We start from the raw sequence: 144,179 nt of genomic DNA, 5'->3' as shown, positions 1-144,179 counted from the left end.
TCTTTTACAACATACTGGCAAGCACAGTCCAATGGAGTGGGTTGTAAGTGGAGTGAGTGCACCTGTATTTGTAATATATACAGATATAAACTACAACTCACCACATGAGATATGTGTATCTCTGCAAACCTGATCACACATGCGCTTAACTGCTTTGTGGATTGTTGTAGTGGAGTTGGTACTGTTACATGTACAGCACACAATATGAACAGGCAAAAATCTGGAAAACAAAAAACAAAACTACAACAAAAAAAACAGATTGCATCTGTAGCAATATAAACACCAGCAGCCACTGCTGTATAACAGTACATGAATCATTTATTTATCAACTATCCTATTTAAGGAGTGCTAAGCACAGCTTTAAAATGTTCGTCCATATTAACATTAGCAACATTATCACTGTTTTGTTTACTTTAATTGAGGATTAGTATTTTCATTGTAACATGTTGTTGTGTAGGGTTGTCTCTTATTGCAGAAGAAATGTTATCTTGTGCAGTTTGGGTGCAAAGTGTAGCTGGCCGCTCAAACTGTGCAATAATAAATAAAATCTAAAATGAACTGCTCTTCACTCACGGGATGTACATGAGAGAGACTCTTTGGCCAGATCATGGAAACTGACCTTCACGACAGGAAGTTAAATGTTATCAGGACTGTCTTTTGCTACAGTGTGGTGCTTGAGAAAAATCTGAATTGAAGTAAAATGAAAGACAAGCTATTCTGCACAATGTTAATGTGATAACGCTGTTGCTTATAAGAGGTAAGAAAGAATATTTGAAAGCATTGATTATCCCTCCTTTTGTTAAAAAATGGTCTGAAAGGGGGCTGTAGTGATGATTTAAGATCTGTTTAGATCAATTTACATTCTACTAGTGGTGATCAAATAAAATATGTGATATAAATGAATAGGGCTTTAAACTCCCAATGTTATTTTTTTATAACAGGTTCATTTATTAATGCAGTATTAATATTATTATTATTATTATTATTATTATTTGTTTATTTAGCAGACGCCTTTATCCAAGGCGACTTACAGAGACTAGGGTGTGTGAACTATGCATCAGCAGAGTCACTTACAACTACGTCTCACTCGAAAGACGGAGCACAAGGAGGTTAAGTGACTTGCTCAGGATCACACAATGAGTCAGTGGCTGAGGTGGGATTTGAACCGGGGACCTCCTGGTTGCAAGCCCGTTTCTTTAACCACTGGACCACACAGTCCTTACAGAAGTTTTACAGCCTCCTTACAGAAGATTTTATGATTTGTAGTTCTCAAACTGTTTTCTACTTACAAGTCTGTCATGTATGGCTGTGTTGCGACAAATGATTGAACATTCATATCTAGAAATCTTGTTCCACTCAAATCACTAAAAAAAAAAAAAAAAAAAACGACATGTAAATGAAAAATACTGTTGGCATTTCATCTGGATTCAAATAGAAGTCATGGTCGACGTCTGAACGTTAATATAGTTCCATGAGGTTCATAAACAACTCTCAAATAGTCAACGCATCCCTGCGATGACCTTGTTCAATGGTAGGACAACCTGCACGTTACAGTGTAGGTCCAAAGTGTGACCCAGGGAATTACTGCACAGCAGGAAGTCAAAGTTCACTTTGAAAAGGACTTTAGTTATTTAATCTACAGTTTATTTTAGTATTTCTAAATTACACAAGACATATACAAAACAAATACTGGACCAGTAAATTAAGAAATATGATATCAAATGAAGGCTGTAAATCTACATTTTGTGATCCTCATAAAAATAAAAAAACAGCACATTCGGTTAAATGCTTTGTAAAATACTACGCTGTTTAAGAGTTTGTCGTTTGTGGTTGTTCTTTTTATCATCATCAACTTCAGATTCAATAAACAAGAACTTCATAATAATGTTAGGATAACTTACAGTGTTTCCAGAGCAGGTAATTTTTTAAATACAGTAAATTTTACTTTTGACATTGGATTGTAACTGAAGTTCCTAAACAAAAAAGACAAAAGAGGTAACTGTCCTTTTCATGAAGTAATTGAATTGTATTTATTTATTTTTACACTTCAATCTTAACAATGAATTTGACGGAACTACCACAAATATATATATACAATAAACTACCAAAATGTAATTATTATTATTATTATTATTATTATTATTATTATTATTATTATTATTATTATTATTATTATTATTATTTATTTCTCAGCAGACGCCCTTATCCAGGGCGACTTAGTCGTAAACAAAAATACATTTCAAGAATCACAGTACTAATACAAAGGGCTAACATAACCGATATAATGTTGCATTATTATTATTATTACTACTACTACTATTTAATTATACTCACAAACATTTGAGAAACAAAAATCCATGCCACCTCTCAAACAGATTCTCGGGTAAGACAGAAATATTGTTGTAAGAAAGATTTCTGTGTTTGAGACATAAAAATATGGTATTAAAAGGGGAAACTTAATAATGAGCTGTATCTGCAAAGAGGGTAACCTACAGTATTTTCCAGAAAGCACTTGATCTAGTGATTGATCTTAATGAAACGTTTTACCTGAATTACTGGTATGAAGTAAATCTTCGCAATCAAACATCTGTTTTCTTTATTACTAATAATTGTTTTAAAAATCCATGAATTATAAAGTAAGACTGAACTGTTTTTTTACTGTAATGTGTTGTAATCATATTGCCAGCCCAGTCTTATTTCGCCTGAGGCTGTGTGTAACTATAGTCTTCATATTCCATGTACTTTGCAATGAAAACCACAGCCCCCATACTGCACAGTGCTTCACGTGTTCTCCGGCTGCTGTACGCTACCACAAGCAAATACAGCTATGGCCAAAAAAACAACCATAATTTACAATATGACCATAATTTAGATCTTTTATTTAACATCCTGTAATCAAAGAAACTACAATATCGCAAAAGTCTACTGGAAGCCATAATAGTAGTACAGTATCAATTTTTTGTTAAGTATATGGAAAACTACAATTCAATAAGTTAACATAATATTATTCGGCAGGTTTCATTCAACTTTATGAAGCAAAATCAGTTAATTCTAGATGATGCAAAATGATTGGCCATACTGTAGTTGTACACTAGGGGGTAGTTAGGAGGCATAGAGCTTGCTTATTGAAATGCTGTGTTGTATTTAAGGCTTCTGTTTTTTGGTTTTTATTCATTTCATTTTTCGGTGCTTATTTTTAGCTTTGAGTTATAAGTATTTTTTTTCAGGGCTTTTGTTTTTTATATACTGTATGAAATTATTGTTTTCGGTTACTTACATTTTTTGTGTCACGATATGTATAGTAACTCGACAGCACCTTCTTTCTTTTGCTGTCTACCAGAACGAAATCCTTATGGTCACAGGCATATTCTTCTGGGGTTTTTATGTGTTTAGACATTTTTTTACATTTTGACACAATTTACAATTCTGTTTAAAATTCCAAGAGTGTGTAAATACAACCTATAGTACTGTAATATAGCTCAGTAATTGGGGTGGGTTTAAAATATTCTGAACAAATCATTGTGAGATACAAGTCAGGAAGGAGGGACCAGGCCCAAGTGCACTGGAATACTTCTTTTTTTTTTAGGTATTTATTTTATTTTTATTTTTTTCCCCACAGGAAAAGGAGAAGTCAGCGTAAATTGAGTAACCATTTCCTGTGTTTTTCCGGTATTTTTTAGTGGATATACACAGATTTCTTTTATCGGTTTTATCAGTTTTTATTGGTTAAAACTAAAAATCAGAAGCCCTAGTTATATTCCTAGTGTTGCAAATTAATAGTTTAGGAGGGTGGAAAGGCCTAGTTTCAGTGGCCTATTTAGGAGACAACCTCTCACAACAAATGTGCAAGCAAAGTTTCATCAATACAGACAAATGATTTCCATATTTGCAGCTTCAGCGCCAGTCACAACCTTAAAATAAGGGTTAGAGGATAATAGGAACAACAAATTACCAGAATTGTGTATATGCAATTCATTACAAGAATATGAATAGAGGCCATTCAGAACATCAGTGCTCGTCGGGTTCTACAGTCTGCTTCATCAGCCTTTGTCAAGGTGGGTTTAAAGGATCCCAATGATTTAGTTTCAACAACATGGCTAGGTAACCCGTTCGAAACCCTCACCACTCTCTGTGAAAAGAATTGTCTCTTAAGTCTCCAATTAATTTACAACTGTATCCTCTGGTCCTAGTTTATGTGCTGCACTTAAAGTATTGGCTTAGGGTTAACTTTCTCAAATCCTTTTAAGATTTTAAAAAAGTCGCCCCACCCCTGTAGCTCTATGCCTTGTGACTAATTATCTCAACCTATCTTCTTAGCTTATTCCTGTAACTTCTGTGATTAGTCGGGTTGTTCCTAACTGACTCTATCCAAGGGCACACTGCCATTTTTCTGTTCTGGGGACCAGAACTGAACAAGTGCAGTGCCACCTGTGCATTATACAACCTCATCATAACCACCTTTGACTTGTATTTGATTTAACCAAGCATTCTGTCTATTACAACACCAAGGTTCTTCCCATGGCAGGCCAATTCTAGTTCTACACCAGTTCCTACATTACCTCATCCCATGTATGTTTATGGATAAATAGATACTGAAGTAGAATCAGCAAAACCTGAATGCTACTGACATAGTAAGGTGAAATATGCTCCGTGCTAGTAACTTGATATGCCCTGCAACAGCTAGAGACCTGGGCACCACCGTGATATTAAGGAATGATGTAATGTCACTGCACTGTGATGTAATTTCATTCTGTTCACTGCAAGATGCTGCTCGAATACTGTTGTTTGGTATCTATTGTTAGTTACAATGGTGAGACATCATCATTGGATTAACATGCTGTACCTAATTGATATCTGTGTGTTATGTGCAAGTACAGTAAAGACAAAAACAAAACTGAGTAAGATTTTTACATTAGCAATCACAATAAGTTGGACAATTAAACAAATAATAATTAGAAATTACATTTCATGCAGAGAAGGCGTCGTTTCGAATACAGAACTGTTAATCTCTTCTATTTTGTTCATGGAGACGTCCCTGTTGTAACAAAAACAGGAAAACGAAAACAAGTAAAACAGTAACATTCATCCCCAACACAGCTGCACTAACAGAATTAGAGTCATTAACATAAAAAACAATACGTCATAGATGACCCTCTATCTCTCTATATACTAAAAACTCTACAGTGTGACATACAGTATGCAGACTTACCGTAAGGGTGCCTTCAATACACAATATGCTTCCTCAGTGGAGCATAATGTCTGAAACAAATCATTCTTATAGCATTTCTTTATAATCCAGAACATCTGCTAACGAAGACTTGATTAAGCAAAGCCTGGATTATTTTATATGAGACAATACTTTATAGACTAGTGTGTTCAGGCATGAGTAAGAAATTAGTAAAATAGCAGGTCTATAGGTCAAGAAGGACCTGATAAATGACCAAGTGGGTCAACCTTCAAATTGAAACCTGGGTCCAAAGTGCTATTTAGGGAGTCTATTAAACCGATCTATACATTGGCATATCTAAATACTGCCACTGTTTTAGTTAAAGGATAATGGAATTGCTGTGGCGTGTTACGAGATAGTAAAGGATCTCACAAGTCAATAAAGCCTGAGATCTGGCATTATTTGAACAAAGGAGTTCCTTTATTACAGAGGAACACGCCCCAACAATGGCATTAATCTCTATTATACTACACTTATTTATTCTTCTTTTATTGTTTGTCTCAAATAATAATTGTAGTCCACTGAAAAAGTTACCTTTGTAAGACTAAGCATTTCATCAATAAGCAGTGGTTTTAGTTAAAATTGTGTTTTGTTAGTCCAATAAAAGGTATCAAATCTCCTCTTTGTCTAATTGTTCTATTGAAAGATATAGAGATTCCGTTTTATAATAAAATAAATTATTACATAACCTACATAAAATGAGAAATAACATGCAAAAACTATTTTCATACTCAATCAACATATTTCGTATGAAACCCATTTGTTGCTAATTATCAACAATTGTCATGTTTGAAAACCAACACCTGCTGATAATTATAGAATAAATAAATACATAATCATCAAGTGCTGAAAAATAAATTGGAAATTTGTGATTCAAAAAAGCAACAAAAACGGTTAAAACTAAAGAGTACAGCAACAATCTCATAATGGCAGCGATACAACTAAACAAAAAAGGAAGAAACGACCAGAAAAATAGCAGAAGGACTTGGTTTACCGAAAAGCACTGTGTGGGCTATTATTGACAAACACAGGAGAACAGGAACTACTGCAACTAGCTCCAGGTGTGGAAGACCAAGAAAGATTTCTGCAAAATCTAGAGGAAAAATCATTCGAGCAGCTCAGCATAATCCTCGGATTACTGCAAAAGATTTGACTAAAAAATTGAGAGAAGATGATAAAGAAATTCACGAGCCAACAATTCAACGATACCTTAACAAGATGAATGTCCATGGGCGAAAACCATGATGCAAACCTTCGTTAAAAACAATACATAAAAGAAAGCGATTGGAGTTTTTTTTAAATCATGCCCAGTGTTAAACATGGTGGAGGTTGTGTGATGGTATGGGCTTGTTTTTATTCCTCAGGCACTGGCGACCTTTGTATTGTAGAAGGATAATGTCACGGCATTTTGCACTCTCATTTGTTACCCAGTGCTAGAAGGCTTATTGGACGGAAGTTTGTATTGCAGCATTATAATGACCCTAAGCATTCTGCGAAGTCTACAAAGGAATTTCTGAAAAAAGGAAGATTAGTTATGGATTGGCCATTTCAGTCCCCAGACTTGAATCCCATCGAGATGTTTGGATTGACTTGAAGGCTGCTGTTGCAAAAAGAAAACCAAAGTCGATTGCAGTATGTGTTGAAGAATGGGCAAAAATATCTGGTTTCGTAATACAGAAAAAGGACTACAAGTTGTAAAGGAAGCAAAGGGTGGGCACACAAAATACTAATAGAAGGGTGCCCAAATACTTTTGTCAAAGTATAAAATTAGTTTTTGCATGTTATTTTTCATTTTATGCATGTTATGTAATAATGTGTTTTTTTATTATATCTCCGTAACAAAAGAAACTACTGCTACTTCCTGGTACCAAATCACTTCCAGTGATGTTGTGATTCTGCAATCATACCATTTGACCCCACATTCAAGAGAACACATAATTTTGTCTTCGACTGTGTGTGTGTATATGTGTGTATATACAGTGCCGTGAAAAAGTATTTGCCCTCTGTCTGATTTTCTGCATTTTTGCACATTTTTCACATTGTATTTGGTCAGATTTTTTTTGTGGGTTGTAGTAGTATATAGAGGGAGTCTGAGAGAAAAAAATGACACCAAAGTTTGGTGCTTCTTTCATTTGTTTGGTGTGCAAGGTAATCAAACATGCAATCTTCAGGTGTGAAAAAGTTATTGCTGGGGCTCCACCGAACCACAGTCAGAGCCATATTGTCCAAATGGAGAAAGTTTGGGACAGTGGTGAATCTTCCCAGGAGTGGCCGTCCTGCCAAAATCTCTCCAAGAGCAAGGCATAAAATTGTCCAGAAAGTTACAAAGAACCCTAGAACAACATCCAGGGATCTACAGGCCTCTCTCGCCTCAGCTAAGGTCAGTGTTCATGACTCCACCATCAGAAAGACACTGGGCAAAAATGGGATTCATGGCAGAGTAGCAAGGCGGAAACCATTGCTCACTAAGAAGAACATGAATGCTCATCTGAAGTTTGCCAAAAAGCACCTGGATGATCCTCAAGAGTTCTGGAACAATGTTCTATGGACAATGTTCTATGGAACTTTTTGGTCGACATTGCTCCCGTTATGTCACAGTAAGAACCTCATACCAACGGTCAAGCATGGTGGTGGTAATGTCATGGTTTTGGGATGCTTTGCTGCATCAGGACCTGGACGCCTTGCCATCATTGAAGGAACCATGAATTCTGCTCTGTATCAGAGAATTCTACAGGAGAATGTCAGGCCATCCGCCCATGAGCTGAAGCTGAAGTGCAGCCATAAAAGGTGAGAATTCTCACTCAGATCATCGATGAGCCGCTCAGGGTGAGCGGAACTGAGCATGCTGTTAAGTGGGTTATTTTACTGAGCTGCTCACTTACTTAACGCACCCATTAATTATAGCGGAAACTGTAGCTTATGTTGTCAGAACTTACAGAATTGGCAGTAGGTATACTACATGCTTCCGTGTCGCTGTTCTATGCTGTTGAAACCACTGATTGGCTGAACAGGCAATCCGAATCCATTATACAGTGTGTGGGTAATTTTGCATGCCATGCACCCTTATATATTCAGATTTACTATACAGTATATTACAGCACACTGTTTTAGAAAACAGGGAACAATGTTTACTTACAAATGCCTGAGATTAGGTAATCCGACAAATGCGTTCCAAGGCAAGTTTTCCAATGAGTTGTTTGCCAGATTTCTAAAAAAAAATTGAAACAAAATGTAAAAATCAAAATATTTATTTTGTGCTACATCAATTTTTAAAACGGATACGCCTAAAATGTTAAATCTCCAAAAAAAAAATCTATTATAGAGGGATTCTTGACACTTTACCCTGTCAAAAACATTATTTTTTAAATGCATAGGGGTAGGACAAGAAAATGAAGTAACAGCTGCCATAGCTCCCGAATAGTGACACATCAGTGATCTGTATCATATTGCATACTGATGCCAGGGAGCTACTATCGACTATAAGTCTGTCAGATCTTCACAATGAGATACAGCTTTTATAGACCAGAGTCATTTGAACTATTGATTGATCAGTCATACAAAATGCCAATGCCAGTATTTTAACCTTTTTTTTTTTTGTTTTTTGCAAAAAGTAGTTGAGAGGCTTTCAAAATGCTGATCAAATCAATAGTGTGACACAAAAGAATCACAGCACAAACTTAATCTCACCTACCACTGTTGCCATAGATCAGTTTAAAACTCTTAAGCTTACGTATAGACAACATTAATAATTACACACAATTTAGGAGTCCCAGAGAGAACTTACAATGATGTACCCCCAGAGTACAAATTCCAGTCTTCAGTGTCGATTGATGAGATATTGTTATTTCTAAAATCTCTGCAAAAATACATTGTTAATCAAGCTGTAGTCATGAATATTAGTTGTGAATATGCAGTATTTTCTCACATTGCTACACAAATACAGAAGGATAAGCACAACTTTAAATGGGATCCCTTCTATAGTTCAATAATCAAAACAGCAGGTTCAACTGTCTTTTTAAAAATATATTTCCTGGTATACATTCTGTCAAATAAATTACCCTTAGTAATGTTAACTATTATCTATTTATTGATTTTAATAATGTGTAAGACAAGGAAAAGAAGCCATCCTCGTTGTAAAACAGTCTCTTATTAAAGCATCATTAAGATAACTAACAGGGATTAGAAATTCAGCGCATTGATAATACATTGTGTATATATAAATATAATACATTGCCTATGTGGAGAGAGAGAGAGAGAGAGAGAGAGAGAGAGAGAGAGAGAGAGAGAGAGAGAGAGAGAGAGAGAGAGAGAGAGAGAGAGAGAGAGAGAGAGAGAGAGAGAGAGAGAGAGAGAGAGAGAGAGAGAGAGAGAGAGAGAGAGAGAGAGAGAGAGAGAGAGAGAGAGAGAGAGAATGACCTCACAAAGAAATTCAATTCAAAGATAAATAAATGTGTGGTTACCATGGCATCAAACGCCTATAAATACCTCCAATATACCTCCAAAGCATGTTAAACATATATATATATATATATATATATATATATATATATATATATATATATATATATATATATATATATATATATATATATATATATATATATAAATTACACACACACAAAGAAATGGCATAGAAACTTACAACACAGAAAAGAAGTGATCCTTAATTTTGACAGAGGGGACTGTTTTGTATTTCATCCCGGTCCCGTTGCAAGCCAGCAGTGTAGACGAGCACTGACACGACTCGGGGCACGTGGTGCTGACAGGTACACTTGGTGCAGGGTTGACACTCTTAACCAAAACAAGGACTACAAGCGCTGTAGCTATGAACGACTTTACTAATCTCATTTTATATAATCCTCGTAAAAGACGACATTGGGTCTTTTAAAGAGTAAAAGGATAGTGCTAACTAAACCGACACATGTTGCACGCACAATCCTGGGACCCGATTGTGATCTGTCGCTGAACCAATCACACAGATGTGATTTATTATTTTTTTTGTCCCAAATACAAATAGAAAAACTTTGACCAATATAATCTATTAGAAAAACGCGACTGATTGTCTAAATCTAAAAGCAAACAGCCATGTGAATAAACATATAAAAACGTTCACACAGCCCACAGCACATTCGGCACACTAAACAAATCGCTAAAGCAGATTTACAATACAAAACCTCTACCAACTGCAAAAAAAAATAAAAAAATTAAAATCCATGGCCCAAAATAGAATGTAGCTACACCAAACACAGATCGACCCCCAATTCACTGTATCAAGCCTAATTCTAACTGACCCTAATCGTACCAGCAGCCTGCACAAATCTGTCTGGCGAGTAGGAACTGAGATTGAACGCGTTTCGACTTTTGAAAATCAGAATAAAAACTCAGCCAACACTACCGGTACCGTTAATTTATCCCTCTTGTTGTACTGCAGTTGCTATAAAAAGTACATTCTGTTGCTTAGATACCGTTTTGCGACATCAGTGTGACGTACACATTAGATTTATAGTGTTTTTAATAAATAAACAAACAATGAGATCCAAAGACGAATACGATCCATCGAGGCTGCTGCGGTTGTAATTTCCACACGAACGTTCCCGTGGTAATCGCCAAACTTAAATTATATCACTACCCGGTCAGTTCTCATCCCGCGACAACATTGCAATTGTTTTGGACGGTACAGAAACATAATAAATACCTGTCAATTTTCAAGAACGAGTAGGTCTGCTGTTTTGCTTTTAACCAGTGTTTGACTCTGACAAAAAATAGCGAGTGGACTGAAGAGTTACCCAATGTGGAGCAATGGTGCACGTTTTCCTATGCACAAGGGTTTTCAATTGTACACCTAAAAAGAGGAAGACACTGATCTACAGATATTATTTGGGGAGCCAGGGTCCATGAAAAATCATACTGTAGTTGGATGGGAAAATCTTTATTTGCATTTAAATAACTATACAATGTGAAGATTAGAACTAAGGAATAATCTGTATAATAATAATGAATAGTATAACACACAGTTACTGTTGGATGGATTTTCTGTGGAAGGTTCCCAGCCCAGAATAAAGAAAAGGAGTCTCGCTCTCTAAACTAGGAGGGCTATCCTTGCCTGTTCTTGAGAAATATTATTTAGCTGTAATACTGTATTTTCAAAAATGTTAATGCCGGATGTACCCACATGAAACCATTTGGAAAATAATCTATTCACATCCTAACTGGTCCCACAAAAAAATGTTTAAACATTTAAAATAAAATAAAAAACACTGCATAAACTAAATGTCTGGTATGTTTAAAAATGTTAGGATTTGACCATGGTTATTTAAAACTGGAGAACAAAATATATCTTGTCCACAAAATAGAAAAAGTATGGCATCAACACACTGCAGGACATCTTTCAAAATGGCACACTGTTATTCTTTGACATGCACAGTCAGGCACAATACAATAGCAAAGGAACCCAGTTCTTTCAAATAAGGCAAGTCCTCAAAATGACCACAATATAGCCTACACACTAATAGTATACTTCCAATCGAATAAATATTATTGCTGCATGCTAAGCCAGATAGAATCTTCTCCAAAATCTTCAATATTCTATTATCTAATAACAAAATATTTAAAAAAAAACACAAAATAAAACATGATTAGCATGTTTAAAGAGGATCAGAGCAGGACGGTTGGAAACATTGTAAAATTATAAATACAAATAAATAAATAAATAAATAAATAAATAAATACAAATAAAACCAAAAAATCGAAAAATAACTTACTATCAAAGCACCAAAAAAAAAAAAAAACCTGGAACTTACCGAAATATATTGCTAACTATACCTATACAACAAACAATGAAGCACATAGCCATCATATTAAGAGAAAAAAAAAGAAAAAAGAACAGAACGGATAAAAATCAGACAAAACAGCAGATCACAAATAAAAAACAACACGACAAAAGGTATGTAATAAAATAAAGAACGAAAGGCTTTATATTATAGTCTAGTAAAAACAGGTGTGTGGTATCTTAGTAAACACTGATATGATATTAAACAACTTTCGCTTTGTATATATGCTTTCACAATTATTTTCAGCAAATCGAGAGATATTGCTAGGAAGGCAGGATCGATGAGAGGCAGTGCCTGTTCAGGAGCAAATGTCATTTTTTCATCGAGTCTGTTTGGGTAGTGTTTAGTTTGTCAGTTTTGGAAGGGAAAAAAAAAACAAAAGGTCATATACTAATTTTCATTTAGTTTTTTTTTTTTTTAAAACGTCTAACTGAATCAACACATTCTTTAAAAATAATTAAATGAAATTGCCCTCTAAAAGCCAGTTGTCACGTCAATAACCCCATTCACACTTGCGATTTAAGGTGGCCCAGGCCTTTTCTCATATGTGAACGCTCCAAAAAAGAAAAGGCAGCCCAGGGGCGGCCTAGATTTAGGCCACTGTTTCGACATGACCCAGGGCCTGCAATCCAGGACCAGGGCTGGCCTTTACATATATATAGGCATGCTACTATTTGATTTTTATTTTTTTGCCAAAAACTGACAATTAATATAATTTACTGCATTTTCGTATCACATGACTAATTTGGTTATGTAGCTCAGTTGACACTCCTACATGCGTGAAAGGTGAATGCTCTGCTAGCCAAGACAGCAGTGGATCAATATTGAGTGGCAACTATTTCTACATCATACAACTTCAATTATAAAAATATTAAATAAAAAAAAAAAATCCAGCAGATTGAAGTTCAGGTTGTTTCTTTCACATATGAGCTGCAGACTATCGTTCCATTAAACAAAAAAAAACCACACACGCACAATTTGCCACATTTTAGGCCTGCTTTTCCGTCACATATGTGAACGCGTTAAAGGCACCTTAAACCACAAATGTTAACGGGGCTGCAGACCTAAGTAAGCAGCGGCCCTGGGCCAGCCTAGTAGTGTGAACAGGGTCAGTGTCATTATAACTCGAGTTGCTGTTTAGCTAGAGTGTACACGCAGACACAAGCAAAAGCAAAAGTTGCATCGGGAACAAAGTATTGGGGAGAAATACAGTACGATATATTCAAGATAAATAACAATAAAGTGTGAAAAATGGCGTTTCACTGAAAACTAGTGGGTGGGCCACGTCCACCCTTCCAAAAAAAGTGAGTGGATGGCGTCCACCCTCCAGTCTACACTGCTTTTATTACCTGTTCTCGAGAATCCAGCATGTGCAAGCCAAAGACCATGTTAAGGTTTACAATACAGCCAGGTAAAAAACAAATGATACCTGATGATTTTCCTTGCTACTTGTTGGTAATGTTTTAATTTGCGTATGAAAAATATGTGAGGGTATTAAGTCATGGCACGCAATCGCGTTAGAACATAAAGGTTCCTGAAAAGGCAGGACATTATTACATTTTCTTTTTTTTTTTTTTTTGGATTACCGTCATTACTCCTGATTCTGACCGTACGGTAGCCGTCACCTCTTTACTTCCATATTGAACTACTTGCAGCCTTTTTTTAGAACTGCCTCTTTCCGTTTACATTTTGAATTAGTTTTATGCCATTCAGAAAGCATGTATGGACAAGAAGGATTTACTGGTAAAACAATACCACCATAAAAATGCAACATATTCAGCTAAAATCATAAAATAATACAAATTACAAAACCCTACACATTACATTTCTAACATTGTACATGCTTGTTTTAATACATAAACATGAATCAATCACTGTTTTTCTAACTCGTAATTGGCGTTCTATTGTGAGGCAGGTTAATAGAAGTTACTGTCATTAAATAATGGGACAGTTGGGTAACCTGTCTCTTCTGAATGTATGTTTATGTACTTTGACGTTCTTGGACTTTGTAAAAAAGTTGGAATACCCATCACAAAGTACATGTGTAGAAATAATAGACTGCTCCTATGGCATTGCACTGGCGGTTAGGCAAGAGAGCATTTATGTTAGCTTGGAATACATACTAGACAATTCCATTCATTTATTTTATTAAACATATTTACAGATAAACAAACAAATAAGCCACAGAAACACAACACATTCCTTAGGAAAATAACTTAGGGTTCCAGTACTGATACTAGTAGACATGTTACCGAGATCACACTCATTGTAGATGTGTTACATTAAAGCTCAACTCAGACAGAATGTCATCATCTTCTCCTCCTTGCTCAAACTGATTCCATGAAATATCATTCACCTATTATAAAATAGAGGGGAAAAAACTTTGAGAATTACTTGATACCTAAGACATTAAAACATCACTGTACTTGTCCCTTAAAAGCGATTAGTTGTACCTGTATCAAGCTTCCTAATTCTTCATCAGGTACAATCTTATCTGGATCGAACCTGCATTCAACAGCTACCTTTCCATTACCTTAAAAGACAGATACAATGTATTTAGCAGTGGAGGATCCTTTGAGGAGGCAAAGGAGGCAGTGCCTCTTCAAAACTTGCAGTGCCTCTTTCATAATGGACCACCATCACAAAGTGCTTTACAGAGGTAGGCTGTGAACTATGCATTATATGCAGAGTTACTTACAATAGGACACTGAATTAACATCTCATCCGCAGGATGGAGCACAAGGAGGTTAAGTGACTTGCACAGTGAGTCAGTCAGTGGCAGAGGTGGGATTTGAACCCAATTTGAATTTGGTTTTATGCCCTGGACTTTAACCACTGGACCACATTGCCTCCTTATCGACTTAATATATTAGGGCTGATGCAATTGATAGATTAAATAGAGATTGTTTAAAAAAAAAAAAAAGAGGTATGTACCACACATACCCGAACTGAGACAGGAAGGGAAGGGATATTTTAATTATTAAAAAGGTATCTATGGCTGTTGGAAAACATGGAAAGATGAATTAATGCAATGTAAGATACAAGTATTTACAGTTTTATAGACTCTTAGTTTTGCAGAAAGTGTCAGAGAAGGTATAAGAAATTGATAAGTGCAAGATTGCATGAAATAGTACAGACGGCAGAAATCGGCCGAACCCACAAGTCTGTGCATACAGCCAACAGCGGCGGTTTAGCAGCTGAAGCAACCACAATCACCCAGCAGTTTTGGAGGGACCGATACGCCCAAGATAGCACAGTTAATGCATAGTGTGAGATCACAAAAGAACACACCAAGATAGCACAGTTTATGTGTAGTGTGAGAACACCAAGAACGAGTACAAAACATAAACCCAATCAAGCTAGAACCAGTTTACTTTCTGCAATAGCAGCCTTTAGGTCACTTTAGCACATAACACGTCATTTTCTCTGTACAAGACCCTCACAGGTATAGCCCACAGGGTGTTGTCCCGTGGTGATTGGACCTACAAAGGAACAGAGGAGGGGAAAAACCCAGGTGCAAATGGATATTAAAGAGCTTGTTTCTGTATGTATCTTGGAATCTGCTTGCTCTGCACTTGGAAAAAGGGTTCCCTGCATATATTGAATAAACAAAACTAAAGAAAATGACTCATTGACTCAAGTGTGCATTTATTTGCATCTAGGTCACATCAAGAGGGGACGACATTCAGAGGGGACGATGAAGGCACCAATTCCTCAAATAGAGGTAATTATGTGGAATTACTTTCTCTGATACTTTCTACGACAGTGATTGTTAAGCCACAGTATTCTTGGGTACCTCTAGCAAGATTCATAACGACTTAATCTCTTCAGTGTCTCAGGTTTTGCTAGATGGACTAAAGGAGAAGTACAGGAAGCCTTGTGCGTAGCTGTAATGGTGAACGCAGCTCAGCTGTCTTGTGTTTTCAGGAATGTGACTGACAGTGGCCAGAATGAACGGTTGTTCTGTGAAAATGTGTTACATTTACTAAAAAAAAAAAAAATAATAATAATAAAAATAATAATAATAAAAGGCTTTTAAAAAAGCCTAAATTCCCATTGGGCTTTTTTTTAGATTCTATTGATTTAGAAATATTACTGAGCAGGACAGCCACTATAAGATTGTTTAGATTAAAAGATCAAACATTTTAAAATAGAATGCCAGCCCCTATGACTGTTTAGTCCCCATTCAACCAAAGTTAATCAAAGCCAGCACTGTTGACATGAGTGGATTACAGGAGATGTAGTTTTCCTCTGCGTTTCTGTAGCGTGTACCAGCTAAACTACTATTCCCAGAAGACACTGCGCACCTGTATGCTTGTTGCATTGTGACAACGGTAGCGTCAGTGAAGCGAGATATTTTCAAAGTTTCATATTATGATACTACTTCCTTTCTCTGGAACAAATATAGTTGTTTTTTTTTCTCCGTTTGTTTGTTGGAAGTCGTATTTATATTATTTTAGCTCTTCCCCAGCAGTATTTGTTCACTCTCTTTTTGCCTGTACGGTTTAGAATTATTTTGGAGGTCATTTATTTGAGCTTAGCAAATTAAGTCGATAGGATGTGCTTGATTATTTTTTCTGCCTTTCTCCTGCCTAAACAACTTTGTTTAGAAAATATTGTATGCAAAGTATTTCAGCGAGTTGATAAATACTATATATTTATGTTGTATACAGTACCATTTTTTAAAAACATACGCTGGCAGTGTGCAACAGTTAAGTATATTAGAATAAGCTATGATGAGCTACTGTTTTCTTTTCTCTTTTGGCTAGTGGAGAAAATGCATTTAACAGCCGAATTGTGGCAAAACCAGTTTAGACTGCACTTGTAGATCTCTTGAGTTACTCTGATGCACTGGACTTACCTGACCTAAGCACCACATTACTGGATCATCAGCTGATGCACTATCCTTGCACTACTAAAATGCAGGGCTGTGCAATTCTTATCGCTCATGACAACACAATGTGTGTGAAGGACGAGAAGTTTTAACATTTTACTTTGCCCGTCGGACAAGTACTTTTTTTCTTCAATTGTCACAACTTTCTGTTGCTAGAAAAACTGCAGTAGATTTCTAGGGAGCCGCGCAAGGTCCTGAAAACTCTAAACTGCAGAAGTCTCGCACGTACAAATGAAAATAAATCAATAAAACTGTGTAACTCAAACTCAAAGCAAAAAATATAGAGTACACAAATACACATATCCTTTAATTTCACAAACCGTCAGTCACACACAGTAACAAACGTATTTAAAATGGATGCAACAATACTATTATATTACCTTTGTCTACAGTAAAGTTTGACCACCAGCTCTAGGAAGAACAGCCTATTTAACAATTACAAAAACCTTTAAACTATGTTATATGTAACGGTTTAGCAATTTTATTTATTTTTTAAAAAGCTACTTAATCGGACGGTTGGCAGTAGGTTTGTAAAGCTATAGATTGACTTCATGAAACCAATCACTTAACCCATTCTACCTGTTTAGCATAACGTGACTTTCAGTTTGTGCATCAGGACAAATATCCACCGAAAGGTATACTGTGTTATACCTATCTAAACATTTGAGAATCTGAACATTAATAAGAGAATTACATTTTCACTCTGTGGTGAAACACACCATATGCTTACCTACTATTGAATGTAAAAAACTTAGTTTAGAGGGCTCCCGAGTGGTGCATCCAGTAAAAGCACTCGCTAGAGTGCAGGATGCGCTCTATAGTCTGGACGTCACGAGTTCGAGTCCAGACTATTCCACAGCCGACCATGGACGGGAGCTTCCAGGGGGCGGCGCTCAATTGGCCGAGCGTCGCCCGGGGGGAGGGAGGGTTAGGTCGGCCAGGGTGTCCTCGGCTCACCGCGCACCAGCGACCCCTGTAGTCTGGCCGGGCGCCTGCAGGCTTGCCTGTAAGCTGCCCAGAGCTGCTTTGTCCTCCAACGCTGTAGCTCTGAGGCGGCTGCACGGTGAGTTCGCAGTGTGTAAAGAAGCGGGCGGCTGACGGCACACGCTTCGGAGGACAGCGTGTGTTCATCTTCGCCCCTCCCGAGTCAGCGCAGGGGTGGTAGCGGTGAGCTGAGCCTAAAAATAATTGGGCATTTCAAATTGGGGAGAAAATAATAAAAACTAATTGGCAACGACTAAATTAAAAAAAAAAAAAAACTTAGTTTAGAATTTGAATACATTTTTTTCTTTAGAATTTTCTTAGTTTGCAGTTATTTTTGTTTTGCCATGTGTCATGCACAAAAATTAGATGGGCTCAGTTTTGTTAAGTGTTTGGACTGAATTACATTTTCTTTATTTGATTTCATGAAGCAAAAAATATTATTAATCACTAAATGATTGTGTTCATTGTTTTAATAAAAGCAAAATCCTACATTTCTATTTTTTTGTCCATGTATTGTGCAACAGCGAAAGGGCAAGTAGATTTTTCTACCATTTAGTCCCTTGGACAAGAAGCTTTTTTTTTCAAAAATTGCACACCCCTGAATGGGTCATTGCAGATATAACTTGTTGTAATTCTAATTTGTTGCATCATAGCTCATATTTTATTTTAGTAGTATTATTTGCACTTACTTTAAACAATACTGTATTTAAATATTAATCTTGCATTGTAACCCTGTACAGTACTGCCCTGTAACACCTGTATGTCACCTTGGATAAAGGTGTCTGCCAAATTAAGATGAAGAAGAAGACAAAGACAAAGAAGGTGTTGTCAGTCAGAATACAATAAGATTCTACTACTGCTAGGGTCTTAAGGGGACACCAAGTCCTCTGCCTCCCTGTTTTCTGTGGCCGCCACTGGTATTTAGGCAAGGTACTGTAGAAATTCCCCCTAAACAACATTGCAAGTGTCAGTACATGACAATGCCCTACATTCACACAAACACCCTTATTGTAACAAATGTCTATGCCAAAGATTTTGTATTGTGTGGCTTTCATATGGTCTAAAAACTGGTCGTTCTTTGAAAGACCAGACCATGCCAGGTGATAAAAGTAAATAAAAATAAGCCTAACTCACCCAATACAACGAAGAGCACTTTCTGAAAAGCATCCGACATAGCTCGCTCTTTTGCCAATTTCTGAACTTGTCCTCTTTTCATTAAGCGTGCCAATGGATCTTAAAAGAAAATTAACCATTTTGAAGTGAAGGCAAACTTTAGAGAAAAAATAAAATAAAAATGAACGTATTTGCTATGATGTCAAGCACATCAATCTAAAATGAACAAAACCTCAATTTAAAATTATTTATGAAAGTATACCTGTGTCATTTTCAAAGAGCTCTTCAGCTACCCCGACTCCTCTGCAGCAGACTCCATAGTTAGGGAATATTAATTCAATTACACAACCATATTTCAGATTGTGTGTCTGTGTTCCCAGTGCCGGATCCTTGTTTTCCTGCTCGTCCGTTTGGGAAATATCTTTAAGCTAAGAAAAATAAAACATGCTTTGATATTAAAGTGTGCAATGTTCACAACACTACAGCATTAACCACCTGATGTCCTGGTTCATTAATCAAGCACTCCTCCTGACACATTATACATGTTCTCTGCAGCAGCTTGGGTAACATTAAACATGTGGTGCCTGTTTCCCAAAACAACATTTCTTTCCCATGATAGGGGTTCATACATCGACCAGACAAAGAAAGAGAATACAAGTTAGACAATCCCCTAAATCTGTCATGTATCTAAATGTATGTGATCCACTAGACCTGTATAAGCTGTGTGAGTGAGTGCTACACGCTATGGGAAAGCAGAAGGATACCTGTGGCTTTACAAGATATTATATTCTTTCGAATTGCTAGTCCCCCAATGTAGTGGCTGCATTGACCAATGGAACAACCATCAATACAGTCTCCAGGAATGGTTTGCCGCCACCACCAACACTGTAAAAGCACCATTTCTGTAGCAAGCCAGTCATGAGGGGGTGAGCCAGCACAGGCATGCATTGCATACTGGAATAAGCAGCAGCTATGCTAAAGTGCTGGACTAGGAACACCTGTTTCCTCTCAGACAATGTGACAGGAACTTTGCGTGGTGGCAAGTCATCATGTTGTGGGTACAATTACGGTATCAATGTATTTAACATTAAACAATCTTTTATTTATTATACGATTAGCTTTATAATATTTAAAAAAAGATGTGATACTTGACTGTTTATGATTTTTACATTAGCATTGCATTTTTGGTTTGGATACTCTCTCTTGTGTGGTTTGAGTTTGTTCTTTTATGTATAACATTTGTATTTATTTGTGTTATTTATTTTTGGAAGTTGTTTTGTAAATAATAAAGTTAATGAAAATATTACTGTGTGGCTAAAATGGATCTTATCACAAAAAGTAATTACACAATACTCACATTTAAACTGCAGTAATTTAACCTTTTAAATAATGATAAAATCTGCAGTTTTTGTGTGTTAATTAAAAAGAAATAAAAGGTTATTGGCTTACAGTGACTATTCGATTGGACCAGCCATTGAAACCCAGATAGTAGTTGGCTAACTCCTGGCATTTGGCACTTTTAAGATATGTAAATCTTTGCTGAAATGTAGTATTCTGCTTGGTACAAAGTCGAACCTGCAAATACAAAAAAAGGATAAGGATATTAACCCCTAGACAAATTACAGCTTGCCACACATTTGAGAATGTTGCAGAACTGCTACTGTGGGTTTGTAATGGTGCAGGACCGCCATCTACTGGCGAGATACAAATCTGCATTTTCAGTCTCTGTGGTTCCAATTTACTCAATCTAAAATCTCACCGTTTTACAATCTCACATTGAATTAATGTTTGCCTCCATTCAGGTCCCTTTGTTTCCAAGTTTGTTGTGACTCACCTTCAGAGGAGACTCCTGAAATATACCTTTTCCATTTGTAGTCACCTGTGCTTTGCTGGCTTGGGCAGCGGAGTAAAATTTCACAATGGCATAGTAACCAGGTTCAGCAACAGCTGCATTCCGACAAACCCGCACTGAATACAGGGCACCATATTTAGAAAACACCTCATCCAAAGAATTCTGTTGCAAAAAATGAATTACATTTCAATCACACAATTTAATTGTAATCATGTATTATATATATATATATATATATATATATATATATATATATATATATATATATATATATATATATATATATTATAACGTGGGTTAACACATACAAAGGTTTGTATAGCCTTCCTTGGAATGACCAGTAAGTAGAAAATCTACTGGCTGCAGTTTTTGGGGGGTTTCTTTCTAGTTCTACTGCCAGAGTTTGACACCCCAAAAAGACTGCTAATGACAAAGAATAATTTATATTGTATTGGCCTTACGTTTGACCACAAAAAAAAAGAACACTAGTACTGGTCAGACATTTTGAAGAAAAGGCAAACTTTAGAAGAGAAAAAACATATTAAAAAATATATATAGATAGATACATAATTTATTTCCTATGATGATACGCACATCAATCTAAAATTAATACAATCTCTATTTAAAATTCCCTTCAGAACGGCGTTCGTCTATGCATACAGTAACTAACATCTGCTATTTGAATGTCTTGGTGCATGCAAGTAATGACTACATTATTAGCGAGTACTGTCCGGACAGCACTCGGTAAGACATAGCAGAGCTTTACTCAAACATAAAGGAACCTTACTATGTTTAATCTAGAAGCTTACTATTTACAAACACTTGTATTACTTTTGGATACTGTATTTTCACTTACGTAAATTTCCGCTTCTGAAAATTTAGGCAGAATGTTCCAAACAAACAACGTTTTATTGTTTTCCACGGGAACTTTGAACTCAATTAGGTCTGCTTCGATATCCATATTCTTCAGTAACAAAAAAATAAGTTTTAATTTGGAATAATACAAAACTATAACTGTATTTTCGCTATCCAGCCGCACAAACCCTCCATAGCATTACGACAGTAACCTGAATTTGGCGCCATTACATTACGTCACAAGCAGCTGCCACAGCATGGCCTTTAGCACCACTTTTTTTTTTTTTAAAGCCATGTGCAACTTTTCTGCTGTCTCTATTGTAATTTAGAATTGATCAACAATGGTGCAAATACACTGTCATTTTTAACACTTGGGCGATAATTTAAAACAGCTACCTCAGAATACGAACTCTTGAGAAGAGTCAGTGCCGAATTCAGAGTGCCACAATGATGTAGGAATTGAATAAACTACGTGGTAGGTTGCTGAAATACTTGTGTATTGCCTAAAGTAAATACATAAATAAATACATAAATAAATAAATGCAGATTTTTACACTTTGTTAATTTTACCAACATGTAAACTTTTGGTACTACCTGCAGCTCTAAAAACATATATCACTTTTTTCAGTATCAACCTTATTAAATATGCCATAATTATGTCTGAAATTGCATGTACACAGTTAAATAAAGATTTATTTATTTATTTTTGTTATTTATTGTACATTAAACCAGGAAGTCTATAATAACCAAACAAAGCGCACTGACCACAGTAGGCAACAGCACCAGCTATTATGCTGATTCATTTGTCTATTAAACCAGGTACCCTGTACAAGGACAATCCACTGCATCAACCAGATTTAATGGCAAGGCAGTGCCTAACCTACTATTAATCCTGTGCCGTGTTCTCAAGATAGTTATGTGTAATTTGGTGGGGATTGAACCTTTCTTTAATGGAAGTAATGGGACTGTCATTTTTGGATGGCTCATTACCAGGTGGTAATAGGTAGGTGATCATTCAAGGACAACTCACCTAAAGGCTACTCAAGTTTCACTCAGAAACACATGGCCTAATTAACAACGCGAGGGTTCAAAACCTACAGAAATCTGATATGAGGAACACAATCAGAGAAATGCATTTGCAAATGCTGTATTACTGCTTGATCTGACTGCATGTGACAGAAACATACTGCAGAGACTTTGTGATACATTCTTAGGTAGTGGCCTGTTTCAAGTCCAGCCTAACAGGAGATTCAGTTTCCTTTGATGCTGACAGGACTGTTGCCAAAGACTGCTCAGCCCTTTAGACGCATTTGGTGTCAAACTGATGTCCTGTTTATAAATAGAAAGTCTTGAGCTATAGCCAAGCAGATTGTATCCCTGCACTCTGCAGCTCTGACATCTTATTTAAGACTTGTTTAGATAGCTGGTGTATTTTCGAAATATAATGTTCTTTTTCTTTTAACTGTTGTATTCCTAAACCAGAGATTACAAACTGAGATTGCTTTATGTGGAATTTCCAGGACCCTAAAAGTGTGTAATAAAAAGATGTATAAACCTTGTAGGATAGGATATCTGGCAACTGGATGTACAGAGAGCTGTTTAAAGAAACATACACCAAAGCTTGTCAATGTCTTATCAGGCCCCCAGACTCAAGCTGGCCTCCATGAATCAGTAGTTTGCCAACGTCTAATGTCGAGTTCCTGGGTGTAAAGAGGCATGGATTGGCTTGGCAGTGCGATCAGATGATGTTTAATTCCCCATGAGCTGCTGTGTTGAGTTGGGAACATTATATATTCATAGTCATTAGGTAAACACCCTTCTTTAGAATACAATTGAACATTAATATGGCTCAGTGCATTTTCATAAACAAATCTGTTGGCACTATTTGAAGAGTCTGTATTAGTAGTAGTAGTAGTAGTGTATTAGATAAGAACATAAGAACATAAGAAAGTTTACAAAATAGAGGAGGCCATTCAGCCCATCTTGCTCGTTTGGTTGTAGCTTATTGATCCCAGAATCTCATCAAGCAGCTTCTTGAAGGATCCCAGGGTTTCAGCTTCAACAACATTACTGGGGAGTTGGTTCCAGACCCTCACAATTCTCTGTGTAAAAATGTGCCCCCTATTTTCTGTTCTGAATGCCCCTTTATCTAATCTCCATTTGCGACCCCTGGTCCTTGTTTCTTTTTTCAGGTCAAAGAAATCCCCTGGGTCGACACTGTCTATACCTTTTAGGATTTTGAATGTTTGAATCAGATCGTCGCGTAGTCTTCTTTGTTCAAGACTGAATAGATTCAATTCTTTTAGCCTGTCTGCATACGACATGCCTTTTGAACCGGGGATAATTCTGGTTGCTCTTCTTTGCACTCTTCCAGACTTGTCCCAGCTTGGATTTTCATACAGGTTGAAATGGTATTAACCCAGGGGGTCACACAACAAGAGAAAATGTCTCAATGTTTTAATTTGGCATTACAGAAGCAGTTCTTTAATTACTAATTTGAATGATTTATTTAGTCAGGATGCTCTTATTATAATTGTATTTTTTGGCAGTATGCTATTGTTATACTAGTGGGGTCTAGTGTATTTAAATAGTATCCTGTGTTTGTATTGTCGATTTATGCATCGGTTGTGATTTGTGTTGAAAACTCCAAGCACTCCCTCCTCAGAATCTCTTAAACTGTAATATTTTTGTCTTGGGAAGGAGCCGTGCTATAAAATCCCAGAGCGGGAGGATTCGCACAGCCTGATTCACTAGTTGAGGTAGGGAGAGATTCTGCTAAAATGTGCTACCGTTGGAGTGCACTACACAATGGGCCTTAGTCACAGGGACAGGCCCTGTAGGGCTGACTACAACCGCCTGTATTATTATTACTATTTGTTTCATTTAAACTGACTGAGTGCATTATTTCCCGGCGCCGAATAAAGCAAGCCTTTGATCTCCATCCACCCTCTGACAATCTGCGACTCACGCAGCGACCTGCCTGGGGTAAGCCAGGGAGTAAGCTGACCGAGATGGAGGTAACACTATTTTCGAACATGTAATGCAGGGGGGTCAAACTCAATTCCTGGAGGGCCGCAGTGTCTTCTGGCTTTCGTTCTACCCGAGCTCTCAATTACTTAATAGGTCTAATTATTTGATTAACTGGACACATTTAACACTTCTCTTTAGGCCTCAAAATGTTTCACAGGTCGTGTACCTTGAATCAAGTGCATTTTTAAAACCATCCACTGTAAAAGACCTTGAAAATATTAAATATGTCAAATTCAACAAATAATTCAATCAATTATGTTAATTGAGAGCTTAAGTTGGAATGAAAACCAGAAGACCCTGAAGCCCTCGAGGACTGGAGTTTGACATCCCTGATTTAATGGGAGTGTCAGTATTAACAATAAGGAAGACAAAAGAAGAATTCGAGAGCAAGAAGGCAAGAGGTACTGTAACACTAATGCATTAAATTGATGCTTTTAAAAAGTGCCAAATAACAAACACTAAACAACTGGGTGCAATTATTTAATGTAAATACTGCAAAAATGCAGACAATGGCTGCCTGTCATTTATTTTTTAAATTAGCCGTGGTGCATTTGAAAGTCTAAAAATTGTTTAATGGTAACTGGTACCAGCCCAGATTTTACTCCAGTGAGTATCGTGAGTCTAAATTCTGAAGTACGAAAGCACTGTAATTTGTGGTTCAATTCTTCATTAGGTTAATTGGTGGCTGTAACAATATGATCCAAACAAATATCACATTTTTTAATTCTTTAAAGTTTCAAGGTTGATTTTTCTCAAAACAGCATCGACGTAAGTTAAGATTACTGTACCTTGCCCCGACTTTTTTAAATGATTTGAGCCATTTTTACAGATTACACTACACATGACATACTTTATTGAAATATGAAGAGTCATACATTTGCATATTATAATTCAACAAACCATATGACTATGAAATATCTCAAAAACAATTCACAGTACTCAACACGCTTTTTTAAATAATGCTATATACACGTAAATCAAAAAAACAAACAACAGTTTTGATTGCAAGATTGAGACAAAAGGAAAGAGCATGACTACTACAACTTCCCATTGCTATGCCTTTATTTTAATAATATAAGAGTAAGACAGTTGTTAACTCATGCCTGCTCTTTTCTACAGAGTACAGTTGCTCTCCACAAAACGTCTGCATTTCATCACTTTCAGGTACGTCTCTACTTTGTGCATATCTTTCTTAAAACAGCTTAAAAGCCCATAATTTTTAAACAAACCATCATCGTTTCTTAGGTTGACATCAAACTTATCATAAGTGAGCTTCAGCAAAGTAGAACTTCCGAAACCGCCTTCCCCCAGATCCTGAAAAAATAAAAATAAAAATAATTGTGACTTTCCCACATAGATTAAAGTAATTATATTTTTCTTTGCATCATGCCAACATGTCTGTTGTGATTCTGAACTAAGGAACTATATTACCATGAGCCATCACTTGAGTGGTACTACAGTGTTAACAATTGAATATTGTAACATGCAGGTGGTAACACAATGGTATATGAACAATGCATGCGAGTGCTTAAAAAATAAAATGTGTGCAATTTAAGTTTTGTATTTTTTAAACATTGGAGTTCTATTATTATTTATTTCTTAGCAGACACCCTTATCCAGGGTACAATTGTTTACAATTGTTACAAGATTTCACATTATTTTTATATACAATTACATTATTTTTTTACACAATTACCCATTTATACAGTTGAGTTTGAACCCACGACCCTACAGTCAAGAGTCCAGAGCCCTAACCACTACTCCACACTGCCCCAACAACAAACACATTTCTTAAGATAACAATATAATAAAAAAAACTTAAGAGGAAAAATAATATATGAAACCGCTTGACCTTAATAAATAACCCACACTTTATCACAACTGCACAGTGGAAAATAGGGCCCATGGTGCAATTTGTTGCCATTGCTGGTAATGCTGATATTCTGATAATAACCCAATTTCAGTCTTGAATTATATCAGTGTGGGTGACTAGCACAGTACTTTCGGTTTGCTTGCTTACCCTCATGAGAGCCACAATGCCTTCCTCCAGATCTTTCAGTTTCTCAAACACTCGGTCGGAGGTGCTGAACACCAGGCTATTGGTGAAAACACGGCTCAGGGACTGCAGGGGACTAATCCAGGACTGGATGAGAGCCAGGGAAAACTGAAGCAGCTCCACGTCCTAAAGAAAAATAAAAAATAAATGGATGGATCAATAGTCTTCAGTTTCCATGTCTTTAATGGTTTGGTAAGCATTGCCTTGATCTTATCAATCTCCAAAAGTTTAATTGTAGTCTATACACATCTAAAGTGATTACACCTGGGAAAGATCAGGAGAGATGATTTTGTTATGGTATACGGTGGGAGGGGGTGTTTAGAACTGCGATGTGTTATCTGTGCAGACCAGTTCATTCTTTATAGTGCCTTGGTGAATAAGAGCTATGCCCCTTTATTTGATGCAGAAATTAAAAACACAATTAAAAGCGTTTTTAGATATCTTAACCTATTTTGTTGTATTTGTTTGTTGTATTACTTTTTTTTTGCATGAATTCAGGCAATGGCAATAGTTTTACTGTGCTATAGATCATCTGCTTCATCCTGATACCTGTGTTTTAGGTCATGTCTCATGTGGTCTGACTGCAGCTAAACTATTGGAGTGAGTTTAATTTATAGCAAAGGAAATGATTAGGAACTCAAAAGCTGCAGCAATCTGTATGGTCATATTTGAAGTAAACCAAGAGATCTTCAACACAATGCTAAGAAAGAAGAGGCAACAAAATGGAAAACCTTGGTTAGCACTGTTTTAATTCTTCACACTCAAATAAATAATGAAAGGGACAATATTGCACACCACAGGCATCTACATGGATTTGTACAGTTATCTCTAGGGTGTGTGTATGGCAGAGTGGCTGAGCTTGCACCACATGGTTTCAGTGTGATTAAAGGACTACAATGGCTTGTTTCTATCTGAATTTAGATACATCGAGGACAGATGACTCACTGATCGCTGTTGGGCCTCATCTTTGCCAGTGGGAGCAGGGATGGTCTCAGAGTAGCAGAATGCTGACGGGGAGTTTTTGCTGGAGTGACGTTGCTCATCTGGAACATAGGTACGCTCCTTTATGAAAACAAATGAATAAGAAACTATTAAAAAAAATAGCAAACATTTATTTATAAGAAAAGGGAACTTCAAATATTATAGGAATCAATAGCTCCAGTATGCCTATGTACAGGGTGATTAGAAAGTAAGTTTACCACATCAACGTACCATATATCATATGTAGTGTTCCGCGTTTATTCCGAACTGAACATCGTTTTTTACTGATTTATATTGTCCCTGTACTATTTTCTAGGAAATGCACAATATTTTGATTAAAATGCTGTTTTATTTTGAATCCTAGGATACAGCAGGTACATTTAGACGTCGGAGGATCAAATAATGTTCAAACGTGGTTAAAAAATGTCACTTTTTTAATTTGTCAGTTTTTCATTAAGTATATGGAAAACTACCTAGCGGTGTGTAATTCAATATGGTAACGTGACACTTTTCAGCAGGTTTCATTTGACTTAGTTAATTCTGTAGGTGATGCTAAACTTTTGGCCATAGCTGTATACTCGTCCCTTGAAAACCACTCTAATACATAATGACATACAACACCATTTGGAAAAAGGCAACACATTTTTTATGTTTTGATCAAACTGAGTTAAAGAAGCACCTACCTACTGCATACCCAGATCACTGCCAATGGGATATTTTGACAGGTGGAGGAGGATACCTCTGTCCCTAATGCTACAATGAATTTTGGGGGATGTAAACAAGCCAGTATGCCAATGTTCTAGTGAAACAGAGAGCTCAGGATATCATACAAAGAGACGCCAGTAGTTTTTATCTTGTTTGTGATTTGGGGACATTGCAGCTATCAGTTGAATTTGAAACAGCACCCATAGAATTAGTGGCAGATTGTAAATTCACGTTCATAAATATTTTCAACAGATTTATAGTCGGTCCTAATTCTAAAGACTCGGCTCAACAAGCTGAAGTCTAAAAAGCTGATGGGTGGGGGGTATTTTTATAATCTTAACAGTGGCTATGAATACAGACATTCTTAAACTATATTAATCCGGATGGTGGTCTCCATTAAGGGCTAAAAGGAGGTAAGAAATTGTTGCCTCCCTTATTAACATTACAAAATTAATCACTCACGAAAACAGGACTATGAATTCTGGATCATTAAAATCAACTAAAGTGTTTTAAAATAGCTGATTTTGTATACTTACGAAATCTTTGTAAATGTCTGCAGCAAGCTGGTGTAGGTACTGTGCTCTGAGCACAGCGTTTGTGAAAAGACTGGATAGTGGAATCATAGGGTAGGCCCCAGACTCTTTAGGGGAGACCAGCAATATAACCAGCAGCACTGGACACAGAAGCAGACCTGAAGACAGAAAATACAGACACTTTATTTCAGTTCTGGAGAAGTGACTCCCAGTTTTCATAGAAAAGATTATGAATACATTCAACCATAACTTTAAAATAAAAGATCAAATGTAAGTCAAGTAGGCAAACGTTTCTGCTAGTGCTTTTATCGGTGTACGTTTGTGTACTTCTCTGAATCGGTAAATCCAGTAGTGCAATACGTACAATAAAATACAGGTTTATTTCACACCATAAAACACTGAACTGAACAAAGAAGGATAACATTTGTAAAATGTAAACAATTCATGATACTTAATTACACCAAAGTTTTTTTTACAGAGTGCAAATTCTGCTCTGGAGCGCAAAGCTTTGAAAATTATTCTCTCATACAATTAAAGCACTATAAACTATTAGACCTTCAGCTTTACCATTTATTACACACTGATAATGCATTTATATATATGCAGTATATGCATATGCATATATATATATATATATATATATATATATATATATATATATATATATATATATATATATATATATATATACAGACTCCAAACAAACAGAAATAAGTAAATTATGATATTGGTTTTACCTGATGCCATCGTTCAGTTTTTGGTCGATTAGAGCTTTCAAGGTGTTTGTTTGACTCCTGGTAGGTTCCCCTATTTATACGTTAAGATGATATGCATAAAGTAATTTTTCGGTCGGAAAACATGTATCAGCTTCCCTTTTTTAGGATGAGTGAACAGTCTTATTACATAAAACATGATTTGCACTGAATATATTCAGCGTGCAATAGATGTTATCGTCACAAATACAAATGTTTTAACTTAATTTTGATGTAAGGGTAAAATAGTAATGATTTTCACCTGTTCGATTCTTTGATGCAATAATAATAATAATAATAATAATAATAATAATAATAATAATAATAATAAAAACTAGAACTGCCAGTCAGTTTTACAGCTCAGTACCAGTTGTAAATTTTAGCAAGCTGTAGCATTGCAGCACAAGTGTCAGCAACAGATCAGTTTTATGGAACAGTTTCATTTCATAATACTGCATTAGTTCATTATCTCACGATGCTTTATAACTTTAAACTCCATAGTAATAATGACCCTGTCTACACACTGTAAGGAGTTATAAGCTAATTTGACATTTAACATTAAGGAGAGGTCAAAGGTCACGATCAAGGTAATTTTTGAATAGAGCATATATGAGTTTGTAAATGTGTTGTATAGTAACCATAATCCTATGTGCACTGTAAGGAGTTAAAAGCTAGTTTTACATTTGACCTTAGAGAAGTCAAAGGTCACAGACAAGATGATTTTTGGATAGAGCATATATGGGTTCCTATCTGTGTTCTCTAGTAACCACTAAGCTATATACACTCTGTAAGCTAGTTTTACATTTTAACTTAAGGAGACAAAGTCATTTTTGGATAGAGCACATATGGTTTCCTATATGTGTTCCATAGTAAACATTAACCTATCTGCACTTTGTAAGGAGTTATAATCTAGTTTTACATTTGATCGAAGATTTTGAAAGGTTTTTAAAGAAATGCGACAGGTGACCATATTGGGATACTCACAAACACCATTTTTGAAAAAGTCAATTGTATTGATACAGGGATGATGCTTGTCAACTTTGGAGTTAATCAAATAAACCATTTTTCATCTGAAGCAGTTTTGAATTTAAGAACGAAACGTAGGTCTGGCCGTCATCTTGCTTTACAAAAGAACACCATTTTGCCATATTTGAATTCCATTGTCCCCAGGATGATGCCTACCAAGTTAGGAGTTAGTTGGTTAAACGATGTGCAAACAGAAGCAGTTTGGGCTCGTTTTGGCGAATTTGGTGGCAGCCATTTTGATATTTTTACAATTACAATAGGCTTCGCAAGTCAACTTGGAAGCCTAATAATAATAATAATAATACTGTTCCTACTATGTTGCCTGGCAGGCTATTCCATGCATTTATAACTCCCTGTGTAAAAAAGTGCTTCCTAACTTCCATTCTAAACATACTTTTAGTCGACTTTCATTTGTGTCGTCTTGTTCTACTCCCAGTGCTAAATTGGAAGTTGTGTCTTGGGTTAACTTTATACCATTTATGATTTTATTTCCTCTTTTCACCCCTTCTTTTTTCTAGGCTGAAGAGATTATAACCTTTCTTCATAGCTCATGTCATTAAGTCCTGGGATCAGCATAGTTGCCATTCTCTGTACCTTCTTCAGTGCAATGATGTATTTTTTGTAGTGAGGAGACCAAATTATTATTAATTATTTAGGACATACTTCCGGGTTTAACCCCACCCTCTTCTGAGTACGCTACAAGTTTGCTGACTTCGAGTAAGGAGCAATTGCTACTCTGCATTCCCCTACCCAGTGTTTATTGCTTGGAATTTAGGCATTTAATAAATGCCCTGTAAGATAACAAAATCTAAGTTACTGTGGTGGGTTGCCCTACCCCTGTGCGTATTTTGTGTTTTATGTTGTATGTGGTGTGTTATTGTTGCTGTGTATGTATTGGTGCACGGGGTATACATTGGGTTATGTAGCATGAGTGATTTAAAATGTATATGTGTATTTAGGCACGGGGATTGCACAATCACTTCACATGCAGATAAAATGTGTAGTAGTATGTGGGCACAGGGATTGCACAAATTAGTTCACGTTCCAGGATTCAAGTGAATGATTAATAAGCAATTGAGTCCCGGCACAGCTGTATATATAGAGACATGAATCACTCACTCAGGGTTGGGTGTTCAGTGTGGAGAGAACGGGAGAGAGAGTCGGGGGAAAAAATAAAAAGTAAAAACAATTGCTACTCGTGCTGGAAGCACCAGCACAATACTTGTTTGGGGGTTTGTGTTCACTGTTTTGTTTGTCTGTTTATTTTGGCCATCGTGCCATTTATTTTGGTGTCTCAGTGTTTTGTTTTGTACAGTTATTATTAAATTTGTGCATAGGCGCTTTATTCACAATACTGTGTTCTGGATTTCCTTCCGGGTCTGACGTCACCACCCAAGCCATCCTCTTCACAGTTACCCATAAAGATTAGACACTGCAAGGGTCAAACAGCAATTGATTTTAAGCACCAATTTAAGGCCGTATTCTGGTGCATTCCTTAAGTTACCTGTTTATGTTTTGAGATGAGATGTCCTGTTGACAGAGATGTCCTGTTGACACTTTAATGGCATAGTTGGGAAAAGCAATATTTATTTATCATTAATGTTTCACCCCAATATATTATCCCAAATTAACAGGGATTTGCACCCTATTCACAAGGCTTTAAAACCAAATATGATTTTCGGTATATAGTTTCACAAGACCCATATTGATGACTTCTAATAGACTATATTTCTCTTCTGTGTGGGCGCTGTGATATTCCAGAAGGTCATTGACCAAGTGTTACAGATAATGAGATCATATTCATGATCAATGTCTTGTTTTCTCGCCTTGTCCTTTGTCAAACAGCAGTAGTCTAAGGTGTCAGTGAAAATAACCGGTGCTCAATATTCAAATCAACGAAAGCTGAAATGTCAGAGCGTCATGAGAATGTATTTATGTTTTTTGCAAGTGGATCAAGAACATGCAGAAACATAACAGAATTTGATATTTAAAGGGACATCTTGGTGCCAGGAAATGCTTTATTTATGAATTATTCTATTTGCCTACCTCAGTAAATAACTTTCAGTGTGTATCTGTAGTGGGCCGCAAATCTCATTTGGGATTTTGGGTGGAAATAAATTAATAAACATATTTTGTAAATAATTGTCCAAATCCTGCTTTAAAATGCTTTTTGTATGGCGAAGTGCAGGTTTGCATCATGGCTGTGCAAAGCCTGCCTTTGCTACAGGTTCAAACAGCATTACCACACTGCTGGTCTGCTCCTGATTGAAAAGTAGCGATTGGTTGGGCAGTGGGATTGGAGGACACCCACTGACCACCAGTCCTCCTGACCTGTTGTAAGGAGTTTCACTTAAGTGGACATTCAAAATTGGGGAGAACAATAAGGGTCAAATAATCTTAGATATCAGCATGCTATACGCGGCCGATGTTTTGGTTTCGTCTGACAATGTGACCAAGATGTTGAGGACTAATCCATTTCTCTAAACTGTGATATTTTAATGATTTTTACAGCAGCAGTATTTAGATCCGCCACCGTTTCCTTCAATAGAATACATCTTGTTGGGCCAAGTGTGACAGACATCTTGTCTCAGGTATGTGCAGAGGAACAGCCTGAGGCCAAATTGGCTGCCTTTGCACAGCCACATGTTAAGTAAAATGTTTCATTTTTTGATTGTTTAATTGTTTTATTGTTTAGTAGAAAAGTGTGGAATGTGGCCAAGTGGTAATTGAATGTTTTTAGTCAATCACCCCTGGCCACACCCTATAAAAGAACAATGGAAATGTTTGTGGGAGGCTGAGTAAAGGCCTGGTTACACGGGTGACTTTTGTCGATGGCAACAAGAGAAACACATTTGTTTCCTGCGCGTTGCTTTGCAGTTTGTGGTGGTCACACGAGAGACAAGCATCTAGTCGACAAGCTGGCAACACACAGGCAACAACGTAATGCAACCAGTGGTTAAGCAGTGGTCCAGTGGTTAAAGAAAAGGGCTTGTAACCAGGAGGTCCCCGGTTCAAATCCCACCTCAGCCACTGACTCACTGTGTGACCCTGAGCAAGTCACTTAACCTCCTTGTGCTCCGCCTTTCGGGTGAGACGTAATTGTAAGTGACTCTGCAGCTGATGCATAGTTCACACACCCTAGTCTCTGTAAGTCGCCTTGGAGAAAGGCGTCTGCTAAAGAAACAAATAATAATAATGCACGTCTCGTGTTTAAGTCTCATGACATGTTTTTGTTACGAGACGTAAACATGCTGTGAAATAAGACATATAAAAATGTACTAACTACATTAACAAACCTGTAGTTCCTTCTTAATTAAATAAAAAGGTGTACATTAGCAGAATTATTTAGTTACATAGGTCTATATATTTAATATGCCAAACATAATAAATATATCGGTATTGATTATCCTAAGCAATGTTTTCAATACTGTGCTTTTAATTCTAGGCTTTCGAGAGCAAAAAGGCAGACTTTTTTTTTTTACTTTGTTTACTGTTAAAATGAAAGGTGTTATGATTGGGGGTTAATGTAGGAATGACAGGCATACACAGCAAATTAAAATAAAACATATTTTTAAAAATACGCTACACATGTATTTTATTATTGTAAGAAATGTATTCATAGTTTAAATATGTTATTGTAATTGTGGACATTAACATTCGCTTATCCACATACACACTGTATTGCATATCTATAGACTACATAGAATGACTTGGATGAAATGCAGGAATCAAAATGTACCATATACTCTGTCTGTCTGACTTTATGGTCTATCCTTATTATCATGTGACACTACTATCAAATATGATTGGCTGGTATTGAAAATGCTGCTCTTGTGTTGCCTGAAAAATAGAACATCGTCCTAAGTGGGAGACATGTCGCCGGGGTGTTGCCCAGGGTGGTCACACCAGGCGACAAGCCGACAACATCGGTCGCCCCCTTGTTGCCGTTGACGAAAGTCAGGCCTTAAGAGAATGTGAAAGAAAGAGAGATAAAAGAGGAAAAAAAAACACTGCAAACACAACGGCACCGGCTACCGCTATCACAGTGCAATATTATCCTTTCTGTTGCTCTCCTCGCTCTCCTACTTGCCCTCCCACAAACATTTCCATTGTTCTTTTATAGGGTGTGGCCAGGGATGATTGACTTAAATCATTCAATTACCACCTGGCCACATTCCACACTTTTCTACTAAACAATTAAACAGTTAAACAATCAAGTATTTTACTTAGCATGTGGCTGTGCAAAGGTTGTTCCTCTGCAACGGAGCCAATATGGCTGTCAGCCACAAAGCACACACTTCTCAGTATGCACCCATGTGCCAAGCCTATGCTCTGTCACAGCCATATGTTCAAAGTGTTTACTCCAGTATTCAATTAACTCTTAAGAACATTCCAAGTAAATAAAACAAAACTAAGAAGCAAAACACTTTTAGAGTGCTACAAAGGCCATGAATAATAGTACTTCCATTATGTGGTTCTAATTTTGTAAAAGCAGCAGCTTTTTCATCCTTTCAAAAAAGGAGTTAAAGACTGTAGTAAACGCTTTGAAAATATTGCCCAATGTGTGTTATACAATAGAATCTTCCAGTGTATGGTAAGATTAAATCATTCATGAGTCAAATATGAAGGTTATTCCTGTTTGATAAATAAAGATTGTAAGACGACAATCGGCCCGTTTCTAATTTCTTTCAACAGAAGCCAATTAATATAATTGAATCTCTATTGCATTCAGTCAAGTAACAGTAGAAGGTTGTTTTGTGTTGTGTGCTGGCATGGTATTATAGGTGTGTTGTGTGGCTTGTGTACATAGAATTAGCATAGAAAACCATCAATTACAAAACATTTTATTAAAAATAAACACAATCAAACCCAATCAAAAAGAACAAGCAGGCTTACATCAAAGCTCAATGCTCACAGTATAAAAAATAAAAGATGGAATAAAAATATTTGAATAGATACTGCAGTAGGAATTTGGATAGTGCATTTGTGATATGGAAAAAGTGTGGCTTGCAATTACTGCTAAACATAAAATAGTAATGATAATGCAGATTCAAGTAACTACAGTTTTAAAATCTGTGTTCCTCTGCTTAACTAGACTCTGTAAACCTGTTCACTGGCCCCTTCAGTGATGTTTAGTTCAACTTTTTATTTTAAAAAGTACAACATTTCCTTCGGTACCACGGTAAAAAAAAAAATAAGATGTGAAATAATGCTGGCCTCTGTATGTCCCTGTATCTTACATTTCTTGGTATAACTTAACAGAGTGTTAGGGTGTTGATTGTAAATTTCTTATAGGAAAATGTAGATTGTTGTTTGTTATCATAGCTAAATGAATACACATACCTTGTTTTAATAAAGCATTACAAACACATACACAAGCATATTAAAAAAAAATTGATATGAAAGATCCAGAATCCAGAAGTGGGGAAAAAAAAAATATTACCATTTTGTTTTTGCTGACATTTCTCATTGTCCAGAAATGTCCAAATGCCCAAACACGGTCCTGGAGAGCCTCTATCCAGTAAGTTTTTTAGGTCACCCTAAATCGCTAATTTCTAAAGACTGGGAACACATGGGAGTTATTGATGAATTAAGCAAATAACTTGTTCAGTTATGGGAACTCTGGTCATTGGGCCAGTTTACATGCTGGGAAAATGTCATGACTTGTTTACTGTCATGACTTATTTAAGGTGGTACGGTCTGGATTACAATCTTAGTTAGTTTTGGTTTATGTTTAGTTTATGTTTGAATACAAATATAATATATTATACAAAAATCAAATACAACATGACGTTTCAAAGCAGGAATTGTTAAATTAGATCTAAAATTGTAATTCAGCCGTACCACCTTAAATAAGTCATGACAGTAGACAGATAAGTCATGACATTTTCCCAGCATGTAATCCAGGCCATTGAGGGCTGAAAAGGGTAGTTCATTTTTTGTACCAAATGATCTCTAAATGACTTCATTTAATAAATCACCTGCTTAATTGATCACAATGAAATTGTTCCAGGTGTTAAGAAATTGATGATTAAAGGTTACCTATAAAACCTGCTGGATAGGGGCTCTCCAGGACCGGGTTTGGGCAGCACTGGCCTACAGGTTTAAGAATCATGTTATCCACCAATTAAAAACATATTACTCCTTTCTTTTCTGATAATAAATAAATGAAGAGACACCAATTCCTAATCTTATGCATTGGCATCTCTAATATTGATTTCGCTGAGGGTGGCACCTTGTACAGATTTATAACAACCATCTACCATGTATATTCCACATGTACCTATAGCATACTCACCCTACTGGACATTTTACAGTTTATACTTAGAGGAGAGTCAGTTTTTCTATCCTCTGTCCTTTTAAATTTGCTTGCAGTCATTTTGACTGGTTCTTATTGCAGTTAGTCAAATATTGTGTTTTAAGATGTATCTGCATTGGGATCCTTTCTCCTGCTCTTCAAATCTAGTTACCTGCCATTGATGTATGTAACATACGCTAGATCCTACTGTATAGACATAAGAGCCAGCACCCTCTAATGATCTGCCACTTTGGAATACATTTCCTTACATTTTTCAGGCAAAACACTGCTGTGCAAGAGATGGTGCTGGTGCTAACTAATGTAAAGACCCCTGTGGTTGATCTATCCTGTCTAATAAATGTCTATGGCAGACAACTAGAACCAGGGGCGCTGGAACTTGGGGTGCTGGGGGTGCGGCAGCACCTGCTTCCATCATATACAGTTTTGTTCAATGGCTTTCAGCACCCCCACTATAAAAATTGTTCCAGCGCCACTGACTAGAGCTGAAGGGCAGCTCCTGAACAAAGTAATCATTGCAAACATCATAAAAGGCAAGGGGACAGTAACAATATAAGAACATGTAATTTGATGCTACAGCAAAAAAAATTACCAATACAACAGGAGGGAATAAAGGCAAGTGCTCTATAATCTACACCAGGCTACTGAGATCACATTTCTAGAGTCTATTCAGTGACAGTACTATGCAAAGTAAATCATGGGTAATTTCAAGTTGAGCACTGCAGCTGATGCACACTCCTGGCTAGTTTGTGTAAGGGATGTCCAGGTGATCAGTCCCCTAGTTCAAACCACAGTGTATCCTGCACAAGTTGTTCATGTTATCCCCCTGTGGCGGAGTGTCCCTTCCCTTTGTTTATTATTTATTTTATATTATGATTTATATGTTTATATTCTGGCGTAGCGCTGCATATTTGTTATTGTTTTGTGTTTCTTGATTTTAAAAACCTTGTGAGGATGCGTGACTGATCAGTTTTTTTTAACTGGCTGACAGTCACGCATCCTTACTAAACTTGTGCAGACTATGGCCGAGGAGTAATAGGATAATTAATTAACAGCTAGTTAACCCCTCAGCCAGAATATAAAAGACCCACTCTCGACTCAGAAAGCGGAGAGTATCAGAGGAGAGACTGTGGGAGAGTGAGAGTAAAACAATTGCTAGACGTGCTGGCTAAAAACCAGCATGATACTTGTTAGTTTGGCCAACGCGCCTTTATGTTGTGTGTTTGTTTAAACCTTTTGTTTGATTTATTTAATAAAACACTGAGCGCCGTTGCGTTCAGTTTCACCTGCCATTCATTGTTTTAGTTTTTGTTTCTGGTCCGTGACGTCACCACCCACACGCCACTCAACAACAACTCGGTCACACACACACACACACACACACCCCCCACCCCCCACCCCACTTTCCCAAAATTCTCCCAGTGACAAACTGATCCAGTGGACACATTTCAGAATTACACTTTCGGTAAAATAATTCATCATTCCTGACAAGGATGCTCTCCATACATCCACCTTGCCTCTCCATTTCTCTGTACAGTAACAATATCTTCATATGTAGCTGTATTTTCATTCTGTCCGATTTCCAAACCCTGTTAAATAACAGTACAAGTGCAGGGGATTTAAAATGAAGGAGTTGTACCTTAACAGAATCAGTATTTGCAGTAGAATGAGACTACAAAAAGTTTACAGCTGTGAAGTATACTGTAGACTAACTGATAACAAACACAAACTATCATTTGTCATTTGAAACATGGTTAAATAAGGTACCTCATAAGTATGTTCTTCCTCGAGTTCTCCATTATCTGATTCTGCATCGTCCTGAAAGGGAAATAACTGATTTAAGTATATTTGTACTGTTAATACTGATCTGTTTAATGGAATATGTAAAGGTTTTGATGTTGAGATTGTGATTGAATTGTGTGGCACTTGACCACGTTTTTTGTTTTCAATTTGTTATTTACCATTTCTGACATGGAAGTTTCCAGTTGGGAAAAAGTGTATGATAGGGTATGGCTTATTATACGGTACCAAGCGTTATGAAATTCAAATGTTTGATATCACAAGAGCCAATTAGATAGTTAAAGAAATAAAAAATAAAGGCAAACCCAGCTGCAAAATTTGAGCTATTTCTGCTTCATGAATGGTTGACTATTACAATGTGCAAGCAATTTTCTGGGAAGACTTCAAGCTAGGTATCCCACACGCCCTCCAAACACCCTGCTAATTAAACTAGCTAAATTATTGCACTTAAAGAGTAAGAAGCGGTGTACCGAAAAATATAGCGTTATATGTCCTCACGAGTTGCTACAACTGTTTAAATAAAGTACCTGTCATTTTTCTTTTCATTGTTAACATCTGACAACTTTTTACACTTATAATTTTAAAGCGTGTTTCAAAGCTCTTTTCAAAATGTCTACTCTTGTACACTGATAGTGTCAGGATTATTACCCACATTGTCAGACAGGTAACACAGCAGTAACGATCCAGGATGTGGTACGGAACAGAAAAGCCAGAGTACTTCCTGTTGTGTTTTTTTTTTTTTTTTAATCGCTCTTCCTGCTGTGCACTAGAGCGGCCATTTTGAAAAGAGCTTTGAAACAGAGTTTAAATTTATAAGTGTCAAATGGTGTCAGTATGTTCACAATAAGAAGAAAAATTACAGGTACGTTATTTAAACAGTTGTAGGAACACGTGGAGACGTGTGACGCTGCATTTTTCAGAACCTGCTGCTTAGTCTTTAACTTTCTGTGTGGTGCATTGGTTGGTTTTCCCAAGTCAACCGATAGGCTGAGGAACTTAGTTTCAACTCAAACATATCTGACTTGTGTGCTCATTTGAACCTAGGTCTCCAGAAGTGACCGCTTCTGTATAGGCCACTCTAACACCAAACCCCAAGGATAAACATATTTAAAGGCACCACAGGTCAACAGGGGTTAATGTGCATTTACCTTGCTTAGATTCAGTAGAAATGGAGCACAACAGAAGGCTAGCAGGAGAACACCCTGAATCAGAATAATTGCATCCTTCACTGTGTTCTTACTGGCAATCTCTTCTCTTTCAATACGAGCTTAAACGTGAAAAATAAATTTGATTGGCATCTGATATTAATAAATTGCATAAGCATTTTACTATTAGTTAGGTGATTCATTTTTACTGATACATTCTTGGGTTATCAGAAATTAGTATTCAGTTTTAAAAAAATGTTCTCAGACACAATTTGACTCACAGAATTGTAAGAAAAGATAGCTAGAGGCTTCAGTAGTAAAGGTGTTTTAAATTGTTTATGCTAAACTGTATCCTGTATGTTCTGATAACATCTGGTACCTTATCAACACATTTCAATAAATAAATGCATCAGAGCTACCACTTCATTATGATTTGCATGACCTTTAATATTATTTTTGTTAATTAGCTATATTTCATGTTAAAATGTTAGGGGCCTATTCACAAAGCACACTTACACTCCCCTAAAATGTGTTAACCCTGTCCTATCAACTGAACTGACATAACACTGTGGTTTAAGTTATGGGTCCAGAAAGGTAAGGTTATCAGTGCTTTCATTTTCTTTTTTATGTATTCTGGTTATGTAAGACCCCCTTTGAAAATGAGTATATTTACCATGTACTTTTAGCTCAGTCCCGGAACCATTTTTGATAACGTTATTGATTTGGATATTGCAGTAGTAAACTCCACTGTGAAAACTTTTGATTTTTTTAATATTCAAATTAAAACAGCGTGAGCTGCTATGTGAAACATTGGTTGCAGATGCACTCTCATTCCAATACAACTGATCGCCGTTTTCCAAACGTTTCCACCATTTCACTTCCGCTGCGTCTTGAGAGTCAATCATGCAGGAAAGACACACGTTGGCTCCAGTTTTCATTCCCAGGAAACGTGGTGATTGCACAACGTTGAAGCCTGCTTCAGAAACAAATGAGAATGTGGTGATTGCACAACATTGAAACACACCATCAGTCATTAAAACATAGGCATGGTATTCCATCCAAATATAATGACCCATTCAAAAAGTGAGACCACAGCAAGATTAAGCATCAGAATACTTATTTAAATGAATGATAGGATAAGTGTGGCCCAAGATCTTGCTTTTCGACCTGAAAGGCGCCACCCTCCTAAGAGGTGAGATCTTGGACAGCTGCCACAGGCCAACCAAAGTAGATGTAACTGCAAAGGAGGTGGCATGGAGGAGGAGGATGAAACCTCACGGCAGAAAGATGGATGTACAGCTTTAAAACAATTGGGTAAACCACTGAGGAAAGAAGAGGGTCTGCCGTCGCGCCAGTAGAATAGTGGCAAGCCTTTCATTATTGTTTGACTCTTATATCAACCTCAGTTAACATTTGCAGACATAGGGCACCACTAACTTCTTAACAAAAACACTAAAGTTCAGTTTAATATATATATAATGACTTTTAAAAAAAAATGCAGTTTAGTTTAAAATAAAAATTAAATCTGACTAAAAACCTTTATCAAACAAACCCATTTCACTCTGCCCTTCCAGCCAACTAGACTGAATGTGCCCTTAGAACATATTGAAATAACAGAGTTTTACTAAAATCATCCCTGCATTATGAACAGCAAGTTGTTTACAGCTCACAGCTGCTGTTTTTCACTTTCAGTTGAAAAGTTACTTCCAACCTTCATTGACCATCTACCAGCTGGTCTAATTGACATGTTTCCATCATGTGTTACCTCTATTTACTAATCATTTCTCAGAAATATAATTATGTAATCTTTAAGCCTTCAGCTGGTACCACATCATGCCCAGTGGCTTTTAAAATCGAACCCATAGTTTACAAGTAGAAGAACAGTCATACCAAGCAACACACTTAACATATGAAACCAAACATACACATTGTAATTGTGTTCAAAATAAAACTATTATTTATTTTGAGATTGAAACTCAAACATGCATTGGACCCAGTAAGTTTAGCATTTTATGACAAACTGGGTGGGACAAGAAAAGGTGATTAGAAATGAATCACAGAAAGAGGAAGTTGGAACAAAAAATAAAAGGGACACTTTTTTGATGCACCCCATTATTATTGGTATCGTTTCTGCTTACTGGTCACTAATCAGAGAACATTTTAAAAATAGACCTGAATTTATTGGGTGTCTATACATAATATATTGGTTTCATGTGATAACATTTTATTAGTAAATACTTTTACTGAAACACATGCTTTTAATTGGATCCTCTTTTTAAAAGCTTATGAATGAAGTAAATATTGTATTATTTACTCATTTGATTTCCATAATTACACATCTAACAATTTAAATGGAACTTTTTAAAAACCTACAGGCGTTTACCAAATGTACTTTAGTGCGTTTCAAAGTGCAGTAGAATGGTTTTACTTCCTCTTTTTTGAACAGATGTACAGGAAGTCACTGCAATAGTTTGATCAGGCAGGAAAACAAACAAAACAGTTGATGGCTAACAGTATGTATTTCTTATTATTGTGTGTGGTTTTTAACATCCTGGCTAAATACTTAAACCCCTATAGATGCAGGCTCCATTTTGATCAATTTCCCAAAAACTTCAAAATAGAATTTAATGTTGATAACACCTCCACTAAACGTAAGACATGAAGATTTGTATTTATGTGTTTGTTATTGAGCAGGAGGCACTTTTAAATATCAGGTCTGGTTTACACTAGGCAATTATGAATGGCATTTTTTCGGTTCTACACTTGGCAACTTTTAAGTGCAATTTTGTTAGATAATATCACCTGCCATTTCCTGTGAATTCATCATGGCAGCATATTGATGATAGAGGGTGCTGCCAAAAAACATGACATCATAGCATGAAACATATACAGCAATATTGCTCCTGCGTCACTCCCTGTCTCTTACCAGTAGCCATCATTACTGTTAACTGGCAAGCTGATCAATTTGACTCTAAAATTTTGCCCAGTTGTACCTTGTTTCCCAGATTTTCCCTGACACCTGCCACTACATTCAAGAAAACAAAATGGTTCATTAAAAAGTATGTATATTTTTGTTGTTCAAGGAATGCTAGGTACTGTAAGTATGTAAGAGATTAAACTGCTGAAGTTGGTCCATGCCCTGATTATTGTAGTGGAGCTGTCACTGGAGTCTCTGCTCAGACCAGCTGCATGTTCTGTTCAGTGCTGTAAGGATTTAGATGAACACTCAGCTGCTTGAACACATGTCCTTGCTTCTTTACAGTGGCTGCTAGATACCTCAGCACATTTTCTTCTCTAACCTTGGGTTAGAGAAACTTGTGTAGAGGATAAGGTAATAATGTTCTCAAATATGTAAAATGACAGCTTGTTTTTAAAATGAATGGAACACCTTCAACTATTACCGATATTCAGGTACACTGTTGGACAGCATTGTCAAAAGTTATGAATGATTTATTCCAGAGATTTGAATAGAGAGAAAAAAAAAAGATTAGACATGTTCTGGTATATTAATAGTTCAACAGTCTTCAGAACAGAGTTTAATATGAACTTCTGCAGTGTCTAGAAAAAAACAATGCCTGAGTAGGTGTTTCCTGTAAAACGCTGTAAGTGTAACAAAAACATTATAAAAAAAGAGGAACTCTGCTCTATTTCCACCGTGAGTAATACAGTTACTATGGAGGGGTCAATTTGCCTAAAATGTATAAAAGAGTTATGCCCACGGTGTAAAATATAGATCCTGATATATATATAACACTGTATTGCAGCAGTGTGGAGTAGTGGTTAGGGCTCTGGACTCTTGACCGGAGGGTCATGGGTTCAATCCCTGGTGGGGGGACACTGCTGCTGTACCCTTGAGCAAGGTACTTTACCTAGATTGCTCCAGTAAAAAACCCAACTGTATAAGTGGGTAATTGTATGTAAAAAAATAATGTAATTGTATGTAAAAATAATGTGATATCTTGTAACAATTGTAAGTTGCCCTGGATAAGGGTGTCTGCTAAGAAATAAATAATAATAATAATTGCTACAGCTTAAAGAGTAAGTAGCAATGTTCCGAAAAATCTTGCGTTATACGTCCCCACATGTTGCTGCAGCTATTTAAATAAGGTACCTGGAATTTTTCTTTTCATTGTTAACATCCTGACAACTTTTTACACTTATAACTTTAAAATCTGTTTCAAAGCTCTTTTCAAAATGTCTGCTCTAGTGCACTGGGGTTTGAGATCTGTCTTCTAATAGAATGGGGGAAAAAATCATAACCAGTGCTCTGGCTTTTCTGTTCCGTACCACATCCTGGATCGTTATTGATTTGTTATCTGTTTGACAATGTGGGTAACAATCCTTACACTATCAGTACACTGGTGCAGACATTTTGAAAAGAGCTTTGAAACAGACTTTAAAGTTATAAGACAAACATCTACCGGAAGCCATAATAGTGGTACAGTATTTCATGTTACATTTCTAAATGTCACAATTTTTTAATTTCTTGTCAGTTTTTTGTTACCTATATATAGAAAACTACAAAGCAGTATGCAATTCAATATGTTAATATAACATTATTCAGCAGGTTTCATTCGACTTTATGAAGCCAAATTAATTATATAGGGTGATGCAAAACTTTTTGGCCATAGCTGTACATTTCCACTTCTTTCTGCTCTAAAAGATGGGATAATGTTGTAAAAATACAGTTTGAAAGTGAACATGATTGTGGGTTTTTACCAGTTTTAATATGATACTCTTTTAGCGAAAGGTGATGCAAAACATATTGCTAGAAAAAAAATGTTTAAAGTAAATCTACTAAAAAGGGTTCTAGGTCTAAATATTTTAAACATGTTTCTTGTGTCACAGAAAGAACATGCAAAAATGTACCGTATAATGCTATGACATATAATTGACACTGCTTCAGGATGAATAAATCAAGAGCCATGCAGAGGTGATATCACAAACAGATGGGAGATGGTTCTCTTTCCAGTATTCATTGCACTTAGCCATGGTTTATTAATGCAATTTGTATCTCCATTCACATATGCATGTTTCTTTGCAGAAAGCAATAGAGGTAGACATTTACACAGCATGTAATGCCATGCAAAGTTGAGCTTTATTTTTCTAAAAGAAATAGCAAACTGTTGTAAAATTAACTATTTATTTAACATTTATTTATTTCCTTTTTTCTTTCTTTAGAACAAAGTGATGCAACCAGATAAAAAGTGCATTTGTCGCTTATGACCCAAAGAATAAAATTAATTCAACAGTATAAACCTAGCAAGAAACAACACAGATGCAGCAAGGAGCAGTTTAATTATCAATGATAGTTTCTTGATGCTTTTATACCTATACAATTACTATATTTGGCTTAGTTCTTGCACCAAATAAATACGTCCTTAAAATATATTCATCTTAAATCTTAAATTTTCCTTTTGCGAATAAGCTTTCCAAAATACCTAATTATGTCAATAACAAAACAAATTATAATGCTTTTAAATTCTTTGTTCTTAATATGCAGGTTAATTACGACAGAAAGCTAGTGCAAAGTCTTTTATCAATCTGAACAAATTCACTTACTTGATAAATTAGCCACTTGGAAAACAAAACATCCGAGGAATAGGCAACCGCGTAAAAAAACAGAGAATGCCATCACCTTTCTCAAGGTATCTTTCAAACCTTCAACCTTATTCTTCAGAAGTGGGCAAAAACACTACTGCAGTGACTGCCTCTGCAAGCTACAGTGATCATATTCTATATGCTTGGTTTGCATTTCCTTTGAGTTAAAGTTAGCTATTGTCGGGGCTGTCCCAGGACACTGATAATCATCTATCTTTGTATAAACGCAAAGTAGAATTCAGAATGATTCATTTTAATTTTTATAGTTTTATGTTGTGCAACAATATATTACTATGGCACCAGATTTGGGCTTTACGTGGTAATGCTTAAATAAACTTAGTATAAATAAACTTAGTACAATTGTTTTGACCAGAAGTTTTTCTCAATGTCTTCTTCATACTTGTGGCAGGGTGGAAGCCCTGCCAGTGTAATGTGGGGGGGGGGGGGGGAGCGGGGGGGAGGGGGCGATATTGGGTTGGCAGGGAAGAGGTTAAATTCCTCCCTGCCAGAATGTGAGAATGTGGCTGGAGTCTTAATTGAATGATTGATGGTTAATTAGGTTCCAGCCACATCGTATATAGGAGAGGAGAAATCATTTGTCTGGTGGAAGGGTTGGTGAGTGTAACTGTAACTGTAGGTACACTGTGTCCTTTGGACTGTATTAGTGAAGGCTAATGCCCAGCCTAAGCAGTCATGTTTTAGTGTGAACTGTTTGTTTTGTACCCTGTTTATTTTGTCCCTCGTGCTGTGTTTATTTTGGCCCTCGTGCCCTTTTTTATGGCCTTCATGCCCTGTTTATTTTGGCCCTCGTGCCCTTTTTTATGGCCTTCATGTCCTGTTTATTTTGGCCCTTGTGCCCTGTTTATTTTGGCCTTCGTGCCCTGTTTATTTTGGCCCTCATACCCTGTTTATTTTGGCCCTCGTGCCCTGTTTATTTTGGCCCTCGTGCCCTGTTTATTTTGGCCCTCGTGCCCTGTTTATTTTGGCCCTCGTGCCCTGTTTATTTTGGCCTTCGTGCCCTGTTTATTTTGGCCTTCGTGCCCTGTTTATTTTGGCCCTCGTGCCCTGTTTATTTTGGCCCTCGTGTCATGTTTATTTTGGCCCTCGTGTCATGTTTATTTTGTAAACTGATTCTGACTCGCTTACCAAATCTGAGGCAGCACTTTGTTGATCCTGTTTTTTTAATGTTAATCCCTATTGTCCCACACATCACTTGCCATTTGTGGTAGATTGGTGCAAGGCAAAATGCGTTACGATAATTACGATAATTATTTCTAATATTTATTAACTATATAATTTATGGTGAACACTGACGTGGATTTTTGCCTTCAAATTCATGTGTAGCAACAATGGTCGTTCGAACATTCAGAGTTTCTCCGCCACACTAAATAAAATAATTATTACTTAATAATAAATATAATTATGCCACACCGCTATTTTCACATTGCACTGCTAAGGTCTTCTCTTGAGCACTGACACAAAGCGAAATGGGCCGAGATTTGTGACACATGCCAAAATTAAATCTGATTAGAATGAAAGCTCAGCTAATCAACATGCAGTGATTATACTGATGTTAATGGTGGCCAATAGCAGATTACAGAAACAGAAGCAGTGTGAGGAAACAGAATGCACGAACTGTGCTGAATGAAGCGCATTTGAGAAATGTTGCGCTAGTGGACTGTGCGAGTGGATGGAATGCATCCGCGTTGGATGAAAAGCAGATTAAATAAGTCCCGGTATTATTATTATTATTATTATTATTATTATTATTATTTATTTCTTAGCAGACGCCCTTATCCAGGGCGACTTACAATTGTTACAAGATATCACATTATTTTTACATACAATTACCCATTTATACAGTTGGGCTTTTACTGGCGCAATCTAGGTGACGTACCTTGTTCAAGGGTACCTTGCTCTAGGTGAAGTACCCTTCTCAAGCCCCAGTACCGGCAGAATTTCACCCCTGCATCACACTATATATTAATTTCCTGTACAGCAGGTATTAGGATCCCCCTGAGCCTCTCACTCACAGTAGGGTCAAGAAGTGGGTGGAAGTGAATTTATAGTGTGGTCGCAAGGTAAGTATAGGAATCAAAGTGAAAATAAATAACAAAAAAAGATAATAGATTGTTATTCTAATAAATATTTTATGATATTTGCAGTCATTCTGGTTGGTTTTGAGTTCACACATTTTTTATTCTCTATTGATTAATTTAACTGGCTGCCAACTTGCTGGCAGTCTTGTTTTTTTGTTTTGTTTTTCCTGGTAAAATTGTGACATGTCGACACCACCTGCTTCTGTACTTGAAAAAGATGGGGTCAACATAATTGAAAGGACAGGAAGCAAAATACAATTTGAGCTTTAACCTTGCTATACTTGCTAACATTTTTCCTTTTTTATTTATTTTTTAAATTTCATGGTTAAAGTGCATTAAGGTTCTGCATTACTATAATGTCAAAAATATCGAAGCAAAGTGGCTAGCAAGAGGCTTGGCTCCTACATCCTGTTACAACTTCCTGTGTAAACCTGCCCATTGAACCATGCAGTGATGCAATGTGCCAGGCTGTAAAGAGTTCAGTAATAGCGTGATTAAGGAAATCATTTACACAAATTATGCAAACAGAGCTCTGTGTATGCAGAGATAAGAACACAGGACTACTGATCTGGAAATGGTCATTTTTGTAAAGTCAGATACAAAGTGTGCTAAACCAGAGTAGAAGTATGGAGAGTAGAAGTCAGCCTATGCAAATCTGTTTTACCATGCCTTGAGAAGAACATTGTACCCTAATGGAGACCCTTTCAGTTGTATGTGGTTTTGTTGGACACACCATAGCTGCCCTGGGCTTGAATACTGAGTAGTTTATGATTTACAGAACAAGTCAACATGAATATGCGTTGTTTGGTTAGCTAATCTGGCAATTTTGATAAGATGACATAAGATGAGAGGGCTGCCATCACAAATGTTTCACCCTGAAGAACATATACAGCATTGGAAACTAAAAGTCCATGAGTACTGCAGCTAATGTAGGCTAAGAAGGTGAATTAATGTTTGAATGAATCATCTTGAATAGTGGTTCAGCTGAGAGAACAGCATCAGAGGGCTATGTGCATACAGTAAATGTTGCTATACCAGATCACATGCTTGAGCCATGCTGCGTATAATCATATCATTTTCTATGAAGCCAGTATTGAACAGGAAACAGTTGAAGTCAGACCTGGAGCAATGTGCTTCCTCATGGTAAGAATTCAGGCAACTGAATTTGAGAATCACCTGTGATCTGGAAGTGAAGGTTTACAAACTGGCCAGTAATGAGCTGCATTAGTCATTCCGCCACATTACAAAGACATGCACCAGCAATCTGCTGAAATTCTGAAAGTAGTTTTTGAGCTGAGATGTATTTCAGAGGTGAAAGCAAACAGTTTTATAAAGCACTTGTATTGCACATTAAAATAAACAGTCTTTTTTAAATAAACGTATTCACTTGTCAACATTTTGAATACTGTAGATAGAGAGTGTTTTTTTGTCATTTCTGGTGGGGGTGTGTGTTTGGTTACTGTCTGTAGAGGGCAGTATACAATATAAACAGTCCAAAAAGAGAGCTCTACTTGAGAGCTATATTTTAAAAGCAAAGCAAAGCAATCATGTTTTATAACACTGTTCAACAGTTTAACCAATTCCTAATGGCATAACCCGGCATGCCTTTTTGTCACATGTAATAATGATGTACTTTGGCCATCGAACACACACATATTTTAAATGCACTCTTTGAATAGCAGGTGGACATTAAATGCTTCCAGCCCCCATCAATTCTACTGTTACACAAAGTCCCTCCCAGTTATTTATCTAAGCTGATGGGAATCTGAGGCCTCTGAGTGAGTGCGGTAGGAAGTAAATGTATAGTCTTTTTTAGACATGTCTGCTCGGCTATTTTGGACTCCTATCATATCACCTTCTATTAAAATGTGAAACTGTTACTTCCTGCTCTGCTGCTAGAATTGTCAGGGGATCCTTTACCTAACATCTGAATATACAATGTACAGTGCATGGGAGTTAAACCGCGGGGTAGATCAGTTTTACTTAAAACCCAGGATTAGATTCTCTCTCTGACGTGCATGTATGTATTATCTGTGTCCTATATTAACACATGCTCCCCTGAGAAAGGGACCAAAAAAAGAGGCTCTTTAGAAAACACATGTATTACTGGAATTATTATTTATTATGATTATACTTTTGTTTGCTTTTTCAAAATAAATGAATATATTAATGAGTAAAAAACATAAAAACATAAACATCTATATAAAAAAAACAGACATTAAAATATATATCCTTTAAATATATTCATGGAGCCAAATGTGTTTAAATGTTTTCGTGAAAACTCTAATACTTTATAAATCTTAAACAGATCATATAAAAATTCTGCCTTTGAAATTGAAAGTATAAACTGCACGCCATATTGTTAAAAACTCCTACACTATTGCCCTTGTTTGTTCCTTGCAACTTCTATAACAGTTTTTACTACTATATGAAAATGCTGCAAACTTAGTACTTAGTAGCGATTAGGTTTGTCCCTGCTATGATAAACCACCTAATATCTGAACAACTGACAAACAGTATCTCTTCAGAACCATGCAACAGCAATCATAACATGTCATAAATCTGCCATACTAAGATTACTAACAATGCATTAGCTAGAGTTGTACTGTATTAAAAACACCATTCCTGATGGTAGGGGGAAATAATTCTAACACTTTAGTTTAAGGCTCTATTATAAGTGTGTATAGACATTATGTAATAATATAAACATTCTTATAACAAGCTGCAGCAAAAACTGATTTAAAAAAGTACATTTTAATTTAGTGTTGATATTTCAAATGATAGCATTATTAATAACATGTTTACTTCCTTGTTAACTGATCCCTATACTAAAGTGTTACCCAGTTCCAGAGGCAAAACGGTTCGTTAGAGTACATTGTTTTGTGATCCAAAAACATTGGTCAGATCAACACCTTGTGGCCCTGGGACACAGCAACAGACTCTTCTGACAGGGCTTGACCCCTGAGTGCAGTCTGTGCTGGGAGTGGGTGCAGACTCAGTATGACCTGAAACCCAATGTCCTCCCTCCTGTCTCCCTCTAGTCAAAACAGTTGTGCCCTCTCATGTTGCTACCCATAAGCAGCTGCTGTGGAGCAGGCTGTGCTGACGAATCACTGTCAGCATTTCTCACTACTGATGAAAGCAGTTTTAGGGAGCAGAGTCTGCTGGTTTAGCCTGTGACTCCAAAACAGCCCGACTGTTTATAAAACAGTAGTTTATAAAACTTGCATTTTAAAAACCAGGGTCTTTCATATCTTTGCACTCGCCTTAATATAGGGCTGTTGTTATATTATGTTGTAACATGCTGCAACACTATATATATATATGTATAAGTATATGTATATATATATATATATATATATATATATATATATATATAATATATATTTTTTATTTTATTTGTTTATTTAGCAGACACCTTTATTCAAGGCGACTTACAGAGACTAGATATATATTAGTCTAAGATTCTTAACTTACTGCAGCTTATTATCTGGGCTTAAAAAAAAAGCTTGCTAACTTTAATGTCTGGGTTAAAAATAGAATGTGTGATTTGGAAAGAATGTGGATGAAGCTGAAAGGGGCTGTTCCTGAGATTAGCCAGCAGGGGGAGCCCTGGTTTTGAGAAAGCACCTGTATGGGTCAGTTTAATGGAGCTCCATTCAGCTCTGCAGATCACTGCATCTCAGTCTAGGGTTACCTTTTAGCTGGGGGAAAACAAAACATGTGTACTTTTTATAACTCGATAGCACGTTATTGATAGCAGGGATTGGGAAATCAGCCTGTCCTACTCTGAACACTACCTTTGTTAAAATGTGCCACAGGAATCTGCGCAATCAGACCCTGCAAAAACTGCTGTGAACAGATCTGACACATTGACTGAATTATCCAGCCAAAATGATCCATGTACCTGAGCATGAAGGTTTTTAATACCTTACCGAACTGGATTATTAATTATCTCAAATATCATTTTATGAGATCTAAACATCATTGTAAGTTAATTCTCTTAAAGAAGAGCTAACCCAGGTTTTAAAATCTTATTAGCACTACCAGTATTATCGCAGGTCCAAGCTTTGCTTCTGTTAAAGGTCTTCTTGTTGTTCTAGTTTATATTTCACTTGAGAATATGTGGAAGATAGGGGTTGGTCTTTCTTATTCCTTGCAATGACTAGTTTGCCAGATCCGAACATAGACAAATGTTTTGTTCAATGGTTTGCACTCACGTTGCCAGCTGTAACCACCTCAGCAGAGCCTGTCCTGTATGGTAAACAAGGCATGCTCACATGACCACACTATAAAACCTGATAGCCTATATATTAACAGCACTCTGGTATCGCTGTGACTTCTAGTATAAGGCAGAAAAAAACAGCCCTGGGCACAGCGAGGAGCGAAAAAGCAGATTGATTCATGCATCAGGCTAATTCATGTTTCAAACATATTTTTAAAGCACATTTGACTTATGAAATCCCTTTTTCGGTAACTCCTTTAAATGATAAAGCACATGAATGGATCACTTTTGTTTGATCATTTACGGTGGTTTATTCTAACAACTTTACAAAGTAAAACACTTTATATAGATAATACAAAGGTCTTAAAAAGCACTTCCAGCGCTGAGCAAAAAGTATGTACAGGCAACAGTGATAGTAGGCAAACAGCTCCTGGCACGAACTCACTTTCCATACATGTAAACAACGATATATAATTTACCAGTCGCCACAAGTAGCAAATTGGCAAAAGCATTCTAGGTATTAATGTTAAAGCAATGTAATATTTAAAACAACTCAAATCATTTCAAAATGAAACCTTTTTTGTTTTGTTTTTTTCTTTTTCTTGACAAACTTCAAACGGTCATTGCAGGACACATGAACAGATGATCAGCATCCTCCATTTTTTTTTTTTTAATATGATAAATTATAAATAAAACCAAATTATAAACAAAATGCTGTGCAACAATTTTCGTAATTTTTTCTATCGACTCGTGTAACTTGATATGATAAGGAGGCGTGACATCAGCTGTGAGTACAGTGCTTTTTAAATGTGCAGGGCTTTTTTTTTTATGTTGCAGAAATGGCTTGAGTAACAAGACTTCATGGAGAGGCAGGTTAGCTATAGGACAGTGTGAACGCTGCAGTTTGTAATAAATTCACATAGCAGGATGCTGTAAGTGTTGATTTATCTAACCTAAGCCATAGCTAGATTTATTTGTCTTACAGCACAGAGGAATCGACATCAACCACCAATCTGTGGTTATCATCGGACCACCACTGAAAATAAGTGGTCAGTTCAGTCCAGGTGGATTCCCTGATACTGGAACATGCAGCTGTCACACATCCTGGTGCAGCATAGGTTGATCAAATCAAGTCTTGCCATTAACACTTAGATACTTTTTTATTATTTTATTTATTAAATGTATTCATATTAGCAACCCTATGTCTGTTTATGATAATGAATAAGTGAAACAGATCATTACTGATATTTACTTCACTAAGTAACATGTCTACTCACAAAGCTCTAACTCATGAGATATTAAAAGGAATAATGTTTACCCTCTGAATTTATATTTATATTACTTATCTGTTATTACCCCATGCTGTAAGTTTTTAATCATCATGTATTACTGTTTCTGGCATATTTTACCTGGTGTAAGCTTTACCCTTTGTACTGGTTTAATGCACAAAGTCCAGCCTTGCTCTGCCTGCTGGGACTTTATTAAACCAGGAAAAAAAAGTTCAGAAACAGTAATAAATGATTAGCGAATAAGAACATATCCAGGGCTCATAAAAAATCCATAGTATGCAAATATAGAATGTTTTGTATTTATGATATTCGTGAAACTATACTTGACTGTTGCTTTCATTATTGTATACATAATTTTGTACAATCAAAACAGACTTACAAAAAAAGAACAAATAACTCACTGTGAACAAGGCACTATAATGTTATAAATGGAAAACAAAGAACTAGCTAATTGTCGATCACTGGCGACAGTGGAGCCTATTCATTTGATCTAAATTTTGTCAGATCTGTCACAAAGAATAATATGACCTTTCCTGGCGTTCTACAAGTTTACACCCTAAAGCACATGCACTGTTGGACATGTTATTTTTCATAATGCTGGTACACAAAGTGTGGCCGTATTTAGATTAGTTGACAATGTCAGTGTCGATGTGTCCACACTCCCCATACCATTGCTGAACTGGAAACAGCAAACGATGGAAGAGCTCTGTAGCATTGACAATGCCGCCAGCGACAGTTACAGCACAAAGCTATGTGAAGATATTCAGCAACAGGACAGTGACATTGAAAATGTGTTCTAGTCTGCCATTCTGCAAAGTTTCAGTGAGCATATCAAAATGTAACATCAACATCAAACCACTGTGTATATAGACGGCATGGTATTACATTTTCTTCAAGGAAAAAAAAAGATCACACAGATTAATTCATTCCTGGAGTATCATTTTACAGGTTGCATGCAGGAACAGCCATTGAAACCTTTTTTTTTTCATCAATGTCATTTTTTAAAATTATTATTTTTACTTTTTAACAACATTAAAAAGTGCTTGCATACAATGTTTTCTTTTTTAAAATGAAGACTTGGATGTTTTAAGACTGAATATGTTTGGTGAATCAACAAATTGTTTAAAAAACAACTGAAAAGTTCCCTATAGTACCTCTGTATAACATTCATTAAAGTGTCTTCATTCACAGGATTCAATAAAAATTGAAAACATTGGCACAGCATATTATATATATCTTGTTTCTAAACATCAAGTTTATGTGAACAATGTAAGTTATCAGTGAAAATAAATCTCAAACTATCTTATTTGAAAGTGGCTTAAACAGTAGACATAGGGCCTCATTTACGAAAGGGCACTACATTTGGAGTTAGCGTATATGTAAAGTGGTGAGCCTAACGTGTGATAAATCTAAATTTTTTACTTTAATTTACATGCACAATATTTGGCTAATTTACATACCATACCGAGCACGCTACATGTATTATGAGCGATAATTTAACGTGCATGATAATGTTAGAGACTTACCCGTGACCACCATGATATCAAAAGACCCAGCAGTCCTGGTGTATCTTTTGGTCAGTAGCTTATTGTGAAGGTGGATGTGGCTTACACTGACCGAAAATGAGTCATCAACAGACGCAGCCCTCCGCAGGGGACAGGCAGAGGCAACGTCAAGTGAAACGGCACTGCTTACCGTTTAATTTTAACATTTTGTTATGTGATGTTAAAAAAAAACAAAAAAAAAAAACTTTTTCCTTTCTCCTTGAATGCATACGGCCCACCCATTAGTTTCTAAAATTGCACTGATGTATCATTTTGGAATTCTTGTTTAAAACAACCCGCCTCTTTAAAAACACGCGTATTCAACATGTGCAATCTGCATTGTATGAGTGACATTCCTATTAAGCCAATCTTAACTTAAATGGCCATTGCTGCCAGATTTTTCCGATCAAACTAATTTTCATAACCAAGTAATTCAGAAAGATGTATTTATTTCGCGTTAGTGAATCAAACGAATCGAACTATTTTTCAGGACAGAAAAATAGCGCACCTATCAGTGATTAAAGCCTGGTTTCCATATGCACCAATAAATGATCACTTTAATGCATGCACTAAAATTATCGCTCTTTAATAAATACCTTGTGAAAACAGCTCATCTCATTATTCTGAGATGGATGCTCATTTAAATACACAATCATGCATTACCATACAAATCACATATTCATTCTGATTACCATAGTATGGCACAATAAAATGAGTGTGCACCATAATATGCCCACTATTTTGCGCGATAATGAATAAAATTGCAATAGTAAATACGGAAATCATTAACATGCACAGTAACTGCAATTATCGCGTACCATAAAGTTTAGCACCCTTTTTTAAGTGAGGCCCATAGAACTAAAGTCAAGTGTTTCAGCAAACAGTGTTTATGGTACATAGTCACAGCAACAATATGCACATTCGTATTACAGCCACATTCCTAATATTACAGCAAATTCAAATATGTTCTTGGGTTTTAAAAACAGTGGAACTTACCGGGTTCCTGCTCTAAGGACTTCAGTTACTACAATGTACACACTAGGCCCAAAAGTATAGATACATTAGGAGTCTCAATCTAGTCGTTTTCCTATTCAATTATTATTCTGTGTGACTGAATAGCTAGTCATAAATGTGCAAAAAGTTTACTCTCACACCAAAGTACACAGGGCCTGTACAGTGAAACTGCAAGATTCTGTGTGCAGCATAAGCGATACTGGGCTTCCTGAGTTATATATCCTGTATATACACCACAACAAGTATGGAGACATTTTGACTAAGAAAGAAAAAGAAATTAAACATGCACTGTTCATTAGCACTGCTCTGGATCTTATATAAGAGTCCGAATTCTGGGGCTAAGGAAAAAGAACACTTTAGCCTGCTCAACATAACTTGAACCAAGAAAATGCATACTTAAGTACTGTATAGTGGAGGCTAACCAATATGCAGAATTTGTATTTAAAATGAGTTTTTGCTTCAATTTACAGTGAGATTTCCTCTGTGCAATGGATGCTGTTTTACAGTAAGTGAATGTTATTCTACAGTAAGTGCGTTGTTATCTTGATATAGTTTAATTAATCAGTTCGTTTTAAGTTCATTTAAGGGTGAGCCAATACCCCACCTGGATAAGCCACAGCTGGATTGTTGGAGCATTTTATAGCACTTGTGAATCACCCCAGATTGCATTTACTGCAGTGGTGTACATACTGTGGGTCGCACATATGACTAAAGAGGCAGTTGTGTAAAAATACTTTTTTTTTTTTTAAAGGATAGAATTTTTTTAATAAATACATAAATGACAACTAATTAGTCCAAGTTATTACCTTTCAAATGAGCCATTGGTGATCACTCTAGGGCTTGTAGAACCGGAGAAATGATATTTGAAGTGGCGAGTGTCAGTGAAACAGCAGTTAACTGAGCCAAAATGCAGCTTCAATGTATTGGGTGCAAAGTGTAAAATAAATAAATAAATAATAATATTTTAACAGTGTTTTTCCTGGATTTAATGTAAATCATGTTTTTGTTCCTAGATTTAACCAAAAAGTTCTGATTTAGCTAAATACATAAATGTTAATAAACACATTCTTAAAAGTATTGAAATGTGTACATTTGTGTGGCGTTGTAGTATGCAGAGGAGGTGGGGAAGCGGAGACATTGGCTCTCAGAGTGTAAGGGCAGCTCTGCAGCATACAATGCCAAATCAATGGCTTCAATGGGCGTATTTAGCTTCAGATTTATCTGGCAAAATAAATATCTTGTGAAAACCAGGAATTATTTTTTGAGATTTAATTGCTTAACGATAATGTTTTTCAAATGTATCTGTCAGGTAAATGTTGAATTGCTAAGTGGGGGGGGGGGCTGCAAAATGTATGCTAAGAAAAGTGGAAAAACATATAAAAAGTTTGCATACCACTGATCTACTGTACTGCCTATCCATGAATATCCCGGGATAACCCAAATGATGCAATCTGGCAGGGTCTTATCCTGCCTGTAGACAGTTGTTGGCTAGGCTTTGAAATAGACTCGCCTCTACCTCCGGCTCACTAGAACAAGAACGCATGCATATCTGAGAATATATTAACCTGTACTTAAAATGTTTATACATATAGAATTAATAAGCAAAATTAATACAGGGAAAATGTTGCATAATTTGTAATTTGATATTGTAGAAATCTAAGCTTAAATTAAGTTAAACAGTTGCAGTTAGTTCCACATATTTGCATATTCTCATGATGTAAACTTTAAAACATGTTTGCACATTTTTTTTCACATTTATAAATAATCACGACAGAACAAATCCCTTAAACTGTATAACTGACTCTAAAAAGACACAAATCTGCTGGATAATAAACATTTATTTGTATACAAAAACTTCCTAATTGCACACGGCATGTCACCTCTTCTCCCCTCTACTGTGTGTACATTTACCCCACAAGACATTCCGGGCTACATTCTCAAAGTTGTTTTCTCCAAATCCTCATTAGCATTATTTTTGTCTGATTGGAAAAAAACACTATTTACAAACACAAGACAAGTAAGAAACAACTCAATACGACTCACAAGCCCCAGCCCCACATGTCTAAGATCTTTATTTCTGGTTTGGTGTGTTATTACTCTATGGAAATATCACACAAATGTAATTTAGGAGTAAATAGCTTTGAGAATCTAGTCCTCTGTTTTGCTTTTATGGGAAATGCATACTTTTGATAAAGCATTGTATGTTTCATTAAGGCATATTTAGTGCATATTTCTATCAAACTATCCATATTCCTGCTGATTGCATTGTTACATCAGACATATTTGGGATGTGCACAAAATACTATAATGTATTATTTAATGCACTGTATTCCTTCAAATTAAAGATGCGCTTTTTTGCTTCATTTTTTGCTTCTCAAAAATAGCCTGTGTCTTAAATTTAAGTACAGTATAGTTTTGCATGTATTAATCGCCAACGAAAGACGTGACTATCCGAGTACACAAACAGCAACGTGACTGACTGCCGAGAAAAGACAACAAAGACGTCTGCCCGAAAACACAAGCAGCACAAATGTGACACTCTTTGGTTAATCTACAACACTGTTTCGTGTCAGTTTTGTACGATACAATAGCGTAATTGAAGTTGTATCTTTGTAAATGCATATTTATTTGATGTTTAATTTTTTCCTCAAATTGAGGGTGGTAAATTTGGGCTGTGTCTTAAATTCGAAGGAATACGGTGACTGTTTTCCCTAAAATCTTCCCTAAACTTTAAATGAGGAATTTACGGAAACAGTGAGCAATGGTTCTTTGATGATTACATTAACCTTGCACAAAGTGAATTTCATTAATGTTATAACTGCAGCAATGACCCTGAAATCCAAATGTTATGCACATCCCTGCTCTTTACCGAGACACATTTCTTTAAATGCATTGTTTTGCTTACCCAGACAAATATAGCTATTACCAGATACTAGTTTTCTAAATGTATTTACTGTAAAATAATTTCTATATAATACTACCTCTTTCCAGTAAACCTCCCCTTTTTTGTGTATCTTCCATGTCTGTTGCAGGGTGTCACCACTAGGGGGCCTCTATTTGTTGTGCTCTACTTTTTAGTGCCACTAGGGGAGCTCTACTCCTTTAGAAGCAGTAAGACAGCATTCTACAGCCACACAATGCTGATGGAATCTGGTGAATTGAAGTAGGGAAACCTTAATGACCCGGTACTCTTATGCCCTCTAGTGGATAGTAAAAACATTACACACTTACAGCTTCAAATTGACCGTCTCGACATTTTACTAGCAATGCAGGCACATAGTTCTCCGCTGTGAGGAACCAGCAGTCTTAGCAGGATGGCATTCTACACAGATACTACATGAAGATGAAGGTATTTCTTCTCTCTACATTATACAATAGATTCCCTTATGTTTCCTCCTGAAGTAGTGGATGAAGCAGTGATCTGTGGATCACAAAGTGGAACGACTTCATCCGTAACCTCCACTACCACCTTCGGAACCCCTTCCTCTGCTTTCCCATAGTTTTCACACATCTTTTCTGCAATTAAACCCCCCTTTTCTGGAGCCTCCATCTCCTCCTCCTTTTTGTCATGCTTGCCGTTTTGCAAATGCATGCAAGACGTTTGCTTCACAGAACGCTTTAGCAGGTGTCTCCTGTAGGCTCGCTGTATGATGGTCGCGGCAACTTCCTCTCGTTTCCTCTTAAGGGTCGTGGTGAGAGGCTCATAGGCAACCTCCGATGGATTGGCAGCCTTGAATTTCTCCTCCATGGATTCCTTCAGAGCAGCCATGTCTCCTGAGTCTCCGAGCACCTCTTTAGTTAGAGCAAACAGGATATCCAGGCAGTGAATTTTGTCCCCGATGACCATGGGTAGGTCCATGCATATCAGTTTGATTTTGTTCGGCTTTGGTATCTTGAGAGGATCTTTGAGCGTGTCACAGAATTCAGAGAGCCTGCTGTATTCGATGAACTGGGAGGCATCGGGGTCGAACTTCTCCCACGTCTCATAAAACATCTCAAAGTCGTCCTCACAAAGAGGTTCGCTGCTTTCCTCTGTGGCCACGTTGAAGTTTTCCAGGATGATGGCAATGTACATGTTGACAACAACCAGGAAGGAAATTATGATATAGCTGGTGAAGAACATCATGCCCATGCCTGGATTGCCACAGTTCCCCTTTACATCGGTCCCAGGGTGGTCAATAGTGGGGTCACAGTCTGGAGGGCCGCTGTTTAAGATAGGGTTGAGGAGACCGTCCCAGCCGGCTGAAGTGGTGATTTGAAACAAACAGATTATACTGTTTCCAAACGTCTCAAAGTTAAATATGTCATCGATGCCTGACTCATGTTTTACGTAAGCAAAGTTTGACATTGCAAATATTGAGTATATGAACATAACCAGGAAGAGAAGCAGCCCGATGTTGAACAAAGCAGGAAGTGACATCATCAAGGCAAACAGCAGCGTTCGGATTCCCTTGGCCCCCCGAATGAGACGTAAAACGCGACCAATTCTTGCCAGTCTTATAACTCTGAAAAGGGTTGGTGAGACAAAGTACTTTTCTATGATGTCTGCCAGCATAATACCTGGAAGATAAAATAACGTCTGTTAAAACCTTTTCTGTTCAGCTCAATCAGCAAAAGAAAAGAGATTCTATTTAAAACACACACATAAAGCTTGCTGAGAGGTTTCGGAAGGTGTTGAAGACAGTCAATTGCTAATAATAATTGGTTTGATTTCAAATAAAACATTTTAACCCTCATCAAACAATATTAATCTGCCTGTGGGGAAAGATAATTATCTTGGTTTGATTTTTGTTCTTTTTTTTTTTTAATTTAATCACTGTTCAAAAAAAGACAACTTCTAAAAGTGTGGATGTTCAGATTCACAAAGCTACTAATAATATTCATGATCAGTAACCAAAAAGACTACTTCTTCAGTCTCCAGCACTAGCGCTTATGAAATAAACTGTATGTAAAAATTACACTTGCATTGTCTACTTGTTGAACTTACCAACAACAGAAAGAATGACCACAACAAAATCAAAAATATTCCATCCCACAGTGAAAAAGTAATGCCTCAGTGCAAACATTTTGAGGACACACTCTGTAGTGAAAATCACAATGAAGATCAGGTTGATTAAATAGAGGATATCTTCTTTCTGTGCACTCTGGTCATCCGTTTCAACCATCATGGTCACCATGTTGAGGCAAATAAGGACCATAATCAAGATGTCAAACGCTTGTTTGGTGATTATATCAAACACCACTCCTTGGACTTTATTCTGTGTTGTTTTGAAGAGGCCAGACAGAAGACATACAAAAAAAAAAAAAACACAAAACAAAAAGAGGGATTATTTAATGTAATGTTTCTGTTGCAGTTAATACAAAATATACAAATACAAGGTAAAAATACAAAGGTATCTGGCCAGATTAAAGTGCTCACTTGGAGACTGAGTTAACTCTAAACACACCGCATCAAGAAGTGAAGCATAAGAACATGTATGTAATCCTTTTAATCAACAGCACGTCACACAATCACTGAGTAATAAACCACTGATTAGTCATTGAAGCACAATACTGTGAAATAGTAGCTTTGTATTCTTAGTAGGGATGCACCGGTCATTGGATCAAGACCAGAATCAGCACCAATTATTAATAAAATACCATGATCTGTAATTGGTGTTTATTATTATTATTATTATTATTATTATTATTATTATTATTATTATTATCATCTGCCCTTTTCAATGACGCAGCTCTAGCCAATCTGTGGTGTAATAAACATGCTGTCTGGAGATACATTAAAACAACAGATTCCAATGAATTTCAAATTGAGTCCGCTGTAATTGACCCACAGAGTTCACCTCCAGTCCATGCTGTATACAAATTGACATCCTGTACCTGTGGGTCGCCCCATCAGTCAGCATTGCTGAATGCACACTGTTGTAGGGGTGGCGGCTCCCGGAAGGAAGTGCAATCATGTGTGTACCTTTTTTGTAGTTGCTGCAAACTGTGTCATGTTATCGATATTTGACAATATGTTCTGTTTATGCATAACCACCGTTTGTATGCTTGGGGCTTTCCAGTTATTTCCATACAGTTCATCATAGGTGGCCTGGTGGTCCAGTGGTTAAAGAAAGGGGCTTGTTTCCATGAGGAGATGCATTGTTCACCCCCAAGTCACTTTTGATAAAAGCATCTGCTAAATAACTAAATAATAATAATAATAATAATAATAATAAAATAATAATAATAATAATAATAATAATAATAATAATAATCTGTGTTTCTTGAACCTTCATATGACACACTGGTAGTGAATAATAGTACATGCGACATAGTATAGACTACAAGCTTTTACATTGTTAACTGCAGTTCTAACAGAAATCTACATAAGGATCTTGGGGAAAAAATATTTAGAATAGTTAATATGATGTGTTTATGTTTTCTCTTAAGCTATGTGTCTGACACAAGTATGTTTGATACAGTTTATTATTTATCGTTTCTTGGTTGTCTTATTGCATTATATATTTACTAAAATATTTAAAAATATAAGTCTTTCAATGTAAGCTTGTCTTTATTTTTATTATCTGTAGTTGTAAACTAGCTTTTCATAGTAACTATGCTGTATTTCATGTTGGAAATGTTTTTACTGCATTTAATCCTGTACTTTAGAGTACTGTAATCTGTCAAGTGTCATTTAATCTGTAGTATTTTGTATTTAATTATATCCTGATGTAGCTATCACTGACACTGTTATCTGCTCTGATATTGAATCGTATTTTGTCACATACTTGTACTTGCTTGAACCGAAGTCATTGTATTTTATCTTGCTCTTAATTGTATTAATACTTGTACTGTAATTCTTGAAATGTATTTTTGTTTACGACTGTAAATTGCCCTGGATAAGGGTGTCTGCTAAGAAATAAATAATAATAATAATAATAATAATGATATAATAATAATAATAATAATAATAATAATAATAATAATAATAATAATAATAATAATAATAATAATGTTGAAACGGAAATGCAATATGAATAATGCAATACAATTTGTAAAAAGCAGATTTTAAGCTTGAAAACACAAATTAATAAAACTATGCCTTCATAATATGCAGGTTTCAGGGTAGCACGACCTCTATTTAGTACATTCACCCATCAGTGAATGTATATTATACATTTAAGTTCAGTAAACATGTCACATACTTTTGATTTATGCCAATGTTTTGCTAAATTCACTTCTAGCAAATGCATAATCTATCAAAATACACACAATAAGTAAAATCTGTGATGTGTTCAGTTTAATGCTTAAATAAATGTTGCATTATAAACAGTGAAAAAAACAGAATCGGTATCTGACAATTATTGATATGGAATATCAGTAATCAGAATCGTCCCCAAAAATCATAACTGGTGCATTCCTGATTCTTAGTTAAATCCGCCCCTAGCTGTGATACAGTAGGCTGTGTATTTGTTCGTACCTGTGGTCTTGGAATAGGCTTTTGTGGTTTCTTCGAGCCAAGCTTTTTCATGGCATTGTAGTATTTCTTCTGCTCTTCTGTCATGAAGATATCCTTCCCTCCAAAGTATAGTAAAACAAAACACAAATTATTATCATTGCATACATTATAATGCGATGCAAAAACCCGCTAATAAAGATCATTACATCAACAAGCTGACCTGTATCTATAGGTGATTAAATCTGTGAAGTATACATAGATCAACAGGTTACATTTCATTGAAGTGCTCTATACAAGCACGGATATCATAATAATCAGTTACTATACAGATATTCATTGTGAGTTGCGCTGATACTTATCTTTTTCTTTTGCTGATTGAAGTTGTCAATAATGACACCAATGAAGAGGTTGAGAGTGAAGAAGGCTCCAAAAATGATGAAAATGACAAAATATATGTACATGTAGAGGTTAATTTCATAAGATGGTTGATCCTCAATCTAGAGAGAAAAAGACAAATGTTTTATGCTTTATCACATTGTAACAATTCAACATTGCCATGTCTTCTGTAAATTACCACAAACTATCTCTTTATTTGCTGCATGCAGCTAGGCATAGCACATAAATACCTTCAACATTACACTCTATATAAAGAAGATTCTATGTGACACTGATATACTTGACATATTTCAATAAATAATCCCTGTAAATGTTTTTTGTTTTTTTCTGATCAGTTACCCTCCGGGAGTCAACTGCAGCATACATGATGTCCATCCAGCCCTTGAAGGTTGCCTAAACAAAATTTAAATAAGAGGACATGATATGAGCACCAGTAAACTATAATGCAGTGGGATTTGATGCATTAAGACAGTGGCCTAATAATAGGCTTTCTGGTTTTCTTTTTTTTTTTTTTACAAAATCAATAAAATATATTATTAACCTATAAAGAACATTTCCTAAATAATGTTAAACAACAACAAAAAGCACAACTTTTTTTAAACCAGGTATCATTCCTCACTACTTACCACTTGCAATAATGAAAGGTATCCCATCCCCACATTGTCAAAGTTAACCTTCATATTCACCCAGCGAACTTCAGTGAAATTTTGTTCTATTAACTCCAGACATTGAGTCTTGTTGTCGACCACCATGGTATTAAATATTTCTTCAGAGGTGACATTAACACATCTGTAGAACTTCCCAGCAAACATGTTGACTCCCATGATACTGAAGATGAGCCAGAAGATGAGACAAACCAGCAGGACATTCATGATTGATGGGATGGCACCAAGCAGGGCGTTCACCACAACCTGCACGCAGTCAGAAGATTCAGCAAACCAGGACTCAAAATCACTTCATATTTGTTTAAGAAACTGAAGAGTACAGTTCCATTAATTTAATGCAAGCAAAAGACAGACAAAACCGATTTCAAAATCAAAATAATGAATACCAAGCTTCCAATGTTACAATAATTAGCAATACATGATTAAGGTGCATGTATGTATGAGTTCTTAAATGTGCTTGTTAATATGGGAACCTTTGTATTAAGAAACATACGAAAGTTCACAAACGAGAGGAGGCCATTCGGCCCATCTTGCTCGTTTGGTTGTTAGTAGCTAATTGATCCCAGAATCTCATCAAGCAGCTTCTTGAAGGATCTCAGGGTGTCAGCTTCAACGTATTATCAATGTATAGTTAGTTGGATGAATATGGATATTGTATTGCTGTGTTGACAGTGATTTAATTCCAGACTCTTTGTAAAATGGAAACACTGGCCTACTGCATGTTATGAATAATTGGCAAATCAAGCTTTATACAATACTCATGACCACCACTGTTTGTTACCACTGTATGTTTCAGTTAATTGATGGTGTTATTTACCCTCATGCCCTCAAACCGTGACAGTGCTCTCAAGGGTCTCAAAGCTCTCAGCGTCCGTAGGGATTTAATGGGTCCTAGTTCAGAATATCCCATTAAGTTTGCTGCTAAACTGATCAAAGAAACCTGTAAGGAAGAGTGATAATGATATTATATACAGAATGAATAACATTTTGGAGTAAGAAATGTCAGCTTTACAACATTTTTAACCTTTAAAGAGTAAGTAGCGGGGTTCCGAAAAATATAGTGTTACACGTCGCCACGTATTGCTGCGACTATTTAAATAACATACCTGTAATTTTTCTTTTCGTTGTTAACATCCTAACAACCTTTTACTCTTATAAATTTACAGTCTGTTTCAAAGCTCTTTTCAAAATGTCTGCTCTATGCACTGGGGTTTGAGATCTGTCCTCTAAATCACTGCAGGAAGAGCGATTAAAAAAAAAAACACAACACGTGCTCTGGCTTTTCTGTTCCATACCACATCATGGATCGTTATTGCTGTGTTACCTGTTTGAGAATGTGGGCAGTAATCCTTACACTATCTGGTTTTATTGATATCTCTAGTTTAGGTTTGCAAACTAAGAAAGACAAAGATGCTTAGTCAAAATAAGTCTGGTCTTTTTATAGGGTGAGAATAGTTTATCCTTTAAATAATATAATAGTCATAAATGTGATATAGGGTATTATAATGCTATTGTATGTGTACTGTCCAAAAATGAGTCTTCCCACAATGTAATATTATTTTATTGGTAAAACTGGATAATACATGTTGGTCATTCCAGTGGTGTTATTTATAAGCTAACTACTGCAGCTGTACATGAATTAAACGTCCATGTACAGATAATTATATTAAACCCTGATCCCAACATTAATCCATCAGGAAAAGAAGCTCATTTGTATGTAACATATGTACAACATGGCATGTACAAAACAAGTTTGCATTTCTCAAATGCAACACCTGATTAGTTTGCAAAGTCTATGAAAACTATGTGTCGAAATGGAACTGATATATGTCATGACTCTGACCGTCTTGAGTTTCAGGAAGTAGAGATATCTTTAGCTATTATAGTAACTCCTTCTTTTTAGCAACTGCTAAAGTAAAGCATCTCCCAACAGCTGCTTTACAGATGCATAAAAACAGAGATCTCCTGAAGCAGAATACTGTGGCTAAAATCACAGTAATCACCCGTTCAAAATCAGCCACACTTCTAAGTGAACTAAAAATACTTACATCCACAATGAGAAAATCGAGCCAGCACCAGGCGTTTGTAAAGTATGTCTTGAAACCATAGGCAGTCCACTTTAAAAGCATTTCAATAACAAATACATAGGTGAACACTTGATCTGCATATTCCAAGAGGATTTTTATCACCTTTCGTTGTTCAATATATATGTCTTCAAATGCCTGCAAATGAAAAACAGGAAGTTACAGGGAAATGTACAGGGAATGGAGAATATTTTTGAAACGTGCAATATTTAGCACATGCTTTTATGCATCAGATCACTGATTAATAAATCCTTCATGTATTCTGTAATGTATAAAAGCTAAAGGTGAATTTCAGTCATGATGGTAAGACAGCAGATATAAAATGCAGTGAAAAAATAATGTTGGCATATTTAACAGAGAACATGACTGTGGGACACATGAGCTTTAAATGTGTGTGTCCAGTATCTCAGATTGCTGACCCTTAGAGACAAATAAATCATACCAGCGCACCGCTGCTCATCAAAATCATAAAGATGATGAAGGTTTCAAACCAGTTGTGCTCCACAATTACAAAGCAGGTCTTTCTTAAAGTCCACCAATTCTTTCCTTTGCCTTGAGTGATGTCAAAAGTCAAACATGGACATCGCCGGATGCAGCCTACACAATGGAAACACAGAACAGCTGTTATTTTAAACATTTTTGAGGACCATAATAATCCAGAGCATTGTGGATTCCTAGCAAAACCACAGCACAAGGCAGTACTTCTTACACGATACAATAACAACAGCAATCTTTAACTACTGAGTGCCTGTTAGAGCAGGGGCCATCTCTGAAGATGGCACAGTACCTTCTGTAAAGCATGCTTCTGGTTGATCAGCTTCAGGGGTCTCCTCCGTAACTACCTCCTCTTGAACTTCAGGAGGTTTGTAATCAGCTGGGCTGCAGGTCCCTACATCTCCCCTCTTCTGCTATAAGGGAACAGCATTTCAGATGATGAGTTTTGGAAGGCATCACCCTAAAAGCCAGCGTTCAGCAGTAATGCCATTATTCAGCCGTAATACCGTCATTATTCTGTATGTACTGTACAGCCCCTAAAACTAAAAATGAATGATTATAGCTAACAGATTCATAAAAAAGTACCTGAAATAAAATATATGTGACATGCAAAAGCTCAGATGGACACGAGCATCCATTCATCCCCAGATTGCTTTCGTCCTTGCCCAGGTTTCATCACAATTAGATCACAAATTCCTGGGATATATTTAGTTTATTGTTAGTGCTTATGAAAGGTGACAGAGAATGGCTCTGGTTATAGTGATGCCTCAGTCCTGTCCTGAATCCTGTAATTAGGCCACATTCTATGTTGGTTTTGTAATATGGACTAATGTCCTCTGTGGTCTTGGTTAAGATTGCCACACTCATCCACTTGACATGATCAGGTTTCAAACCCAGGCCTCCAGGGGTGAAAGGAATTTGAAGCTAATGGATTATCCTTCTGCGCAACCAAGCTTTTTATTTTTAAAAGCACATATATGCATGCATTATAATTTGTTCTGAAAATGATATGACTTCTGTTGGAAATCTGCACTATATTGTAGTTACTAATACATCCTGTGTTCGAGACATGCTAACGTGGGATACAGGTACAGTATGTTAGCGTCCTGGGTGATTGATGGTAGTGTGCAGACTTCAAACCACAGATGCTGTTTTCTCTTCTGCATTATGGATTTCGACACACATACAGGATGGTTTGTGGTTCATTTGATACTGACACCAGCTGATTCTAACAGCTCAACTCAAAATAGCTTTCCATTTAAGATATATTCAACGGTCAAGTGTTCCATCTTAAGATGGGGTGGGGACTGGACTGACAATCCCAGAGTATTGTATTGTATACAAAAGTCCCTTATAATAATTTGTCATTTATCTTTTTCTTTCACAGATATTGTAAATAATATTACGAATATTCTTACATTTTTAGTTTCTTCAGTCTCATAGTCTGAGCTAAAGTCGTCTTCATCTGGACTTTCAAAATCAGATTCTGCAAGAGCGATTGGGACGCTAATGGTCAAGTCAGGATTAACCAGAAATTCTGTGCGGTTTACTTCTTCCACTACATGTGTGTCCTTCCCAGACACGCCATCCACACACTTCAAATCCAGCTTGGTGTCTTCTCCCGAGACCATGTGATTGAGCACAAAGTCATCCTTCTTCAGATCCTCCTCTTCCTCCTTTGGCTTTTTGTCCAGCACTCTCCAAATGAGCCCCAAGGCTGTGTTTTTCACAAAGTCAATACCCCTAGTAATCCTGCCAATGGCAATCTGAAGATTGTTCATTTCACCATCTTCGTCGCCGCCGGCGAGGTTGTCACCACTGAACGAGCTGAGCAGCAAGGCTAAAAAGAGGTTCAGCACCTGCAAACAAGATCATACAGGTGTGTTTTACAAAGCAATGCAACTTATGGAACCCTATTTCTGCAACAAAAGCTTTTAAAGAGTTTACAAGGAAACTACAGGGCTCTGTTTTATTTTCTACAAACACTGGGCAAACGCTTGGTCTGCTATTGGTGGAAAATGTTGGATAATAATACTCAAAGAGCTTCTACTATACTATACACAAGACGACAGGCCCCAACCATCCAACTGCATTAGGTACACTGTTTTAAAGATATCATCAATCCCAGTATATATTAATGATTTATTGAATGGAACAATCATTATGCAATGGCCCATTCACACACATGAGTAGTACTTCGTAGAGAAGTCGATGATAGGTAAATATGATTATACTTGATAAATGATGCTTACTAAACTTACATGATGATTACATAGTAAAGATTTATGTGCTTCCGTATTGGCCTGAAGTACTAATAAATATTGTCTGCCATCCGTGTCGAGACAGCTATCTTCAGTGCTAAAACTGTATTCATTAGTTTGCCGGTTCCTTTTCTCACATTTAGTCAGAGATCATGGTTAAAGGTTCTAAGTATGCTGACTTTTTTCATTCCAAGTCGGGTGTTATGATTCAGCAGAGGCCCTAAATAAGGTTCTGCAAAGCCGCAGAAACAGCTTGTGTGAATTCACTCACGGAAAGAAAGATATTTTCAATGTATTGCTTTTATAAATGCTATGGTGTATGGATTTTAACTATACAGGACATAGCTTCATGATGCATGTGGTGGACATATACAGAGGTGCCCGTAAGGGTTAGCACTGTGGTTTCAGATACTCAGTCATGTAGCTGAATGCACTGTAAACTCTAACACAGGATCCATTGACTCAACTTATAGCACTGCCAACACCCTTTGAAACAGCATTCAGCAGTGCTAGCAGTGGATATGAAGTCTCCAGCCCTGCTATTGATACAGTGTACCTGTTTACAGCAATGCCAATGTGTGGTCCCTTTGTAACATTTCCTGCGCTTGAAGTTCACAATTATTATAAATGACTAAGAATTCCAGTTTTTGTGCTATAGCCTCTGCTTTCTGCATTGTTTTGCAAGTGGGGCACTGCTGCTGTACCCTTGAGCAAGGTACTTTACCTAGATTAATTGCAATTATCACGCACACTATAAAGTTTAGCGCCCTTTTGCAAATGAGGCCCTTATAATGTCTGTGAGATCTCACACTCAGAAAGTCCAAAGAATTCTAAAGCTGAGGGAACATAAAGCCACTTTTTCAAGAACAGTGGATTAAAACATAGCTCCCGGAGACTGGGTGACCTAAACCCCTTTCACACTTGCATTATCTACCCGGGTCAGAACCTCCCAGGCAGGACCCGGTGTCATGCGGGTCGGCAGCGCGATTTCACACTGCAATACGTGTATCAATGCCCTGGAAGCAGCTTGTTACTGACGCTTCCACCCAAGCTTCTCTGGATTGAACTGTCAGACCAAATTTTGATTTGAGCAAATGTTTCTTCATCCCTGCTGCAATCTTGCTCATGGTGTGTCTCAGGCAACAAAAATATGGCTAAACAGAAAAAACAGAAACATTTCTTGCGGAAGTGAAACTTTCACCGCAGGCGTGGCTGTTTGTTATTGTGTTGGCTCACGAACGGCCGTCAAGCATTTTGTCTCGCTCAACCCGGATCAAAGCGTGTCAACCCACATCCTGAGGGGGGTCACTGGGTAGGAGTGCCAGTGCGAAAGGGGCTCTAGTTTAAGGCAGCTGCTGTATCAAACCCCAAGTCTCCCGAAGTGGCCTGAAACCTAGTCTCCTGAAACCGTTTCAAGTCACAAAGTGGCTTTGTGTTCCCTCACCTTAAACGTTTAAACCACAGCAGAATCTACATAAACAGATTAAGTACGTTAATATCAGCTTTATGTCTGCTTTTTATTTAGATTTAATGACTTGTATTTAGAACAGTCTAATCAATTTGAGAGTATACTTTCTCTTGAACTCTTTGTATGACAGGCCCAACGCTTCACTCACAGAACTGACATCAAAGAGTGTGCAAGTAATACACTTGATTAGAGGCAGCCACCAAAAACATACTGTGTGTGGTTAGAGGTTTAGGACTTGTCACCAACTTTGGACCCATAGAGTTAATTTACTGTTGTATAAATATTTAATGAACTTTCAATGATACAAGTCTCTACTACAGTATACATATATTACCTGTGTTTGACACTGCTAGGCATTTAAAAAAAAAAACACTGTATACATTAATATATTCACACAACACTTACTTATCTTCATAAGTAAGTATTAACTTTGACTGACATTCCTAGTGTGTGGGCTACAGACACCGCTGTCACATTTGCTTTAATTTCCTTTCAATTGGTATATTCTTCTGGAGTACAATTGTCCTCTTGCCTTATATCTTCTATTTTTTATACACACAGCTGTTGGTGTCTGTCCCTTGGTTCCAGGAGATGGGAATTAATACATACCCAAGGTCAGAGCTGCTTTTACTGGATCATGTCATTTGACTTAAATAGAACCCTTTGAATAAATAGCATGCCTCCTACCCGGTAATGTTTGTGTTCAGTACTGGGACTAGCCAATGGGACGGGGTAAGAAGCCCTGTTGGTTTTGGCACAGGATTTCCAGAGGGACTTTGTTACTTCATAGAGAGGGTTATTTCCTCTTCTCTCTATGAATAACTCGACAGGAAATACAGTCTGTGTCATTAATAGTAAAGAACAGTTTGGTTCCCACTATGAATATGGAGGTAATATTAGTATCCTTCAACAGCAAGCTTGCGTACACTTCCTCTTTTGAAATGTTTAGAGCAATGTCAGGCTGATACATGTGTTTTCATGCTTGTTGACTAGTAGCCAGTTTGACCGACCACTGAATTGTGGATTATTTATTAAAAAATTCAAGACAGGCCATGAAAGAGGAAATTTAGGGTAATCGCAGTACACCCTTGGACAGGTCATTGCTTCGATCCAGGTTTATTGCCTAGTACTGTAAAATGCTCTAAAGTAAACTGGCCCTCTAAAGTCACCTTGGACCTACAGGTGCGCGTAAGCCTTCAGCAGGAATAGATACAGGTGACCTGATGAGCACGGCGGGTACCTGTCACATGGGAGGCTTTTAGAAATTAGTCTGCTGTTCCAGGTGCGGCAACACCAGCCTGATCTAGCACACCTGTCTACCCACTGCCCTCAAGAAAGTCTCCAAGTGTTTCTAGAGCTACCATCTTGATGTGTAGCCCATCGAACATCACAAAAAAAGTGATCCTCACCGTGGCTTGCTGGCCACCTGCACTGGATTTGTTTTGCAATTTAGTACAGAGGTTGATCAGCAGTGATACTGGACACCTGACGGATTCAGAATCTCCACTGCCTTCTTCACTATGTCCATAGAATGCATAATCATAGCCAGTGACTTAGCCTGGTGGTAGAACAGGGCAGTAGAGAAGTGAGGGCCATGCTGCGCATCTGGTGCTGCCCTGGGTGGTTGACAGCTAGCATGGTATGCAGCCCAAGAGAGATCCCCTTGCACCTTGCCCATTCCCACCAGCACAAGCATGTCACACAGAAACTCATGAGCGCTCATTGGTGGCCATTTTGTAAAATGTCTGCCACAGCCTTAATAGGACATATCTGCGATGGCCCTATAGCCAAAACAATGTTACAAAATTAATGCTTTTATCATCAAAGTCACAATTCTTCCATATTTTTCACATATCTGCTAGACTATGATATAGTTCTTAAGCTGAGCGTTTGTGTGATTCCTAATTTTATTGGATGCAGAGCTCCAGAAAAAAGAAGGGGGAAGGATGTGATATACTATACAGAGCATCGTGGTGATTGATGTTCTGCGCTGGTGTAGGAATAGAAAAAAGCCAAAAAATAACCAAACCACCAAAGACAACATTTACCTGCTAGATGCTTTCAAAACAAGCCAAATTTGGCTAGAAAAACAGCAATCTGGCAGCACTGATCAAGGGGGAGTAGTCTAAAAGTTCCATGCGAGACACATGCATTACTTCAAGTTCAATGTACAAATAAAACGTGAATTACTATAATTTTAGAAAAATCTGTATTTTAAATTGGCATTCCGGTACTTTCAGATTTAGGACTGCATCACTGATTGTAGTACAGTGTTTTCAGCACAAAACTGAAAAGTTGCTACCTACTAATATTGCTGTTAAGTGTCACTAGAGCAGCGCATAAACATGATCTGTAGTGCAGTGAGAAGTGTGGCAGGATTCAGTGCAAGCATCAGCGTGAAGCAACTTATTATATATGCAAATAAGTACAATTACAAAACGGCTTGGAAAAATTAAACTGCATTATTGGCTAAACAAGATCACATGACCTTGCGGTAAGAAATTTCTTCTGCAAGGTTTAGGGGTGAATCACCTCTGAAGATCAATTTTGTGGATTTATTTTCTTTAAAATCCCCAAATCTCTGTCTCTTTGGCCACGGATATCATTCCTATAAAGCCCCGGACTGCAATCTAAAATCGGGGTGAAGATCGGTCTCATTGGATCTTAACAACAAAGGGACAGCATATGACAAAAAAAATAAATAAATGTACTGCAGATTTCCGTAATTAAAATTGAACAAAAGAGTTCCTGTGGTTAGCAATAAAAGCCGATGTCTGGCTTCAACGGAGGGACTTATGTCCTCACAGGCTCGAATCTAGACTGCTGGTTGACAAAAAAAACAGCATTTTATAAATAAATAAATAGTTATTATTATGTTAAACGGTGTTGTTTATTTATGTGTCCAATAATTAGCTATATATATGCTTTATATATATCCTAAGCAAAATTACATAACAGTGGCCTTGGTGCCCTCTACAAATTTATTGAACTGAAGGCCATTTTGGCCTTGCCCTTTTTAATGCCAATTTAGAACCCTGTTACTATATGTACTAAAATAATAAATAAGCAACAAAGCAATGAACAATGGCAAGGTATGGAAATGGGAAATGTGGTATCAGACAGGGTACTCACCACCAAGTTCCCAATCACCATGACCATCATGAAGAGGACCAGGCAGATTCCCTGTCCTGCCACCTCCATGCAGTCCCACATGGTCTCAATCCACTCCCCACACAGGACTCGGAATATAATCAAGAAGGCATGAAAAAAATCATGCATGTGCCAACGAGGCAGTTCACAATCTAGGCTGATCTTGCAGACGCATTCTTTGTAGGATTTTCCAAAAAGCTGCATTCCTACCACAGCGAAGATGAAAACGATAATGGCCAAAACCAAAGTGAGGTTTCCCAGAGCTCCCACGGAGTTGCCAATGATCTTAATGAGCATGTTCAGGGTGGGCCAGGATTTTGCAAGCTTGAAAACACGAAGCTGTGTGGCACAAAAAGGGACAGAAGGGGGCAGAGTTAGTGCCATTAATAGAAAACGATTAGGTTAATGTTATCTTCATGTTTCATGACATACCAAAACTTCACTGAATTCATCAAAACTGGAACAGATCTTTTCAACTTGATTTTACTTTCAGAAAAATATTGCAGATTGAACCCTAGCATAAAGATCTTGATAAATACGTGACTAGGCGGTTTACACACTCAAAACGTATATGTTTAAATAAAATACAATAGATAAGCTCACTTGTGCTGTTAGAGTTGGTTTTCAACTTACTAAACGGAATGACCGCAGCACTGAGAGACCCTCAACATTTGCAAGCCCCAACTCTACCAAACTCAGAGTGACAATGATACTGTCAAAGATGTTCCAACCAGTCTGAAAGTAATAGTATGGATCCAGGGCAATGAGTTTGAACACCATTTCAGCAGCGAAGATTCCAGTAAACACCTAGAAAACAAGTAATGCAGTGTTAAGGATAGTATATATGACAGGGCAAGTCAAAACCATTCATTAGCTTGGGAGTGAGATTGTATTCCAGAATTATAATAAGCTTTTTATTATTATAGGGCACTCTGATGCATAAGAAACTAAAACTTTGTATTCAATGCAAATCACCTTTATGAAAAAGAAAATCTTATTCAGAGAACCAAATTTATACACAATATACCTTGATATAAACTATTAGCAAGTATGTCCACCCTTTTCTTTCAAAACCATTGAAATTCTTCTAGGGACACTTTCAAATCATTTTGTTATAAACTCTTGTGGAATGGTGCTCCACGCTTCTTCCAAGATCTTCCAAAGATCATCTAAGTCCTGGGATTCTGTTTTACTTTTTCTTTGACCAAATATTCCCATACAGCTTCAATGATATTGAGATCTGGGCTTTGAGGGGGCCATTCCATGCATTGAAGGACTCCAGCTTCCTCTTTCTTTTGCAAAGAAATTTTAATTATTCCAGCATGGTGGATTAAAATGTGTTTGTACCTTGCTGCAGTCAATATACCAGCAATTTTCAGCAATTTTCCAACACCACTTGAGGATATGCACTCCCAAATTTGAATTGAACCTCCCCCATGCCTAATTGTTGGCTTCAAGCAAGGCTCTTTATAAGTTTCAGTTGTTCATCATCTCACATACTGTCTTCGACTGTCTGTATATGTATTGGTGCAAGGGATATAAATGGGTCTGTGTAACACGAGTGATTTAAAATATATAGTTGTATTTAGGCACAGGGATTGCACAATCACTTCACGTGCAGATAAAGTATGTAATAGTATGTGAACATGGGATTGCACAAATTAGCTCTTGCTGAGATTCAAGTGAATGATTACTTAGTAATTGAATCTCGGCACAGCTGTATATCGAGAGGCACAAAGCACTCACTCGGGATTGGGTGTTCAGGGAGAAGGAACGAGAAAGAGAGAGAGGAGAATAAAAAAAAGATACGTTTAAAAAGTAAAATAACAATTGCTGTGCCGGAGGGCAAGCACGATACTTGTAGTGTTTTTAGCGTTTAGTCTGTCTTTTTTGGCCACCGCGCTGTTTTATTTTACAAAGTGTTTTGTTTAAATCTTTAATTTGTTTTGTTAATAAAAAGCTGAGCGCTGTAGTGGCTCAGTTTAAACCCCAGTCTGCTGTGTTGTGCTGCAATTACTTCCTGATCTGACGTCACCACATATGTCATCCTATTCACACACTGTGTGTGTATATATATATATATTAATTAATTTTTTTAAACAGACTTCAGCTTTGAAGGTTAATGTGTGTTTTATTAAGATTTTAAAAAATGGCATTACAGTGGACTTACGCAGCACCGTTTTTTCAGGCAAACCCTTTACTTTGTATTTCACCATTTAATAAATGTTAACTTAAATGTGTGCTCTGTGTTGTGCTTTACCTTTTGAATTTTAAACAAGCCTAATTCTAACAACATTGTGGAATATCAGGAGACTGCTCTCTGTCTTAACGGAAGCCAGAGCTAGTGCAACATTAATAGAACACTTTCTCAAGGAGGCAGTGTGGTCCAGAGGTTAAAGTTCAGGGCTTGTAACCAGAAGGTCATCGGTTGAAATCCCACCTCTGCCACTGACTGACTCACTGTGTGACCCTGAGCAAGTCACTTAACCTCCTTGTGCTCCGTCCTGCGGATGAGATGTTAAATCAATGTCCTATTGTATGTGACTCTGCATGTAATGCACAGTTCACAGCCTACCTCTGTAATGCACTTTGTGATGGTGGTCCACTATGAAAAGCACTATATACAAATAAAGATGTTATTATTATTATTATTATTATTATTATTATTATTATTATTATTATTATTATTATTATTATTATTATTATTATTATTCTTACCAGGTTTCCCACGGAAAGCATTTCATCAAAATCAGTACTCATGGGGTAGTGCTCCATAGCCATGAAAAGGGTGTTGAGCACAATACAGATTGTGATTCCGAGATCCACAAAGGGGTCCATCACCACAAACTTCACAAACTCCTTAAATTTGATCCACAGAGGGCAGCAATCCCAAATCAGGACCGTATTGGCAAATTTGTACCACCAGGGGGGGCACTTCTGCTGAACCTCTTCCCTCTCTGTAAATACATGTATATATAGCTAGTGTAAATTTAGTTAACACTTCATTCATTGAAATAACACATTTATTTTAATTGTGTAGAAATAAAAGTTACAAAACAGGAAATATGTTAGATTCATTTTATACATTTGCAGAAATGTGACCTATTAAAAAAAAAAAAACAAGGTTATCAGATGTCTTTGTATTAGCACTAATTTTCACATGGGGTCTATTCATAAAGAGTTAACGCCTGTCGAAATGAGAAAACAAGAGTACGTAATCGTATTTCGTCCATAGCCGCCTATTAAACAGTGGTTGCTATTCATAAGAGATAATTGAGATGCGTCATTAAGCCCCAACGATTTCCGTCTATGAAGGCATGTTTTGAAACAATTGAGATACAGCGAAACGATGACCTCATTAGCATAGCGTTTTCATCGGTCCTGAGCGTCAACCTGCTATTCGTAAGAGTGAACGACAGCAAAATGCTGTTGAGAACTTAGTGGAGTCTAAACTAACGACAGCATCAAAATGACATTGTCAAAAAAGTTATCTGACCTTATTTAACAAATCCCCAATAAATAAATAAAAAATTAAAAAAACAATAAAAAAAACACACAAATTATTACAGCTTTTTATTTAACTGTGTTCGTGTAAAAGTTGATGCACCTGTGCTTTAAGTAATGCTGTATCTGTGTTATATTGAAATAATTGATCTACAAGTGTTTCTCCATTTAATTGCACATGCCCTGCAAAGCAAAGGAACATTAACAATTATTAAGGTCATTTAAATAACCTCAACACGATCCTCATCCTCCAGTATATAAATCACGCATCATACAGGCAAGCTGTTAATAACACGATGGGTGCTGCTGGAGAAACTTTAGCGTGTTATTATGTGAGCAGAGAGATGAAGAGGAAGAAGAGGTTGGCACTGGTGTTAGACAGGGTCATCAATGGAGTAGACCAAGACACTTCAGGCCCTGGGTAACATGTTTGTTCTTCCCAGATGAAGCGCTGAAGCTACGGTTCTGGCTTGATGGGGCAGCTATACATGACAAGCTCTGTCCCTTTCTGGAGGCTTCTACTGCACGCAACAGAGCCATCCCTGCCGCAGTGAAGGTCATGTGGGCGCTATCATTTTATGCAACAGGTACATTCCAGTGGCCTGTTGGTGACATATTTGGACTTAGCCAACCCACTATGTCCAGGATCTTGGATCAGGTTACCCGTGCATTGATTTCCAGGTCAGACCACATTTTACCTGGGCCGAAGATCAACGTTAAACCGCACAACGTCCCCAGATTGCACACATACACCACTCAGAGCACCTGCTGGTAACAGTGTTCCCTTTATTAACGGACACAACGATTACAGCTTCAATGTGCAGGGTAGTTTGTGATTCTCCCATCATAATATCCCACGTTTGTGCAAACTACCCTGGTTCCTGCCATGGTGCGTGCATCCTGCAGCAGTCAAGCCTATGTGGTTTATTGTGTCAACAGACCAAACGGTGTACTACTCGGTAAGAAAAAAAAAATCAAATTAATTGAACTAATGGAACTGTACAAGTTTGTTCAGTAATGATAACATTAATGCAAATCAAATACTGTCTAAGTTTTAAATCATATAAAATGAACAAAAAGACTCGAAAATCCTGAAACTCGTTTTTTGTTTTTAACGTTCACTATCATAATAACTGCCCTTCGTTGTAGGAGATTCTGCTTCCCCACTGCTCCCATGGCTCCTCACACCAGTTCTGTACTCCTGCGGTACAATGATGCACATGGGGGTAAAAGGAATGTGATCAAGAGGACCTTTGGTTTACTGAAGATGCGTTTCAGGTGCTTGGATAGGTCGGGAGGTGCATTTCAGTCCAGTTCCGAGAAGGTGTGCCGCATCACGACTGCATGCTGCATCTTGCACAATACTGCAGTAAGAAGAAGGGTGTTCAATGTGCACCAAGACGTGGCTTACCCCCCAGTAGACGACCCAGCAGTGCCAGCAGCAGCACCTGTTCCAGCAGATGCAAGAAGACCAGGTCGCGAAGAAAGACATCGCATAATACATACATGCTGTACATCGGTGAAAAGAAAAATTAAAGAAATTAAAAAAAACAACCAAAGTATATTTGTAAATAAGTATCTGTTCGTTTATTGAAATATTGTGGAGAACGTCACAGCGTTTCTTTTTTGGTTTTCTTTTCATTTTTTGTGGAGGGGGGCTTAATAATTTAGGCTAGACTTTTTGTTTATCCTTCATTAAACTCATAGAATGTGTAATCATAAACATCCTTACACTCGTACACATGTCCACCCCTAAAATAACAAAAATAATAATAATCATAATAACAACTAGAACTGCAACGCAGTTTTAAAGGCTTCCAAGCCAGTGCTATTGTCCCCAGAATGATGCCTACCAAGTTTGGAGTTAATTGGCTAAACGGTTTTCAATCAGGAGCAGTTTAAAGTTGTGGGAAGAAAAAAGAAATCCTTAAAATCACTATATGGACTGTATAATAATATACGGTCTATCTCCTAGACCTAGATCCTCTTGTACACCTCCAACTGCAGCGTAGGGCTGGTGGTCCTGGCCCGACATGCTCACATGCAATAGTGGCTTTATTCATCATAGGTGGGCTCTCTGTCGCGGTGGCATTATCCATTATAGGTGGTGGGCTCTCTGACATGTATTGCCGAAACAGTGATATAAACTCGATAAACGTTTCTGAAATCCTCTTCAGGATGGTGTTCGTCTGTAGTTGTGCAGCCAGCAGGCCACTTGCACTGGTGGCCTAGGTGGTATGACTGTGGTCACTGAAGGTCCAGGGATGCACCCTGCTGCCGACTGCAGAGTCTGGGGGATATTTGCCTCTGACTCATTGTCCTGGTCTTCTTCAGAGTATTCCCTGCCATCATTTGTGGGTTGGACTCCTCCCTGCTTCTCTTGCTCCATTCGGAAACCAGTGTATTGCTCTGGAAATGCAAGGACACACAGCTTTTTATTTCAATTCACAATATACGACGTTGCTCAGAAACTAAAGCCAATATTTTACATGACGTACCTACTGATGTAAATATTTCCTTTATTTTCGGAAGTACCCTCGTATCACAAATAATCACACAATTAAATCACATGCCGTGTTTCTTTTAACGGTTGTTTCCCCTTTTTCAGCAATTAAAATCTATTTGGAATTGATATCACTGGGGAAAATGCAGATAAAATATTTACCCATATCTACCCATCTATAATAAAACAAAACACCTCAGTTATTTTTAATCCTTATGTCAGAACAGCAAATACTGCCATGCCATAGCATCATATGAAACCAAAAAGTTACTGTAGTACAAGAAGCATTCTATGAAATTGTAATTATATATTGTTGCATCCCTAAATATTACGTATTTTGTAACCTACATACTTTGCGGCTGTTTAAACATCGCTTCAGTGGGGAATATTATTATTATTTATTTCTTAGCAGACGCCCTTATCCAGGGCGACTTACAATTGTTACAAGATAACACATTATTTTTACATACAATTACCCATTTATACAGTTGGGTTTTTTACTGGAGCAATCTAGGTAAAGTACCTTGCTCAAGGGTACAACAGCAGTGTCCCCGACCGGGAATTGAACCCATGACCCTCCGGTCAAGAGTCCAGAGCCCTAACCACTACTCAACACTGCTGCCCGTGGAATATACCTTGTGTCTGTGACCTTGGGATAACAAAACTTACCAAAGCCAAGGTCCAATGCACTGGTGTCCATGCCTCCCATGCCATCCAGGGTCAGGTGGTCGAAAGTTTGTATTATCTTCTCCTCAGTGGGGGTGAGTGGAGAACGAGGTGGTAGTCCTAAGCCAGTGACTCTGGATGCTTTATGTAGAGCAGCAATTTTTTTCTTTACTGACCCCCATATGTCATGCCATCTTTTCATGATCTCGTTAACATCCCGTGGACAAACACCTAAAGCATTCATTTTAACTTATTTCTTGCCATATGGCTCGCCTGGCAGCTGCAGACACGGGTTTTGGACCATATCATTTATGATCATTTTTTAAAAGTTATGCCATCAATAAGGAATTTTCATGTGCCCGAAAACGCCCTTTCCTACGCTTCTTCAGCATGGTTGGAGTTCTTTTGTTGCCGTTGTCAGTAGATTCCATTTGTGTTCCAAACAGCTAATGACAGAACTGAGCGAATGTTTATAGAGCTGATGATGTCATCAAAAGGAGACGGATTTCAGTCGTGAACGAATATATACCTATTCATAAACTGCTTAGCGACAGTCGCCGGTCTGCACAGATCATTTTATGAATATCAATATGGACGACTTCCATTAGTTTTAAACGAAATTCGATTACCTAGGACAGTCATCAAATCATTTTATGAATAGACCCTATGGTGTCTCATCACTTAGTTGCTGTTTACTCAAAAAGAACCAATGGATCTTCATCAGAGGTAAAGGGGTGCATTGACAATGTTGCTAATAAAAACATTCACTCACAGTAATAGGAGAAAAGGTGTACAGTTTCACTACAATATATGAATTTGTTTTTCCTTATGTTCAGATGCAATGTAAAACACTTTTGCATACTGTATTTCACTATACACAATTTAGACACAAAATAACATACTGGAAATATCATATTACCACAATTAAGCACTAAGGAGAAGTGCAGTACTGTGGACTTCAGTAGCACAACCTCCACCTCGACCCAATCAAGAAGGCTAGATGCAGAGCAGTAATGCCCTGGCTTAGCACCCTATAGGCATGCTATTGTAAGTATGCATGATAATATTCTACACAATGTCATCTATGTCACAGTATTTTCCACACAATATAGCCATAACTGTTCTTAAATCAGCCTTGTGTCATGAATAAATAACTTCTAAGTTATCCAAAGTTTTCTACACATGAAGAGCAAAATGGAGAAGATATATCATGTTTACAGCCAACCCTCCCCATGCAGTGTACAGAATGTCGTTTTTTAAAATGTCCAGGAGTATATACTGAAGTACCTTCCATAGCACTGGTGAGGACACTCAAAGCACTGGCTGTTCTTTTTTGAAGACCCAGCTCATCTAAATGGGTCATATTCTGTTGGGATCCTGACTTCTTACTCCTTTCATCCTCAGCAAAAGTCTAGGAAAACAAACAGTGCAAAATGAGAGAAGTAGAAGGATTTTATTATTAACTTGTATTGAATCTAGTATGGTTCCCTTTTAGTCTGTGTAATAGACATGTATTGTATTGTATTATCCAGTATGGTTCCCTTTTAGTCTGTGTAATACACATGTACTGTATTATCCAGTATGGTTCTCTTTTTGTCTGTGTAATACACATGTACTGTATTGTATTATCCAGTACGGTTCCCTTTTAGTCTGTGTAATATAAATATATATATCGTATTGTATTGAATTATCAGTTCTCTTTTATTCTGTGTCATCAACATGATTGTGTAAACGGACTGTCCCTGAAATCACTGATATCACCTGTTTGAACCCAAGCAATGGATAGTAACAGGCGTCTGGAGGGAAGGCCCAATCTGAATGTAATTTCAACCTGGACTCATTCAGCACCTGGCCAGTGGTTGTCGCTAAAGCGCTATTAGGCACACTAGACCCACATGACTTTCCTCCCCAACCATGTGAGAACGCCTTGATCACTGCAAGACTTTCATAAAACAAGACAGAAAAAAAATGATATACAAGGGGATATGATGGATATTTGTTGTGTTTTTGCTAATGTATAATAACAATTTACTTTTTACAGCATCCAGTGCTTTATTATTGGGTTATAAGAAGACTGAGTGTGAGGGGAATACTACATTGCTTATCTGTTTTCTTCTATTCATGTCAAGCCTTCTATCTGGGATGTGCTGTGGATCACCCTGCACTTCAAATAGCTGCCTCTTACCATGCGCTACAGGGGAAGCCCCATAATAACAAGCATTGGAGTAACACATGTGTTCCCCCGAGGCAAGTATCTAGTTCATTCAGAGTTTAGAGTAAGGAAGATTTTGTTTGGTCCCCAAGGGGTTAAACAAATGCGCATGGTTGTTCTTGTGAGTGAGACTGTATGACTCCAGTGTCGAAAGGCACAGTGCAAGACAAGTTATTCCACTCATGAGCAACACTGATGTTTAAGGATCATTCCACGGACCACTGTCAGCTTGGCAGCACCAGTATCTCTATATTATTATTATTTGCTTATTTAGCAGATGTCTTTATCCAAGGCGACTTACAGAGACTAGGGTGTGGTAACTATGCATCAGCTGCAGAGTCACTTACAACAACATCTCACCCTATACCAATATCTGGTACATCATCAAAATGTCATTGTACTGTAAATTAATACATATAGTATTCAAATATGTATTACAGGAAAGGCATATTTTTAGCATATGCAACCTGTGCATAATGCAGATGCCATTGGTTACATCCTTGTATAATGTGCATCTCTTGTATGATATATGCATAAGAGTGCATGTTATATACCGGACATTACAGTAATATTTAGCGTTGATAAATAAGAGCAAGGATGTTGTAAAGAGGCACAGATTTTGATTGATGATATGTTGTGCTTTGTGTGGAGTTACAGATTAATTCTATGGGTATATTTCCTGAGATTTGCTCAGCAGAACGCAGATTGGAGACCTCTGAATTAGGAGTTACAGTAATAGAAAGTAATAGAATACTTGCAAACACAGACTTCACAAAGGCACAATGGCACAAAGGGCACAAAGAATCTTACTTCTTCATCTGTACAGACCCTGTCTATGACGATTCTGGGCATAGCTCTTCCATTGCAGTCTTTGATCTTCTCTCCATCGTCTCCAAGGCTGTGTTCATCGTCAGTGAATTCATGCCCTGAACCGCCACCTTTTTTCCGAACTTTATTACTAGCAAGTGATTCGTGACTGTCATGTGTACCTGCCCGACTATGCATCTGAAAAACAATAAAAGTTGAATTGATTAAACTTGTTACCAGAAATACTAGTCGAGGCAGATGTCAAACCACATAAATTTCTACAGTGACAATCTGAGAGTTGCTCTAATTGTATAGTTGTATATAATGTAAGAGTTCAACATTAAAACAAATCTCTCTGAAGCTTTATACAAGTTTACATTGAAAATGAACAGTAAAAGCAGAGCAAAGTGTCACAAATCATATATCCTATTCAGGGTACCTAAATGATACGTGATCGGCACAAGTTATCCTATTAACACATACTGATATTTTGGCTGTGTGAATGTGGTAAAGCACAGACACATTTGGCAAAGTGTAATAAATGCAAAATATAAGTATAGTAAAAGCATACAGAAAAAAATAGAACACAGTTGCACAGAAATTTGCCTTTTTGATTCAGTGCTTTATCATTTGTCAGGGGGTTCAGTTCCTGTTTGATACAGTATATGATTCTATTCTTACTAGTCTCTTATGTCAAGGAAATAAAGGATTAGCGAGGTTTTAATCTCTGTCAGACAGCAACAGTTGTAAAGTAAACAGAAAAGAACAGCAGGTGCAGTATGACGGTAGATCAACATTTCAGTGAAGTCAAGATCATTAAAGACATTGATAAGACATTGGAATGGTTCCTCCTTGAGTTTCTTTTAGTATTGATAAGGATCTTATGACAGATGGTTTAAAGTTATGAATATACAATAAAACCAACCAACCTGTGCCTCCTGCTTTTTCAGCTGTTCTAAGATCCTCTGAAACTCCTCTTCTTTCTCCTGTGCCTCTGCTAGCGTGGCTTCATTCTGCTCTGCGTAGGCCATGGCAACCACAGCCAGGATCAGATTGATGAGGTAGAACGAACCCAGGAAGATGATCACCACAAAGAATATCATGTAGGTTTTACCAGCTGCACGTAGCGTCTGGACAATGAAACACAATTCATGTTACCTTTAAACAGCTAATAATGGCCATCAGAAAAACTCTAATAAAACTAAACAGAAGCAATGCAAAGATCCATACTAGTAGCAATGTATCACTGTGACAGAGATCGAATGATTCTTGGTGTTAGATCTCCCTCCCGACCTGCGAGGCAGCATAACCAGCAAGGACAATAGATTTCAAACTAAGATGAGTGGTAGTGATTGCAGTTGTTTATACCGGTGCGATAACATTGGTACGTCAAAATATGAAAATGTGGTACTGTTCTGCAATTGTCCCTTATCTCCAAACCTTTACCTTGCCTTTGTAGTGCAATCAAGATTACCATTATCATTAACATTAAAGATGATTCAATGTAAATTATTTGTTTGCTGTTGACACGTTAAAAGGGGTTCATTTAAAAATCAATACCAGTTGAAAGAGGTTCTCCCAAAAGTCCTGAGTCATGAGACGGAACAAGGAGAGGAAAGCCCAGCTGAAAGTGTCATAGCTGGTATAGCCATAGTTCGGATTCCTTCCAGCCTTCATGCAGATGAATCCTTCTGGGCACTTTCTGTCAAACAACAGTGATAAAGAATCAGTCTGAACAGCAGCAATAGAGAACGGCAGTTAACACTTGGCTTTGAAAGAGTACACCAGATTAGTTTACCTTCCAAATCCTGCTTCCCATTGAGATCTACAGCTATGACCAAAAGTTTTGCTAAATGGCAAGCATGGTGTGGTGAGGGTCAGTACACCATGTGCTTGCTGCATAACTCTGAGGGAAACTCTTATGGCATCATAGCTGGTGTAGCCAGCACCATGCCTGACGGTAGCGAGTGTTTCCCACCAAGAATTCACAATAAAAAAAATACATATTTATATATACAAACCTGTCTCTCTCAACTGTGGTGAAACAGCTAACATCTCTCCCGAGCAAAACAACTATCTGTTTGTTTGCATCTAAGAGTCTGCGCATGCATCCCATGACCTCTGCCAGATGATACCTTCTGGCAGAGGTCTGTCTGAGGTTCATGAAAGGAATGCATAGTAAATGCAGATGGATCTTCATGAAATTTACCATACTTGTATAGATTGAGATGAGCTTGGGGATGAGAGCCAGTAGAGTGGAAGAGCACTTATTGAAGAGGGTGTGGGCAGCAGACATCCTGCCAGTGCACCCAATGCACTCAATGCTTATTTTCTACAGCTGATTTTATGGAAGACTGGTTTCAATTTTCTATTCATATGTATATGTAGCAGTATTATAACGACCTACCCAGCATCTGAGCTGTTTCCACAGAGAAGTGCGTCAAGAGATCCCGGAAGAAAATAGTAGTTATCTTAGAGATCAAAACAAACAAACAAAAAAGGTTAGAACACAAACAAATCCTGGAATAACATACTAGTGTGGTATGAATCCTGGAATAGGAATTGAATCAGTGTTGCCTGGTCAACCTTTAAGAACAAAGCCACAGTACGAAAATGATCTGCACAACAAACATTCAATAATAATTTTCAATGAAGGCCAGTTTTCCAGAAATGTTATTTTTAACTTATAAACCTGATTTTCAGAGGACCGCATTTCACTGTCTTGTTATTGTATGTAGTAAGTGGATCAATACAGTATGCTGATAAGGCCCCAAGCATTTGCAAGTGTGCTTTATAGATACAGCCGTTTTAGACTGTTGCATTTTATAGTTGTGACATATTTATTCTCCAGGCATCATGGTGAAATTCACTTTTTGATACACCCTGCCAAAATACTGTCCTATCATTTACCATTATTGTTGATGTATTCATTCCAGTCGAAGCCACCAACAGTACTATTATCTGTGTTATTGTAACCCATGGTTGAAGTTCCAAAGGAATCATTTCCTACAATGTAGCCGTCGTCAACCCAAGTATCGCTGATAGGTGGGGGCCATTTGACGCACTTTTGTCGTAGGTTACCCATGAACAACTGAAGACCAATGAGAGCAAAAACACTGAGACAGAACACTGTAAGAATCATCACATCTGCAAGCTTCTTCACTGACTGAATCAGAGCGCCCACGATGGTTTTCAATCCTGTGGAATGAGAGGAAACTCAATTAATCAAATCCAGAGATTTGACCTAAAAATACTGGATGCATTGTTCACAACAGAGGGGGAAGGTATTAGTATTACTGGGAAAGTGAAATGGACTGACAGAAAGGGGTCTTTATTTTGAGCAGGTCTTTATGGCTTGGTGGAACAGAGGTTTGTTTCTGCATATATTAGCATAAAAGATGTAATAAAGTCCCTTTTAAATCATTATTTTAAAGGTAATCTGGTAACCAATTGGTCTCTGGGACTTCAATCTACAAACTAAGGTCGGTGTACCTATTTGATAAGTGAACGTAAGGCCAAACAGACTTTCCTTTCAAAAAAATATATATATATACTGCCACCAGACTATAGATTCACTTCCTGCACTGAATTATCTGGGTGCTTGCTGAACCTTTTCACCCCAAACTACCTCTCCAGTAAGTTAGTGTAAAGAACTGTGCTGTGTGATGTATTGTCATTACAGATTCTATCCTCTGTCTGTGAAAAAATAAAAGCTTTATAACCATGAATGCAGATTAGCCTGGATCTTTTGCACTGTGTTTAAGGCGCTTGCTTGCAATGTGGCGGACGGCAGTTTGCACACAGTCTGTTAAATTGGTGGCATGACTGCAGTCGATCACCGTACTAAGAGGGAAGATTGTAAGGATGATTAACTGCCTAATGGAGTCTAACCCCTGTCTAGTCGCTGAAGTTAACTCTATAACTACGCCTGCAGTGGTTAAGACCACTATGCAAAAGCAAGTCTTGTCATGTGCCTGGTTGCTGCTTTGCTGCGCTCATACATTATCATGTTACAAAACTTTCATACATTTGCATAATCAAATGTAGCCCAGGTATTAGGACTCTACCTGAACTTCACACTCACTTTACAGGATGGGTGTGTCTTAATACCTGTTGCACAGGAAGTGAAAATAAATATGGGGAACTTGCAAGAAAGATGCTGACAGCAGTAAAAATATTACCGAGGCCAGGAAAATGCATTTCTACAACTCAATGGCTACAGTCCAACCATCACTTTATATAGAAATATACCGGGATATGTTTTCATTTAAATGTCACCTACCAGGAATAACAGTGATTGTTTTAAGAGCTCGGAGTACACGGAAAGTCCTGAGTGCGGAAACATTGCCCAAATCAACAAACTCCGTGAGATACCTGGAAATAAAAAAGCAAAGTGATTTAGAGACAACAAAGGTTTATATAAGTTGTCAAAAAGCGTCAAAGTGATATTGCTATATTAAGTCATTACTTCTGCATATGTTTTCAATACACTATACAAAAGGAAATGTAATACTGCAGATATAGTTTAACACAGGCTAAATTTAGATCAAGGCAACTGTCCACTAATGATGCCAAATGGTAGCATTATACATAAAATGACAGGTGATGTGAGAATAAATGCACCAGCCAGCCACCTAGTGGGAAAAAGTACGAGCTGTATACTAAATAGTGTAGCGCTAAATGTCACATTGAAACTGAATAGTTTTATAATTTACAAATCTTTTAATCTCTGACACTGTTACAAGTGTATATATATATATATATATATATATATATATATATATATATATATATATATATATATATATATAGTGGCACATTATATTATAGGGTTGTTCCAACCCGTGGTGTAGTTGAGCCAGAACAGCTTTCCGGTACTTTTTTCAATAGGCAGAACCTTGACTTAATTTAAGAATCGACTTAAGAATAATTTCGATGCATGCACACCGATGACGCGATCTCTTTTCTCTGTGGAAATCATAATAGTCTTTCTGTACCATGCCACTGAATAGGCATTAGAAATCCGATTCCCTACATGCCACTACTGATAGTACACGAATCGGAGTCTCTGTCTCCGATAACCGGCACGTATTTTAAATGTTTGCAGAGTCACGTCACACACATCTCCTGATTCCTGCACAACTGTACGATTCAGTCAGTCGTCCTTGTGATGCAATGAAGTGAACATTAGGAACCTCTATTACAAACTACAGTACTAAAGTTTAATAGGGCTAACAATGTTTTTTTAATAAAAAATGCTGATGAAGAAGTAGCCAAATTGACGTGATATAATATACAGGACGTGGTGGTGATTGTAAAGCATCTGAAAGCATTACAAATCCCAGAGAGGATTAAACAACATGGCAAACCACTGTAAACTATTGTAAATACATAGCCATGGGAAAACTGCACCATTTCCATGCAGATTAACTGTGGCAAACTTATATAAGGACTTCAATGAGTAAGTTCTACCTACAATGATTTCTAAATATGTTCTTAATTCTTTAGCATAGTTATCATTTGCCATTTAGAATATCTATGTATCTTTAACATAAGAACACAAATAAAAACACTTAAAAAATGTTGGCAAAATAAATACTTGGGGTCTCAGGTTTTACAATTCTTTTTATAGCGTTCTGCTGTATTATCTATATTCTTCATTTAAAAATGGTGCAAAGCTAAATCTTACATACAGTAAAGCTCTGGCCAAACGTTTAGCATCACCTAGAATTTTAGGATTGCGACATAATTAAAAAAAGACTATATGAACATAATGTAGATCTTTTATTTAGCATAATGTAATCAAAGAAACTACAAGATTATATTGCAAAAGTCTACCGGAAGCCATAATAGTAGTACAGTATTTCTTCTTAGATTCCGAATTGTGACATTTGTTTCAGTTTTTCAAAAACTACAAAGCAGCATGTAATTCAATATGTTACTGTAACATTATTCAGCAGGTTTCATTCGACTTTATGAAGCAAAATTAGTTAATTCTATAGGGTGATGCAAACCTTTTGGCCATAACTGTACATTTAAACCCTTTGATTCTCAGAAAGCTCATGGCTCTTTGTTGTTGAAGCACTTTCCTTCAATTAAATAGAACCACAACACAGCAATGTGAGGTCAGTGGGCAGTACTGGAATTGCACACAAACTTAAGAGCTCAAAACTCAGAATGCCACTGAAGAAATACAGGCTGGGGTGTTTTTAGAGTGACATCACAATCCTGAAAGCTCAGTCAGCTTTCCTGCTAGGTTGCTGGTACAATAGTAACCCTACACTAAGTATAATCAATAAGTGGGACTCTTTACCACAAGGGGGATCAGCACTGCACAATACAGTCAAAACCAGCGCTGTTAATGGCTCTATCTGCTTACTGCCCCGCATTGAAACATACCAGACAGAATATAATAGGTGTCAAATAGGGACAAGTGCCTGGTAATGAAAGTTTTTTATTTTTTTTATTACACTCTGATATCGCTCATGTTTAATAGTTATGAAACTAATTGCCACCCAACTTGATATCATTTTGGAAAGTCTGAGATTTAAAAATGTTTACATGTGAGTAGTTGCTGTGCAGTATTGGAATTAGTTCCACGGCAAAACAGGCATATTATTTGTAGTTATTTGTATTTATGTTTTTTAATGTTTCACTGAGTGTCAGCAGCAGTGTGGAGTAGTGGTTAGGGCTTTGGACTCTTGCCCGGAGGGTCGTGGGTTCAATCCCAGGTGGGGGACACTGCTGCTGTACCCTTGAGCAAGGTACTTTACCTAGATTGCTCCAGTAAAAACCCAACTGTATAAATGGGTAATTGTATGTAAAATAATGTGATATCTGTATAATGTGAAATAATGTGATATCTTGTAACAATTGTAAGTCACCCTGGATAAGGGCGTCTGCTAAGAAATAAATAATAATAGTATACAGAATCTACTTACGCCATACTAATAACACAGAAATCAAGCCAGTTCCATGGATCTCGTAGGAATGTAAAATCACCAATACAGAACCCTCTTGCTAAAACTTTGACCAGTGCTTCAAAGGTATAAATGCCTGTAAAAGCATACCTGAAATGAAAGATGTTTGAAAAGTAATAAGAAACTAACACATATACATACACACAAACACACAAATGACCTAGTTTAAAAAGTAGATCTGCTATGCTGTAAATTCAGTAATGTATTGCTTATTATTAAATAAAATCTAAAATGCATGATGCTGTGAAACACCTTAAAAATAATATTAACATATAAGTAGATTACAAAAAGAAATCTGGTAAAAAAAAAAAAAAAGAACATATTCACTCTTAAGCGTTGAGCATGAAAACGTTATTCAATGCAAGAACTCAGCACTTGTATAATAATTAATAATTCTACAGCTGTTTAGCTCATCTCTGGTGTTGATAGCTAAACAAACCTAAATATGTAAATTAAAGAAAACTATGCCATGAAAATCTTAAAACGTACATTTTCATTCCTGAAATTAAAATCAAGACTTTATTTTGAGGAATTATTGATCAATTGCACCCGTGTTTTACTACCCCACTGCAAACCACTTACCGATAAGGAGGGGTGGAAATCAACACACAACAAGGGCTGTCTTCTACATGGGACACAGAGGACAATAAATAATAACAAATGTAAAATATCTTTATAACTTACTCAACATTTTTACTCCAGGCGGGAGGGTTGCTCATTGCCATGAACACACAGTTTGTTAAAATGGTTACCATGATGAAAAAACTAAACAATTTAAAATAGAATCAAGGAAAGAACCCAAAAAGGAAAAGCAATCATCTCAGTATTATCCTTATGTGTAACATTAAGCGCTACAACATTGGGCTCTACACTGTAAAAAATGAATAGATGTGTTGTATGTAATTGTTAAAAAGCATAACTTGTCAGACCAAACTTTTAAAATTGTTAAAAATGATATACCCTAACCATGATTTTATAGATGTACCCTGATTCAGACATTTTGGAACATGTTTACTGTACTAAATATAGTGTAGCTTACTGCAAAAATTGTAATTTTGAAAAGCACAACTGATATTTTGAATCAATAATAAGTTGACACTGTTGTGCTTTGTTCCTTAATGATTCCGCCAAAAAAAGATATTCCACGAGACAGAAGTGTTTGGAAAAAAGTGGGAATCTCTCCTATTTATGTTACTACCATATATTGTAGTAAAACTAGTTTTACCATTTAGATGATTGGAGAATGACTACCCGAAAAGCTGTATGGTCTTAAGTTAATACAGTACCTTTGCATGCTATGATAAGCCAATTCTAATAGACCCAATACAGATATCAAAAAGGATATGAATGTATAAGAATCTTGATGGCTCCTCTCCGGATCAGACTAAAAGGGCTCAGGATGTAGCAGGCAGGCTCAGCATTAAACCTGAAGATTGTCTTCCCTTTACTAATGACTATGAAAGTCTGCAAAACACAAAATACCATTTACACATTACAATTATTGGCAACATTACTGCTGTGGCTCCTGTTGTCCCGTAAGTGTTAGCCAATACATGTTCTGCAGATGTAAGTTTCCCAACAAAGATCTTCTTAATCCTATAATTCAGTCCTGGACTAGAGGCTGTCAGTTTGCTTAGTGTACAGTACTCTATATAATGTATGGCACCCTATTGTATTGTTATGGGGATGAGTGGCTGAATTTGAGATAAAACTCACTTTGCATGGGGCCTAACCTGCATTGGAACCCAGAACGGGTAGTGGATTAACCCCCTACAACATTACTGAGTTTTCTCATATATACCACCCCGAAGTCTGACCTTGTCAGCTATCAGAAGCTAGACCACGTTGAGTATGGCAATCAACAAATGGATCCTTGTCTAAAAAGTGGATTAACCGCATCTTTTCCATTTTTGAGATGCATTTTTGCACAGTAGAACATATCTGATAGTAAAAGCAAAATGGGCTAAGCTGTAATTTATTGGAACCTAGGTTTACAAGGGAATAGTTGTTTTATCACTATGGAGTTATCTTGCAATTAGCTTGCAATAATGTGAGGGAATTATAAATCTGGAATTTTGAAAGATTACACACTGTTATGGCCAATACTCATCACTGACAAAAGAAACAGTGATTCCCTGTGTGTCAGGTATTATTGCTTGAAGTAAAATGTTGTTTGAATTGTAGGAACCAATTAAATCAACCAGTAGCTCTGACGAAAGTGTGTTCCACAAGTACGGGAATGGTAACTGCGTACAGTACAACAAAACTAAATGCATGCTTTGGAAAGCACTTCTGACTAGAAGTATGTAGTGGGTGCCACGTTCTGTTATTGGGACAATTGTATTTAACTATATTTTTATGCACCAGTAACAAAAAAAATCAAAAGGTTTCATGTTCACCAACTTTTTTTGCACTGTAAAAGGGATCCAAGTCCTCTATTGGCTCTGCAATGATTTCGGGAGGTGGATCACCATATATAAAGGGCAGGGGTTTGCCGGCCTCAAGGTTGCCGCTCGGCTTGTCTTCTTCCTCGTCCGAGGTCTCTACATGCTGTTTCCTTTCCTTTTCAGCTTTCTCCTTAATGATCTGCTTCTCGATCTCGGCAAGAGACTCTGGAGTGAAGCGTCGGAAGGCATCAGGGCCTGTTGGAGGTAGCAGGCATGCCATCTTCTCATTCTGCACTAAGGGAGACCCCTCTCTCTGCCTGCCTCTCAGCAAGGGTCTGAAATGAATGAAGTGAAGTCATCAAGTGCATCTTATCTCATCTTATATTGTCTTTTATATGACTGGAGTTCCATGTGTCATTATATCAAACTGCCTTAGTAGAACCTCAGTTATGGACACGTACTGTAGAGAATAGAGGATGTTCATAAGACTGAAGTGTATGTAACTAGAAAACTGAATCGGTCATCACCTTTAACACGAGGAATAACTATACAAAATATACAATTAGGTACATTATATAATGCTGTATTATATAGCTTCCATAAATGGTGCTGATAGATGTCCTCATTTCTAGGATGTTTACACTGTGTTGGGAATCAGTCTTGTTCACACACTGATGAAATGCTGCCAGATGTCAAGATGATAACAACTGTGTTGACAGACTCAACATGGTCATGTGACACCACCGTGGAAATGGACAGTAGTATAACTTAGGGAACTCATGTATTGGCTCAATTTGAGTGAGAAATAATTGTCCTTTAAATTGAATATGTACCCTGTTGACATTTCTAACAAACACAAACATTTTTTTCCCCCACACATGAACTGATATCTGATTATAAATGACAAGATTCTGCATTCCCATTTTATCCCTGAAGAAATTAACATTGTGGTCTTGAAGCTGTACTTTAAACCTCTTAGTTGGTCCAATAAAAGGAATCCATTTCAACATTTTCCAGGCTCCAAACATGCATTTTTTATGAGTCATCAATTTTGCCACAAATTACTTTACACCATAAAAAAAAGAAACTCCAAGACAGAACAGCTTTTTTTTTTTAAGGTGTCATTATACAATTATATAAAAAAAACAAAGCATGATTTTAAAATTACAGCTGGCTTTGTTTCTTGTTATTCCCTGTTATAACCTTTATACAAGTGCACCATAGTAAAAGCATGACAAACACCTATAAAGCATAGTGAAATAAATTAAAGCATAGGCAAGCATTGATAAAAAATAATGAGGTACGGTAAAGCATATTAATAAACATGGTAAATCAAGGTAAACTATGGTAAATGCATTGTATAACCATAGGAAAAACATGGTAAAACTGCAAAAATAGCATGCAAAAATACATTTGTAAACTTTTATAAGGAAAACCAGACATGGTCAACTCCTAGGTGAGTTTTTACCAGTCTTCAGTGGCTCCCATTGAAATTCAGAATTTAAACACTGTCCTTTTAAAATCACATCATAATACCTATTTGTTTTATTAAGCTTTTGATCATTTAGTTTGAATTACAGTAAATGGTTGCTTTGAGACAGCAATGCTTTGAACGGTGCTACATAAGTGTCACAAACACACCTTTCTCTATATATTGTACTGTATGTAACCACAAGCATAAAAAATACCCGCGTTATGATTATATCAATGGCATATTATCTTTATATAACACACACCCTGCAACTCACAAAAGGAAAAGTTCCTTTATGAATCTAGTATGTCTTAGTCTCTTTGTCATCTCAGTACATATTATGTAAGATGCTAAGAAACTATTTGCATATAGTGGCACCAAATATATTAGTTCACTTTCATTTACAGGAATTAAGGGTGTTTAAAAAATAAATTAAAAAAAAACACCAATGCTGTTCACATAAGCCTGTTATAGACTGGCGGTTGTGTTCAGTTGTTCAGACTGTGTTAGTCACTTTGTGGTGTTTAAAACAAGCCCCAAATGACCACCAGTATAGGCAATGACAAAGAAACCCTGCAGTTGTTGGGTGGGCTATTGTACTGCATCAGTTTCTTCTTCCCACATGTTGGCAGGTATGCTTCTCTACATTAACCCTGAATCCCTTTCTTCACTAAGTTTTTATTTCCGATTTGGCAATTTTATTGGGTGCATTTTTCCTGCTGGAAAAAAATTATTTTTTACACCAGGGCAATCGTTTGGTCCCGCGGTGGATGAGATGCTGCAGCACTCTCACTGCGCGTGGAAATCCACGAAGACTGAAGTGGTGCCAGAGGTGGTGTTCAGAACCGGCCCGCGGCTGCTCACAGCAGAGGCTTTAATAGGTTCCGCTGCCCGGCGCAGAGACAGAAGCCTCAGGCTAAGCTGTGCAGCAGCCCTAGGGGATTCAAGGAGCCATCTGTAGTATTGGCGTCAGTGCACCATGGACATCTGGGTGCTCACTACTGTTCAGACCAACTACTCATTGCAGTTCAAGCATGGTCCCCCTCCCTTTCGGGGCATGACTGCAGCATCAGTCACAGACCCAAAGGATGCAGCAGTGGGTCTCAGGAGGTAGCAGCTCTGCTGCAAAAACAGGCTATTCGCATGATAGACCCCCTCCAGTTGGAGGAAAGGGTTCTACTCCAGATACTTTCTAGTGCCCAAGCGAGATGGTGGCCTCAGACTGATCCTCGACCTCAAACAGGTCAACCTGTATCTGAGTCGAAGGAGGTTCAAAATGTTAACGATGCAACAGCTGTTGTAGCAAATCATGCCAGGTGACTGGTTCACCATGGAGGACCTCAAAGGCACCTATTTGCACATCCCCATAAAACCTGCGCACAGGAAGTAAATGCGGTTCGCTTTTCCGGGAACAGCTCATGACTTCTGTGTCTTGCTATTTGGCCTCTCCCTAGCTCCCCGTGTCTTCACGAAGTGCATGGAAGCTATCCTGGCTCCTTTGACACTCAAAGGCACCAGAGTGCTCAATATCTGGACGACTGGCTCATTTGCACCCACTCTCCAGCACAAGCAGAGGCCCACAAGGAACTTGTCACCGGCCACCTTCAACGATTGGGCTTTACGGTGAATCATGCGAAGAGCCAGCTCACGCCTTTTCAGATAGCCTCCTATCCAGGAGTGTGCTTGGACTCCAGGTCAATGCTGTCCACTCTGTTGGATGTGCAGAGAATAGCCGCCTATTTAGAGCTTTTTCAGCTCAACAGAGTGCTCACGGTAGTGACGTTCCAGAGACTTCTGGGCTTGATGGTAGCAGCTTCCTTGTGCCTTCCTGCGCATGCGCTCTCTGCAGGTCTGGTTCAACCTGCAGGGTTTCTTAGCTTGTCACTGTCTAAAGGCGCTCTCTTGGTGGAAAAAGCCTGCCCATCTATGCCTCAGCGTAGCACTGGGAAGTGTAACCAGAAGGGAGGTTAACACCACGGACGCATCCTGTTGGGCTGGAGTGCTGTGTGGAACGGCAGGGGTGTGCAAAGTGTGTGAGAACCCCCCATGGCAGGGTCTCCACATCAGTGTTTTAGAGCTGCAGGCAGTTTACCTAGACTTGCAGAATTTTTGCAGGAGGTTCAAGGGAGACATGTGCTTGTCTGTACAAACATCAACCACCAGGGTGGCCTCAAGCCGCCCAATCTCCATCGTGTAGCCTGCAAACTTTTACTCTGGGCACACAAGAACCTCCTCTAACTATGGGCAGTACATCTGCCTGTGGTGACAAACTGGGCGGCGGACCTCCTCTCAAGGGGAGTCCCAAGTACCTCCGAGTGGTGAGAACCATTTGGGAGAGGTACAGGAGAGTAGAGATAGCTCTCTTTGCCTTCCAGGAATCAACCCATTGTCCCCTCTGGTTCTCCATAATAGGAGGCTGGGACCCGCTGGCAATAGATGCTTTGGCACACCAGTGGCCGAGGCAACTGTTATATGCCTACCCACCGCTCGCCCTGCTCCCACTGTGTCTGGAGAAAATCAGGCAGGACTGGGCCAAGGTGTTCCTTGTAGCCCCTTATTGGCCCAGGAGACTGATTTTCAACACTGATGCAGCTCTTGAGGGGCCAGCTGTGGAAACTGCCCAAGTGCCGCGACCTGCTCAGTCAGGCACGGGGGACCTTATGTCATCCCGACCCATCAAGCCTGTAGCTCTGGGTCTGGCCCCTGAACAGCTGCATTTGAGCTGTCTGGAGCTTTCTAATAGGGTCATTGACACCCTGCAGAATACCAGAGCACCATCCGCGCATTCCCAGTACGGGTATAAGGGGGTGTTTTCCAGCCTGCTTAATTTTTACAGAGATCAGGCTAAAAGTTACACGCCGTACCAATCCTGCCTTTTTGCCAAAGATGATCTCGGCATTGCATGTCAACCAGTCTGTGGAATTGGAAGCTTTCCATCCGCCCCCTTTCCAGTCTGACACAGAGTGCCAGCTCCATACGCTCTGCCCAGTTCGGGCCCTGGCATACTATGTTGATAGGACGAAAAGTTGGACGCAGACTGAACAATTTTTTGTCTGCTATAGGGCGAAGTCCCATAGTCAAGCCCTGTCTAAGCAGAGGCTGTCCAAATGGATAGCAGACACGGTCAGGACTGCCTATGAGCTGGCCAACTTGCCCCCTCTAGAAAAGCTCACTGCCCATTCCACCAGGGTGGGCTTCGTGGGCTTTATTCCAGAGTGCATCTGTCAAGGACATTTGCAATGCAGCGGTGTGGACTACTCCCCAAGCCTTTACAGATCTCAAAATGTATTTCAAACACATGTCTTAGGAAAAAGGTTACCAGTACAGGTTTGTACAACAAACGAACAAGTCATTTATTATTAATATTATAGTTGGCCACAAATTTGACATAAAACAAATAAAGTATATGGCTGTAATGGATTTGGTGATTTTCTAGATTTGCTTTAAAAGACAGCGGTGCTGGAAAGTCGTGTGTGGGGGTGATATGACGGTTCTTCAGCTGCTGCAGGCGATCAGCGACGGCATCGGGTTTCTGCTCTGAGATGACTCGGCTCATTCCTGCAGCACTGAAATCTCGATCTCTCACATCACACCGATAAACAGCTCAAATACCAACTCAGCTTACCAGCTCCCACTCTCCAACTTTCTATTTTACTCATGCAAAAATCCCCTCGCTTCCGCCCTCTCCTAAATTCAATATGTCGCTTAAGGTTAAGCTTTCATTCTTTCTGCCAGAAAAGGCTGGCAAGCGCTGTTCTCCCACAACTATTAAGCTACAAGTCTCCGTCCTCTGCACCTATTAAAAGGCTTCTGCTGTGCACAGAAAAGTATTCTGAAGATATTCCCAAAGTGTTTTCCTTTTTTTTAAAGACTCAGAACCACTTGGGTTGCTCATTTGTTTTCATACTGTTTTTGTACAAATATGTGACACAGGGATTTTGTTTTTCCAGCTTTCAGCTGTGGTAGATCAGAGCCACTTTTTCCAATCCCTAACTTCCTCATGAAGTTTAAAGTTCATTTCATCACACATATTTTTATGGAAATCAACTGTCTTGTTAGACACTGCTGACACAGAAACCGTTTGGTATTGTACTATTTAAAGAATTATGTAATTACATAATAACTACTTAGTATTTACAAAGAAGCAAACATTAATAAAAGATTAACATGTTTGAATAAAAGTACAGTAAAACAAACAGCTAATAGGTATTGGTAATATTGCTTAGAGTTTATTGAAACATTAAACAGTAACAAACTATCTTATGTTATAAAAACGCTTTTAAGGAAACAAGCATACTACTCCTACACATCTAAGGTATCAAATGATGGGCAAAAAATTTGGTTTGATATAAATCACCTTCAATAGATTATTGTAAGTGATTTTAATTATTTATTTTTTTACTCTTAAAGCTCTACAATCATACATAATTTGTATGAAAAGCGGAGCTGTGCTGAGGGGACTGCCTGCTGCATGGTTGTGTTCTGGGAGTGGAGAGGGAGCAAGACAACGACAAGGGGGACATGTTTTTGATGGTCTGATATAATGTTACTTTAGCAGGTGGGTCAACAGCCTCAAGACTTTGGACTTGTCAGACCTCATTTATCCTGTGGAAAAGGGTATGCAACGGTTTAGGACCGGTAGATTATAAGACTGAAAATAGTAACTGATTACAACAGTGTTCTCAGACTCAATAAAGAGGAAAATAATGGAATGGCTGTGTTAGTGCATTGATCTTTCACATATTCACAAACAAGACAACCTTCAGTTTGAATGACTATATCCAGGAATCACAACCCTGATGATTTTAATGTCAATGCACAATAAGTCAACAAAAAAAGCCTTTATCGTGTAAAAGCTGATTCATCACTGCTGCAGTGAAGATGTGTCTGAAGTACAGTATGTGACCAGTCACTATGTCTTTATACTAAAGAATAGGAATGCCGGACATTGCCTCAGTTTCGTTAATAAAAAAAATCTACATTTATGGAAAATAATGCCCTTTATTTTGAAGTTTACTTTCCCTTTAAGACTCGAGCTGCTGTTACACTGCTTGGCCACCAATTGTCACTGTGTACCAAATTCAATTTCAATGCTAGCAAAACACAGTTACAGTACTTTGCCACCAGTGGCACTGTGTGCTATGCAACACATTGATTGTAAATGCATACTGATAAAAGGGTAAATAAATTATACTAATTATTATTGCATTCCTGTATACAGTATCCATTTAATGAAATGTTGTTTTTTTTTATTTACTTTAGATTACATGAATACATTACACATTAAAACCTGGTAGCAAGTATAGTAGACTTACATCACAAGCACTGAATTGCTTTTAAATAATATCATCTTTTTAATGCACCGGTATATAATATATACTTTAAATAGTTATTACTGTGATAATAATTGCATCCTTATAGTATGCTCTTGTAATTCACATTGATACTAATTAAGTTTGGAACTGATATTTCTCTCTCTACTGCATAACAATGTGATCCTTAAATTACATAGAATCAAAAGTTTAAATCATAAACGGTATACAATGTTTTTTTTTTTTTCATGCTGTAATTCCATCATTAGGATCTGATGGAGATTTATAATTTTAAAAAATGCAGCTTTACAATTATTTCTGGCAATTTGATAGTGGCTGTGGCAGAGCCCTCATTTAAAACGAGAGGAAGGGGTTGGGTCTGATCAGACACTTTGCAGGAGTGTATGGATACGTTTCAGACGCTGGGCATGCTGACGGATACACACATGGTTATATGGATCCCGGGTGTTGCATCAGCCAGACCAGGAATGTAAGCTGTTACTTACTATTAGGAAGCTTAGTTACAGTGCATTGGTCTAATAGCATTAAGGCAGAGATAATAGAAGCCCATGGCCTCTATTGTGCTGGGTTTGTGTTAGGCACACTGACAGTTTTTGAGAGACTCATTTAACAGGCTCTTTTGTACTAATAAACAATTGGCTTAAAATCCTCTAAGCTAGTTCAAACATACTGGGTTACATTCTTAAAGCCTACTAGAAATAAACAACCTTTCAGAAAAAATTGCTCAAAGTTGCATGAGGTAGTACTGCTGTCTCTTCAATCACTGTCTGTATAAATCTTGGGTTCTAACACTGATCTTTACATTGTCCCAGTGGGTTTCACCTTTACTACAAACAGGTGGCTGGCATTTGTGGCACCTACTGGCTAAGGGAACTTAATCCAGTTAATAAAACTATAACCATACATACAGATTATCACTGCCCTGTTCATTAAACCAATTACAGACTTCATTCTTAACTATAAAACACACAAGTATTTAACATTTGTAAAAACTAGTACAATTCAATAATTTAAATAATTTCTATACAAAAGATTGATTCAATTTGTATTACATTTTTTTAACTGGCTACTTTAATGTAGTCACTTCCCACACAATAGTTCACATGAAACACTGGATCAGCATCTATTTTATAATGCATAATGTTGTTTTTTTCAAACCCCATAGATTTCACCCAAAATAAAATAAATAAAATAAATAAAAATTGTGAACAAAGGTGATATGGTATCATTCAGTTAGTCAGGTATTTATCACCATCCTAGTTCTGCTTTTCACTCTTTTGAGGTAGTCATTCAAATGTATCTCCACGAATAGTACATACCATATTCTACTTGCAGATTCTGTCACTTTGTAACTAGGGCCCTAATCTTTACACAAAAATGTAAAAGGAAAAACTATAAGCACACACCTTAGGGACAATCTACCCTTAATGTGCCTTCTGATTGGTTGGTTGGTTGCTACTAGTTTTGTTATTTCCCCAAAACACAGTTCAAGGAACCCTCGATTCAAATTAGTGCTAAAGTGCGCAAAATTACACATTTGGACTGCCAGAAGCAAAATTCTTCTTTTTAAATATGTATTATTCTCACCTCCACGGCTATGCGTTACTTAAAGAAAGGCTATCACTGCTATCTGGTGTCAATAATTTGTAAATCAGATTCTTCAAATGCAGAATAAGGGTTCAATCCTCTGTACTGAGGCAACTCAGCTGGCTTGTCTGATTTCAGTCTTTTTTTGTTATCAACAACGGCATCACTGGGCAAGACATAGTTAAGCTTATTATGATAATATGCCCCAGCCCATACTAGAAAACAGTTCTACCACAGTGGCTGGTGTCTGTTTTCAAACTTCTATTCTGTAACCTAGCTGCACAAACCAGCGCACTGTGTATATCTCTACAAACGTAGATGTAAGTGTATACAGCATCCCTGAAGGTCTGAATGAAGCCATCAGCTATAAATACCCCAAGCATACAGGGGCTGCTGTGGATCAGGTGCAAATGTTGCTACCACAGTGACATGTGCGGCTTACTTAATGTTTTAAGAACATAAGAACATAAGAAAGTTTACAAACGAGAGGAGGCCATTCGGCCCATCTTGCTCGTTTGGTTGTTAGTAGCTTATTGATCCCAGAATCTCATCAAGCAGCTTCTTGAAGGATCCCAGGGTGTCAGCTTCAACAACATTACTGGGGAGTTGGTTCCAAACCTTCACAATTCTCTGTGTAAAAAAGTGCCTCCTATTTTCTGTTCTGAATGCCCCTTTATCTAATCTCCATTTGTGACCCCTGGGTCGACATTGTCAATATCTTTTAGAATATTGAATGCTTGAATCAGATCACCGCGTAGTCTTCTTTGTTCAAGACTGAACAGATTCAATTCTTTTTTCCCCAAAACCCTGAGTGCACCAGTACAGACGTATATACATTACTCATGAAAACTACACTGTGCTACAGTCAAGCACAGCTCATTTGAGCAATTCTTATGAAAATGTAGCACTCAAGTACTTTAATGCTACTCCAGTGAGAGGCAGAGTAAAACTTGTGGGTTATCGATTTTATAAAACAAACAACGTATGACAAAGATAGTTTGGGTAGCTAGGGGAGAATGATTGACATGTCTACCCCCAAAGAAATACTACTCCCCTTAAGTGTTTCCTGATTGTAGACAGAACATTGTCAAGTATTTAAGAGAATACATATTTTGTGAGCAATAGTGTTTATACTGTATATCACACTGTCTATTTCTAAATAGTGGTGTATCTCAATGCTGCAGCTCTTAAACTCTATATTAATCCAGCTGCGGCTTCCTCCTAGGGTTATTGATAGATCCACTTATTAATATTACTACACAAAATAAAATACAGTGAAATGAGAGCTGCAAAAAAAAAAAAAAAAATTAATACATTTTAGGGGGGTTGTATTGTTAAGATCATTAAAATAGACCCCAAAGTCTTTGTGTAGTTTCGTATTTCACAGGACATCTTGCCTGTCATACATCATTTAAACTGTTTGTCTTGTACATCAGTTTCTGAACACAGCCTAAAATTAAATAATAAAACCTTGACAGTTTCATAGCAGCCAAAAAAGGCTGTTCTACAGCCCGGAAGGGTGATCCAATTTCAACAGTATCACCCATCACATTCAAAACAAATGCATAAATCAATTGAGATATCCAGATCAATTCCATCTGACTACCCTTCAATACTTACCCTAGAGTGGTTAATACAGCTGCAGGAGAGGTAGATTCCATTTATTTTCCTGAACGTTTAAACATAAGGATTAAAAACATTACACCTGACATTTGGATCGTTTGCAACCTGCAAAGTATCTCTAGATTTCTAGATTTTGCAGAGGGGAGGGGAGAAAGCTGTGGAGGAGAATAATAGCTCAACAACACTTTAAAAACCAAAACCAATCCACTCAGAGAAAATGGTTCAATCCATTAAATTCCATCAGCTCCATTTGGCACTTGGTTTGCAAAAGTACAAAAGATTATTCATAGATTATTCATCGATTATACAACCACATTGATGTGTTATGTGAAGGCTCAAAAGCAATTGCCAGCTTTTACAAACAGTCCTACAAGGCAATATGGAAAAACATGACATTTAACCAGGGAATTGATTTAATTGAGAAAATGTTAAAAAAAAGAAATACTGTAAAATCTTCCTATCAGGCATTGGCAGGGTGGTTGGATTTTACAATAACTGTGTCAAAGTTATTATTAGCAGTTTCACCGCAGGTACTATGCAATATTGAAAATCTGCATCTTCCTGTTGGATGTCCATGTCTGTCACAATAGGCAGACAGCAGGTCCACTAAAGATCTTACAGTAGGTGCCACATTGTCACTTGTTTCTTATTACAGTTACACAAACACTGTGTTGTGTTAATGTGACTATGAGTTCAGGAGCTGTTCCTCAGTGCTAATGTCCTGCCATAGAGATCTGTAATGTAGGCGAGATCAGCCAAAGTGTCTTTTTGTTAGTGAGCTCCAGCACCATCTAGTGCAGACAAATGGATTACCAGAAAAGCCATTGGCTGATCTAGACTGTATTATTATGTCTATGGCATGCAACTAAAACTGAAGAACAGCTCCTAAACACAGCTTTATAAAAAAAAAATGAAAACACAGTATTTGGAAAATTGGGATAAGAACAACTAAGAATGATTGCAAACATCCTATAAAGGTAAAGGAACAGTAATGACGTTACACTGTACACAAAATACCGTATTGTTATGGCAAATTTACCTTATTATAGACTTAATAAAACTGTACTTGTAGATTAATTCTAGTGTATATTTCCATATTATTAAAGGTACATCATTTTTTGTAAAGGATTTACACTAACTAAACAACTTTTACTGTAATTTAAGAAAATCTCTAGAGCAAAGTAAACACATTGCACAGTCAACCCATGGAGGTTTTACACCTCATTGACAGTGTTATGGCAGACCTGACTGAAAATGGTATGGTGCTGAATTCAAAGATTCAGTTGTTAAACCCCCTTGGATTTCAAAGATAGCATTCATTATCATTGCAAAGTACACCATTGTATTTGCTTGCGATTGTAAGTCGCCCTGGATAAGGGCGTCTGCTAAGAAATAAATAATAATAATAATAATAATAATAAGGAACATTTAACATCGTGCTTTATCATTTAAAAGCCATTTGACTTTTAAAATATTTAAGCAATGTAAAACTAAAAGAAACTCATCATACTCTTAGCATTTCTTTCCACACATGATCTGAATATTTAACACAACAAACTGGATTGGATTTCTGTCAGTGCAACAAGTATATTACATATCAACTCTGTGTTTAAATCCGCCAGCTACTCTGCCAATTATATATACCTAGTATTAGTCTACACTAAAATTTCCATCTTTGTCAGGCACAAAATGGTCTTTCTCTCCTTTCTACAGCAAACAACACATTGAACTTATTTCAATAAACTTGGGGCTCTTAACCTAATGAGCAATTTCTTCTTTCAAAAAAGTCAACAATCACGTGCAACCAAATAAATCAATATTCAAAATAAATAGTAGGGTCTTCAAATTCTTTAAAAAAGATGCATTTACAAGGCCTGATGTGTAAATGGTCTGTTTTTCCATTGTTATTTCCCTACAGTGAACCCACGGGTGAAGTATCCCATCTTTATCATTATACCATTATAGACCTACACATAAACAAAACAAAAAGTAAAAAGCCCACCTTCTTAAGGACTATTGTATTCAAGACACAGCCAACTCTGCAGAACCGGTAAATAAAGACCAAAGAAAAAGTAGCCGCTTGTGGGTTGTGGATATCAATGACTGTTTTGTCCTTGGTGAAGCAGCATGCAGTTCACCCCGATTTCAATACTTCAGTGTGACTCTTCTTGCAAAAAAAGTTGGACAGCTCTGCTGTCAACTGTACTGTATTTTAGAATGGCAGGCAGTTCCGTTAGTTAAGCAAGTTAAACAATAAATAATATAAGCAGTACAATTATATTGTGTCGGCTTCACTGTGGGGTTATTACAGTGAACTTGGTTTTGGTCCACGATGCACCATGATTTAAATACTACAGATGATCAGTTTAACTATTGAGAATTGCAAGACATATGCAGTAATAGTTTCAGAATAGCATTCAACCTACACTATTCTTTCTCTCCCATCCCTGTTGTTGACTTATGGCCAAGCAAATTCTCAAACATGAATGCACATAACCCCAACAGTATTGCTGACAGATTGCAAACAGGAAACCTTATAATATTGTAGCAAAAAACTAAATAAAAAGGTCCACTATCACTGTATATTTTTTTAATATACTGTGTTTTTAAACATAGGTGTAATTATTGTGATAAACAAACACATTTCGTCGATATACTGGCCAGTATGTTGCAATTCAAGTTTCAGAAAATGTAATAAGTCTAGTTCCTTGTGTGTCCCATGCATGATGCATTATTCCATTAGCAAGACATTCCAGCATTTCGGAGACACTGCAACGTGGACACATATGACGGATCAAATGTCTGTCAATTAAGTATCATTTCAGTTATAGAAATCCAACGCATCAATCCCAACACAGAAAGCGAGCCGAAAACGATGTACTACAGACTGGCATGCAATATCAAATAGGTTTAGCCAACATCATCATTTCCTCAATAATTAACCTTTTCAATATGTCACGTGGTAACCAAAAACAGCAGTGTGGAGTAGTGGTTAGAGCTCTGGATTCCAGACCAGAGGGTCGTGGGTTCAATACCCGGTGGGGGGCGCAGCTGCTGTACCCTTGCGCAAGGTACTTTACCTAGATTGCTCCAGATAAAATTCGTCATTTAGTGTTTTGGTGGGGGGGGAAAAAAACTTACCAAAAAAGCAACATTTGTGCCATTGACAACTAGCTTTAAAAAAATTTTAAAAAAAAATAAAACATAGATAGGTATACCAATAATATTACTGTTTTTTAACCACAGATATTTTGACCAGTAAAGCTTTTCAGCCTTCAAAGTTAACAATAACATTTCAAAAACACAAGCATTGACACGCATCATTCCACACAAAGAAAAATAAAACTTGTTGTTGTTTTTACCTTGCACAAGCAAACTTTAAATTTCCACACAACCAAGTTATAGTCTTGAGACTTTCACTCTTCCTTCAAGCCTTGACTTTACTAAGGAGAGTTTATCGGAGCAGTCCCCGCCAGTCCCTTCTCCAGGACAGCTGTTGCTGACGCAAGGGTGTCTTGAGTGAAACCTGAGAATTACTTCAGGTAGAATCATCACTTCGTTCAAACTTTCTGACACTTACGATCTGCCACGGCTGGAGCGGCAGCCAGGCAGCAGAGACCGTTCTAATTAGATATTAACTTGCCAGCTAGGATAGCACAGGGGGTATCGTGATGAGTGATACAGTAACGGTACCAACTTTGGAGAGGTCGTTTGACTTAACGTGAAGTTACTTCATCAATGTATTTTTTTCTTTTTTAAGTTACAGCAGAAGTAGGCTGGGGGGGGGGGGGGAGCATTACAAATGTAAAAACGACTGTATTATACTGTAACGTATAGTTAATTTACTGCAGTATGTCATTTTGAACGGGCTGTATTTTTTTAGACCTAACTTTTTTAAATAATTAAGGATAACTTCATTACGTTAGTGAGTTTCCCTATCCTAACAACAATAAAATACATAGGACTGTCTATGACTTCTTAAAACAGTCACTTTTCGCGTCCGTGCTACGTTCTTATGCTGGCTAAAACTTCAGTTCTCCTGGCATTGGGCTCGTGAAGTCGCAATGCATGAGACCCGTGCTTTGGCAATGGTTAAGGTTTCTCATGTGATTTGATGTTGAAGGCAGCCTTCCCATTTTGGCGGTTTGCCTTAAAGACATAACCTGTTGTGGTATTTTAGTCAAATACGTTTTACCTTTGAAATTAAATTCGAACGCTGGCAAACAGACTACGTGTTGAAAATATGTTTCATGAAAAACACATCCAGTTCAGTTACCAGAGCAGAGGTGTTTCAAAACATTAGTAGTAGTAGTAGCAGTAGTAATAGTAGTCGTAGTAGCCCTGCTACTGCAGTGGAATTCAACGTTTAAGCAGTCATATAAGCTGTATAGCACAGGACAGTATAACTACGTGCAAAATCGCTTGTATCGCTTTAAAAAAACAGCAGAACATTCATATAAGTATTGATAACATGTTATAACTGTAGAACTGTGAAAATGATGTTGTTTAATATATGTCATTGCAGTTAATGGCTGGGTCACAGTTGGTGTTATTGCGAAATCGCAATATTAATATTATCATTTCTCAATGAAGGGCTGTCTATCTTTACCAAACTTCTCAAGGATTTTTGTATTACAATAAATTCGTGTTGTGAGGTGCAGCAGTGCTACATAATACAAAGAATAAAGAAAAAGTTATTGGGTAGTTCAATGGACATGGGCCCTCGCTTGCTGCAGCGGTGGACTAAATAATTACTATGTATGCATTACAGAGTTCATATGTCTTAATAACCTCCCTTATAAGCCCTGTGTGAAATATAGTGCTAAGGATTTGAAACATACTGTATCCATTTTCACTTCTCTACAATAGGCTGCCTGTGCAGAAAATTGGTACCACCCTTTTGAATCATTATCAGGTCACAGCATCACTTGCACTGGCAACACAATGGGTTTGGAACAAATATAGCTCAATGGCATAGCTAATGTTCAATGGTACAGCAATGGATTGTCAGGGTGTATTTGTTCATTCCATGATTGGTACAGTGTGTCAAAAAGCATACGTGAAGCACTGTGATGCCATTTTACCAACTGCTGGTAACCCATTGCAGTTGTCCTTACTGTATACCTTACTCCTTTGTATAGGACCATTGCATTTCCATCGTGAATGATCTGACTCAGTAGTATTTTAATAAAAAAAACAAAAATATTATCTCATGTAGGTTTTTGTTATTATTATTATTATTATTATTATTATTATTATTATTATTATTATTATTATTATTATTATTATTATTAGTATTATTATTAATTACAATAAGTACAATTATTAAAAAAAAAAAAAAAAAACGTTAGAGAAATCCAAATTCATAAAAAAAAAAAAATTAAAAAAAATACAGAACCCATCTCACAGTGAGTGTCTCATTGGCTCTGACGCTCCCGCAGGTTATGAGGACAAAATCGGTAGGGACCTTAGCCTGCTGGTCAGAGCTCATGCAGACACGTGCAAGGCTGGTCTTTGTCCTCCAGGGGCTAGTATCAGAGAACGATCACTTAACCTGTTCTCCTGAGCTGATTTGGGGAGTTCCTGAGGTGATTGCCTAAAACATTCAGTTCTTTACCACTTTGCTTGTTTTGTTATAAGAACAGCAGTTCCATAATTCCACGGGACGTCTTGCTTTTTGTTTCTCTGCATGTTTCTGTGGTAAACGTAGGCCCTACCGCTAGCTGCAATGAGCCCTGCTGATACAGATTAAGCAGCTGAGGAGAAACTGAATACAGCAGCAGATTCCGGACGCTGATAATGTTGCCATATTTTGACATAATGAGCAGACATTTTCTTGGAAGGCAGAAGTATCATTGCACACTCCCTGAGTCAATCTCTTCCTACACCAAACTGCTGCTCAGGAATCTCTGTCACACTTTAGTTCAGGCTCAAACACCTCCAGATATGTTTATTGAAGGTAATTACCCTTATTAGCAGTGGTACTGTTTATCACAGTGCAATTATAGTGACACATTTAGATCTAACATGTTACAACCATGATGTAATCAAATATTGGAAGAAGGCTTGGGTGAACAGAGCATTCAATTCAAACAACTTGAGATTTAAAAACATTTTATAACCAGAAGCTTTGACTTGCTTGTTTGGTGTATGGTCTCGCTTTTGCACTCTGATACCTCAAAGCTTGCATTTTCAATGTATTTTTAATTAATTTTTTATTTAACCTTTATTTTAACCAGGACAGTCCCGTTAAGATTAAAATCTCTTTTACCAGGTCAAGAAGGTGGCATATAATCCAAAAAAGCACACAAATTCAAATGAGCACAACCAATACAAACAATTTAATCAGACAAAAACAGGTCTCGGCTACGTAGATTTAAATCCTTTGTTTGAACTCCTTTAAAGGGATCAAGACAGTAAATTTCAGTTCTTCCTGAAGTTTATTCAAAGACCAAGGAGCTAGAAAATTGAAAGCCTAGCAAGTGAAAAACAGAGAACAGTCTGACATCTAAAAGTAATTAACAATGTGTTCAGATAATCTGAGGTTTTGCTAATGATAGCCTTATAAATAATTATGTACCAATTATGCATAATTGAATTTCTCAGCCGGCATTGAAATATATAGGCAGTTTGACTGGAACCCCCCCCCCCCCCAAAAAAAACATGGTTTAAATTTTCCTTGAAAAGATTGAAAGGAATTTGAAGATAATCGACTGGCTCAATCTGGGCTTGATTATTATGCATTCCTCACCTGCAAGTGTATTATCACCTGCCTGAAAATGTTCTTTGAACTCTGATTGGCTGAACCACATTCCAAGCAGTGCTGTGATTGGAACTCATCACTATCATTGTGTTAAAGTTCTTTAATGGGACATTTTACAAATGTTGTGAGACTCTTCAAGGTGTGCGTTGTTGTGAAATAATCTCAGTGAAACATCTAAAAAGTAGTGCAATTCCAGTCCTATGTTTATCAGTGGTAGTCTGACATAACCAACTGACATGCCGAAAGCGTTTCATGAAATCCTATGATAAATGTTAGTGAAACATGTGTGCTGCTTTGTAACAAGAGTACAAAATATAAACGAGAATATAAATCTGATTATATTACGAATAGCGTAAACATTCAGAGTGGTTTTAATTGCAAGAACTGAGATATTGTGTGTGTGTTTTTTGTTGTTTTTTGTTTTTTTTTTATCTACAGGTCTCGTCTAAAGATGCTTGGACCTGTGCTGCTCTTCAGTTCTAGTTGCTTGCCATAGGCATACAGTATGTAATGTCGAATAGATCAGCTTTATATTAGTAAGGGCTTCTAGTGCAGAGCTTTGTATTGCAAGGATTACAGCAGGCTATTGGTATCCAAATGAACCATTCACTAGATCTCATATAAATTCAATACTAGGGAATTGCGTGCTAGTATATTTATAATGCTATTGCATGAATTACACTTACAGTATAAAAAAGTTGTGTGTGAATAACCCGTTTAGGTTTTGGTATTGTGGCTGCCCTTTAAATTCTTCTGTATATTTGAGAGGCTGATTTGTAACAAAGAATACTTTACACAGAATGTAATCATGAACCTTGGGTTAATGAATAGATCAAAGACAGACGTTCTGTAACAGTGGTTTATTAATTGAGGTTTCTTGCACAGCAATGTAGTCATTTGATTAGCTGTGCTCTGGTCCATTTTAATAACTTGAGACAAACACAAATCCCAGAGCAACTAAATGAAAAAACTCCACGAAGATCCCTGTGGCTGACTTGGAATTGGGAATAGTATGAGTTTGCAAGTGATTGAATATCTTCTTAGAAAACATACATGGATTATTCACGGATTACAGATTTGATTGAAGTGAGACCTAAATCTGTTTGGCAGAAGTAGCAAGTATCTTAAATTACAATACAAGGGGAAAGAGAATATAATGGATATATCACTAGCACCCTCTAGTGTTAATATGGAAATATTCAGTATATATACTATGCTGGACAAAGAGAAATACTGTAGGGTACGGGACACACCCAGTAATGTACAGGACTGGCATTAAGTCACTTGGCTAATGGTACATCCTTACATTCTGTGCCTTAGGTAGAGTGGTACATTTTGGGCATGGCACATAATAAGCCACTGGAATTACAATAAAGGAAAAATTGCCCTAAAGAGTGCTGTTGATGCCTATATATGCATGTCACCTGGTTAATATACTTTAGGCAGCTCTAAAGCTGTGTGTTTGAGGCCACGGCTAATTCCTTCAGGGTTCTGCTTGGTCCCATCTGGTGCCTGACCAGTAGGGGTCTCTGTGGCGTGGTAATGCAAACCATCCCAGAGGAACTCCCTATCGACAACTCAGAGCGGCCAGGATTTGAGCCTGCAAGCTCCTGCAGAGTTTTAGGAGTTGTCAACAGCTTACAAAGGTGATAAAAGATATGACATAGATCATAGCAAAATATAAATGAATACATATGAATAATAAAACAAACAAAAGACGCAATTATTAAATAGACGGAACTGGGTACATTTTGCATGTTTTTATTTCATAAACTGGATGTACTTTATATTATGTGATTATAACGATGTTAAAGGTAATCATTTATTTTTATTCTGATTTTTATTTTTTAATTACAATAGATTTAACATAACTTGAAAGAAATCTATTGAGAATAATGAGCTGTCATATACCTTTTTCTGTATATTAATCAATTAAACCAGCCACTGTACGACATTTCATAGATTTTTATTTTTTTCTAAGTAGCTATCTTGAACATATAATTCCATTTAATCCATTAAGCTTTTCAAATATAGCTGAACATAATTAAATCACTCACCATGCTAAACGCGGTAAACAGGAGTAAAACCCAAATTAAAACACTTCCAGGTTTTTTCATGTTCATCCTCGTGTAAGTCTTTCTTTTCTGCACGCTTTCCAGTTCTCTGCACTTTGCATTGATGCTCAGATACTGCAGCTATGTTCCATTGCCGTGCAGGTGAGTAGAAGTCACCTCCTGGCACTGCCCCAGGGCCCTTCAAAAGATGAAGCGATAATTACACTGGATTATCACTGGTGTGCTTCTGTTTTACTTTACTCTGAAGCATTAAGAAAAAAAAAAAACATGTATAGTAATTTATTTTGCATTGCCTCATTAAGATACAATTAAGAGCATCACGCACGGGTGGTAGTTCATGCTAAGCGTTCCCAAAAGCTGTTTCCTCTATCAATTTAGTAGCATTCAAATGTATCTGAATTTTAGTACTGGGTGGAAACCATCAGTTCTGAACCCAATCTAGCATTACTGGACTGAATGGGATGACTATTTGAAGGCATGCATTTAATACTAGCAACAATACAGACAAATATCTGAATAACCCCGTATCTTAAATAACAAGTGCATCAGCACTGTGCAAATCTTTTTTTTTTTTTCTTAGCTGACACCCTTATCCAGGGCAACTTACAATTGTTACAAGATATCACATTATTTTTACATACAATTACATTATTTTTTACACATTATCTTTACATACAATTACCCATTTATACAGTTGGGTTTTTACTGGAGCAATCTAGGTAAAGTACCTTGCTCAAGGGTACAGCAGCAGTGTCCCCAACCTGGGATTGAACCCAGGACTCTCCTGTCAAGAGTCCAAAAATTAAGAAATGTGAGTTGCTAAGCAACAAATGTACTTGCTTTGATAAAAGACTAAGCAGTTTCAAATGACATTTTCTTTTTAAATGATTATTGCCCCCTGGCCTTCTATGATGTTTGCTGTCCTTCTGCACGCGTCTCATTGCAATTACTCAAATATTGTGCTTTTGTATTTTTGATAAGTCTGTATCAAGGGGCTTGACCATAAGTTCAAGAACTGCTCATCAGTTTTAATTGCATTCTATATATAAATGCAGTCTAGATCAGCCACAGTGTATGTTAGTAAGCCCCAGAATCATTTGTAAAACAAGGACCACTGCAATGTTTTTTTTTTATTATTTTTATTATTATTTTAAAGCATTTTATCCCAGCGCAAAGTTATCAAAAGCATTCCCCCCAAGAAGGCAAATATAAGTTCACCGAAGTTGTTTCTTATTAGTTTTGTAATATTTACAGCAGTTTCATTCTTTTCAGAAACCACTTTCAGGTTCCAATTTTGAATATTGGTAAGTAAAAGAAAAGCTTTGAAAACTGAAGTCTAAATGCATTTAAACTGCAATTGCTCTCTAGCACTACAACAACCTTGCCCCCATGTGGTAGTAATCTAGAATAGCTACCCAATAATGACAGTTCTGTCTCCATTGCTTGATAGATCTAGGGTGGGTTCAGGTCAGAAACAATATGAGGCGGTTGTGGGGTGTTGTGAATGGCCAATGTGACATCAAAGTCCCAGAGCCAGATCAACAGTCCCATATTTATAGAGAGAGAGAGAGAGTTGGTAGCGGGTGCAGTATGAAGACTTCCATTGCTAGGTTGTATTGATGAAGGCAATAAAAAAAAGTTCTGGTGCCAAACTGCAACTTTGACCCAAATATTGATGGAATAATAGTTTCTGTCGTTCCCAGAACAATTCTAATCTGCCAAAAACATTTACATGCATTGCTTGCATATGGTGACATTATCAGCTTGAAGCATATGGAAGAAGGTGAAAATCTTATGACACCAGTGTATTTTTTCTAACATTTTGTTCTACATTCCAACAATTGTACAGATTTTAGGGTTTTTTGTCCTCTAGGGGACAGTAGGATGTAGGTTATCCTCTACATCCTTCGCCTCGATAGACCAAACCTGCCCCCAGATGTGAGCCAGCGAAGGATCATTCTTTTGTTTCAATGCTAGGTTCACATCTCAGTCCCAGAATTTCATGATATCGAGCGGAGCTAAAGTAGCTTCAGCACTGGGGGCCTCAGTAACCTGCCCCCGCAGGTCACACTGAGTCCCAATCCCCTTTCCCTTACATTTGACAGACTTTGAAGTTTCCCCCAACAAACCCCAGCCTTGTTTCATTGACATTCCTTACCACTTCGATCTCTTTTTGGTTTTTTTTTATACTGTACCACTGTGCTGTACTGAAATTACTATTACTAGGCTATAATTAAATTACTATTGTACTGTGCAATACTGTGCAATAATGGTTTATTACAAATAAAAGAAAACAAAAACTCTCAAAAAGAGATTTTTCATGAAAAATTGTGTTCAGAACTTTGTTTATTAATTTATTAATAATGTGACTCTCATTAATCAGTTTTGTCCTGATCGCTGCATTTACTTCCTTTGCCTTGCATGCAAAAGAACATAAAAGTATAACTTACAACAATTATTACTGTGTGCTCAGCTGTCTGTTAAAGACCCTATTGGCACAGCCGGTTAGCGAATACGGTGATCAGGCGATCAGCGTGCATGTGCCAAGACAACAAAGCCTGTAAGTAAAGGTATAAACCACGACAGGCCGTGCAGTTCCCATTATATATACCTGTGAGGGCAATTTAACCACCCCAGAAGTGGTATATATCATTGTAACCGCACAGCCCGAAGTGGATTATACCATTTATAACACGGCTACCTGTCATTTGGGGGATGAAAAATAATTAAAACACATTTTAAATTAAGACAAAACCATTATGTATACAAGCTGTTTGTGATGGTGGTCCACTATGAAAGGCGCTATATAAAATAAAGATTGATTGGTTGATCTGCAGTGTAATGTAGTCCCAATTTGAATTCAATTTAATTTATTGTTCGCTTTTTAAAAATAAATTGCACATTTCCGTTTATTGTGAATTTCTGTATCGAAAGTGGCATCTCACTAGAAACTAGAGGACTGAGCGCACGCTGATGATGGGCGGAGTTTCAAATGACACGAGGAAGTAAGGGGAAAAGCTGTTCTCACGTCCAAGTTGTGCCAGATTAAGGCACCAATCCGATCGTGGTGTCAGGGGACAGTGCCTCGATTCCCTGCAGACACTTCAAGTCCAGGCTGGTAATTCGGAGGGTGGTGTCTGGCCTTGTCTTTACCTGCTTTTTCTAAAAGTTTTCATGACTGATGTTCTTGTTGGTTTTAAACTCGCTGTCAGCAGAGATGTTAAAACTTCTAAAATTAAAATATCTATTTAGTCCAGCTCAGTGTTATAAAACTGGAGATTGAATACTGGTCCCCAGTTGAACTTCTTGCACTGGCATAAAATTCCCTTATGTTGTTGAGATTTTGTTTTACTTATATCCTTAAAATGAATGTCCATATTTTTTTTCTTTAAGCCAGTCTAAGTACATTAACAGCCCATGCTGTAGTTTATTTTAGTGTTTTTTCAATCTTTGTTTTCTTCTATTTCATTTAGCTGTTCCTCATCTACTGTTATGTGTCTACTCTTGACAGTTGCTGGTGCACTTATTTTATTTGTATTTTTTTCAGGTGGTCTGCTGTCTGCACTCAGAAAGTTGGTGTTGTACCAGTTATCTGGAGTTTCATCCCCAAATATATTAAAGGAAAGAGGTAGAATGACTCATTTTTGGCAGTGGTTTTGTAACTAATAACAAATAAAATGGCAGTTTGTCATGGAATTTAACTGTCCGCCAGGAAGCAGAACCAAGTAGCAAGAAGGCATTGAAAACTAAAGGTCAATAGCTGAAATAGGCCAACAGAGGGCAGACCATACCTTTTATTTATATATATATATATATACAGACGTGCTCAAATTTGTTGGTACCCCTCCACAAAAAACGAAGAATGCACAATTTTCTCTGAAATAACTTGAAACTGACAAAAGTAATTGGCATCCACCATTGTTTATTCCATATTTAATAGAAATCAGACTTTGCTTTTGATTTTTTATTCAACATAATATTGTAAATAATAAAACAAATGAAAATGGCATGGACAAAAATGATGGGACCCCTAACCTAATATTTTGTTGCACAACCTTTAGAGGCAATCACTGCAATCAAACGTTTTCTGTAGCTCTCAATGAGACTTCTGCACCTGTTAACAGGTAGTTTGGCCCACTCTTCCTGAGCAAACTGCTCCAGCTGTCTCAGGTTTGATGGGTGCCTTCTCCAGACTGCAAGTTTCAGCTCTTTCCATAGATGTTCGATAGGATTCAGATCAGGACTCATAGAAGGCCACTTCAGAATAGTCCAATGTTTTGTTCTTATCCATTCTTGGGTGCTTTTAGCTGTGTGTTTTGGGTCATTATCCTGTTGGAGGACCCATGACCTGCGACTGAGACAGAGCTTTCTGACACTGGGCAGTACGTTTCGCTCCAGAATGCCTTGATAGTCTTGAGATTTCATTGTGCCCTGCACAGATTCAAGGCACCCTGTGCCAGGCGCAGCAAAGCAGCCCCAAAACATAACCAAGCCTCCTCCATGTTTCACTGTAGGTATGGTGTTCTTTTCTTTGAAAGCTTCATTTTTTCATCTGTGAACATAGAGCTGATGTGACTTGCCAAAAAGCTCCAGTTTTGACTCATCTGTCCAAAGGATATTCTCCCAGAAGGATTGTGGCTTGTCAATATGCATTTTAGCAAATTCCAGTCTGGCTTTTTTATATTTTTCTGTCAAAAGTGGAGTCCTCCTGGGTCTTCTTCCATGGAGCCCACTTTCGCTCAAAAAGCGACGGATGGTGCAATCAGAAACTGACGTACCTTCACCTTGGAGTTCAGCTTGTATCTTTTTGGCAGTTATCCTTGGTTCTTTTTCTACCATTCGCACTATCCTTCTGTTCAATCTGGGGTCGATTTTCCTCTTGCGGCCGCGCCCAGGGAGGTTGGCTACAGTTCCATGAACCTTAAACTTCTTAATAATATTTGCAACTGTTGTCACAGGAACATGAAGCTGCTTGGAGATGGTCTTGTAGCCTTTACCTTTACCATGCTTGTCTATTATTTTCTTTCTGATCTCCTCAGACAACTCTCTTCTTTGCTTTCTTTGGTCCATGTTCAGTGTGGTGCACACAATGATACCAAACAGCACAGTGACTACTTTTCTCCATTTAAATAGGCTGAATGACTGATTACAAGATTGGAGACATGTGTGATACTAATTAAAGAAACTAATTAGTTTGAAATATCACTATAATCCAATTATTTATTATCTTTTCTAAGGGGTACCAACAAATGTGTCCAGGCCATTTTAGAATATCTTTGTAGAATAAGCAATAATTCATCTCTTTTCACAGCTTCTTTGCTTTATTCTATGACATACCAAAGGCATGCAAGTATACATGATAAAATAGCTTTTAATTTCATCACTTTTCAGGAGGAATGAAGCATTATTTCAATGATCTGTAAGGGTACCAACAAATTTGAGCACGTCTGTATATATATATATATATATATATATATATATATATATATATATAAAGAAGGGTTTTGCAAGGAATGCATAGATCACAAAATAATTTGCAAGATTTTTTTTTTTTTTCAATGACAGCAAGAATTATGCAAGCTTTGTGCAAGGGCTGCATGGAATCAGTCCTTATCGTTGTATCATACTTGCATGGGCTTTGTTTTACACTTAAATGAATGGTCTTGCATGTCTTGCTTGATGCTAGCAAGATCCCTTTGTTCTTTTTGGTCACATAATGCCAGGTGGAATCTTATACAGAAATATGATATTACAGAAAAAAAAGGTAAGTGTGACACATACAAAATAAATAACATTTAAACTGAAGTTAGACTGCATTTGAAAATACTGAAATATTGTTTTCTACTGATGCTATATATCAAGATATGATATGATAGAAGATATGATAGAAGTCTTCCATGATTAGCATTGTCTCCTCAGTGCAAATCGGTCCTAGCCTGCCTCTGAATGCCTACCCTGTGTGACAGTGGCATCTGTTTGCCTTGACTTTTCAGGAGTGCACTGTGATTTCAGTCAGGACACTGACTGCCTGCACAGCATAATGCACATCCACTCCACTGTGCTGTTCAACAGTGTGATCTGTGTGGATTTTAACTTCACATCATTATTAGAAAATAATGAGGTACCATTTTAAAACACTACTTACAAGCCCCTTTTGACTTGTTTATTTCAGGGAATAAACTTCCAAATCCAAGTACATTAATTACATTGCAGTTACACTGTACTAAAATGTTTGTTACATTTAACATGTAAATGCATGGGCAGCAGTGTGGAGTAGTGGTTAGGGCTCTGGGCTCTTAAGCAGAGGGTCGTGGGTTCAATCCCCGGTAGGGGACACTGCTGTTGTACCTTTGAGCAAGGTACTTTACTTAGATTGCTCCAGTAAAAACCCAACTGTATAAATGGGTAATTGTATGTAAAAATAATGTGATATCTTGTAACAATTGTAAGTCGCCCTGGATAAGGGCGTCTGCTAAGAAATAAATAATAATAATGTTGTTAATGTATGGAGTTCAATAATCACAATCACAGTGCTGCACTCGTGTACTACATGTTAGTGAAAGATACAGTGTAACTTAGTTAGTGTTAGGTAGTGATTTTCAAGTGTATCCATTTTTGGGTTTAGTAACTTTAGTGGGTGTGTTTTGCCTTTCCTCTGGAAATACTAATTATTATTTGGAGTGAGGAGCTTTGAGAACGATGTGTAAACTATTAAAAATGACAGGTAGACAAAGCAGTATTGTTGTTGATAATTAGTATCAAGCCTCTGTATCCCAGATTACAACATGTACGCCATTCAAAACGCTAAACGTCACAGAAGATCTAATGAGTCCTTGTGCAGTCAGAAGATGACAGCTGCATTGGGGACATCTGAAAGACGTCAATCCGTAGGCACTCAACACCAGCAATAAACACAAAGACTAGCAAGCACACCCCCTTCTTATAAAGTGCCCTACATACTATAACTTACTGAACTAGTGTTGTGGACTAATCCCAAACTAAAGATCAAAAAGTTCAAATATAAAATTGCATTTTCCCAAATTAATCAGCCACGGGAGACACATTTGCTCACAAGTGTGTGGTACATATTGCATGTGTCCTTGGGTGTATCCTAGCTTTTTTTTCTCCCCCAGGCACCTGTGGAGCATCCATTCTCAGTCTGTGTAATCTGTATTCTCAGTGCCCAGAAGACTTCCTAGAAACTGAAATGAAATATTGAAAGGGACTGCAGGAATAAAATCACTAGATCCTGTGAAGCAGTGGCATTCCATTTTTTTTTTTTTTTATCCAAAGTTTAACCTTTAAAAGTGTTCTAAAATTATCTGCCATGACAGGCTAGGACAGAGTTGTCATTCAAAGTATTCAGCAGATCTCCACTCTCTTCTCCCCCCTCCTCTCCCTCTCCCTCTCCCTCTCCCTCTCCCTCTCCCTCCCCAGCATAGTCTCAGTTTTCTTGTGATTGTCCTACAACGAAAGGTCAAACAAACTTAGTACATGGCTGCAGGTCAGACACAGCGCATCAAGACCACCCATCTGTTCAAGGTGTCCATTTACAAGCTTGTTTTCCATGTTGTAAGCCATAGCCTATACAAGGTCATTGTCTCAGATTAATGACACTGTCCAATTTACAATTTCTAGGCCAACAAAGAAACATATGTAGCACATGCTTTTTCCCCAGAAATGAGCTGGCCATGATACGGTCTATTTCATATATATATATATATATATATATATATATATATATATATATATATATATATATATAAATGGCTACCCTGATGTATTCTGTTATATTTCAGGTGGGCTAGATCTGGTAGTAGGTGATCAGTTGGCAGGTGCTTCCTAATATTTCGTGTGGTGGCACACGACAGACACTACTTATCAAATACACTTGGAAGCTGTTTGTAATGTTAAAATCTAATACAAGGGTTGGGATTAGTTTGGATTTGCTTTTCTTGAGTTCACCACTTACTATGAAAGGCTTATCTTGTGCTTGCCTGTTGTATCTTGTGTCCAGTAGTTCATTTATCTGTACACAAGATATAACGCAGTAAGAGCCAGTTAAAAAGTGGTAATGCTTCATTTTAAAATCCCATTATTAACAATGTCATTTCTGAACTACTGAAGGTTGACCCATCCACATGTCCTTAAACACAATCCAAACTTACTGTTTGCAACTTCATACATAAATTGTGATTTTTTTTCTCCCACCTAAACAAAAACAGTTCATATATACATTTAAATAAATCTGGAAAAAACATAGCACAAGACATAGACAAACAGGACAGAAGTTCATGGGTACATATACATATGCTACAAACTGGTGATTAATTAATTATAGATATTACTCAACAGCTCAGTTTCAGCCTCCAAAATGTAATTATCCAGTGGAGAAAAATAAAAAGGTTTCCATGGCAGTTCTATAACAGCAGCTGTGTAAATCTGCGTGAGGCTGCAGGAGGTGTACTCTTGGCCAGAATAATCCCTAACAGAACAACAGGTCCCCAGCTGTCTATGTGCATTAGTTATTTATTCCTTTATCATGCAAGGAATGGTCTGTCTCAAATGAGAACGTCTGTCACTGGGTGAAACGGAGACTGAGAATGTGCTGGAAAAGACTAGAAAGTTTCCTAACACAAACCCATTAGTGCAGTAAGACTTCAATAAGAGGAAGAGCAAGATCCAAATTAACCCAAAGACAATGACTACGCAGGTTAGCTAGTGGAAGTGTGTTTATTTCACCACTCTGCGCATTAGGGCTTTTACTAGGTGAGTCATTGCAAACCTATATTTACAGGGCCAACAGGATTGAGTTTGCACTCCTTTTGGTTAGGGAGGGAAATCGTCTTGGTATAGTCCACTCTCCAACGCTCCCAAATGGTCAGGCACCCAGCGAGTCTAGGAATACAAACATGGGCCGGAAAAGGGCCAACTTTGGACACCCTTGAAATAGATTCCAATAAACTTGTTTCACATGAGACAAAATCAAGCAATTACTTCATTACACTGACACAAACATGTACGTACATATACAGTATATATAAACAGCTTAGTTCAGCTTCCAAAATATGAAATGACAATGCAGCAGAGAAGTAAAAAGGTTTGCATTCTTATAACAGCAGCTGTATAAAACTGTGTGAAACCCCATTTTGAAAATCCTAAAGTGTCCCAGTGGTAAAAAGATGGGTACTGAAATTCTAACAAGTCCCTTCTAAACCACATGGCCAGAACTAAATAATGTGATCCTGCATTCCTCATTAGCAGCTGAAGCTACTCTGAAGGGACAGTGATTAAAACCATCAGATTAAAATCCTTCCTGATGCCAGCTATTAGTTCTGGTCCCTAAATTAAAACCTCCTAAAAAAATGCTTGATTAAAAAAAAGAAACACTTTTTCGGTAGCAAGTAGAATAATTTTCTTTTAAGTGGGGATAGAGTTTCAAAAAAGAATGCCTATAAAATGATGATCAGTCCCTGGGCATTGTCCATTTTCTAATTTAACCATTACCTGTTGTGTATCTTTGAAAACTGTTTTTTAAACATTCAAACTTTATAAAAAATCACTTGGGCAGGCTGGTCGAGCTGCTAATGCGTGTGTATTTCAGTGGCCTGTCAAGTTGGAGGTGAGAGGAGTTGATGATAATAGACAATTGTCAAGTGGGGGGGGGACTGTGTTTAGACATTTTTCCTTTTATAGTATGTAGTGTTTGCTGCTCCAGTTGGTCAGCCCCTTCTTGTGTCAGAGATGGGTGGGTATAAGAGCTAAAGGAATGGGCTCAGTTCTTTGTCCCTTGTAGCTTTCTTTATCAAGACCTTTTCCTACCACTCTCCTTGGAAGAAATCCAGCACCATGGCCCCCAAGAAGCCTGAACCCAAGAAGGAGGAACCCAAGCCGGCCCCTCCCCCGGTACCAGTGGCACCCAAGGAGCCCGAGTTTGACCCAAAGAGCATCACTGTAAGTTTGACTGAGATACATCGGTTTTACATATATTTTAACCAATACCTTAATGAAGAGACTGAAGGGGGCAGATTCAATCTTTTGTGAGACTTGAGCTAGAGTAGCTGTCTCATATACCTAATATACAGCTACTTTTTCTTTACTAACTACAGGTATATACAAACCCTTTTTGAAGGATTGCATTGCTCCAGGACAAATTCTGCATCCTTTTTTTCACAAAGCAAAAATAAACATTTAATAACGCTTTAGTTACATAATTGTGTTGCTCATATACCGAGATCCTACTGAGCTACTGCAAGATGTGCTCCTAACTTTGTTTGTTTCAAACATAAGGTTTTTAGAGGTGAATTGTTTTCCATTGCCTGGGTAAAACATTAGGCTTTTGCATTAGTGAAGCTTATAGACAGAAAGTTATTTCAGAATTATAATTGGTGATTTTTTTAACAATCTAAAAAGCAATGAGAAACTGTACTTATCTGAGAATTTGGATTTACTGGTATTGCTTATGACAACTGCTTATTACAGTGGCACTTACGGGTGCTATAGAAAATGCAGTACAGGTACACCTTCTTGTATTTTTGTTTTGAAAGATATATTTATATGGCAATGTTGCATTTAATGCTTATACTGGCATTTTTTATGCCCTGTTCTTACTTTATGGGCCCTGAGAGGCATGCAAATAATTTAACAACATAAAATTTGCAAGAAACTAATCAGGCCAATACATTGACATGCTCAATCTCCTAATTTAGAGAGATAAATTAGGATGGATGAATGACAACCCTTTAAACTCTGAGCTGGAAAGTCAGCAATAAACCATAGTTTAATTTGAAGTTTTAACGTTGTACGTAGATCAAATGTCCTTCTCCGGTCCCTGAATGCAGCTTTACATGTTGATGTTGGAGAATTCCCTCCTTATTGTTCTAAATTAGCTGCAGTCTCCGGGAGATAAGGTTTCATATGAATCCAGCGCTGGGAGTGTGTTATTATTAGAAGTGTGTTATCAAGGAAGTGCGATGCCTAGCCCTGACCTTGACCGCATGTTTTGAAATAACTTACCCCCGCTCTGGATTCTCAGAAACCTGACACCAGCACCTCAAACTATTCTTCTTTTTGTTTTTGGCTGAAGAATAACGAAACCCAGCTGTCCTGTTCATACATCAGCTGGACTGGATACTTAAAACATTACATCATAAATTAAGAAGCGAGGAGCCTTACTTTGAAGCCATTCATTTAAAGACTGTGTTGAAGTGTATGGTGTAATCACCATTGTTAATGGATTTAGCTTGTATTATTATTTATTCCTTAGCAGACACCCTTATCCAGGGCGACTTACAATTGTTACAAGATATCACATTATTTTACATACAATTACCCATTTATACAGTTGGGTTTTTACTGGAGCAATCTCGGTAAAGTACCTTGCTCAAGGGTACAGCAGTAGTGCCCCCCACCTGGGATTAAACCCATGACCCTCTGGTCAAGAGTCCAGAGCCCTAACCACTACTCCACACTTGTAGAGTCTTAGTGTTGATGTTAAGGATGAGCTTTTGTGTGGTATCCTCAGTCTTCAGCCCAGGGATTGCACCCTTGTTCCCCTATAGGAACTTCTTACTGACACAACTCAAATACTTGTGGAGTGCTGAAACCTTAGTTTTGATTCTAGTTTCTGGTTCTTAGCACTATTCTTCTCACTTTTAGTGGATAATTCAAAATTAGGTAATGCTTTAGTTTGAGAATCTGTTATAAATAGTTGTATACATATTTTTTTTAACATTTCTGTAACATGATTTCAAAATTGTAATTCTTTGTTATTTTTTCCTATCTTTGTATCTAACTACTTATCCTAAACAAAAGTGTTACAATAAGTAGTGGTCACAATTGCCCCTATTCAAAGCATTAAATCCCTTTAATTAAATGGGGCTTCTACAGCACATCATATGAAGTTTGTTTTACATGTTTGCTTATTTGTTTCAGATTGAATACAATGGTGAGCAGATTGAGGGTAAGTTCTGTTAATGTTTTCTGATGGCTTTTCTGAACTTCCATAGTTTACATGCCTAAAACCAGTCACATCTAGATTCCTGCCTTATATATAATGTCTTTCCAAAACTACAATTACAGGCAATCAAGGTAATTTATAGAGAAATCTATTAAAATGTTTAAAAAGAAAAAAGAAAAAAAACATTCTATTTATTTGATCCAAGCTGCATCGATGCAGACATATAAAGAACCAAAGGTAGTAGAAACATCCAACAGTTCATCTTAGTGTCTTTATGTCGTTAAAAATATGAAAAAAAGTTTAATATTGTAACATATACAGGGGTCAGGGGTCAGGGGTGGTAGGTGCCAGCGCCTTTGTACAGCATTATCGGCAGTATGCTTCAGTGCCGGAGGACACGGGTTTGCGTCGCACCTCCGCCTCTGAGAAACCCCTGCCTGCGGAAACCGAGACCGTTGCAATCTTTAGTGAACTAAATGGCAGCACTCTTTTGATTTGCTGCTGTTTAGATCAAATGTAAAAATGTGAGAAACTGAATTATTAAAGAATGTAAGGGTAACATTGATGTAAAAACCTGTGTTTGAATAGAGACCAGAACGTCCTGTCTTTGCTTCCTTCCCGAATGCAAAGTGCGTATCAGAATGCTTTTCTTGGATATTAAAATATGAGACCGCTGAGGAAACCACAGAATACCATAGAGCGTGCAACAGAAGTGTACTCGCAGTAAACGTTTCCAGAGAAACTGTGCAAAGATTGACATATGAGGGTTGAAAAAACCCACCTGAGCCTAAATTGAATTCTGTTTAATTTATATTGCTTTCTTAATAAAATATCTTGATGCCTAAGTAGAGCTTAATAACTGTATTTCTTTTTTGAATACGTTCTAAAAAAACCCAAAAGATACATTTGTAGTAACCATGTCACACAAAGGACTATCAGTAGATGCCATTTTGGTTGCTAAGCAACGGATATGCGCCACACAAAAACCTTTAGATTAATGAGCCTTTATTAAAAAAAATGGCTAAATGTCTTCCTATTTTCATTCTGTGACTGAAAATTACGTAAATGAAAGATCATTGTACAACATCTCAAGTCACCTTACATGTGCCTCCCTCTCCTCGTGTGCTTGCAGACTTCAAGGAGGCTTTCATGCTGTTTGACCGAACCCCCACCGGCGAGAATAAAATATCCTACGCTCAGTGTGGAGAGGTCATGCGCGCTCTCGGACAGAACCCCACCAACGCCGAGGTCATGAAAGTGCTCGGCAGACCCAAAGCAGAAGGTGCGAGAGCGCAGGCATATTCACTGCAACACTGTATACTGGGAGCTTATTTCTTATATTTGATAGGTGGTTCATATATGTATGTGTATGTGTGTGTATATATATATATTAGGCTAGTATAAATACAGAAGTATACATGGGAGAAGGGGTTGGAGCATTCAGTGGCCTGTGTTGTGGACCACTCAGCGTTGTGGCGTCAGAGTGGTCCTGACCACTCTTTCACAGGACAGCGCATGGTTATTATTATTATTATTATTTATTTATTGGCAGACGCCCTTATCCAGGGCGACTTACAATTGTTACAAGATATCACATTATTTTTACATACAATTACCCATTTATACAGTTGGGTTTTTACTGGAGCAATCTAGGTAAAGGGTACAGCAGCAGTGTCCTCCACCAGGGATTGAACCCACAACCCTCTGTTCAAGAGTTCAGAGCCCTAACCACTATTCCACACTGCTGTCTCAACTTTAACCACACTCAAGCATCCCTTATAAAGTCCAGAGCCCTAACCAAACTGCTTGACATGTATTACTGTGAGTTAAGTATTAGGAAAAGAAAATAGTCTAAAGCAAAATTCACACTAAAACTCTAAAATCTGAATATAACAGCGGCAGCCTGAGTGGTCCGTACCACCTCGCAGTACACAAGACACTGTACCATAGTTCTGCTCCAGTGGTCCGGACCACTATGACATCAGAGCGCTGTGTGGTCCGGACCAATGGCCACAGAATGCTGCAACCCATACTGCATGATGGTAATGTTAGAATGGAATTAAATATATAGCTAAATATAGCTGGAATATAAAAAGGATACAATACGTCTCGCGGTGAAATCGGCTAATAAGCTTGTTTGTGTTGCTTGGACAGAGATGAACGTGAAGATGATGGATTTCGAGACCTTCCTCCCCATACTGCAGCACGTCTCAAAGTCCAAGGACCGGGGGACCATGGAGGACTTCATTGAGGGTCTCAGAGTCTTTGACAAGGAGGGCAACGGCACCGTTATGGGCGCTGAGCTCCGCCACGTCCTCGCCACACTTGGTACATAGGGCGGTTTTTAAAAAAAATTATAGTTTGGGAAAAAATGGTGAGGTGTGTAAATGAGACCGCAATACCCACTTAAGATACACCATACAGTTAACAAAAAAGCATTTACTGAAGTTATACGGAATAGTATTATGAATTGTGGGTATTATGGGATAGTTCTTTGTAGCATCATTACTGTTTGTAATGAGGTTAACCCTTTATCTACCATTCAGGTGAGAAAATGTCAGAAAATGAAGTGGAACTACTGATGGCTGGTCACGAAGATGCCAATGGTTGCATTAACTACGAAGGTAAAGATCGAAGGCACACACCAGCATTATTTTACTAACTCCCTTTATTTTCTTTCTTTAATTTATCTTTGCAGTTATAATTGTATTCATAGTGTAGCGTGCACGGGGGAGGGCAGCAGCAGAGCTGGTAGGTGACGTAATCACACACGAAGACATGAGCCCGATATATGCTCCTTGCAAAAGCGGCCGGCTCTTTTGTACAGCGGTATCGGCGCTATGCTTTGGTGCGAGAGGACCCGGGTTCGCGCCCTCCGCCTGTGTGTGGATTGCCTCGCCCTGTGTGATGTGCCTACCTGTGTTAAGCGAGATCGCTACAATATTATCAGTAGTGCCATTAACCTTATTTGCAAATGTGAATTCTAAAAACATGTTTGCATTTCTTTTTCAGCTTTCGTCAAACACATCATGTCTGGTTGAAACTACACTTGCAAAGTAAGTGCACTGTCTTGTGTCTAACCCAGGTGAAATGTTGTACTAGTCTCTACTTGGGAAAGTTGAAGACTTTATCCCTCATAAAAGTTTTGCAGTTCTACTATACTTTTTCCATGATTATTGATTTACCATAGTTTACCCTGGTTTGACATGTGTATTCATATGCTTTACCATACTTTGCTATTTACAATTCTTACCTATGCTTTACCATGCTTTCATTGTGCTTTATTACACTTTTACTTTGGGAAACCTTTATAAGGGATGCTTGAGTGTGGTTAAAGTTGAGATAGCAATGTGGAGTAGTGGTTAGGGCTCTGAACTCTTGACCAGAGGGTCGTGGGTTCAATCCCAGGTGGGGGACACTGCTGCTGTACCCTTGAGCAAAGTACTTTACCTAGACTGCTCCAGTAAAAACCCAACTGTATAAATGGGTAATTGTATGTTAAAAATAATGTGATATCTTGTAAAAATTGAAAGTTGCCCTGGATAAGGGCGTCTGCTAAAAAATTAATAATAATAAAGTTCTAATAGTCCCTTGCCAAATTTAATAAAACATTGAGACTAGCAATAATTATGAAATATAAAACAACAAATGTTTCTCTTTTTTAGGAACTTGAAGAGAGAACCATCTAAAACCCAGACTTCAATGAAAGCTGTTCCAGTTCAAGACCCGAAACATTTACTAACAAAATCAAAAAACGAAGGTAGTCATGAGATCAACAATGTAGCGCACCCTGCACCATGCGCACAGTATTTTTTGTGTAAAAAGACTTGTATAAAAAAAAAAATGTGTTCCGTTGTCTGATGTTTTATTAATTTCTTTTCTGTGTCGTTTCATCAATTAAAGTGGACAAAATAAAAGTGGATTATCTTTTTTATTTATAGTCAAACTCTGTCCTGGGGACCCCCTGTGTCTTCTCGTATTCATTCCAACCAAGCTCTCAATTACTTAACTATACCTTTAATTATTATTTGTTTAGCTAGCAGACGCCTTTATCCAAGGCAACTTACAGTCTAGGGTGTGTGAACTGTGCATCAGCTGCAGAGTCACTTGTAATTACATCTCACCAGGAAGACGGAGCACAAGGAGGTTAAGTGACTTGCTCAGGGTCACACAATGAGTCAGTGGCTGAGGTGGGATTTAAACCGGGGACCTTCTGGTTACAAGCCCTGTTCGTTAACCGCTGGACCACACAGCCTTAATTGAACTAAGAAATTGCAGTTGCGGTTGAAGTTACTTATCAAATGTTAAAGCTAACTTGAAATATGCAACTGTTCAAGAGCTGAAAACAAGTGAAAACATTGAATTAAGCAAATGATCAGTTCAATTAAGGGTCTAGTTAAGTAATTGAGAGCTCGGTTGGAATGAAAACCAGCAGACACGGAGGACCGAGTTTGAGAAAGGAATGAAAATGAAGTTCATTGTTCTTTTAAACAGTGTTTGGGAGGATGTTATCAGTCAGCCCAGGGGATTTTAATGATTTCTTTATGCAGAACAATGTCAACAGGCTTGCCTTTCAGACATGAAAGTATTGTCAAAACCATTTTACATTAAAAAAAATAAAAAGATTATAATTAGGTTTTCCGATACTAGGTTTTAAACCACCTTGATAGAAAACCACGGTTTATCTTATAAATACAGAAAGAACAGATGACTACTTGTTTTGTGGCTAGTTCTAAAATACATGTTTTTGCAGCTGTTGGCTTCCTCTTTAGCCCACCACCCCCTTAACAGGGCAGAGTCTCCCCAGGGCCCTAAAGCCCTCTGGAATTAAAAGAAGCAGCGTCCACTGACATCAGCAGCTCTGGAACTCTCTGATGCTATTGAGGAATTTCTTACAAATGGAGAAGGCCTATATACGTTTCTGATACCTGATCCAGGGACAATAGGGATGTCCTTTTATAGGTTGGGTGTTTGACACTCAGAAGGACAAAAATAACATCCTCTCTCTGCCATTGCACTCAAGGGCTTTGCCTTATCTATGATGAAGAGCTGGATTGCTGTCATGGCTGGATTCTTAAAGCAGTGTGTGCAGTTACAGTACAGCCCTTAAAGACATAGCTGTGCTGAACACGGCTGGTTTCACAGACCATGAGTAGAAATGATCCCTGCCAGCGATCACAGATGTGCCCATTCCCCAATTAGGTAATGAAAATAAAGCAGAATCGTTTGTTTGGTGGAGGAGTTTGGAGGCGAGTGTTTACACAGTGCATGCGTGCATTGTGAGTGCGTGTGTGCGTGCGTCATGCATGCGTGTGTTGTGCGTGTGTGCGTCGTGCATCGTGGGGGCGTGCGTCGTGTGTGCATGCTTCCTGAGTGTGTGCGTGGATTAGGTACAATAGTCCAAGATCTAACTAACCCAGTCAGAGTCTGTATAGTTTTTTAATGTATCACCAGCACCATCGTCACTGGCTCCCTTTATTTTGTTTTTACACATTAATCCTTATATTAGATGTTTTAAATACCCAGCTGTAGGACACAGCAATTCACAGCACATACACTGTTTCACTGAGCTCTTATTTAGCAATGTACCTGTTGCTGATTTTCATTGCCTCTGGTCTGCCAAGCCTGTGATCCATCCCCTCAGGAGTGAAGTGACAGCTGTAGCTCAGTGTGTGTGTGTGGTGTGTGTCAGTGTGTATGTGTGTGTGGGAGAGGGGCTTTGTGTGGTGTGTCAGTGTGTATATGAGTGTGTTAGTTCAGCCCACGTGTGTCCCTGTGACAGTGAGACCATTGTAACATTGTACTGTGAAAGCATTAGCTCTTAAGACTGAGGGGAGATCTCATTATTTAAAGAGGCTTGATTCCATTTACAAAGCACACTCTTTAAATTTACTCCAGTCTTTAATTAACTCCTCCTTTTTTAAAGCTAAAACAGCTGTTCATTTTATATAACTTGAAACAAACAAGTTTGAACTGAAAGAGAGAGAGAGAGAGAGAAAAGGAGAGAGAGAGAGAGAGAGAGAGAGAGAGAGAGATATTGTGTTGAGACAGAGAGTCATGTAGGAGTTCTGCTGCTGCCAGATCTATTAAGTGAACAGGAAGTTTTATTTGGCAAAGCTGTAAAATAAAAGAACCCTAGCAAATGGATATTATCTCAACCAAATGTTCAATTAAAACATGAATCAACCACAGGGAATTAGATCAGTGGTAATAAACCTTTTTTAAACAGCGCGTCTGATTTTTGTATATGATGTATGTACTTCCCGAAAATGAGAATGAAGTCTTGGAAACAGCAAAATCAACAGCACAACAATAAAGGTATTCAGTTACTGTTGTCAAGAGGTAAGCAAAATATGTTTAAATGCATGGTTCTATCACCTTGCACTAGTCAAAAGAAAGTTACAGTACACTATTGAAAAGCCAATCTTTTTTACTTCAGGCAGTTCAATTTGAAATAGTTCCAGTGTAGCAGTGCAGTTTGTGTCCCGAAAAGAGGGTTGCCAGGGTGCGGCTGTGTAATGCAGCATTTACTGGCAGGCTCCACAAGGGTCTGGTTGCATTCATTTATATTCAGCATTTCCGAGGACACGTTTCTCAAAATCAAGTAACTTTAATAGGGGGTTTAAGCAGTCTGGATAGCTGCTGGATAATTTGACCCACATAGTAATAAGAAAACATTTATTAGGATTTGTTTGTTAGGATCAGTTAGGAGTACTCGATTGTACTATATATGACACATGAGTCAGTACTTGTGTCATTCCAACTATTGTGCATTTATACAATATGTTGCAATTCTGTCTGTGTAAAAGCAGTAATCTGATATGGTATTGGCTCATTACAATCCATAATACAGGGTATGGCAGTTGTTTAACCTTCATGCTGAGGAGAAAAGGTCGTATTTTGGAGTAAGCACGCCCTCTCGTGGTCTTCTAAAGAAGTGTATGTATGTCAAAATTGCATTTCTAAGTACAAAAGAAATAAAGTGCTAAGCCATCTTTTACATCTAAAAGTAGGTATAGCTGTCCATCCACAGATTGGAGGAGCCGGTGCACTAGTTAACCAAGGGGGTCATGGTTGACGGTATATAAAGGGGACGTAGTGATGTGATCTGTTCCTTGTGATGGTTATGCTAAAACCGACGCGACCTGTGTTTTGTTACTAACCGTGAGTGTTTTGTTTGTCTGTCTGTCTGTCTAAAAACGCACTGTTTGTTTGTTCAATAGACTAGACGGCTAACACGATCTGGAGCTGTCGCCCACGGCCAGCACTAGGACCCGGACTACACTACACTACACTACGTATTCACCATTGTTGCATGTAATAAATGGTACCTCACCACAAGCACTACAGCACTCAATTTGGACTTGTGACCGTGTTTTGTGTCTAATTGTGTTAAGTACTGTGCTTATAATTTACGGGACTGCAACCCTTTATCATTACTGTGCAGTACACATTGTTGTGTACTGCAAGCTCCTTATTATTTACTGCTTGGTCATCAGACCATTGGATTACAAGTAAAATAAACCATTTCACCCGTACTTTGTTGTCTGTCTGTATTGGATTACTGCACCTGCACTACACCTGCGCACTAATTATCACTGTGCCACAGTTACTTATCACTGTGGGTCATTTTTACAATTCTATTCCATTTAACTAGCACTTTTTTAACTTATGCTCAAGAAAGGTGAGAGACTTTTTTCTTTAACAAATCCACAGTTTTTAGTTGACTTGGAAAAATGAATCAATTAAGGATGACGTCTCAAATATAACGTAGTTTGCTGCATACGATTCGTTTTGTAATGTACTGTGTATATTCAAATCTTTTTTAATATCACCTAGAGGGGATGAGTGAAAATTACCACAATAAGTGCAGCTGACTTAAAATAAGCATTAAAACACAGAACTGATGTACAACAAATATGCCTGTTTTTGCTGAGAAACTGGAGTATTAGGCATTGCATTGATTTGATAATAGTATTATTTTCAAACTTCAGTCCACTGTGCTGTAACTACACGTCATGGTGATAATGGAAAACATAAAATATTGTAAACGTACACATGGCATTGGTCTGTATGCTGTGTCTGGAACATTTCAATACCGTACAGCAACCTATTTACATGTAAGCTTTTCATATTATGCTTTGCCAAAGTGATATTAAGTGTGTTATTGCTTACCTTGTTTTATCTGGAGTGTGGTAGGAAACAAAGTGGTAATATCAGAAACTTGACCCTATTGACTCCATTATCAGAGTGGTGATAATAAGTGGAGATGGCTTTAAAAGGGGTGATATTAGGTGGGGTTGACTGTATAAATAGAATTAAATTAAGTGAACAAGTAGAAATTATTTGTATAATACAGTGCCGTGAAAAAGTATTTGCCCCCTGTCTGATTTTCTGCATTTTTGCACATTTTTCACATTCTATTTGGTCAGATTTTTTTGTGAGTTGTAGTAGTATATAGAGGGAGTCTGATAGAAAAAATGACACCAAAGTTTGGTGCTTCTTTCATTTGTTTGGTGTGCAAGATAATGAAACATGCAATCTTCAGGTGTGAAAAAGTTATTGCTCCCCTTAGTTAACTCAACCCAATTAAAGGGATAATTAGGGTCAGCTGTTTGAGTACTTTGGTTAACAACCAGGCCTGATTTGGGCCAGCCCTGCCCAATATAAATCTGACTAACTTTGGCCCTTACCACCAGAGTGAAGTTGTCAGCACACAGGTTCTAGAGGCACATCATGCCACGAACAAAAGAAATTCCTGAAGACCTCCGGAAAAAAGTTGTTGATGCCTATCAGTCTGGAAAGGGTTACAAAGCCATTTCTAAGGCTCTGGGGCTCCACCGAACCACAGTGAGAGCCATATTGTCCAAATGGAGAAAGTTTGGGACAGTAGTGAATCTTCCCAGGAGTGGCCGTCCTGCCAAAATCTCTCCAAGAGCAAGGCGTAAAATCGTCCAGGAAGTCACAAAGAGCCCTAGAACAACATCCAGGGATCTGCAGGCCTCTCTCGCCTCGGCTAAGGTCAGTGTTCATGACTCCACCATCAGAAAGACACTGGGCAAAAATGGGATTCATGGCAGAGTAGCAAGGCGGAAACCATTGCTCACTAAGAAGAAGAATGATCGTCTCAAGTTTGCCAAAAAGCACCTGGATGAGCCTCAAGAGTTCTGGAACAATGTTCTATGGACTGATGTGTCAAAAGTGGAACTTTATGGCCGACATTGCCCCCGTTATGTCTGGCGAAAACCAAACACTGCATTCCACAGTAAGAACCTCATACCAATGGTCAAGCATGGTGGTGGTAGTGTCATGGTTTGGGGATGCTTTGCTGCATCAGGACCTGGACGCTTTGCCATCATTGAAGGAACCATGAATTCTACTCTGTATCAGAGAATTCTACAGGAGAACGTCAGGCCATCCGTCCGTGAGCTGAAGCTGAAGCGCAGCTGGGTCATGCAGCAAGACAATGATCCGAAACACACAAGCAAGTCTACATCAGAATGGTTGAAGAACAAGAAATTTAAAGTTTTGGAATGGCCTAGTCAAAGTCCAGACCTAAACCCCATTGAGATGTTGTGGCAGGACCTGAAACGAGCAGTTCATGCTCGAAAACCCACAAATGTCACTGAGTTGAAGCAGTTCTGCATGGAGGAGTGGGCCAAAATTCCTCCACGGCGCTGTGAGAGACTAATCAATAACTACAGGAAGCGTTTGGTTGCAGTTATTGATGCTAAAGGTGGCGTAACCAGTTATTGAGTCTAAGGGGGCGATTACTTTTTCACACGGGGGCATTGGGTGTTGCATAACTTTCTTTAATAAGTAAATGAAATATGTATCAAATGTTTGTGTTATTTGTTCACCCAGGGTCCCTTTTATCTAATATTAGGTTTTGGTTGAAGATCTGATAACATTCAGTGTCAAAAATATGCAAAAATGCAGAAAATCAGACAGGGGGCAAATACTTTTTCACGGCACTGTGGGCTCTATGTCAGCTATAGAATTTTCCCCTCCAGAACCTTATCCCAGTCGCATATTAAAATGTCTTCAGTCATAAGTCCCTATACAATCTAATGAATAGAGCACACTTCCAACCATCAAACCACAGCAGATGCCAGGATTTCAAAACTGCAGAACACAACGATAAATAATCATATTGTAACTCGAAGACCTCCCTGACTTACAGTAATTCGATCGGACTCAGTCGACGGGGCTGCAGACAGTGGCATTTGTAACATCAGTAATTTAAAGGTCTGGAACTGACAGATTATTGTCTATCCTGACAGGAAAAAAAAAACATTCTCTGTTAAGTTTGCCTACCATGAATGATTTGCTTTCCATGTTAAAACTGAAACAGATTGTATTTAGCTTTTTGAGCACTGATTCAATGTTTTGCTTCTTTCTGAAGGCTGCTCTGTGGTTAAGAAAACTCATCAGAAAGAATGAGATACTTCAAACAACTACATTAACAGCAGTATACCATGGTAAAACAATAGCAAATCTTGATGCTTCTTAATTGAGGCGGTTGCAAACCCTAATTCATAATAAATGGGGGGCTCCAGTGCAAAACTGATGCATGGGAAACCCAAGAGCCAGCCTGCAACCCCCTCTGCCCAATAATATTGAATCACTAAGACAAGTGGTTAGCAACTTATGTGAAGTAAATACACAAACCATTCATAATGTTAGTGTATCAGACCTGTTGTTCATCATAGTTTTGTAACTGGTATAAATTCACTTTTACTAAAAAAATAATATATATCTTTTTTAAAACTTGTGGATGTGCAGTGCAGAGGACACACAAATCTCTGGAAAATAATACAGTAAAACATAGTAAAGTGTGACAAATACTGTAAAATTACTGTGAAAATGTATTCATTTATTTAATAGTTTCCCTTTGTATTAAATACTACTATGTCAGACTTTGCTATAGCGCCCCCTCCCCTCCTTCTAATAGAATTGCAGTAATCAGTTGACTACTCACAGTGACCGACTGCAGCCGGAGAGACAATAACACTGTCTGCTACACACAGGTAAGCAAGAATACTTCTCATTTGAGACATTAAAACCCAAACTGAACTTAATTAGCATGCACCAAACAGACAGGTGCTTGCATTCAAGTCATTGCCAGGTTTTTTTGTGTTGTTTTTCGCAGGCGTTTTGACAGGATTTGAAATCGGCGTTTGGGTTTCTCGTCGGGTTGACATGATGATATTTTCTTCCGCTGAGTGGGAGAGGCTGGGCCTGTCTGCATTGACAGAGCTACTGTCACCAGAACGAAAATATCGCATCTCTCCCCTCTACAAGGAATAAATACATTATTTATGTGTTTAAACGATTTTATAAACCGCCAACTGTGCTATTTGCTTCTGTTTGAGGTTCAGCCTGTTTTTTTTTTGCATCGCAGAATTAAACCCGTTACGAATAGTAATGTATAGCCAGAACACTAACTAACGTATTTATGCTTGAATTAAACCATGTTTTATTTATGATTTTTGAGTGTGTGCATGCACTTTTTGCTAATAATGTTACGGAGCATTACAGTATTAATGTATACGCTTTATTAAAAAAATAAAAAATATATATGTATTTCCTGTCTACATGTACCATCATCTCTTGTACCATATGAGACCGTTTTAATATATTATTCTAGAAGCAAAGCGTATTCTTATTTTAGCGCGTAGTGGTGGTTTATAGGTTTACATATTCAAACGGTACATACAGGTATTTGAATGAGAAACATTGGTAAGTTGAACGCATAGGCGGGACCGAAGAAAGAAAGCGAAACCTTTCGCTTTGCTGAGATAGTGTGGAGCTCATTTTTGCTATTATTCTAGACCTTTCTGCGAATGGTTGAGTGATAACAGTGTCGCAATTCCTGTGCACGAAAGGCAAACACACATCCGCCATGCATTCTGCCGCTTTTGTATTGTGCCGACCTTTTTGTTCGGATGGTATTTTTGCTTTCCGTGATGGATGGTGCTGATGCATGTTTTTCTGCAGCTGCGCTGCGTGCCTTCGTGCGTTTTTTTTTTTCTTAAGATTTGTCTTTAAGAGATGTCATATTCTGCAGAATCAATTGTTCGAGTAACACATTATGCAATGCATTTTTATGCGGTTGTAAAAACAATTCAACGTTGTAATAGAATCATTTGTACCCTAATTGTTTTCGGTGATATTTTTTTTTGTTCCAGGCTCTTGCAGTTATTTGTGTGTCTCGACGTGTGAACAGCCATATTACATTGCCTTTCTTTTTTCGCAGCATCATGGCAGCACGCCATAGCTTTCACGTTTGTGCAGAACACATACCCTTGTAATCGCTTTCTCGTTTGTCGCGCCAATGGAACATTTTGAAACAAAGACTGCATTGCCTAACCGAATATTCTATTTGCACATTGTTTTCTCTGCAAAAATACATGTTTTTTTTTCCCATAAACTAAATCGTAAGGCCGAATTCTGCATCGCTTGAAACCCACCCATGATACAAATGCTTCCTTTTCTAGATGATTTGTGATATAATCAAGGGATTGCTTTTTTTTAAAACGACGTAGCACTTTCTAGACAATTCCTATAAGTGTTGTTACTAATTTATTTCAAATTCATTCGAATGTGGATATTTCTTGGCGAGGGACACACCTCTTTTTTTCAAGGGTGAATGAAAGGGACATGTAGTCTAAACTACTGGCTGGCAGAAAAGGGTTGTAATTGAGAAGGGCACAAATGTGCATATGGGGAAAAATAATACTATTATACATTATTTAGTTACATTTAAGGAATTGAAAGAGATTTCTTGGTGGGAGCACATATCTGTACAGTTTCTCTATGTGCAGCAGGCTGGGCATTGCAGCCCTGCAGTGTGTCTAGAGAGAGATGACTAAACAAAGAAATGCAAGCTGCTTTGTTGCTACCTGTTGTGTGAAGGATTTGATGCAGTTTATGCATAAGCGTTGTTTATTATTAAGATGAATCCATTGCTGTTTTTTAAGAACAATATCATTTGCTGTGCATTTTTGTTCAAGCCTGATACATTTGCACAGCAACTAGAGTGAGGCATCCTTTGAATTGTCAACCCTATAAAATTGCAAGCCTGTATTACAAGGGGAAGAAGTAAAACCTCCAGTTACATGTACAGTCGCCTACTACCATGTTCAGTAGTACACCGTGCAATACAGCAATTTGATGATGTCTGTTAACATTCTTGAATTATTTAGATATGCACGCGCTTTCTCCCCTCTTTTACACGTAAGTGTATACGTTTCTGACTTGCAGAAGTGGAAAGTTATATATTCATTATTCAGCTCAGGAAGCAAAACTAAAAAATTGAGAATTAAAAGTCCAAATAGTGTTTTCATATCTTAATTAATGATTTTCACAGGTAACACCTGTAAAGGTGATACCTTTGAATTAGGCGTATGTAACGATAGTTTATATATTGTTAATGTAGACAGCTTCCATCTTTTGTAGAGGAGGCATACAACTAATGCTGTCCCTTCCCTGTCATGTATTTTGTTTTATATAAAACAAGATAGTAGATCTGACAGTAGGAGCTCGGTAAACAGTGCATCTCAAATGTACTAATTGATCATCGGGCCAATCTGGAGATTTGCACACCCACGTCTTCTGACGGAGGAGTAAGGCCTGGTTGTTGAGGACTGGTCATGTATCCCTCCAGTACAGTTGAAACACCTTGCAGACTCGTCATGTTGCATCAGCGAGCTGCCCACGGTGGCTCCTCACCCTACGGCACACTTTGCTCCTAACTTCTGTGCCACTGCTGTAGATCCACGACAAGTGGGCTGTATTTCTCCGGTTTCAAATGCAAAGCTCATCAGCGCCCCTCTAAAGTTAGTTGATTTGGAAACTAACTGTATGTGAAAGAGCCCTTTCTGTAAACGTATACGTTTAAGTATATTAGGTTAATTAAACAGAATAATTAGGGACGCACTCAGACGTGCCAGTCGTTTTAATGAGATCATTCAGCCAAGCCATTCCCTGAAAAGGCTTGCGTCTGCATAGAATGATTCCAGTTTAAAGCCTGCTTATTTCTAATGATGGCTGTTTGTCTGGCTATGAGTAATAATAAAAGGAATTGATTTAGCTTGGTTCCAGTTTTGTTTATCAGAATTTCTTTCGAGAGAGGTCTGATGAGCTAATGAAATTGATAGTGTGTGTGTGTGTGTATTGTGAAAGAATCACACTCACCACCGTTTGTTGCCCCTTTAAAAACACTGACCCAACACAGAAATGGATTTTTGAAGCGCGGTTGCGCAATTTTTAATGAAAACACAAAACCAAAATAAACAAAACAAACACCTAGCTCTCTTTGAGCACTAACTAAAACAAAACAGGAACCTAAACTAAAACAGGACAGCTAAGCTGTTTACCTGTACAAAAATAAACAAACAAAACAGCACACACACAAAAAGGCTTCACTCTACCTTTTACAAATTACAGCTGTACCCACACCAGCACAGTCGGGCCTCTGCCCTCTTCAGCAGCCACCCAGAGCAGACTGACTGCTCTCTTTTTAAACCCTGCACCTGGCTCTAATTTTCAATAATAGCCAGGTGCAGGTAATAATCAATCAATAGAACAATTAACAAAAGACAAAAGTGTGCCTTCCGCACATGTTTTTTTAGAGGGAGGAATTAACCCCCTCCCTGCTGTCTCACAGTATATATATATATGTATGTGTGTATATATGTATATATATATACACATACACACACATATATATATCTATATACACACACATATACACACACACACACTATCTAAAATCAAATTCATTAGCTCATATATATATATATATATACACAGAGGTCGCGTTAACGCAAAATAAATCCATTGGACAGAAAAATATTGTGTCTTGCGTTCACGGGACGCACAGAATGGAAAGGGACACAGACATGCATACTCATGGTAATCTATTACACTGCAGCAATGACCGCAAAATAGTTGTTTAAAAACAAACAACAAAAAAAAACTGTTCTGCACTATAACAGCATTGATTAAGGTACACTCCAGTCCTGTAGGTGGCAGCAACAAGCCTCATATTTGGCTTTGCCACCAATATTAACCTCAGTCTTACGCCCTCTAGTCCCGCGGGCGGAACACGGAACTGCACGTAAATATTATATTTCATAACTCATTTTTAATATTATTACAAAAGCAAAAGAGAAAAAAAGCTGACTCGATATCAAAATCGTTGTTTTCCTACCGTCAAACAGCGAAGGAATTTTTCGAATCCGTCATTTCACCGCTGAGATATCCCATTCGCAACGTGTCTCGTACCCCCTTGCATTCAAAACAAAAGCAATCGACTAGCTTGCGTTTTGCTGCTCTGGTCTTACAATCTTGATGACGGTAAAGTCTCCCTGATCACGTTGTAGGGGAGGTCACAAGCTTTCCATTCATACCTTTACTTTGTTTGTAGCCCAATCCATCACAGAGTAATCGATGTGCAAACAAACACGCCCACCTCTTGAATGAGATAAGGGAAAGAAAAAAAAAAGCCTTTCAAAGGCAAATGCATGTGGCAATGGATAGCATGTGAGGTGCCAGAATCTGGATCTTTTCATACTACAAGTTGAAAAAATGACTATAGAACATAAAAAAATGAAAAGCGTTTGTTGTTTTTTTATGTATTTTTTCTGGATATCTCCTTCCAGTGTGGTACTGAGTAAGACTTTTATCACACCTGAGGTTTTAGTCTTGATGCCCAAGGGGTTACCTTGAATTCAAGCCCTGAACCATGCCTGTGCTGTCAATACTTTGGAAGATATTGTGATTTATTTAAGGGCACAGCCCCCCAGGCGGAAATTGTCTGTGAGGGGCTGGGGTTTTGACAGGTTAAGGATATAATTTTAGGCCCTGTCCACACTACATAACCGATCTCGAGAACCGTACTAACATTTTAATTAATTCAGCTCAAACTTTAGCGTCCACACTGAAGTACCGTTTCATGTTTAGTCGGGTGTAATGCGTACACACACTAATACCATTTAGAATAGTTCAGTTACAGTTCCTAGCAGCGCAGTGAACATTGGAAATTAATACAATAATAATGTGTTATGCCCCATATTAACAGAGGTCCATATTGATAAGAAATAAAACAAGTATTTTGGAAAAAGTAAATGCGAACACACACACACACACACACACACACACACACACACACAAGTAGAGCTTGAAGTTTTCATATATTTTTTTTAATCAGGTTTCAAATAGAGAGAGAGAGAGAGAGAGAGAGAGAGAGAGAGAGAGAGAGAGAGAGAGAGAGAGAGAGAGAGAGAGAGAGAGAGAGAGAGAGAGTTTTCTTAATTGTGATAAACCGAGAATCTGATTCCCAGGAGTCAAACTGTATTGTGCATGCCTTATTGGAGCTTTTGTAAACCCAACACCTTATAATGAAAGATTAGCAGTACCAGCAGTGTCACATTATTGTGCTGGTTTGTCATGTTTATATGTTAATACCCAGCAGTTAGGGTGTGATGAAACACCTGCTGTTTTGGCTACCCATATAGCGTGCATTTGTGTACTGTAGCAGTTCCAAAGCCCTCACCAACCCTCATTTATAATGTTTAACCTTTTCCCCCAAAAAACCTTACTGTATATAGAACCTACAGCAAAAAAACCTTACTGTATATGGAACCTACAGCAAAAAAACCTTACTGTATGTAGAACCTACAGCAAAAAACCTTACTGTATGTAGAACCTACAGCAAAAAAACTTTAAAGTGCCTGCTACAATTTTATCAGGTGTGTATAATTAAAACATTCAGTGATAATTTCATATTGTGAATGAAACACTTTCTGCAGTGAAGTGGTACTCTGTAGCACAGGTCAGCTATTCCCTTTTATTCTTGGCAAGTGTATTTCTAACGCCTACCATAGGCAGGCTGTGAAACAGAATAGTGCTGATTATTTGCCATGAATACTTTTTTCAATTAATATTTCATGGCTGTTTTAACATTAATTAAGTAGTCTCAGCTGGGCTTTGGCTGAAAGGGCACAGTCTGTAAATATTTCATGCTGGATGAGCTCCACGGGCAGTCCAGGGTCAGTGCACATGTAGTGTTGTCGTGAAACTACCACATTTTCTAAAGTTTTTGTTTTCAGAGATAACAACAGCTCGACCACTGTATTGGGTTTCAGCCTGACGTGTGCATATAGCAATTATGAATGGGGAAAATAGTGTTTCCGATACTAAGCTACTTAGCGTTGAATGGCTCATGCTGTTGAACCACTGACTGTGATACAGTCACTGGCGGTTCCTGTTACAGTGTCCTGGGGCTCAGTTCACATCTCATGCCTGATTTCCTGGTATTCTCTGCAAGGCACTGTCTCTAGACTATTCCAATATCTTGATAACTTTGTGTGACGTAAAGTTGTGCAGAGGGTTTTAACTTTATCACCGATGTTCAACCAAATTCTGCACCATTAGAACTTGTATTTTATGTTCTGCAAATGCTTTAGATTTGTAGTACATTAAGTATCTTAAACTGTATGAATACAATATACAGGATAAAAAAACACTTTCCATAGGATGTAGGGTCACTATAGGAGGCTGTGTGGTCCAGTGGTTAAAGAAAAGGGCTTGTGACCAGGAGGTCCCCGGTTCAAATCCTGGCTCACTCACTGACTTACTGTGACCCTGAGAAAGTCACTTAACCTCCTTGTGCTCCGTCTTTCGGGTGAGACGTTGTTGTAAGTGACTCTCCAGCTGATGCATAGTTCACACACCCTAGTCTCTGTAAGCTGCTTTGGATAAAGGCGTCTGCTAAATAAACAAATAAATATGGTCAGCCACGACGGCACTGATTTGACAGGTCTGCAAGTTTGAATGTGTGTCCATTCCTCAGTGATTGTTGCCTACAGGAATTCCATTTGGAATCGTGTGCAAATCTGCTGTGTTGTCTGTTCTACAAGTACAGTGCCTCAGTAGTTTAAACAGACCTGGATGGATAACCTTTGCCATACAAGCGGCAACTAGTGGCGTCTGTCAGACTTGTCGTCTTACCTATTGGCATGGAAACTGACGAGCAACAGGGAGATGCAGCACTTATATATTACAGAATATGTGTCAAGGATGTCACTTCATTTAATATTAGAGACAGACAATGTATGCAAAAGTGGGTACTACATATGACATTTCTAGCATGTCCTTGTCACAGGATGGCTTGTAGTGGTGACATCAGACCCGGAAGAAACACACAGTACAGAGTGGTGAAATGGTGAAGGCGCTTGCTTGCACCGGTTTATTGCAAATAAAAGGGTTAAACAGAAAACAAAACACTGAAAATAAGGGCACAATGGCCAAACAAACAGACAGACAGACAAACGGTGGACAAACACTAAGCAAGAGTAGCATTTGTTATTGTTATTTTTAATTATTCTTATTTTAATCTCCTCTCCTCACCTGTTCTCCACTCACGAACACACAGCTCCAAGTGAGTGCTTCGTGCCTCTATATATACAGCTGTGCTGAGATTCAATTACTAATTAATTATTCATTTGAATCCCAGCACGTGAACTAATCTGTGCAATCCCGTGCTCACATATTAATACACATTTTATCTGCACGTGAAGTTATTCTGCAACCCCTGTGCCTAAATACAACTATATATTTTAAATCACTCGTGCTACACAGACCCATTTATATCCCGTGCTCCACTATACCCACATATAACTGACAACATAAAACACACCACATACAACATAAAACATAAAATACACACAGGGGTGGGGCACACTGCCACAGTCCTGTCAACACAAAACAAGAATTGCATTTTCATGTTGAGAAGAATGGTGCTTTTAAATCTCTGCTGTAGTTGGTGTGTAGGAAGAGTTGTGTACTATTATATTGCACTGAACATTTCAATCCTGTGCTCATATTTTCCACTGTGTTAAAGATAGAACTGAGACAGAATGTTCCAAGCTTATAAACTATTCCAGTTCACCAAAATACCTTTCAGTCTATTAGACCGTACCAGCAGTAGGTCTGCATTAGAATTGTACTAACTGTAGTGATCTGCAGTAGGTCTAGCCATCAATGTCAGGACTGTAATGATGAAGTCATGCTGCAATCCTCCTCACATGGCTCTGAAAACTAGGTCAAACCAACAACAGCAGTCAACCATGAAAAGGGCAGGAAGTTATGTGAGTGCATGTTACTGCAAATTGTTTAAATTCATGGTATAAACGCATGCTGTACAGGGACGACGGATCTGTGTCAGTATATTTGTGTGTTCAACAAAACGTTTTGTCATCTTAATAAGAACTTACAAAGATACATACTGTACTGTATAGGAAGATAAAGCCCTAGGATTGGGTACCTGTATAAGGCAACATGAACTCTGAATAGAGACTGTCGTGCACTATTACCTCTAACAAAACAATAACAGATAGAAATCACAGTGTATGTACCTTATAGAAATATATTGATTATTTCTATATCTTAAAAAAAGTTAAAAAAAAAAAAAAATAAAAAAAAAAATAATAATAATAATAATAATAATAATAATAATAATAATAATAATAATAATAATAATAATAATTAAAATCAACCATATTTAAAACCTTATCTTGGCAAGTAGTTGGTGTGTCTAGCGCTATACCCTTAACTGTAATAAACTGTGATCATCATTTTCTGTATTAGTAAAAATAAGTTTTCTAACTTATTTACAGAATTCCTGTAGAATGTCTAAACTCACATATTTTAGAGCCAGATGTATTCATATTTAATATGCATCTTTGTACAAATATATGTTTTGTATATCTACCACAATAGCAATCACCTTATTTTTCAAAATTAAGATCATGTTTGTCTCTGTAAAGAAAAGCATAAATGCGGTAGTGCCGTTGATGGGCGAGGCAGCTGGATCTACACCAGGAGATTGAGTGATTATAGCTGGCAGGCAGGAGTCCCAGAGCGGGGACTTCAAATTGCAAAGCGAGTACAGGGCTAGAAGATCTGGCGAGTTCTGGAGTGCTACAATACCATTCCAACAGCGGACCTACAGTCACATCTGTGCAGAGGAAATCTGTGAGACCTTCAACAGATTCTTGGTGTTGGGAGATATTTTAAAGTCACAGTACGGTACTGTCGGAGTTTCAGAACCTTCTGTATGGTGGGGTGTCATACTGGCTACAACACTGCTGTGAGTATATATGTTTGGTTTTCTAAAAGAATTTAACAGTTTTACAAGAACGGTACTATCAGCGTGTTACATATTGCGGTAAATCACGTCCTGCTTCAGTTAAAATGTGAGCTTTTTTTGGGGCCTTATAAAACCAAACCAGTGATATACAAATCTTAAACGCTGGTCAAAATGGGGAGGTGGCTGTAACAGTAATAAAGATTATTTCTTAGAAAATACACCTAATTACATTGGGTCACTAAATGTGGGGGTTTTGTGTGACAAGAATGCATCTAATATATATATATATATGTATAGTTTTGTTGGAGAAGAGCATGTTT

At 37.6% G+C, this 144,179-nt stretch overlaps 8 protein-coding genes across 25 annotated transcripts in view; 2 read left to right on the top strand and 6 right to left on the bottom strand.

Annotated features, from left to right (window-relative positions):
• LOC117434481 (leucine-rich repeat-containing protein 37A3-like) overlaps window positions 1–9,406 on the bottom strand; it is a 15,152-nt gene extending 5,746 nt beyond the window's left edge. The window contains exons 1-7 of the mRNA XM_059002758.1: window positions 9,012–9,406; window positions 8,364–8,435; window positions 4,964–5,035; window positions 2,335–2,415; window positions 1,902–1,973; window positions 1,290–1,364; window positions 102–220 (exon numbers count right to left, since the gene is read on the bottom strand). Of these exons, the coding sequence (XP_058858741.1) occupies window positions 102–220; window positions 1,290–1,364; window positions 1,902–1,973; window positions 2,335–2,415; window positions 4,964–5,035; window positions 8,364–8,435; window positions 9,012–9,097 (577 nt within the window). The 5' untranslated portion in view covers window positions 9,098–9,406. The remainder of the gene's footprint in view (window positions 1–101; window positions 221–1,289; window positions 1,365–1,901; window positions 1,974–2,334; window positions 2,416–4,963; window positions 5,036–8,363; window positions 8,436–9,011) is intronic.
• Window positions 9,407–14,187: 4,781 nt separating this feature from the next.
• rdm1 (RAD52 motif containing 1) lies at window positions 14,188–22,001 on the bottom strand. Its single transcript, XM_034057016.3, has 7 exons — window positions 21,757–22,001; window positions 20,883–21,062; window positions 20,498–20,623; window positions 19,311–19,476; window positions 19,070–19,168; window positions 14,511–14,590; window positions 14,188–14,413 (listed from the first exon to the last, which is right to left on the bottom strand). The coding sequence occupies exons 1-7, from the start codon at window positions 21,859–21,861 to the stop codon at window positions 14,321–14,323; spliced, it is 849 nt and encodes a 282-aa protein (XP_033912907.3). The 5' UTR covers window positions 21,862–22,001; the 3' UTR covers window positions 14,188–14,320.
• Window positions 22,002–25,615: 3,614 nt separating this feature from the next.
• On the bottom strand, window positions 25,616–29,837 carry LOC117435114 (somatotropin-1). The gene is made up of 5 exons (XM_034058064.3): window positions 29,798–29,837; window positions 29,064–29,218; window positions 27,787–27,903; window positions 26,806–26,967; window positions 25,616–26,099 (listed from the first exon to the last, which is right to left on the bottom strand). Exons 1-5 carry the CDS (start codon window positions 29,805–29,807, stop codon window positions 25,899–25,901), a joined length of 645 nt encoding a protein of 214 aa, XP_033913955.1. The 5' UTR covers window positions 29,808–29,837; the 3' UTR covers window positions 25,616–25,898.
• Window positions 29,838–35,666: 5,829 nt separating this feature from the next.
• Window positions 35,667–45,819, bottom strand: LOC117434835 (B-cell antigen receptor complex-associated protein beta chain-like). Of its 2 annotated transcripts, none has more exons than XM_034057505.3 (5): window positions 45,662–45,819; window positions 40,773–41,075; window positions 40,103–40,221; window positions 38,922–38,972; window positions 35,667–38,743 (listed from the first exon to the last, which is right to left on the bottom strand). In XM_034057505.3, the coding sequence occupies exons 1-5, from the start codon at window positions 45,732–45,734 to the stop codon at window positions 38,633–38,635; spliced, it is 657 nt and encodes a 218-aa protein (XP_033913396.3). In that variant the 5' UTR covers window positions 45,735–45,819; the 3' UTR covers window positions 35,667–38,632. The 2 variants fall into 2 exon arrangements, with proteins under 2 accessions (XP_033913396.3, XP_033913397.3); XM_034057506.3 differs by having other exon boundaries at window positions 40,773–41,072.
• A 6,504-nt stretch (window positions 45,820–52,323) lies between these two features.
• On the bottom strand, window positions 52,324–106,465 carry LOC117434819 (sodium channel protein type 4 subunit alpha B). Of its 3 annotated transcripts, XM_059003091.1 has the most exons (26): window positions 106,267–106,465; window positions 92,907–93,225; window positions 91,849–91,967; window positions 91,188–91,277; window positions 90,465–90,593; window positions 87,806–87,897; window positions 86,434–86,721; window positions 85,931–85,994; window positions 85,084–85,225; window positions 84,453–84,653; window positions 83,527–83,721; window positions 81,792–81,915; window positions 76,550–76,788; window positions 74,465–74,638; window positions 73,814–74,170; window positions 68,371–68,811; window positions 67,245–67,365; window positions 66,900–67,054; window positions 66,422–66,595; window positions 65,191–65,313; window positions 64,335–64,619; window positions 64,048–64,101; window positions 63,672–63,809; window positions 63,334–63,438; window positions 60,859–61,129; window positions 52,324–60,431 (listed from the first exon to the last, which is right to left on the bottom strand). In XM_059003091.1, the coding sequence occupies exons 2-26, from the start codon at window positions 93,168–93,170 to the stop codon at window positions 59,239–59,241; spliced, it is 5,538 nt and encodes a 1,845-aa protein (XP_058859074.1). In that variant the 5' UTR covers window positions 93,171–93,225; window positions 106,267–106,465; the 3' UTR covers window positions 52,324–59,238. The 3 variants fall into 3 exon arrangements, with proteins under 3 accessions (XP_058859074.1, XP_058859072.1, XP_058859073.1); XM_059003089.1 differs by lacking the exons at window positions 91,849–91,967; window positions 92,907–93,225; window positions 106,267–106,465 and having other exon boundaries at window positions 67,245–67,362; window positions 91,188–91,609; XM_059003090.1 differs by lacking the exons at window positions 91,849–91,967; window positions 92,907–93,225; window positions 106,267–106,465 and having other exon boundaries at window positions 83,545–83,721; window positions 91,188–91,609.
• On the bottom strand, window positions 78,908–81,669 carry LOC117434821 (t-SNARE domain-containing protein 1-like). The gene is made up of 2 exons (XM_034057485.3): window positions 80,508–81,669; window positions 78,908–79,744 (listed from the first exon to the last, which is right to left on the bottom strand). The coding sequence occupies exons 1-2, from the start codon at window positions 80,746–80,748 to the stop codon at window positions 79,509–79,511; spliced, it is 477 nt and encodes a 158-aa protein (XP_033913376.2). The 5' UTR covers window positions 80,749–81,669; the 3' UTR covers window positions 78,908–79,508.
• Window positions 106,466–121,519: 15,054 nt separating the features above from the next.
• LOC117434585 (myosin light chain 4) lies at window positions 121,520–127,618 on the top strand. Its single transcript, XM_034057167.3, has 7 exons — window positions 121,520–121,696; window positions 123,677–123,704; window positions 124,834–124,983; window positions 125,856–126,029; window positions 126,248–126,325; window positions 126,714–126,757; window positions 127,367–127,618. Exons 1-6 carry the CDS (start codon window positions 121,592–121,594, stop codon window positions 126,740–126,742), a joined length of 564 nt encoding a protein of 187 aa, XP_033913058.1. The 5' UTR covers window positions 121,520–121,591; the 3' UTR covers window positions 126,743–126,757; window positions 127,367–127,618.
• A 7,027-nt stretch (window positions 127,619–134,645) lies between these two features.
• maptb (microtubule-associated protein tau b) overlaps window positions 134,646–144,179 on the top strand; it is a 60,075-nt gene continuing 50,541 nt past the window's right edge. For 3 of the 15 annotated variants that reach the window (XM_059002752.1, XM_059002742.1, XM_059002743.1), the window contains exon 1: window positions 143,643–143,859. The gene's annotated coding sequence lies outside the window, so the exon portion shown is untranslated. Of the gene's footprint in view, window positions 134,732–143,387; window positions 143,860–144,179 lie in introns of those variants that run through there. The other 12 variants (XM_059002748.1, XM_059002749.1, XM_059002751.1 and 9 more) reach the window with 10 other exon arrangements.

This window comes from Acipenser ruthenus, chromosome 28, assembly GCF_902713425.1.
Source record: "Acipenser ruthenus chromosome 28, fAciRut3.2 maternal haplotype, whole genome shotgun sequence".
Lineage (NCBI taxonomy): Eukaryota > Metazoa > Chordata > Actinopteri > Acipenseriformes > Acipenseridae > Acipenser > Acipenser ruthenus.
Note: the sequence above shows the minus strand (reverse complement) of the source record. Positions and strands in the feature narration are given on the sequence as shown.

Excerpts from the sequence above, each read along its gene's own strand:
- LOC117434819 (XM_059003091.1), bottom strand. The coding sequence starts at position 93,170 with ATGGCATGCCTGCTACCTCCAACAGGCCCTGATGCCTTCCGACGCTTC. Across the intron at positions 86,722-87,805 it reads AACAATCACTGTTATTCCTG|GATTGAAAACCATCGTGGGC; the intron begins GTAGGTGACATT and ends CTCATTCCACAG. Across the intron at positions 63,810-64,047 it reads CTGCAGTTGACTCCCGGAGG|ATTGAGGATCAACCATCTTA; the intron begins GTAACTGATCAG and ends TTTTCTCTCTAG.
- LOC117434585 (XM_034057167.3), top strand. The coding sequence starts at position 121,592 with ATGGCCCCCAAGAAGCCTGAACCCAAGAAGGAGGAACCCAAGCCGGCC. Across the intron at positions 124,984-125,855 it reads CGGCAGACCCAAAGCAGAAG|AGATGAACGTGAAGATGATG; the intron begins GTGCGAGAGCGC and ends TTGCTTGGACAG. Across the intron at positions 126,030-126,247 it reads CCACGTCCTCGCCACACTTG|GTGAGAAAATGTCAGAAAAT; the intron begins GTACATAGGGCG and ends TCTACCATTCAG.
- LOC117434821 (XM_034057485.3), bottom strand. The coding sequence starts at position 80,748 with ATGAATGCTTTAGGTGTTTGTCCACGGGATGTTAACGAGATCATGAAA. Across the intron at positions 79,745-80,507 it reads TGCATTGGACCTTGGCTTTG|AGCAATACACTGGTTTCCGA; the intron begins GTAAGTTTTGTT and ends TTGCATTTCCAG.
- LOC117434835 (XM_034057505.3), bottom strand. The coding sequence starts at position 45,734 with ATGGCATTCTCTGTTTTTTTACGCGGTTGCCTATTCCTCGGATGTTTT. Across the intron at positions 40,222-40,772 it reads GACTGAGCTAAAAGTACATG|CTCGTATTGAAAGAGAAGAG; the intron begins GTAAATATACTC and ends TTCACGTTTAAG. Across the intron at positions 38,744-38,921 it reads AGGAAGAACATACTTATGAG|GGTTTGGAAATCGGACAGAA; the intron begins GTACCTTATTTA and ends GTTATTTAACAG.
- rdm1 (XM_034057016.3), bottom strand. The coding sequence starts at position 21,861 with ATGGATATCGAAGCAGACCTAATTGAGTTCAAAGTTCCCGTGGAAAAC. Across the intron at positions 19,169-19,310 it reads GCTCTTTGAAAATGACACAG|ATCCATTGGCACGCTTAATG; the intron begins GTATACTTTCAT and ends TTTTCTTTTAAG. Across the intron at positions 14,591-19,069 it reads AGTGCTCTTCGTTGTATTGG|GTAATGGAAAGGTAGCTGTT; the intron begins GTGAGTTAGGCT and ends CTGTCTTTTAAG.
- LOC117435114 (XM_034058064.3), bottom strand. Across the intron at positions 27,904-29,063 it reads CAGACATTTACAAAGATTTC|GAGCGTACCTATGTTCCAGA; the intron begins GTAAGTATACAA and ends GTTTTCATAAAG. Across the intron at positions 26,100-26,805 it reads GCATTGTGGCTCTCATGAGG|GATCTGGGGGAAGGCGGTTT; the intron begins GTAAGCAAGCAA and ends TTATTTTTTCAG.